The sequence below is a fragment of the Aythya ferina genome (assembly GCF_964211825.1).
Source record: "Aythya ferina genome assembly, chromosome: 1".
Taxonomy (NCBI): Eukaryota; Metazoa; Chordata; class Aves; order Anseriformes; family Anatidae; genus Aythya; species Aythya ferina.
Genome location: NC_140296.1, coordinates 79752589 through 79896767, shown reverse-complemented (window position 1 = coordinate 79896767; position 144179 = coordinate 79752589). Strand labels below are relative to the sequence as shown.

Below are 144179 nucleotides of genomic sequence, written 5' to 3'. Positions count from 1 at the left end.
AATCAAAAGGCTAATTTCAGTTTCAGTACCTTATGAAAGCCTTTGCAAATAAAACACCAAGAAATGTGATGCAAATAAAAATGTACCTTTCAATCCCAGAAAAGAAAGATCTCATCAATGATGTGAACTCTGTAAAATCACAGAAAAGGGGAACAGAAAAATGACATAATTCAAGAATTGGGAACACCCAGTAAAATTAATGGACAAGAGCTCTAATACAACCAAACGGAAGTATTTTTCCCCAAGTCACAAATCATTAAACTGGATAACTTAATTTAGAAACAATTTTGAAATCCAAAAATTTGCGTGAAGTCAAAAAGAATCAGATGATAAAAGAAAAAAAATATATCTGCCATCAGTAGAAACATGAGGATGCAGATAGAAACCGTGTTTCAGGGGGATTGTGAACTGCTGTGGAGCTTGGAGACTGCATGGGGATCTGTTGCCACTTTCTTAAAGCTTATATCTGTATGTTCATTGCAGTCCATTATACTAATGAAGCTAACAGATTGGAAGGACCACTGGTTTGACATAATTGGGTGGCACAGTTAATATGTGGTAAAAAAATGCACCAATGTTAAGTGGAATGACTTCAGATCATGGGCTAGCTGTTGCCAGCAGCTCATTCCTACTGTTTCTCTGCTAACAGTTTTGGAAAACTTACCTTCTCTCTTATGAATTGTATTTGTAGAGATATTTTTTGCAGATAATGTTGGTAAACAACTGAATATAGATCAAGTCCTTCCAAGGAGCAAGTCAGCCAGTGTGTTGACGTATCTGAAATATCCAAACTGGCTACAGAAAGGTGAGCCACTGGTGCAGACATCAGATCTTCAGAAAGATCTCCACAGCCTGCAAAATGATCAAAGAAAAACCTCTGTAGATTTACTGGAGATTTTCTGGGTTTCGTGGGTGCACAGGCTGCACACTGAGGTGAAGGAATGGAGGAACTGGATGGGCTGAGTATGAACTCTCAGCTGTGATTCACATTTGAGGTTAATGGCTGTGGCATTATTCCGTTGAGCTAGAAACCCAAAAGGACAGTAAAAAACATTGAATAGAATCCTTCTTTATGAAATTATCTGAAGTCTGCCTGTAAGAGTGATTGCCCTGGAAATCATCTGAGAAAAAAAAAAAAATATTTCAAAGAGATTAAATGCTGACATATTGCCAGGAGTGGAAATATTTAAGATGGAAGGAAATTATTGTACATATGTAAGGCATACTTCAGAGCAGGGAGAAATGGGAGAGGCTGTGGCAATAGACTACAAAGATCTCATAGAAATGGTAAGTCCAACAAAAGTAATCTCTCTTAGAAGTATATGATGGCAATTATTTTAGCACAGTGAAATGAACAATAAAAAGAAACACCTGACAAGGCAAATTACAATATTCTAAGTGTAAATTAGGCACTAGACCAGTAGATGTGCAATTAGGCAATAAAAAAATATCACAAGTGGATTTTTATATTAATTGTTTCTGTCCATCTGCAGTGGCTTAAATATCCCCTGTAGCTTAAAGGGAGGTCAATGACACTTGTTAATCTATTTCTTCTACTGGGGAGCTCTGTGGGTACCTCTATCTGTCAAGTATCTATCATCCCCCTGTAATGTAGCCAATACTGGACTAAGGGGTCACCTTCCCCTTTTCCTTTCCTGCAAGGTGACTACACTTGTGGTGATGGAGTGTGGAGCAACCCCAGAGTCAAGGTAAATCTTTCCAGAAGGCTATGGACCAGGTCCTCAGCACTTAAACCAACCAGGAACTGCCCCAGTTGAGTTTAGTTTCTGTGAAAGCCTGTTCCAGGAGATGGTCACTGTCTCCAAGGACAAGATTTCTTGTTAAAACTTTGAAAAACACAAACACCTACATACCCCAGAAGGCAGGGGAAGAAATAACTGCACAAAAATGGGACTTGCAAGGGAGGGTAGGTTTGTAACATACCTGAAACATGGTAAAGGCTTATATAAGTAATACTCAGTAAATCCACTCAAACCCCAAACATTTTCCTTTCTAACCTTAGTTCTGTTCTCAGGTGTAAGATCGGCCAAGAAGCACAACTGTTCATATGTCTGCACTCATACTCCTTCTTTAAATCTGTCTCGTAGTCTAAAGCTATCTTGTTTGGAACTCCCTACATGGACTTCTCTGGATGGGCTAAATCCCAAATAAGAGCATGTGCCAAGTACTTTGGGGTCTCTGACCCAAAATGCTTTGTAATATTTAAATTTTATTAACTATGGGTTGGAAAGATTGGTCAATTTTTAAAGTAGCACAAATGCAGCAAAAAATCATGTACTCATGCACATATATCACAGGTTGGATCAGATATTTCAGAGACAACATCTCAATTAGTAGTCCTCAGCAGTACCAGACAAATCCTTATTTAGATTGTGATTTTAATATGGTATGGGAATTAATAATACTACTCTGAAAGTATTCAGTGTTCACAAATACCATAATAGCTCCACAAAATAGAATGGAAAGAGAATTATAAATGAGAATTTGCAACAAATAAATGCAAATATGGAATCACTGTTCTCTTTTGTGGGCTCTGATTAGATGCTTACTTCAGGAAAGATGGCCAAACAATATTGCAGCCCATAAACAGAAAAGGTTAAATCAGCCTCTAGCTGAAGCTCTGGCCCATTAAACCTTTTTTGAGGCTGTGTAGTCCATGATTATGAGTAGAACTTAATGTATTTTTTTTAAAACTATCTTTAAAATGATAAACAAACTTGAAACACTGAGAAATGTAAGCTAATAATGTTTATCCTTAAAAAGCCTGATTGTGGAGGCAAATCACTTGATGTTATAAAAAAAATGTTCACTGCAAGTTTTTAATAGGTCTGTGGGTATTTAAAATCTAATTTAAAGGTGTCTTAATGTATTTTTTGTTCCTTCTTGCAAAATATTAATAAGAAACTACAGAACTGCTCAATTGCTTGAAAATACATAAGAACAAATGCAGACAATAAAATGCAGAAGATAAACTTCCAGTTTCCAAGCTTTCACTGAAAGGTAATACAAAAGATTTTATTTTACTTATTTCCTGAGGTCTAAACATGTTGCTTGTTCTTTTCTCATTACTTTCCCTTTCCTAGATAAATATGGTATTTCAGCCTCTCTCAGAAGGCGACGTTCCAGGAGCACAGGGACAACAGCTCTTCAAGCAGGCCTAAGAGTGGCATATTCTGTCACTCCGCTGCTGCTGCTAATCATACTGTATGATCAAGGCAATGACAATTCATCTGCCTTTATATCAAGTATTTGTATCATAACTCCCAACAAGTCTTTTTTCCACCTTTCTCCCTCCTTGATGTCATTTATTTCTATGCAATTTTCTCCTTATCCGTTTTCAAATTATTATTTTTATATGTAACATTGTCACTCCTGCAGAAATGGTACATTGCCAGAGTACTCTTGCAAACACCTGGCAAATGTAGTCAGTAATCTGACTGCTGCCCATAGAAATATAAGGTTATAAGACTCGTTTCAATCTTTGTTGACATCATAAAAGTGTTCTGTGCCTGTTATGTGGTGTAGAACCATTTTTGTTACCAATTGTCTCAACAGAAAAAATTGCATCAATCAGTATAGATTCATGGCAAAATCTTCACCTTCAGTTGTTCATATGGATTAATAATAGATATAGACCTGGCCAATTAAGGCCTCATCCTGCAAGCATTGTTGTAACACATAAATAATTTCATGGGAGACTAGGTAACTACCTCCATGTTCACAATGTCTCTCAGGACTCAGGCATCAGAAATCAGCAGAATTTCTTCACCTTTTCTTGCTCAATACATCTCTCCAAGGAAAGTTCTTCCTGCCTAGTTCATGCCAAAGTTGTGTATATTTGCAAAACTAACATAAAAGCGGATTTCCCCTTTTGGTATACATATTCAAGTGGTTTTAGATAAATGCTGCAGTGCTGCAAGTCCACTGGATAGCACTAGTTGGCTATCTTAATTTACCCTTCCCCACATGGTGCTAAAGAGCACACCTTTCAAACTCTGTCTTTTGCTTAAAAAATACAAGCAGAAGCGCTTGAAACCCATCTGTTGTTTCTCAGTTAAACCATATTGTTGAAAGCAAAGTGTCAAGAGCTTTATATGTTGTTGAAATCTAAAGAGGCATCAGCCCCATATATTTTCTTAGTGCAAGTACAAACACACACACACACACACACAAAAAAAAAAAAAAAAAAAAAAAAAAACAAACAAACAAAAAAAAAACATTCCCTGTCCTAAACGAGTTTACAATCAATGTAAGATATTTCAGACAAAAAATGATTGTACTAAACTCAGAGGAGAGTGCTGGTCCTATGATGCAAACATCCCAGTAAAGAAATAGGCTTTAATTACATAACTATCTTCTTACAGACACTTTATAAAATTTTATAAGGTTGTTTTGATGTAACTAAGGTACACAAGAGGTCTTGGTGTATGTAATTCTTTTTCTCATAACATACCCATACTCAAATAAAACAGTCTGTTTGAAACAATCCTTAATTTATTGCTTTATAGTTCTTCCAGTTAGTAAAGTTTTCCTTGACTTATACCATATTAATCCATATTTCCAGCTTCTTCCACACTGAGTTTCCCAATCTCAGTAATTAGTACCTCTGAGACATCTCTTCATTTTCCAGCTGAGTATTTTAGATACTGACTTAAATTTTCTTTTCAAAGTTTTAGAGCTTTTGTTCATTAATAATAAATGATAGACACAGAAGAGGAAGAAAGCATACTTAAAATATTATGTATAACATGGGGTCAAAACTTTCCAATTATTACTTTTCTGAGTTACCTTGAATTTTCATCTCTAAGTTGTAGTGCTTTAACTAATTTCTAGTAAATGTAGAAAGGTTTTTAAAAGCATCAGGTATAAGACTGAACATAAATGTTGTCAATATGCTCATAGAAATAGTATTTAAGTTCAAGAGAAAGTCTCAGATAGAGGGCATGAACTTGGATTTCTACTCAGTCAAGAAAGAGTTTGGCATGCTGTGTCCATTTGCAAAAACTTCCACCCACCTTGCATAAAGCTGGATAGAGCATTAAAAGTGAGGGCAAGGGAAATGAACATTTTGCACTGCAATCAGGCTGCTAGGAAAGCAGCTTTATTTTAAATTCCCTATACCAACAGAAAGGTGACTATACTATCAAAGATGTTTCCTAAAGCAGCACCAAGGCACAATTTTGATAAGAAATACAGAAAAAAATCAGGTAATTTAAAATAAAATTAAAGGTAAATTTATTCATAAATACACAGACAAATGTGATTTTCCTTGTGGAGGTACTTACTGAATATGGTCATCAGTTCTTAATACTACTGTTTTGTGATTTTTTTCAATGACTGTCAGAATTAGTACTTCTCAGTCTCTGAAACTGAAAAAAATATATTAAGCTTTAGCTGTCAAGCTTTGTAACTTAGTGCACAGAATACAAATTACTATCACCAAAGGAGTGTGTGTGTGTGGGGGGGGGGGAACAAGGAAAAAAAAACAGCCTTAATTATTCAGAGATTTAATATACTGAAGTATCATTAACATTCAGGACTCCATCTTAAAGTAATTAAAATGCAGGAAGACTTAAGGGAGTGGAGGTCATTGAGAAAAACACCTACACAGGTGCATGAAGAAGGAGGCTGGCTGGAAGAGAGAAGCAAGACATTATAAAGAGGAAGACTAATGCTTGTTGACTCACAGGTCCAAAAACATCCTCAGAAAGCTTTGATTAAGGACACATAAGATATTTACATGTTTTTATAAGGTGCATTTTATCTGAGTGCTTTGTAAATAAGCTTTCTGACACATCACGAGCACTTGGGGGCTCGTTTTCAGTATTGTGGTGTTTTGGTTGTTTATTTCATGTTATTTATTTATCTATTTATTTATTTATTCATTTATGTTTGTAGAAATCCCTTCTTTTAAAGCTCTCTGCATTGTGTTTAACCTTGAACAGTGTGTATGTTGCCTTAAGTACCTCAGAATCAAGGTTGTCTAACAGCGAACTGTGCTTGGTAGAGCTGGTTGACAACCAGGGTAAGCTATTAATGAAAAAATGGCTCTTTTGTGTGTGTTTGTGTATGTGTGTGTGTGTGCGCGCACGTTTGTTTTTCCCCCCAGGTAAAATCAGACAAGATACCTAACTCCTTTAGCTGAGGCACATGCAAAGGGGTGGCTTCATCTAATGCTTCCTCCTCTGGGAGGTCCTCTCAGACACAGGGGAAAGTCCTCAGCCACAGCCCCATTTCTGCAGTGGCTAACTCACAGGCCTTCTCCTAATTTAATCCAAATACTAAGCTTTTCTTTACAGGAACTCCCCACCCCCTGAAAAAGTCTCAGACATTATTCTCCATCCCCTTGATGCTGTTAAATTGATGATGACACTAGAGCAGGGCAGATTCACACCAACACACAGACCTCTAAGGGCATGAATGCTGTGGATTTCAACCTGATATCTTTTTTTTTGGTTGTTGTTGCTTTTTAACTGAATTTCAAATGCAGTTTACTCAGGACTAGAATGTCATTTTATGGTCCTCTGACTCTCATCAGTTGAAATGAACATTTGGATAAATGAGAAATTATTTTCTTGCAAGACTATTTTCCTGATATTAAAGCAATGTATTTTTTTCAGCTAAGAAAGCCAAAAAACATTAAGCAGCTTATGAGCCAGGGACAGAGTTAGTGTGCACATTTACCCCAACCTTGTATTACATGGTTTTGACGTCTGAAAGAACAATGTCAAGCAAAATGATCTGTACACAAAAAAGCTATTAATGACAGTCCCACAAAATCTACCATTGTTTTTCTCTACATTCAACCTGTTTCTGTTTTAGAAAGTATTGAAGTAGGTAAATCATCAGTATATAAAGAAAAAACAGTCTTCTGATTAAGATAGTTCATTTGCATTCCAATTTGAGTCTTGCTGCTGTTTTTTCTTGTGTCCTACTGCCTCAACTTAATTTGCCTGTTTCTCAATTTTCCCTTCTTTAAAATGGGGAGAGTCATAACTGTAGCCTATGTTTTGCCTTTTTGAACTGGATGTTTTCAAATCACAAGTATAAATCGGAAGCTGTTAGGGAGCTCTTCCTCTGAAAAACACTATGGATCCTCAATAGCTGAAAACTTAGGTTTCCTTGTTTAGCGTTCCCTATCTCCACAGCTGCTGGAGCTTTTTTCTTTTTTCTTTTTCTTTTATATATATATATATATATATATATATATATATATATATATATCAAATGTTTATATTTTGTTATTCAAAGTCTTCAAGTGAATTTTCAAGTGAATTGAATGTGAGCTTTAGATTTAAGCATCAAGCTCTGTATTCATTGCATGTAGCCAGGAGAGAAAACACTTAGCAAAACCTCACAGGATTTGCTCAGGTTCAGGAGAAGCAGCAGATTTTGTCAGGAGGCTGAAGATACCTAGGAAAGATGAAGTGCAGCAACAGGAAATGTTATGAGGTGTTGAAGGAAATTGTTAGGGTTAGTGCTGGAAAAGGCAGAAACTAGTGATGGTCTGAAAGAGGTCCCAGCAGGAAATGACTTCCTACTTCCCAAATTAACCCCATGGCACTCCTGAAAACCAGGCATTTGCCCATGACACACCATTGAGCAGCAGAGACAGGATACTGCCTTTATCTTCTCACAGAAGGGTTTCTGGGAGCCCAGGCAGTTTCTGAATTATCGTGTGCCAGCAGAGCAGATCTATTCTGTGATGTTGAAAAGGCCTCCCTTGTACAGTCTCACCACCAAAGAAGAGTGCCAGGTATTTGTAGCTTGTATTAATTTCTGTTGCAAGCACAACATAGCTAAAACCAACTAGTGAAATGGAACTTGAAAGTGTATGTCACCTAGATATGGGGGATCTAGGTGTGAAGGCTACTAAATCTGTCATTAGCTGGGGTCCCCCAGGAACCATGCCTGCACTGGTATGGGACTGTGCCCAGCCAGTTAACCTTGACTTTTAGAAACATAGCACCTCTCTATTCTTGCTCTTATGGACTTTTTATTGCAACAGACAGCACTTCTCACTAAGGAATTCACAACAGTCTGTTGTGGTTTTTTTTTTTGTTTTGTTTTGTTTTGTTTTAAACTAAAAAGTTACAAAGGAAAACTGCACCATCACCCCTGGTCTTTCTCTCTTGGAGCATCACAAGGACATATCAGCTTCCTACTGTTTTGTCAGTATCTGCATGTGAACTATAAGTAGAAATGTACAGAAGGCACTGAATCAAGTACCTGTCTAGGTACTCGGTATGGATTTAATGTTAGCATGTCAGTTATACAAACAACATACAGTGCTCCTTTTCCTTCCCCTACCACAGCACTGTCTCCAGAGGGATGGAGAATCAGCTAGATCACACAAAGGAGCAAAAGAGAAGCAAAGCTGCTTACTCAAGGGCTCACAGCCATCTGGGCATGAAATACGTTCAGCTTAATAAATTCAGATTGGTACCCCATGCAGCAACCTGTCTTCGAGTGTATGTGGGCAAACAAAAGGGTATGTTTTTCTATCAATGCTGGCTTTGTGTACCACGAAGGCTCAGCCCATGTGTTGCTGATACCACACTGTTGTGGTTTAACCCGGCCGGCAGCTAAACACCACGCAGCCGTTCGCTCACCCTCCCCCTCCCTCTCTGGGACGGCGGAGAGAAATGGAAAGTGAAGCCAGTGAGTTGAGATAGAGACAGTTTAATAAGTCAGGAAAATAATAATAACAATAATAACAATAATAACAATAATAACAATAATAACAATAATAACAATAATAACAATAATAATAATAATAATAATAATAATACAATGGTGATAATAGTACTACTACTAATAATATGTACAAACAAGTGATGCACAATGCAATTGCTCACCACCCGCTGACCGATGCCCAGCCTAACCCCGAGCAGTCCGGCCCCCTCCCCCGGCTAGCCACCCCTATATATTGTTCAGCATGACGTCAGATGGTATGGAATACCCCTTTGGCTAGTTTGGGTCACCTGTCCTGGGTCTGTCCCCTCCCAGCTCTTACTGCACCCCCAGCCTGCCTGTTGGCAGGACAGAGCAAAAGGCTGAGATGTCCTTGGCTTGGTATAAGCACTGCTCTGCAACAATTAAAACATCGGGGTGTTATCAGCACTCTTCTCATCCTAAGCCAAAACACAGCATTCCACCAGCTACTAGGAAGAAAATTCTGTTCTAACTGAAACCAGGACACACACGACAAATGCTGTGCAGTGACTTCCAACCTCAGCCAAGCCAGGTATTTCCCATGGCACTGCATTGCTCTGCAAGGGCACATCAGCTTGGACCTTGAAGCCACATAGCTGGAAATTACTGGGCTGGTGCCTCTAGCTCAGTCCAGCAGTGCAGCACAGGACAGCTGCTTTTGATCACCGGCTGGCTCCACGCAGCAGCAGTTCAAGTGTCTCTGTGCTGTGGTTGCCAGCACCCTCCTTACAAAGGTTACCACATTTGGTATTTGAAATACTCACTGTTACTCTGTCTTCCATGCTCTGATGTCAAGTGTGGTATTAGAAAATGCAAAACAAAACATGCGTTCAAAAGAGGATCCAAAAATATTGCTTCTCAGCCAAGGACAATTTTGAGCATGCAGTCTCAGTGAAATGCCCACGTTGGTTATTTTAGGGTTGTGTTCCTTTCTTAAATCCTTTACACTTCCATACAAAAAGCCTTTTTGCTAGTAGCCTCTGTTGCCAATTCTGCTGCAAGCTGGAACACGACCTTTACAAAAGATAAACAGAAGCAGAGCGAGAACTGCCAAGCAGTCCGGCAGCATTAATACCTCTCTATGAGATACAAACTTTAATGCTGATTTATGCAGTTGTAGATCAAAAGGAGATGTACCCACACTTAGACTATTCAAGTGTAGCAATTACTTACAGATCTCAAAATGGAGCTTTTCCTAAAGCCAAGCTGATATATCCTTTTCCTTGCTGTGAGGAAGCTTTGTTGAAGACAGCCAGGGTCATCTTGCAGAAAATGAGTGCTTTTAGCAAGTGAAGGTTGAGTTTAAAGCTCTCACCCCTGCACACAGTGACTAATATTTCACTTCGGAGGTGGCCTCACAACTGTACAAGGGCTCTAGAAGTGTGTTAGCCATCAGTTTTATTAGTGCTATTGTATTTTATGAGAGTCCATTTTTTCCACACCTGAGTGGGCTTTTAAAAGTACACAGGCCAATGGAAGTCTCTTTTGTTACAAACAGTAGGCAACTTCACTAGGAGAGCATCAGCTTTGGCAATAAACAGCGTGGTTTCTTTGGGGTCCCTGGCAGCTAAAATATCCGCACTCTAATATAAACAGCTTAGGAGCCTAATACTTCTCTTTTGTAACACAGAAGTGGAACATTGATTTCAGCAGGAAGCGTGACAAATTTCACAGTCGCTCCAGTTAATACATTTGTCTTATACTCCTGGTGTTCACACCACAGGATAAACAGAGGCTTTAAATCAATTAGTGAATGTTTGTAAAGTTCCTCACAATCTAAAAAGCTAAGTGCAAGCTATTATTACCTTCTTGTTATAATTTTGCTATCATTAATCATACTGCTTTTTAGGGGGAGGACAGCTGACAAACTCCTTAAAATTTCATTCATTTATATTAATCAGAGCCATTATGCAAACCTTTTCCAGAGTGAATATATTAAATACTACCAAAAGCTAATTGTTACATTATGCATATTATTACTCCTTTTTGACCCAGTTGATTAACCAAGCTATGGGGTCTTCTGCATTATTTCTCTCGGGCAACAAAATGGATCGTGGAGTCAAGTGCCCTAGAAGCAGTGTGTGCAGTACAGAGCTTTTCTGCACACAAGGGCAACCCCATAAAAGGTATTTATTCACTCACAGCTACCGTCTGCTACCCAGGCTCAGCACAGAAAACTCTTGCTGCCCTTTTTTTCTCTACAGTGCTGTCTATACTGTTTCATAGCATGTCCGGTGTTGTCTTGACATTTTTCCCCGCATTTCAGTTGTTCCTCTTTTCCTCCTCATTTAAATGTCAGCCCAGAGCCAGCCATTGTCCTCTACCATGCTATTCTCTATGACACACATTCTGTGCGTGTTTCTGTTCAGGCCAATACCTGGCTTTCACTTAAGCAATTTTTCTTCCAGAATTTCTTACTTTAATGAAAAGGCTCGTGCAGAACCACATCAAAGCTCTGGGAATCCTCACCTCAGATCAGTATTTACAGAGTGGCCTGGGGATGAATTTTGCAAGACATTTGTATTCAGAAAAACTGAACAGGCACAGCACAGGACTTGGCCAGAATATAATAACTACACTGTATTTATCTTAATGCCTATGCTCAGTCTGTCCTAGATGACCAGCTGTGAAAGGACTTCCATGAAAGAAATGGAACAGTGCCTTTTCCGTCAAAGCAGTATGTAAACAGGAGCTGAGGAAAAGGTGGGAGGAAGCGAGTATGGTGTGTGAGAAGAATGGATGTTCTTGTCCTCTTTGCAGGCTGCATCTGAAAGGCAGTGGCAAGAAAGAGCTTAGATGACAACTTCAGCCTGCACAACACTCAGGACAAAACCTGGTATCAATACATTATTGACTGTGATGGGGAAGAGGTAAGCTCCTTCCTCTCCCCACTTTTTCAAAATTGGAAGGAAATCGTGTTGTTGAATGACCAGGGCAGAGGCACATCAGCTTCAGTTTGTCTGGCACTGGTTTTGACTTGGAATTACCAAATGGCATGCTGGATATACTCGAAGAAATGTATGTTATTCTTGAATATCCTCCCATCGCCTCTCCCACCTCCACTTCTTCATACTCAAAATAATAACTTTATGGATCACTGTTATTATATTACAACCCCCTAAAATCATATTGGCAGACTAGATTGATCTATTTGTATATTTTCCTTAGACTCAGAAAGCTGTTTTATAACATACAACAGGAAAATATGGAGAGTTCTGAAGATACCTTTTGCTATTTTTCCTAGTTTCAGTTATGACATTCTCATTTTAGTGGCTCTCCTAACTGTAGATGGTGCTAGTTGGCTGCACAAAAGTATGGTATGTAATTTTTAAAGAAAAATAATATCTTTTGACCCCTATTTTCTTTTGGTGTTGATGTAGGACATAACTGAGAATTTTTAGCTCCTTTCTGGAAAGTCTTAATGGTATCCCAGTGGCAGTGTACTGCCATGTACAGTACCAAAACACTAAATCTCTCCATATGGAAATGGAAAAGGCTCTTCCAAAACAGGAACGAAGCATTTTAATGTCTTTTTCTTTGTCTTTTTTGAACTGCCTGTTTTTTTGCTGGAGACAACTGATGGAGACCTCCTTTGATGAAAGCATTGGCCAATGCTCTAGTCTAATTGCAGGAGGGTAGAATGTGTCTATATGCCTTTGCAGCATGTGCCAGGATGCTATCAAACTATTTCATGGGCAAATTAGATCTATAAATTTTGCTGGTGGACATCAGGATCTTTTGACACTGCTGTAGAAGCAGGCATTGCTTGACATAATCATTGCATTTTTCTCCTTTTCTTTGTGCTGTATTAACCTATGGCAATAATTTTGGTAAAGAAGGTGGTTTTGCAAGCTGCTCTGAACAGAAAGCTAATACAGCATCTGGTAATCTCCTTTGTAAATTTAGTCTGTATCTCAAAAATAGTGTCTGGAATTCAAACTCCTTGTGCTTGGGATCTGGGAACTGGCCAGGTAAAGTCATGAATGATGATGAGACCAGTAAAATAACTTCACCCAGAGCAGTGACCAATAGTGTCAGAAACTGGAACTAAGATTTTGAAATGACTGAGAAAATGGATGAAAAAAAAATCGATCCTCAGAATAAAGTAGTAACAGTGAGCCATGCCACAGAGAAGGTGAACATTTTCTTTCTGCGTGTTAGTGCAATAGTCGCCTACAGGAGGTGTTTTTGCCTGTGTACATAGTAGTCTTACCATGTACCATCTTACCTTATTAATAAGAAAGGAGTTTTGGCAGTGAGAGGTCTAATGAATTAAATCCTTGCTGGGGTACATAGAGGAAAGAGATTTACACTTGTGGACAGTGTTTTTCATTCATAAGGGTATAGGACGGTCAGCTTTGTGACATGATAATTTGTTACAGCTGGAATGTGCTTTGACTAAGTGGAAAGAAAGTTACTTTAATTCTTAAAGTGGGTAAGACATTTAATGAGACAAGTTGCTTTCTTTTGAAAATATTTGATATATGTGTAAGATAATGCTATCACGAGGTATATGCAAATGAAATTAAACGAAAACAACACAGGACACAAAGTTTATTGCAAGATGATATATATCATCTCTAGCTAATTAATAAACATGTAAATTAGACAAGCTGAGATAAAGAATGTGTCAATCACTTTTTGGAATGATTCCTCTAGGTGATGTCATCATGGCTACCATTTGTCTCGTTTCCACCACACAGAGGCTGCAATTATGGAGAAGCTTGCCTGCTTTGGTAAAGATGTCTTGGATCTTAGCCGTAAATATAGTTATTCCAGATTTTGTTTGACTTTTTAAAGGAACAAATCTTACACAAACTACAAACTTCATAAATTAGAAACTTCACTAAACAACAGGATCAAGACATGACAACACAGAAGATGAAGTAAATTTTGGAGGGGGAAAAAAAAAAGTATTGTTTATATCTGACTCATAACTTAAATATAGAGTTCATCATCTTGAGAAGGAAGTAGTAAGTACTTTCTGTGGGAGAAAAAGGCAATTCTTCAAAATAATGCTTCCTGTTTATCAGATTCATCTCCGTCCTGCTTAGACCAAGTGAGACATCTACATCTGGGTGCCAGTCTCTTCTCAGAACAAGAACAGCTTTGTATAACAACATACCAAAAAGGAAATAGTGGTACCTGGCTGTATCAGCAGCCAATCCCCATGAGTAGAACTGACCTTGTCTCGTCACCCACCTGAATAGTCTCATATGGACACGAAGTTGTAAGGGTTCAAGGTGTAGAGCTTGGGTCCTGGATGGATAGGCTCCCTGAGTAGCTTTTCCTGGCTACAAGACCCCAGCCTGACTTGCAGAAGCCCATCACAACGAACTAAATGCAAACAGAGCTATGTGCAAAGGCTCAGCAGTGAGTTGTTTGTTTGTTTTTAGTCAGGAGCTTCTTCATGACAGTCTTTCCCAAGGAACAACCTAGTTGAGCCACACATCTATGGACCCTGCTAGTTCAGGACCTTCTGCTTTGTGTCTTGCCTTGCAGTCACTGGTGTGGCACATGTTCTGGGTGTTGAAACACCAAGTGAGGATGTTGCACTTAAGCTGCAAGAGGCTCCAGACCATGCTGCCCTTGCCTGCTATCAGCCCCTGCTCAACAGCTGAAGCAGTAACACAGCAGTGGAACAGCCTTGATGCATGTGAAAAATGGAACAAGGCACATTTGACTTTCTCCTGTCTCTGGATTGATAGCTTGTTTAATCAAATGACATGGAGGAGATTCCAAAAGCTGGAGTCTGCGCCCGCTGACTTTCCCTTCTCACCTTGCTTCATATAATCTGGCACTTCCCAGTTCTGATCTCACCTACGTTGTCAAATGCCAAATATATTTATTAATAGTGTACTATCTTGGATAAAAATCATAACAACTCCTAGACTCTAGTGTGAGAAGGAGTTGGAGAGAGGACTACATGTACCTGTGAATATAAAGAGAAACAGGAAAGCCAGAGACACTCCATTGGGGAGCACTCTAAACAAGCTACACTTCTATCAACTCCTGCCAACACAGAAGGAATGACTAGATCTGTGTTTATCCCGTGGGGGCTTAATATTAGATTTGAGGAGCATGGGCTGCCTTCACTTGCCCGAGGAATAGCTATGAACAGGGCCGAGCACACCAGCCTCCACCATTCATGGAAGTCTTTTATTGACACCTGTGTGAGACAGATACCTCCCCTAGTGCCTTGTATAATCAACCTTGAAACAAGTTATGATTTAGCTCCTATTCAGTCACTGAAAGTCAATTTTCTCTCAGTTGAGTCATGTTCAGTTGGGGGTAGTCTGGAGTGGGTAGCCCCTTTGCTAACCTGTTGTGCTTTGTTAGCACTAAGAGAGGGTAGGAAGAGGTATTGGTGATTGCACTTGATCTATAGGATATCTGCAGCTCTGCATAGATTAGCAGCCTTGTGGATTGTTGGACATTTGTCATACGGAGGCTGCTGGTGTGGAAGGCAAGGACCCCTGCACTTTTAACAGCACTTTTCATCTCCTTATTTTGATTCATTCTCCAAAAAGCAACGTTTGCAGCAGATCTGAAGGAAAGTCTTTTTCATTCCTCTCCTACGAGATGGCATGCCGTTGTTTCTCTGGCGTTAGACGTCCACAAATTTCAATGATTTCAATGATTTTGCAATTAGGCTTTTACAAAGCATATTTCCTTGGTAAAAGACCAAACCACCGTGAAACTGCCATGGCTTGGTGGCCCTCTCCTGGCCACAGGGTGCCATGCACTTGGCCTGAAACAACCCTGCCGCAGCACAGCCCCAGACTGCCGACTGTGCACTATGTCTTCTTGCCAGCTTGCTGGCAGCAGGCAGCAGTCAAGAGCACACATGCAAAATGAAGCAAGGAGCTGAATATATTTCCTTTGGATTCAAGCGGGCACCTTCATGTTTTATGCACCAGCATTTTGCAAAGTGGCATGCTAAAAACAGCCCAACCCCCTCCATCAACTGCAACATGAGGCATCCCTCACCATAAATAAATGCTTAACTGTATATTGATCAGTAAAGGTAGGATCCATCTCACCTGTGTCCTTTCACGGTTTTTGATACCTACTCTAGGTTAGTGTCCTTTTGGTCTAAAAAATTTTCAGGTTGAGTTTTTTTTTTTCTAAACATGCCTATTCCTCTCCACTGCAGAGGTGAGTGACCAGTGACATCCACCAGAAAATAGCCAGACTGTTTTCCTCAGTTCTTGTGAGAGCCTGGTTCTCCTTTTACTTTCTTTAAGGTGAAAAACAGCTCCTTTGCTGAGGTACATAACATTGCTTTGGTGTGGAAAACGGTGTAGACAAAAGCTGAAGTGGGGCCTAAACCTCTTTAAGGATCAAGTGATTTTTGCCACTACTGGAACTCTTCCTTTCTTTCCCCTCCTTTCTCCTCCACAATTTTTCCCCTTTTCTCTGAGTGAAAATCAAGTCAGGGGTTGTGAGCCTCCTCTTTTGTCTGGCAACATGGCACATTCTTCTTCTCTTGTCTATAAATATTTAAAACTAATGTATTTGAAATACAGTAGACTGACAACATGCCTTTCATAAAGACTGATGACTCACACAGCAGGAAAAATAAATGAAAATACCCATTAATCATACAGTGCTGATGGAGTCTGCAGGTGACAAAAAACCTGTTTAGTGCTAAAAAATGTAAAGTGATAGGTCTGAATGGTCTAAAGTGTATGATTTTATAACACTACATCATATTCTGCAGGTAATAACAAAGAAATTCCTACTGCATCAAGGTCTCTGTCCAGAGAAACAGTGACTCCTTCCTGACACTTTTTTATCCAGCTGGACTTAAATATCCAATGTCCAGTGTCACCAATGTCAAAAACAAAACCATGGCCCCAGGAGTGACAAACCCCCAGCAACAAGGAGAGACTTCCACCCCTCTCTTTGGCATGCATACTACTCCACAACCTGTTCTGCTGCCCATGGCTTTCCAGGGTACCAAAATAAATAAATAAATACAATTCAAAGCAGGTGTCAAAGATGAGCAAAAAGTAAAATCTCAGATGTGGAAAACGCGCTTTCCTTGGAAAGCTCACACAGCTTATACAACAGAAAGCTAAGGGTTTGAACAAAATTTCTAAGAACCCAAATGAGAATAAAACTTAGTTAAGCAGCTCTCAAACCTGTTGGATATAACGAGCTACCAGGACTGGAAGCAGATGTAAAGAACTTTCTTCTGAAAATAAAAAGATAAATGACAGCCTGGAAAAAGAGAAGGAGGTATAAAGGTATGCAGTAACATCCAACAATGAGACTGTTAAAGGTGTGTAGATAGCTAAAAGCAAGAAGCAGCCTTTCCCGAGCATTTCAGAAATGTGTGTGATGCCAAACTCTCTTTAATTTGTCTCTGCAAATCTGATACCTGAAGTCAGCAATGTAGTATAAATTGATAGCTGGCCTAACCCTTTGTGCACATGGAAAGGCTAGCATGGAAAGAGCTCCTAAGAAGCTGAACAAATAAATCACTCTTACATGCAGCAACATGATTGCTTCTTAAAGATCAGGCTCACTATGAAAAGACTGGCAGTGTAAACAGCCTAGGCCTGTCCCTGACTGACAGACAGTCCCTAGCCCAGGTTTAGAAAAAGATGGATGTGCTGCCCAGGACAGGCAGCTCGGGACACTCTGGGTAGCTGGCAGCACCAGGCTGCCCACCACCACCTCTGTCTCCTTTATACTACTTCATATTTACCTATGAAGACAGGAGAGCTTCATTTAACCTTTGAGATGATGAGACTTTTATAATATTTCCTGTTTCTTCTGCGTTAACTTGCTCTGGACTTAATCAGTCTCACAGAGGCAGAGCTATCCCAACATTGGCTTCTGTAGATTTTTGCTGCCAGAGGAGAAGGCAATTTGTACAGTCTGTGATTAAAGCCCTGAACTCTTAATTCAAAGACAGACCTCGAGTTGCTTCCTAGACTGTCTTGCTTTTCTACTTCTCCCATCACCTGTCCACTAACACAAATCTCTGTTTCTCTCTGGGACAAAACATGAAGAGAGCTGTCAAGCACTGAAAAATAAGAAGTCTTTGGATTGTGAGAATAAAGAAAAGCTGCCAAAACATGCATTACCCTGCCTGTAATCAAAGGGCTTCTGATCTACAGATCCGAAAAGAAAGAGAAAAAATATTATTTTAGCAGCCAGGGTGCTACAGACATTATAAAATCACATTATAAATTTTGGTGTAGTGACAATGTAATCATATTTTAGTTGGAACAAAATTTCACTTTGACAAGAAAAATCAATATTTTGTCTAATTGTCAAAAATGCTCCCAATATTTCTACATTTCATTTTTTCAGTACTCTAAATGATCCTGTCAATTTGGCTGGAATTTACAAATAATTTCAGCTGATTCTCAAATGATTTTTTTCTTTTTTCTTTCTTCTTCTTTTTTTTTTTTTCTACTCTCAAATGATATGCTTTATTTTTCCCTTTAAAGCTGGAGGTGGAATGGTTCTTCCTTGCAAGACCTCCTTCCCTGTGCCTTTATGGGCACAAAAAACTGTGCACAATCTTTTAGAGAGGCAGATGGGGCTAATACTTCCTCTAGCTTAAGGAAGAGACAGAAGAATAACAATTAGCTGCTCGGACATCCTTCCCCTGTCCCTCTCACTTTTTATAATCCACTGGGATGTACACAAATTTAGGTGTCAGGGAGAAAATATCTTTCCTTTTTTTTCCGTAAGCCACTCTGTTTCTTATAGACATGTACCATATCCTGCCCCGGTAGTTTTAGAGCATAGAGAGCATTAGTTGGCTATTTCTAGCTCCAAATTACTGGATTAGACAGAGTGAGGATTCAACTCAGTATAAACCCACTGCTACAGTCTTTAGCAATGGCCTTGGCAAGTTGTGCATGGCCCTATGACTACTACAGAACAGCACTGCAGAACTTTTCTTTCCAAGTAACATGCATGGACCTTCAATTTCCCAAAGAGTCTGATTCCCATTCGGAATGGTACATCACTGCTAAATTGCTCCTCAGGAGGGTCTGTCACTCTGCTGTCAAGAACCACCCCGTCTGTGGAGACCTGAGCTGCTTGTGGCCAGGCCCAGGCCCAGGTCCCTGGCAGACCTTTCTTCATGCAGAGCAGTCAAAGTGAGGGTGACAAGGCAGCTCCCTCTGGCAGCCCTGGACCTTGCCTACCCACTTTGTCTTTTTTTTTTTTTTTTTTTTTTTTTTTTTTTTTTTTTTTTTTTTTGGGGGGGGGGATGAAGAGAGCACATGAGGCTTATTTTCTTTTCTGTAACTGGAGATATTCTTGTTCATTCTGCTTGAATTCTGGAGGGTTGTTCCCAATGATCTAATGGGTCATCAGTTGGGTCCAAGCCATGCATCTTTGCATCTGATCACATAGCCTCATGTAGGGCAATGTTTTCTCTTATACTCGTGTAAAGACACTTCTTTCTTCACATCACCAGAGACAGTCTGTAGGGCTCAGTAGAGTGCATGTGTTAAGTTAGAAAATCTGGAGCAGAAGTGCCCTGGTTCATATCCATGATGTTGGGTGAGTCCCATAGTATGTTCCTTTTGAGCTCTGTTCCTAACTGGACATTACTTTTTCTTCTGACCTCAATGATAGGCTCCAAATTGCAATTATTTGTGAGGACCAATGGAGAAAATAAGTTCTGAAGGAAGTATACTTGTCTGTGTGGTCACAGAGGGGATGATGTGTGTCCAGTAGCAGAGGTAGCTACTGTGCAGGGAGGATAATATTCTGTTTAATTTCACGTGTGTATCTGTAATATACTCATTAAACAAGAACTTTGTAAGAAAGGTGATAGATTTTCATCTAATAGCTACAACTGTATCAACTGTATCTAGTAAAAGAAGAGCACTATTGACATTATGGAAGGTGTAACAACATAAAAGTTTTTTACCTTACAGAACTCCCCAGTGAAGACCCAATAAAACCATTCAGACACACCCACTCAAACTATTTCTACTGTCAGAGTACAAATCAGTGAAATAAAATGCATTGTTAAAACATCAGTTTTAGGATGACAATATTTTCATGGAAGATGCTTAGAGCAGAATTATTTTTCTATCATCTGACATCCTTGAATATCAGCCTTGGGTCCTATCTGCATTATCAAAGTTGAAATCAGCCACAGGGTTTGCATGACCCAGAACATGAAAAAAAAAAAAAAATAATAATTTTTTCCTCTTTGCAAGGCTCCTTAGATTAATGGATCTGCCTTAAAATAGCCTTGAGACACACAAAACAACATCCCAGTTGATGGAGAGTGGAACATTTGGTCTTAACTACCTGTAAATAATTTAAGTATTGAAAAGTTTAGAGATGTTGAGTAGGCCTAAGGCACTTAATTATCTAACAAGATTCCTAGGGAACTCAAATAGTGTTTTTTGTCTGCTTACAACAGAAGTACTTTTTTTTTTCTTTTTTTTTTTTCTTTTCATTTTTTCCCTGTTTTAGCAAACATCTCAACAAACAATAAAATCTGCAAGCTGGAAGTTAAAGACTGGTTAATGGTCCCTTGACAGGATCATACTGAAGTGAAAAAGAGTAAAACCAGCATATGTTATGTACATAAAAAAGGTGTTTCAACCTAAATGTTAATATTTTAAAGAAAACACACTGAAGGCCATGAAGTGTTCTGCATCTCAGTGGATGGAAATTACTGAGTTTTATTCAGCCTCCATTTCTGTTTATTGCATTGACTCTAAAATTGTGTTTCCTATTACTAAAAGGAAAAGGAGGTGCTGTAAATCAAATTAACAAGTAGCCTTTCTAGAGCTGTCGATGCAGCACTTACTGGACTGCTGCACACATACAGGCTGTGAGAGAATGCCTTCAACCTGGCATGCTATGGTTTATGACTTTCACTCCACTTATTAATTGATATTCTTTACTGTGGCTGGTAGGCTGGTTATGAGTACTTAGAAAGTGCTTTATCAAAGGTCCATGTGTCAGTTAAACAAATTTTGAGAAGGAAAGCTATTTTTTTTGTTTGTTTGTTTGAGTGTATTGAAGGAATACAAGACTGCTTTTCAAAAATGATGGGCAAACCAGAAGGCTTTGAGCTTCCAGCTTCCAGGCTGTTGTAATGCTGGCTGTCAGGCATGGTGTCTATTTATTGCCCTCTGCTGGTATCATCCCTAAATTTGATGTTTCAAAGCTGACTTGTCTACCATTTGTCTCATTTATTTGCCATTCCCTGACAGTGAAAATGATATTTTAGAGGAAAGAAAGATTTGCAGATTGGTACTGGTAAGATGAAATGTCATGTACTTAGTTGTCCAGAAATGATGATGTTCATAAATGAAGTGCTGGGGAACTTAATTTCTTAAGCTATTTCTTTAATGGGGTCTTCATACATGAGAAAGAATATGAAAACCTTCTCCACAGAAACAGACCCGCAAGAAAGGGAATCACACTTAGAGGAAACTGAAGAAACTATTGCTTTTTCTTTTTTTTTTTTTTTTTAATAGGAAGCTCAAGGCAGTAAAACTGAAGTCAAGGTTTGCTATTTAAGTATTTTTCACTTCACTAAATCACAAAAAGAATGTTTTAAATAAGAAAATAGAATAACTTAGCAAATAGACTGAAAATTTAACATTCCACTCATCTTTTTCACAGATAATGTCTCTGTTCTTTTTTACTTCATATAACAAATGATTAAGTACCTTTGATGAGAAACTATCATTTTCTCTTAACAAATAATGTACTCAGTCATGGTAACATCTGACAACAAATGTGGTGCTACTCAATTGCTGATAATGATAAAACCAAGTTCATCTGTGGGGTCTTTCTATTCCTAAAACAAGAAGCACCAGCTTAAATAATGATAAATTCTGGGAAGTCTCAGGTTGTGTGGTCTAGTTGGGTCTCCTCTGGTTTATGATCTAATAATTCATCTGCACAGCTGAGCTCCTGCTCCCTCTTTCCCATATTCTCCCTCCCCTTCTTTATCCATTTTTTTTTCTTCTTGGTCCTTTCCTCTTACTCAGCTCCAGTCTTCTTCTTATCCTTGCCACTTCTCCACGTTATATGTCCAAAGAGTTTAGGTCTAAAAGGACTAAAAGGAAATTTTGCATCTAAACTTATTCACTAAATAAAACTACCTATAGGCCATCACCTAAAAGGAAACAAAACCAGTTCCCCCCCCACAAAAAAAAAAAAAAAAAAAAAAAAAAAAAAAAAAAAAGATACATATATATATATATATAAACTGATGGCATCCCTTAGGAATTTGTTGTAGTGTTTTAACTTCATTTCTCAACACCATTTATTTTTATTTGTTTTTTGAGTCCAGTGTCCTTAGACATTGTTACAGAACACCATTGAATCTTTCTCTCATGGATCAAAAAGCACTTTAGTACCTAGCATTTTATTCTTGTGAAAATACTGACAGAAATGACATCACTCTGAACTTACTTTTAGATAAGATAAATAGGCTGAAAAACGTAAGCCTCTCATTACACCACAGTCACCAAGACCCTCACTACTTCTGTACTTTTTCCACCCCAGTCTTCCATTGCTTTCTGTTCTCCAGCCTGTCTTGCCACACATTGTCCTGCTTCCAAAAGTCACTTTGCCAGGAGAAAAAAAAAAGGGGGGGGGCGGTTGGGGGGTGAGGAGGTGGGGGGAAATTCTTGTCCTGTGGAGTAAGCAGGGCTGCTCTTGTGACCTGTGGCCAGTTCCAGCCCTGGGCAGCTGGGCCACACGTGGGCTGTCCAGCTTTTGCAGGTATCTTTGACAAGTTTGGCATATTTGCATATTTATACTAGTTTCAGTGCTGTAACTCAGCAAATGTGGGCTGCTTATTGAAGAGAAAGGTATGCCTCCAAATCCAGGGTGAGTTCTCTTCTCCTGAAAAGGTTCCTATTCCTGCTGCAAGGCAGGAAGACACCTGCTGACACTGCTAGATCAAATAGCTTGTCAAACTGTTTTGACTTGGTAGAGGAGTGTGTTCTCTTCTAATTTCAGTCCTGAAAATGTCCAGATCACTTTTTCACTTTTACTGAAGCTTTCTTTCTTCCAGGGTCTCACTCCCCCATTCCTGGAGTATATCAGGCCTACACACCTCACCAACATACAAACATTCAGCGGGTACACTGAAGATATAAGTACAGAGCAGCAGGGTAACAACATAATCTTGAGGTCTCTTCCAACCTAGAAATTCTGTGATTCTGTGATAATATCCATGACAGTTGTAAAGCTTCGATAGGCCCTGGATCTTACAGTATCCATTATCCTTTTCCTAGAATTACCCTTCCATTAGATTCATATATGAGCCTCCTATTTTGGTATTGAACATCCCAGTATTAATCATTGGAACTAGGCTGTTGTATTTAAAGTACATTTGCCACTGATATTTGGAACCTAGTATTTAAAAAAATGATTGTATTTATTGAAATACAAGCCCTGGTTTACTTGATATATCCGTGTACGTGTTCTGCATTCTAGAAGAGTGGCTATAAAGTCCAATTTGAACTAGCATTATATTACATGCCTGTCACTCATGATTACAGACTCCCTTTTGAACTTTGTTTTTCACAAACATTAATATCTCTAGAACTGCATGGAGAAAGGAAGTCCTGAAATACCTTTGCTGGTTTTCTGTACATTTCTAAAAAAAACCTTGCAAAAGGAGTTATGAATATTTATTACAATCATGTATTTAAATGGCTCTTATAAAAGCTTTATCCATAAATACTGCATAGCACAGAATGAAAAAGAAATTGCTGAGTACACTGGAAATTCTGTGTGACTTCCTTGGCTGTTCTAAAGCTCCCCTTTTGCTTTGCCATGGAAGAGAGCTATTGAGACCTGCTGTAGCTGGTACACTTCACACCGCAGAGTAATACATCAGTCCTGACTAGCAAAGCAGAAGACGGACCATATGGTATAAGGAAGGCTGAAATTGAGCTAAGGCATGTTAAATTAATGGGTAAGGCTTTCAGAAATACCATTTCATACATGAAACTCTGCTGCTTTCACAAGTTGCCCAGAGCAAAACTCCCTAGTTGAATTATTCACTGAGGGCAGAGAGAATTCCTGCCTCCCCTGAGAACTGGTTTTCTAACCCCTGTCGAGGTTGTATATTCTTCCATCACAGCACTCTCCTTCACGCTGGATGAAGCTGCATTATTGCTCTGTAGCCACCATATTCCCTGGTAGCTCTTGCTAGGACACTCTGATAATGTGAAGTCAACTGATTTTCCAGCTGCTATCCTCTTGGCTGATCTGCATTTGCTAGGAGACACTAGATTTGCACAACTTGTCATCAGCTTTTCATAGGTGGCTGCTAGATGGAGCATTTTTCATGCTTATTAATCTTTGTGAATCAAACATTTGAAAAGGAGGCAGGTCCCAAGCTCTTCCCAGAGCACCAGCTAGTGCTGAAGGCAAGTGAAGAGGACACCCAAGGAGAGAGGTTGAGAAAAATTCCAGGTAGCTAGCATAGGGTAGCTATGTAGCTAGGATGTAAACTGTAACCTGAATGAACAATATCCACAGCCACATTTTCAGAAAGCCTCCGGGAACTTTGCTGGTCCACCAGGCTTCTTGCAAGTACCATGGCAAAACTTGGCCAAGAAGTCTTCTTGTTTCTCATGGCAGCAGGGTATCACAATCTAGAGAGTCCCTGGCACCTTCCCTCTGTCAGGACTTGGTTTTTCCAGTGCACTTCACTCAGAGCTCTGCATGGCGCAAAACTTCTCTGTGTGGGGACAAAACTGATGGCAGGATCTGGCAGGAGAGCTCCCGTTTCTCACAGTGCAGGAATTTACACCTCCAGGAAGCTTCTGCTCAGCAGAGATTTTGGCAGCAGGCAGCAGTTTCAATGCATAAACAGCTCTCCCATTCTGCCCAGCCACTGCAGCTGAGCTTGTGTGATCTGTTTATAAAACATAAGCAGGCACTTAGAAAACAATAAAAGGGGAAGAGGGAAAAGGGACATACTGGCAAAATAGGATACTTTCTATTTCAGTTCCAAGTCTGTCACATCGGTCACTAATTTTACACCTGTAGTCTTGGCAAAGCATCACCACTGGGCGAGAAGCAGCAGGTATAAACAGGTATCAGCACTGTGAACCTTACAGCACAGGGTTTATAAAGCTCTGTGGCAATCCTGAAAATTATATGAATAGCAAAAAGGCTTTTTAAACTAAAAAAATCTCTGCTTTTAAGGACTGCAACATCACTGCATGTGCACAGGAGCTTCTGGGACGAGGATGTGTGCCATTTAAGACCTTTGTAGCTTGAATATGAGAACCCAGTTCCGGGGGAAGAGTAACAGAGGATGGGGCTCTCTGCTGAGGAGAGAGGATGGAAAAATCATAAATGATCACAGCCAAGTGGGATAAAAGAGCCCTGTGATGCTAAATCTGTGCTGCCAAACAAGAAAAGATGGGATGGGCACCCTGCAGACTGACAAGACAGGTAGGGAGAAGACTGTATTTTGGAAAAAGAAAGAGAAAATAAAGTCACAGAGCATGCTTATCAATGTGGGAGGACTATATTGCCAGGTCCTCATGATATCTGAGATGTGGGACCAGCTCTAATGGTTAAGCATAATGGAGAATTGCACTTCAGAGATTTATTTTTCTCTTTGTTTTGTTTCCAGTTCCAATTTCTGTAATAAAATAGCATAATCATTTGAATTTCTAGAATAAACTTGCTATTTTGCTATTAAGTTTATCTGTTATCAAGACAAGATTAAGTCCATCCTGACATACATTAATCAGTGAGGGACCAGTAAACCACAGCCTCAGGAACACTGTATGATGTGATGAGTTATACGAACAACAAGAAAAAGACTATCACTCTCTTCTTTAGGGAAAAAAAAAGAAAAAAAAAAAAAAAAGAGAGAGAGAAAGAGAGAGAGGCATTGAAAGATTGCTTATGTATCTATAAATTGCTGGAGTGCTGGGAAACCTTAGTTTCCTCTAATTATTCTTGCTGCCACTTCTAGTGAGACATCCAAACATCACTTGGTAAATAGCCCTTTATTTCTACAAAATCTTTCTAGAAAACTGTTTACTTCTGTCATTTTTCTTATCCTTCATATCTTGCCTCTAGCTATGCCAGCAAGATGCAGGTTTGCCTGATTCATAAAGTTGACGGTTTAATAGGTTTAATAATTAAAGATTAATTTAGAAGAAAAGTAGCTTCAGTCAACTTGACAGGTTCACTACTGCAACTAATATTTTTATTTATTTTAAATTCAGTTCATGATTTTAGTGTATAGAATCTTCTACTCTATGAGTTATTTCAGATCATCTGGACCTTACACATTCAATAGTTTCACCGAGCAAGAGAGCACAGGTAAATCAGGAAGATGCTATGTGAAAGATGTCTATTGAGAAATAATAAGTATTTCGTGAGGTCTTTCTGTTAACCTCTCAGGCTTTATGCAGGGCTTTAGAAGCATGTGGAAAAGCCCTGAGCAAAAATCATTCAGACTTGGCAAGCTTTCCTCCACAGCAGCTTGTTAAAGAACCTATTAGGGAATTTAATGATGGACTACAAGAGTTCATCGGCCACAAATTATATCAGTCCAAAACCTGGCAGAGGTTCCAGTTAATGTATTAAATAACTTTTGCCCTTGTGAATAGATCAGTTGGCCAGGCCATGGAAGAATAATGAGCAATACAATATCTACTCTTACTGAGCAACCTTTGCACAGCTATTGAGTTTCAAGTGTCAGTTATCAGCGTTTTTTGTATTTTTCCTAAATTGACCAACTTCACCTCAAAAACTCCTACTAACCTCTCTAAATATGGAAAGAGAGGATGGTGTGGGAAAGGTGTATTGAAAGAAGGCTGTAGCTTCTGGTCAGATTGCAAGGAAAGTGATGATTCCTCAAACTCTCACAAACACTAACACAATGAGCAACACCCCAGTCTTGGGCTGTTGACTCCCATGCTCCATGGCAGCACACGGTGCACTTGGTTGTGCCGACTACCACATTCAACTCCTGGCAAAATATTAACCTTCTTTTCATCCTTGATACAGATCATTTCAGTGATCCAGCAACGAAACACCTTGGTTGGTAGAGCTGAGGTAAATGAACACACAGACAGCAAAGGCTGGGGTGGGCCTTCAGGAAGCTGAAAGGGTGGCATTCTTCAATGAGGTTTTGTCTTAATTAGCAAGTAGCATAGGTGAATAGGAGCAGGTCCATAGAGCAAATCAGTTGGTGTGAAGGGCATGACGCCCATCCTGCTTGGGTCATGCATCCCAGCTACAGCCCCATCTTTCAAGCCAAACACCTGTTTGTGGCTGTGATGCATGCATTGCAGTCCTGAAGCATCTCCATTCCTTCAATTTTCCCAGCAAAATCCGGCCCTACAGAGTTCTGTGTAACTGAACTGGTTGACACGTTGACAGCTCACAGGCCAGATCTCCAAGTGACAAAGGTTTCCCACAGTGCAGCCTACATGGGGTCAGGAAGGCTTCACAACCAAAGCAATCTAAAGGGCTTTTTCTCTTGCCCAGTTATCCTGCAATGGGAACCTCTCCCAGCCAGGCCTTGTGCAAGGTTCATAAACACCTTGGGTAGAAGAAAGGAGGGTAGAAAAAAGGTGAACGTGTCAGTATTGTGTATGGCCTCCATCTTAAGTGCTAGACTGGTAACTCACCCTCTATGACAACAGCAGGTGGGGGAATGGATTCTTTCACTGAAGTCTTTGGTTGTTCTATTACCTTTAAGGTCATTTAGGTATCTGTATTACCTATTCTATTCATTTACTTCTGAAACTGGAGAAAAAAAATGCTGTAGATTTGGAGACCAGATTTCACAGTATTTGGTTCCATAAAAAGCCTGTGGACAGATGTTTCACATAGTTAATGAGTTTTTTTCTTTTTTTTTTTTTTTTTTTTTCTTTTTTTTTTTTTTTTTACCCCACATAGGACACACAAATGACAAAGAGATAAACTAAAGTGTCTTTGTTTTTCCAAAAAAAAATGCATTGAAGAGTTAAGCAATTCTGCTTTCATTGTTACATTTGGAATGCTGTGCAATTCCTATGCAGGAGATTCTATACTATTATCAAGTGAATTTACTGAGATTACCATTTTTACAATGGGTGACTGAAGAATTAATGAAGATGATGCATTTGAATTATGTGCTTGATAGGAATACACTGTTTAAATCTATTTAAAATTAGAAAGGGAGCCTGAGACATTCTTTAACTAAGTTTTAGTTCATGGCTTATTGTAAGACATAAATTTTACTGTTCAATTATTTACAATCCTAATGGTGTTGCTTTCCCTTAATTGTTGAATATAGATAATATTTTATGTATAGATAAATATATATTATATTTATTCCAGAGTTAGGGGAATGCAATAATTAAATACACACAAAGAATCTGAATAACTGCAAATTAAAGAAATTAATACTAACTGAAGAGATAAAATTATGTTGATATTAGTAGAAAAATTATCTCCTATTTGTGACTAAATTCTACCAATAATCCATTACTGCTGTCCTCATATTTTGCACTATGAAATTAACTTGTCACTTCTGCCATAATTCTTTATGGGACATGTATTAAGGTCATGTCAGAATTTCTAAGTAATCAAAAGTATTTCACAAAGGCAAAGATTACGTGTTAGAAAACAAATAGAAATTCTAGTACAGGATTACTTTGTAAGTGAGGCTTTTGGCCACTGAATCTGAGCACTTTGGAGCCTGTTAAATATTAACAGACAAGTGCTACAAAAGGATTAACTTGGGTTGTGAGCAGATACTGTGAGAGGCAATCTTTTCCTGTTAGGTCTGAGTAGAACTGACAGGGTAATATTTTTCGATACCTCTGAGGTGAAGGCAGGAAAGTGAATGTCTATTTGATATGGATGTCTATTTGATATTCTAAATCGACAGATTTTTATTTTTTTTCCAGAACATAAAGTAAGTTGAAATAAGAGGATTTTTTTCCCCAGTTTTTAGCACTGTTCCCACATTTGGCAGTTATGAAATGCTGCAGATAAATATTATTGGATACCTTTTTTTTGAAAATAAACATTTTACATTTTACTTGGCCATAAAACCTGAAAACTAGTATCTGATGGCTGTATACTCAGGAAATCCAGCTAGTAGGAACGAGAAGCAGGTTCTAGCATATTGGAGGACGATGACGACCTTGCGAGTTTTCAATTAACCTTTGTCTTCTGTTTTGATCTTTCTGCGTGTCATTTCAGGCAGAGTTACCGAGATGCTGTAACTGTGGCTCATTAGCATCACCCACATTGTTAGAGTGGCAAAATAATCATAATAAACTTGTACAAAATAAACTGTAACTAGGGCTGGATCTGGTAAGAACTTACTGACTCTATTCAGGAAGATTATTTTGCCACAGAAATCCACATTTGGAATAGTGGTTTGTGGCTGGCTGCCAGAGACTGGAGTTTCTCCAGGCTGCTATGCCCTGGTGACACCCAGATTCAAGTATTTCTCTCTGATTCTAGGCTGCTAAAACTTCCTCTGTAACGAAATATGGGTCACGTAAGTTTGCATATATAAATAAGTATGAACTGTTGAACTGTTAGTCAACAAAGCATTATTGGGATTCAGAAATAAGCAGAAACTTGAACTTTAGGAGGAGCATCTGGGGGGTTTGACCTGCTGGATTAGGAAAATTTGGGGCCAAGACCTGCGCTGACAGTGCTGGGTGACCTGCCAAAGGAGGGTGGAAGAGGTCACAGCAGAAGACAAGCACCAGGCCTGGCCTGTGGTTAGTCACCCTGCTGAGGGCAAATCTGGTTTGGGGAGACTTTTCAGCCATCCTGTTGGAAACACATCCATGTGTTCGTGTCAGCTAAGGGAATGGTCTGCTCGTCACAGAAAGCCATGAGTCCTTCACCTTGCCTTGGTTGTTGTGATAGCATGGGCAAATCAACACCTAAAGAGGGCTAAGGCAAGAAAGTGATCTTGCCTCTGTATGCGGAAATTGTGAGAGTGCTGCAAGAATAACATGCCCCCAGGGAGCATGCAGGAAGGAGGGAACTCGCAGGAGGAACACATAAAATGATCCAGAACAGGGAGGAAATTCCTGTGATGCAGAGGGATCAAGTTACTCAGCTTGTACAGAGGGATTGAGGCATTCAGCTTGCTCAAGAATGGGTCTTACAATCATTTTAGATAGACATGTTAAAAAATGCTGGCGTGAGAGTTGCTTTTACAGCCATGAATGAATTCACAGGGAAGGGGGAGGAGGAGGACATCAGTAGTTACAAACTACTGCTGTCACTGGCCAGTGCTGTGAATTAGCTTTGTTAGGGAATAAAAGAGGAACAATACATTCTCCTTTCTTTCCCCCAAACCTGCAGAGCTGCCTCCAGTCCTGGCTGTTCATCCTGCAGCCAGCAGCTGACCAACGTTTAGTAGCTGGAAGCAAAACTCTGTATAGATAAACTCAGCCTCGACATAGGACACAGTTTCCTTGAAGTAAGATTAACAGCTGGAATGATTTACCAGGGGAATTGCACAGGCACTTAAAATGAAATTGTATCTTTCTAAACTGGCTGTCATCCAGCAGCAGAGAACAGCTCTATGCCCTGTTTGTGCAGAAGAGCAGTGTGTGTGAACACAGGTGCTCCTTTCACCTTTGCTGTCTTTGGAGATACACTTGACATTTATGGATATTTTGGTTCCCGATCATGCTGACTTTGCAGCAGCGGGTGGTCCTGACCTGACCCAAGGCAGGATGCAGTGCTGCTCTATTTGCTACCTGTCATAGCTGGCAGATAGAGGGTGGAAGGGAACGAATCACTTTCATTGAATTTTTCTTTGCCTTTTGTCTTTTAATGTCTATCAGTGTTGCAGAAGATTTAAAAAAAAAAAAAAAAAAAAAAAAAAAAAAAGAGCAAACATCTAGTACAAAATTACATGATAACTTGCTTAAATTTTCAGATTAGTGTGTAGCTGCAGAGAAAATCTGCCTCTGCAGGCAGAAGCACCTGTAAGGAAAGAGGCCCCCTGGAGCTCAGTGACCGGCTCTGTCAGTTTGTATTTCACTCAGCTCCTCTCCATTTTGGCAGGTGTGAGCGAAGCCCACGGTGCTGGTTGCTGTGCCTCAGCTGCCACAGTTGAGGACACATCTGGGAGGAATGGGAAGACAAGCACACCCTCGGCTTTCTTCTCTAACCCTGATGTCTGCTTGCCTTGAAGGAGCACATGAAGGTACCACTTCTGCTTTGATGATGTTGGACAATCTCTAGTGTGCGTTCAGAGCAAGCTGGCTTACTTGGGCATGCCAGCTGCAATGCAGAATAAAAGGAAAGGCAAACAGGCACTTAAATGGGCTTTGAAGCTCTCATCGTGATGCAGTGAGAATAAAAGCCACTTTGCTGCCAAAAAAGAAAAAAAAAAAATCAATTGGCAGCAGTACAGTAGCTCTCTTTTCCCTGTATCCTTTGCTTTCACTCACACCTTTGCTCTGTTATGCTTTCCCACAAATTGACACCAGTTTAGACGCAGCAGCACCTGCCAAATGGAGCTGCCACAGGGCTGGCCCAGCAGAGCTCCCTGCTCCTCTTGTCTCGCACCTGGCTGTGGTCACCTTCCTTGCAGTGCAGGCATGGAGACGGGCTCGGGGCTGGCTGCACCTCCCTGTCTCCTGCTGGGGCATCAGGACAGAGCCCACAGTGCTGTCAGGGCTGACTCAAGCCAAGCATTTCCCATCACTGCACCTGCACTTTCCTCCCCTCCCTCATCCTTGGCTGCATGCACAGCCCCTGCGCTGCTCTGTGTCCAACAGTGCTGGTCAAGCCAAGCAGGTTCCTGGGCACAGGACCACAAGCACCTACCTTAAACTGCTCCTTGAGCCACACTGGGTGCTCCCCCAGAGCTATTTCCAGGCACCAACAGCAGCATGTGGCCATGTGCACACAGCTGTTTCCATCTGAAGGCCAGATGGTGACCTGGCATGGACATCAGCCACCCCACAGCATCAGTCCTAATGCCCAGGAGTGTTTCTGGGCACGCACAGTTTATGAGCATAGACATACAGCCACTGCCAGCATGCCTGTGGGGCCACATAGCAAAGACCAGAGCCATGGCCTGCATGCAGGCAATGCACAGTCATTTTTCTGCTAGGAACACAATTCAACAGAGCAGTCAACCATTTCTTTAGCTTTGAAGATGCTGAAATGGACCCTGGGTTAAAAAGTACCAGTTCGCAGCCTGTCCCTGAAAATAGTTGCTCAGGGCTAAAATCTGAGTTTCCTTTCAGTTACATCTAGATCCAAAGAGACTCATACTCCCTTCTCAGTTGACTTCGGTGCTGCCTAGTCTTAAGATTTTCAGTACTCAGTCATGTACTCCAGACTCTCATTTTTTGAGAGGGATTGCACTCCTCTTAAATTAGATGGGAATCCCATTTTTTTGTCTTAAGGGTGAATGGTGTAAGGCACTTATAAATCATTGTAGATTGTTGTTGTTGTCAATTGCCATGTAAATTAAGGCCATTCAAGTACCTTCTACTCTTTCATCTTTTCTTTCATTTGTAGTCTGACTACTACTAAATACTATATAGTTGGTGAAATGTCCTAAAAACAACGTTATTTTTAAAATTTAACACCTTATTAACAATTTAACATTTTTTTCCTCTAGATCTGCCACTAGCTGACAAAGTAGAAAGATGTGCTTTTCTCTTTCATTCTTGTGAAGTTTGAGGCAGAGACAATTTAAACTGTAACTGAGATTCTACAATGGTGCAAGTCTATCTTACTACTTCAAGTTCAGTGATGCAACCTGAATTTACATTACTTAACTTTCGAGTATTCAACCAATTTAAATGTGTGGGAATGTCTTCAAATAATTGTCATTGTCCAAAAGCTTTATTTTCTCATTTACATTTGTTTGCTATCTCCATCTCATTCACCAAATCATCTATGTTGGAAGAGACCTCCAAGATCACCTAGTCCAACCTCTGACCTAACATTAACAAGTCCTCCACTAAACCACATCACTAAGCTCTACATCTAAACATCTTTTAAAGACATCCAGGGATGGTGACTCCACCACTTCCCTGGGCAGCCTGTTCCAATGCCTAACATCCCTTTCAGTAAAGAAATTCTTCCAAATATGTAAACCTCTCCCCTGGCTCAACTTAAGCCCATTCCCCCTCGTCCTGTCACCAGGCACGTGGGAGAACAGACCAACCCCCACCTCGCTACAGCCTCCTTTAAGGTACCTGTAGAGTGTAAGAACGTCGCCCCTGAGCCTCCTCTTCTCCAGGTTGAACAATCCCAGCTCCCTCAGCCACTCCTCGTAGGACTTGTTCTCCAGACCCCTCACCATCTTTGTCGTCCTTCTCTGGACTCACTCGAGCACCTCGATGTCCTTCTTGTAGCGAGGGGCCCAAAACTGAACACAGAACTCGAGGTGCGGCCTCACCAGAGCCGAGTACAGGGGAACGATCACTTCCCTAGTCCTGCTGGCCACACCACTTCTGATACAAGCCAGGATGCTCTTGGCCTTCTTGGCCACCTGAGCACACTGCTGGCTCATATTCAGCTGACTATCAACCGATACTCTCAGGTCCTTCTTTGCCAGGCAGCTTTCTAACTACTCAGCCATCTTCAAACTTCCAGATCTAGAGGAACGCTTTGGCTGCAGCCTAAAAGCCATGTGTACAGAAGTTCCCCCAAGCCAGCCAATCTTCTTCCTGCAACCTGCCAGAAAACAGCTGTCCTGGTTTCAGCTAGGATAGAGTTAATTTTCCTCCTAGGAGCTGGTAGGATGCTATGTTGTGGATTAGCATGAAAAGAGTGTTGATACCACCCTGATGTTTTAATTGTTGCAGAGCAGTGCTTACACCAAGCCAAGGACTTTTCAGCTTCTTGCTCTGTCCTACCAGCAGGCAGGCTGGGGGTGCAGCAGAAGCTGGGAGGGGACAGACCCAGGACAGCTGACCCAAACTGGCCGAAGGGGTATTCCATACTCTCTGACGTCATGCTAAACAATAGTTAGGGGTGGTTAGCTGGGATGGGTGGGCCGTCTGCTCGGGGATAGGCTGGGCATCGGTCAGCGGGTGATGAGCAATTGCATTGTGCATCACTTGTTTGTACACATTAGTAGTAGCTATACTATTATCGTTATTTTTTTTTTTTCCTTTCTTAATAAACTGTCTCTGTCTTGACACCCAGGCTTCATTTTCGTATTTCTCTCCCCCATCCTAGAAAGGGAGTGGGGAGGGTGAGCAAACGGCTGTGTGGTGCTTAGCTGCTGGCCGGGGGAAACCACAACAGCAGCAACGTAGTCATGCAACCAAATTAAAGCCAAAACTTTCAGCCCAGTCCTTGACCTGAATAGGGAGTGAGGATCCGGATCCTGGCATTTATACCTGAGAGTTTATATGCAGCCAAAGTAAATACTGTAGTCAGAGGTCATGGAGCTAGATTTTGAAAAGTCCTGCATAAAGAAGAGATCTCAGAAAAGCAAAATTAAATAACATTAATGTCAAGAAAAGTCATTCTGATTGCTATATTCTTTATCTGTGACTAGGCAGATGGAAATCTATGACAGCAATTTTGCCTTTAAGGTCATTTTCTTTTTTCTGTTATTTATTTATTTTATATATGTTTATTTATCTTATTTTAACAGGCTCTGTACTAATTTTCCTCACAGAATGAATAACAGAAATATGACCCTTACGCACCTTTTGTAGTTAATTCATTAGGTCAACTCTAACCACTAAGCCCCTTGTCAGGTTATTTCTCTTAGCAATAAGGAGCAATTGACCTTAAAACATTGAAGCCAGGTAGATGAGCCTATTCCACAAGGTCTCTTGGCTCCACCCTTGTGAAGTGAAATCTGCCAGGTGGGGATCATTTGACCTCTGCTATATAGGAAGCATGAGGATATATGGGAGGAATTGCCTCCCCAGGGGAGGTTGAGGCTTGAGTTACCTGGAGTGCTTTTCTACTGTCCTGGTGAAATGAACTCAGTGTTTCCCAGTAGGCTGCTTTTTCTTCATGTTTTCTATGGTCTCTGTGAAATAATTCTAGAGACTCTATGAGCTAATTATGTTGGTGGTGCCTTCTCGGTACAGTAAAACCCAGGTGGTACTACTTGGTACTACTTCACTGGGAAGTAGTTTGGCAGTGACTCAAGTTCAGAGGCAGGCAGGTAAGTGTTCCTGGGTTCTACAGTTGTTTCATGTTGGTGAGTTTGAGTACTTCCTTCACCTTCACTGTTCTCAGTAAAGTAACTTACATGGATTCTAAGCTTCCTTCCCAGCCCTAAAACATAATAATTACAAAAATAAATAAATAAAACCAACCTCAGAAGCTCAAGTGCATGCAGGTAAGGCTGACTTTGAAGAATGTTTTTAAGTATTTGTGAAGACTGAGCAACAGGCTGTATGAAAAAGGTGCCTTACTGTGCATTCAGACCTTGCTTTTTGGTAAGAAGAAACAGATTTGGGTAGATACTGCTCAGGACTGGTTTGCTTCTCTGTTCTCTGGAAAAGTTCTATGCACTAGGAACCATTGTTAGAATCAGAATCCTGATCTAAAAGTATGATGAAAAATGTTGCACTCCAAGTTGGAAACTGGAAAGGAAAATGTTAATGTATATGTAAGAATTGTACTCAAACAGCTGATTACATCTCTGCACTTCCACATAGCCTTTGTTTTGTTGTTTTTTTTTCCCCTTCCCCCTGCCTTTTCCCCCTTTTTTCCCATTTTGTTCAATTGTTTAGCTTATAATAATCTTTCCTTAATAAGTGTTTTTTTTTTTTTCCCTTATTTAAATTATCCTTATCTCAACCCATGAGTTTTTCTTTCCTGTACTTTTTCCCTTCCTCATCTAAGGAGTGCAAGTGAGAGAGCAGTTATAGTGTTTAGCTGCTTAGCATGGTCAAACCACCACACCTGATCCCCAGCCCTGAACATTGGGAATGGTTTATAAAATGCAAGTCTTTGATTCTTAATTTCACAAGTTACTCCTGAATAACTGATTGGACAAAAATCCAAATTTAGGAAGTGCTCCCTAAGTCTATAAGCTTTGTATTTCAGGCATGTTTTGCCTGTTGGTGTTCTTATCACTCAGCTTTGTACATGAGGTTCAGAAATAAGAAAATGTAGAAAACAGATGAGGTAGTCCTACCAGCTATTTACATCAACCTATATTATGGGAATCATAGGCTTTCCCTTGAATAATGCTTGCACTACCTTTTTCCAAGCAGTTGCACAAAATCATTACACTTTGGGAAATTAATGTTTGCTTGACTTTCGAAAAATAAAATGCACGTATCAGCATTTTGCTTTCATAACTTTGTAAATGATTGTTATCTCTAAATGTACTTCTGGGTTATGATTAATAGCAGAACATTCTGCTTTAAAAGCCTTCAGGTATTAGTGGGGGACCTGGGTTTATAATGAAATCTGAAAATGCTTGTATTAGTTATTTTGTTAGTTTTAAGCTGGAGGGACCATTTAACTAGCTTCTCAGGAAAGCAAACTCAGACCTGTGAGATGAAAATCCGACCACGAGATGGCATCTTGTTCTCACAGTAACCTTTAGCAATGGGCAGAAATATTTCTGAAAACGAAGCAGTGGTGGGCATTTCAATAAATCCAAATCATTTCAGGCAGAGCGATGCTCATAGCACTGCCCAGAGGGGTGCACGACAGCCACAGCAAACTGCAGAGCAAGGAGCTCGTCTTCCTCTCACCCCACCCAAGCTGCAGTTCCTCCTGCTGAAAATCTTGTGCTAATGTTTTTAATTGCCCTAATTAAACAACAGCAACAACAGCAAAATCATGATCCACCGAGAGTATAATGCAGACACTTTGAGGCTTTTAATGGGGAGGCTGATCATTGCAACCTATTTGAGAACCTCCTGGTTGCAATTTACACTAAAAGACAGTTTGTGGCTGATTTTCTTGACAGTAAAATATTTTGTCATTTTCAAGGATGAGGCAAGTGTTTTTTATAATTCTTCATTTCCAGGAGATGCCCAATACTTATGGTATGTTTTCAGATATCTAAGAGTGATGTGACACAAAATAAGGCTACGGACTCAGCTGAGAATTACTTCAGTAATATCACTGCAGAGAAAATGTGACCATCTCTGGAACTGATATAGTATGAAAGGTAAATTAAAAAATACTCCCATTTTAGCTGACACTGCTGTTTAAAACAGCAGGCTTTAGACATGAAAGTTCCCTTATTTCTTGTGTGCCCTATTAGGTAGCACCTTTCCAGTCTCAGTTATCTTCTATTGCTACCGTACTTCTGTATTAATGAAGGACCTTACACAGGAGTGTTATAAATGGCTCAGGATTCAAATTAGGATTAAATAAAAAAATAGGATTTATTGAAAGAATATAAAGGAATAGAGGTAAGCAAACAGCGCTGGGTGCACCGGGAGTCTCTGCTCCACCAGGACGCACACCAGTTACATCAAGCAGCTGATTTTTATGCTCCTAGACTAATACATATTCATTACTACTTCTAAAAAAAATAGATTATTAAAATTAGCTTCCGGGGTGCAGTCCCTCCTACTGGAGCATGCGCAGTCTCCTCTGGGGTCTCTTCTGGGGGTCTCTAGGGGTCTTTCATGCTGAAGGCTCATAGTCTTCCTCTCCACCTTTGTACTTACTGGGCACCATACCAAGTTTACGGAACATCTTCTTCAAGTCTTGTCTCCCAGCCGCCCTTCAGCTTCTTTCTCCTTCCTCTTTATCTCTTGGCCCCCCCTAACCAGATACCAAAGATCCACATAGTATCCCATAACAGTCACTAGTTGTTATCAGTTGTTCTGAAACTCCCAGACACACAAGTAATTAAAACATTCTTCCCCAGCCATTCACAGACACATCTATAGCAGTGTTAGAAATAGAAGTCCGGAATAACAAAAGCAAACAGGTTCATAAATTTAAGAAGTGATAACTTGACTAGAATGAGGGGGAGACTGGGACACACTGCATCTGTGGTTCAAGAATTAAATTGCCAGTGCAGGGCCCAGAGGCAGACAGGATTCAAACAGAATTGTTCTTTATGGACACGAATTGTTAAAACATTCCTCACAATCCCTTATCTTCTTTTTAACATCCCCAATTCGTGTCACTTCTGTTGTTAATAACTGGATTTCATCAGTCCGTTCTTGGAGGGTCCAATTCTTAAACATCATAATTGACATATCCCCTTCCCTTTTTAATGAAGTTATTACAAATGTACTATTTATCACCCGGTGTATTAATAACGTAAGGCAAGGTATCATACAAGGTATATACAATAACATAATTACACCACATGACAATAAAAATAACACTCTTTTAACCCATGGTCCACCAGGCAGCCATGAAAATAAATCCCATTCCATATCCTTCCAGGTTTGTGTTTGCTCGCTCACCTCCCCCCCTTCCTTCTCTGGGATGGGAGAGAGAAATGGGAAAGTGAAGCCTGTGAGTTGAGATAAAAACAAGAAAATAATAACAATAATAATAATAACAATAATGATGATAATAGTACTACTAGTAATAATGTGTACAAACAAGTGATGCACAATGCAATTGCTCACCACCTGCTGTCCGATGCCCAACCTAACCCCGAGCAGTCCGGCCCTCCTCCCAGCCTGCCTGCTGGCAGGACAGTGAGAAGCTGAATTTGGCTTGGTCCTTGGCTTGGTGTAAGCACTGCTCTGTAACAATTAAAAACAATTAAAACACCAGCATATTATTAACATTCTTCTCATCCTAAACCAGAACATAACATTCTATCAGTTACTAGGAAGAAACACCCTTTTTATCAATCTTTAAACAGCAATTACTAAAGCTAAATTTTCCACAGACTTCTCCTTCTTGTGCTAGTAAATAATCCAAAGCTAGGCAATTTTGATACAAAGCAGTTCTCATCTTTATAACTCATTTAAATCAGTTCTCATCATTTATAACTATTTCTATTACAGCTAATAACCTAATTATTCTATTAAGTATATATACTGGGGTCCTATAGTCCCAGGATCTGTCTTCTGCCCACGTAGCTGGATCATAATAGGCAAACGCCTTCAGTCAAGGAGTTAGGCCTGCTTTCAGGGTCACTTCAGGCTTGTGTTACCGTTCGGCCTGTCAGGGTGATCCAGCTCCTGTAAAACGAATCACAATTTTATATAGGTTTAAAAAAAAAAGTTTTTTTTATGTTATTTTCTCGGGACAACCTGATCTTAGTGTGGGAGAAGTCCGGTCGAGGCCCTCTCACTCGGCAGTCAATACCCATAGGGGTTGCCTCCCTCGGTAGACCATACACACCGCAGTGGAGGGTCCTGCCCCGGTCTTGCCTCCTCCCTTTTCTCCCTTTAGGCTTGTCTCCTTTATTTAGCATCCTTCATTCATGCAGAGCCTCGTTGCCAGAATATTAGTTCTCCCTTAGCTTGAGTTTCAGTTTCCCAGGAGCGGACTCAACCCTCCAAGTTTCAGTAGTAACTGGTCCTTTTATTCTGGATGCGTGGGTCCCTTTCTGCAGTTCTCACAGCTGTTTCAGTAGTCAGTAAAACAAGGTACAGTCCCTCACATCGGGGGTTCAGTGATTCTTCCCTCCCATGGCTGCTTGTTGAAACACTTTCTTTTTTATCTTCTGACAAGTTAAATAACAGTTATCTAATTTGCTTTGCCGTATGGCCCTTTCCAGGTTCCTGTAGCAGGATTCATCTGATAGCCACGGCTACATTCACATTTGTAGCCACATTTCAGGTTGATACAGATTTGACTACAGATACCAGGGTTTTGGCATTCATCAATACCTCCACAGTTTCTCTTGTTTACAAACTCAAACCCAGCTGGACAGTCACATTCATTTATGTTGCATTCCTTCAGGGGCTCATCACCCCAGTCCTTGCAGTCTCTCTGCTGGTTACACACTTTATTGATATCAATGCATTCTCCACTTCTGCACTTGAATTTGCCAGGTCCAGAGCACTGAATACAGTTTGCTTCATCAGTGCCATCCAAACAGTCTCTCACACCACTGCACTGCCTACTCCTATGGACACAGTTCCCATCTTCACATCTGAACTGGTCTGGTCCACAGGTCCAAGAAGGGCAGTTAATTTCATCACTTCCATCCTTGCAATAAGGATCTCTGTCAAATCGCCACTTCTTGTAGATATATTCACCTGAGCCGCACTGCACCTCACTCACAGAACACTTCACCGGAGGTGCAGGCTGGCAGCCACACTGCTCCAAAGATTCATCCGAGTGGTCGGAGCAGTCACCTTGACCATTGCAGACAAAGCTTTTGGAAATACATTGTCCACTACTGCATGTGAACTCTGCTGCACTACAAGTCACATTGCCACAATTCTCTTAATCTTCTCCACTGTCACAGGCTTTTTCACCATCACATTTCCATGACACTGTTCTCATATGACACAGCTCAGCACTTTCGTCAGACCCATCTTCACAATCCGGGTCCCCATCACATTGCCATCTGTTTGGCACACACTGACCACTGTTGCACACAAAGATTTAGCACACATCTTTTTCACACAAGCACTCTCATCACTGCCATCTGAGCAGTCTTCACATTTTAATCTAGCACCGTCGGCAGCAGTGCACAGTCAGGCGAAGGCGAGCAGCAGGCAGAGCGCCCCGCACCGTCACCTGTGTCACTTATACTACTCCTATTACCCATGCTGTTAGTGTCAGTGGCATCCTCCTTTTCTTTTTGCCACTGACCATTTACCACAAATGGATGAGACACATGATTACTAGTTAGGAAAGAGAGTGTAACGTCTGTTATACGGCTGCAGGCAGTGCCAGCTGCAACCTTAGGTTTGTGAAAGAGCCTGCCGGTGGTCATTTGGCAGTGTAATCTGCGTCTCTGCACTCCTGCCCTGCAATAGAGCTAAGTCGTCATTAGTAATGGTTATAACACCAATCTGGGGACTAATAGTCTTTTTTGCATTGCAAGATAAACCTTTTATAAAAAGAATGCTTGAGTGAAGCAGCACAGCCGCTGCTGCCGCTGCCTCCATGGTTCCGTCAGACAGGCTGCAGGGTCCTGATGTCCGTCCCTCTGCTCTGCGCCGACTCGCCTCACGGTGAGAGTCGACTGCCGGTGTCCACTGACGCCTCTGATCTCCCGTAGCAACTCGATCTCGGATGTTCCGCAATTACTTCAATTTCCCCGCGTTTTGCAGCTTCTGTCAGGTCTATTCTTTGTCTCTCAGAGCCGGCCGTGGCTCTGCAGCGTCCCAGGGCTCTCTCCGTCCAGCGGTAGTCCCTCCGTAGTGTCTCAGGTCTCCCAGCGCCGCTCCAGTCTCTCGGCGCCGCTCCGGTCTCTCGGCCTGTTCAGGTCTCAGTGAGTCCAGGTCTCGGCCTGTGCGGGCCTCATATGTTGCAGGAAGCACAGCCGAAAGCACCAGTAGAGTCAGATCATGCTCCTGCCTTTTTCTTGTCACAGTCAAAACATTTAAGAGCAAAAATAGGATACACGAGATACACAAGATACACCGGGCCCATATATTAGGCACCACCACTCAAACTTGGATAAAACAGCACTTCTTTTCAGTCTGTCAAGCACTTCGTTCATCTCTGCCCACTCCCCTTGCAGAGAGTACAGAACCACGGATCGGAACTCTGCACTCGCTTTGCAGCAACACTGCGTCTCACTCACACAGCACAATCGCACACGGAGGCCTCCAGCACATCTCATTCATACCACAGGAATATAACTTAGAATGATAACCAACCAAATAAGTATTGTCTCTGACTGTGTTCTTCGTGAAGTGACTTGTAACACTTTGTTTCAAACCCTTACACTTACACAAATACTTTCAACACAAAATACGTACAATATGCAAATATTACAATATACAAAATTTCAACACAAAATACAACACAAAATACATACATAAAAACACATACAATTATTAACACTCCAGTTAGTATCCCTCCAGCAGCCGAAAACATACCGTTTGTCTGCAGTTTCAGGAGATCTTTGCTCCTGCGGTGAGCAGCCGAGTGTGGAGTCCCCTCCGAGCAAAACGCTCAGGGTGCACCTAGGGGCGTCCGCGCTGCAGCTGATCCCGCAGCCGAGCAGAGTGTCTCCTGCCTGGCTCTCCAAAATGACTCACAGAAAGCTGACTCCACCATCAGTAAGATTGTAAAGTAGGTATGTTTACTCAGTTCCATGCAGCATGGGGCGGGTAGTCCCACCAGAGTCGTGCACGCCTAACGTGGCAAATTGCTCTAGTAAAGAGTTACATATACATGAACATTCCTATACATATACATATTCCTAACCTGTCCCTTTGTGAACAGTCCTCCTTATCTCAGACCCCTTGATTAAAATCTGAACCATGAGGTTGTTTTTGATCTGGTTCTCGGTGTCCGAGAGGCTCCTGTTATCTGGTGGTATAAGTGCAGCACAGGCACAAATGCAGCACATATTCATTCTTAATCAATTGCTCTCTAATTTCTAATTCCATTGTTTCAGCTTGCTCTTTTCCGGATCCACAGGTATTCTACTATTAATGTTTAAAGCCTGACAGACCCCGTCCTCCGTGGATCAAAATACATGGGGTCTTAAGGGTTCTTTTGGTCATTCTATCATATAATACTGGATCATTTTCAATTTACTCTTTAATTTTCTGGGGCCCCTATTGTTCCAATTTCTAATCATTATTCATAATGGACTTTTTGGTCATATATCTGGTAATTTGCTCCCTTTCTGGTCCTTGGTCTTCGATTTTATCTGACCCATCCGGGAATTTTACTAGTGGCAATTCCCACAGCCCTTGGTTGCCCCCAGTGAGAGTGTCTTGCAGGGGGTTTAGGACCTATCACCCACCCACGTATCACTCCATTCACCAGCCCAGCCCCCCCCGACAGGAGATTAGAACCGGTGAGAAAACAAAAAGACCTCCACGCTGACTTTAGAAGTCTCAGTTACACTCTCACACACAAACACGGGCAACCGTACCTTTACCCAACCGGACGGTATCTTACGAATCAGTCGTCTTCGTCCAGAGTCCAACCGGACGGTATCCACAAGCGTCTTCGTCTGGGATCGAACCAGACGGTATCCAAACGACTGTCGTCTTCATCCGGTTCGATTCCGGACACCGGAACCCAACCGAACGGTATCCAAACGACCCTGTCGTCTTCGTCCGGATCTTCGCGCGCAGAATTACGGGCAAAAAACAGCCGGCAAGGGAGCTCAAAAAAAATCAAATTCTTTGCTTACCTTTATTCAGGTTCAGGATGGCATTAGTCCTGATCTGACTCAAACAGGAGCCACCAAATGGTGGGGCGCCTCTCCTAGATTAAATCAGAATTCAGGAACTATAGCCATCCCGGACGAGCCCCCAAATTGTTATAAATGGCTCAGGATTCAAATTAGGATTAAATAAAAAAATAGGATTTATTGAAAGAATATAAAGGAATAGAGGTAAGCAAACAGCGCTGGGTGCACCGGGAGTCTCTGCTCCACCAGGACGCACACCAGTTACATCAAGCAGCTGATTTTTATGCTCCTAGACTAATACATATTCATTACTACTTCTAAAAAAAATAGATTATTAAAATTAGCTTCCGGGGTGCAGTCCCTCCTACTGGAGCATGCGCAGTCTCCTCTGGGGTCTCTTCTGGGGGTCTCTAGGGGTCTTTCATGCTGAAGGCTCATAGTCTTCCTCTCCACCTTTGTACTTACTGGGCACCATACCAAGTTTACGGAACATCTTCTTCAAGTCTTGTCTCCCAGCCGCCCTTCAGCTTCTTTCTCCTTCCTCTTTATCTCTTGGCCCCCCCTAACCAGATACCAAAGATCCACATAGTATCCCATAACAGTCACTAGTTGTTATCAGTTGTTCTGAAACTCCCAGACACACAAGTAATTAAAACATTCTTCCCCAGCCATTCACAGACACATCTATAGCAGTGTTAGAAATAGAAGTCCGGAATAACAAAAGCAAACAGGTTCATAAATTTAAGAAGTGATAACTTGACTAGAATGAGGGGGAGACTGGGACACACTGCATCTGTGGTTCAAGAATTAAATTGCCAGTGCAGGGCCCAGAGGCAGACAGGATTCAAACAGAATTGTTCTTTATGGACACGAATTGTTAAAACATTCCTCACAGGAGCAAGGACCTTCTCTAGCCTCAGAGGTGCCCATTCCCTGAGTGCCCTGGGGTCTCTGGCAGTGCTCTGGCTTCTCAGCAAGGGTTTAAACTCCGCATGAGGAATGTGGTAGGGAAGAACATTTTGCCTGCTGGAAGATGCTCAAAATCTCCCTCTTGGCTTCAGTTGTGCCTCCCCACTCCAGCTGGGGTTACAGGCAGCCCCGAGCACAGGGCAGTGTGGTAAGGAGGCTGAAAAATGTGCTGCAAGGAGGGTGGAGTGGCCTGTGACATCTGCCCAAAACATTAATGCGTTGGGATGGGTGAGTGGCTGTAAATCACGGTCTTCCTGAAGGCTGTCCCTCTCAGGGCACATGTGCACATCAGCCTGTGCTTGGGCACACTGCCTGGCTCTCTGCTGGTTCACTGCTGCTCTGCTCACTCCAAAGTGAAGTATCTTGTAAATGTTCTGTAAATCACAACTTGAGACAACATAAATGCTGCATCCAGCTGAAACTGCAGCGAGAGTTTCAGAAGATGGGCTGCTATCATCTGTATTGGCTCGACAGCAACCCTCTCACAAAATCTGGCATGGGGTCTGTAATGACCATGAGGGGTCATGAACCCACTGCAAGGACTCATCAGGAAAACAGCCCCACATTCCCCAGCAAGATACTGGGGCTTCAGCTTGTTTGCTGAACCATGAATATTGACTGCTATGGTACCTTTGTCTTACTGAAGGCTTTCACTAATGTGCTGTACAAGTATCCTGCTGCAATTAGCATCTGAAATCTAAGAAACAAAAGCACAGCCCTCTTCAGCTGTGGCTTGGAGAAGTGCCATAGCAAAGTTTTCCCAAGCTCTGCCCCTTGTCTAGCAGCATAAGCGACTCCTTGTTCCAAAACATTAAGTGAATAACTGTGTGCAAATCTCATGTTTGTTAGTGGGAGGCAACACTTTCCAAAGCCTTGTCTGGGTTTGAACCAAAAGAATTGTGCAATAATAATAATAAAAAAAAAAAAACGTTATGAGAAGTGTTCAGAAAATATCGAGGAAAATATAATTGAAATTGTCCTTTCCTTTCACACGGTGAATTCTATGTCATTTTTTATCCAGCCTGTTTAAAAATGGCTCTGTTCTGTTTGCAGTGGGAAAACAATGGCGTAGACAATTTATTCAGAACAATCGCTTATTTGAGATCTGCTATAGTCGGAGAGCTTCTACAAAGCTTGTGTCATCACAGAAGCTCATGAATGCTATTACATATCCACACACACCCAATGTGACATTCCTGACACTCCATTGTCATCTGAATAGCTGCAAAAAATATACTGTAGGGCACACTTCAGAGCTGAGAGTATCTTGCAAGAGCATTCATAATTTTAAACATAGAATTGAGATTTTTTTATAAACTCTGCTAATAAATCTATATTCAGAATTACTAATATTTTCTTTGTGCTATTGCAGCAATTTCATCTTTTCTACTCCACACTGTTTTGTGCTCCATCCTCTGCTGTGCCTGGAGTAAAGCCCACCTTGAATGCCATGTGCTAGCAGCCCCAAAACTCAGGGAATCTTTGGCTCCCCAAAATGGAATACTACTCAGGGAGATGTGACTATTTTGCCTACCTACCGTGACTGAGAGCTTCCTGAGTCAGAGAGGGAGCAAGACTAACCCAGATTTGAAATCTTTCCACACAGTTTTGGGACCAGGTCCTCTGCTTGCATGTGAGAGATAAAACTTTCAGAATAAAACTCTTCATAAGTCTGGGAGCACTCTGGAGTTCTGGGACCTGAACTAGAGCTAGAATCAAATATGAACTGCCCTCTTTTCCTCTTCTCCAGTCAAGTTCTCACAGGCAGAATGATCAGATGAGAGCTACAGGTCAATACAGGGGCAGCTTCAGCTTAAATAGCATTAATGTAGGTTCTCCCAGAGTTTCAACATTAGGAATCCATGTCATGTCATCCAAGATAGCCACATAAACCCCATCGCTCCCCTTCTGACCATTAAGCTTCGTTTGCCATTGACGGTCAGCCTACCTGACATTGCGAGTCCTCTACTTAAAAGCAAGCCTTAGCTTGAAGCAGAGTTAATGCAGGTTCCCCAGTCACTGTAGGGAAAGGGGACAGTCAATACAACCACAGTACTGCTGCCTGTGCAGCTCCAGGTTTCACCTTTGTGTCACACCGCTACTGTTGCAGGTTAGGGAGAGAATCTAAAATCCAAGGGTCAGAAGTTGCTTTCCTACCTACAGCTGCAATCTCTGGCAACCAGCTGACAAATGCTTGCTTATTTAAAGGGGCTTCTTTCTTTCCCCTAAAAAGCCATTCTCCAGACACATTTTCCTTTGCAGTTGTTTTATCTAGGTGCTTATTTCTACGGAGAGCTTACATTTTTCCTTCCCTATGCTATTCATTGGTGGCGTAAAGCTCACAAAGGTTTTAACATTTGCTCTGTTTTCATATGGTCTATAAGCACACTATTTTGACATGAAATAAATGTTTCAGTTCAGAGTGCACATAGCCTAGGGATAGATCACAGACACGGAACGCAACACAGAAATACATCCAGGAATGGTGTCATTCGCTGTTCGGTTAGCAAGACAATTTTCTACCCGCAGTAGATCCTTCCCACCTTGGTTGCAAGATTTACTTGAAAGACAAGATTTAGAAGAGGGCACAAATGCTATGGTTCAGGGTCAAAGAACATATTCCACCCTTGAGGAGATGCCTGAACACTGCTCTTGTTGCATGATGAGTTGATCTAATCATTAATAAAATCAGTAACATCTCCTCAAAACGATGTTAAGGAAGCCTTACCAAATGAGTATGGGTGGTACTGCTGTGTACAGAATGTGCTATGCCAAAAAAGATCAGGTTGACCTAAAAGCTTCTCTTCTCCCCATGGAACAGGGAAAAGTAGCATCACACTGCCAAAACCAGACATAGTACTCTGATGTTGTCCTTTCTGTGCCATGTTCATCAAATACTAAGTTCATAGGACCCTTTAAGGAGCTACAGTGACGTCAGAAGACCACTTTAGATGGAAATGAAGAAAAGTTCCCTCTGCACCACTTCCAGCTGCCCCTAATATGAATTGATTTCTGTGTTCATACTGCAGTTTCCAACCAAAGGGACCAGTGCTGCTCCAAAGCGGAGGTGAAATTTCCGGTGTGGTGCACGAAGGATGGGAGGGTGGACACCAAACTCTGGCCAGACTTCTGTACTCAGCCATGCAAAATCAGCCTGGATCCAGCCGGACACCAATGGATACAGATGGAGAGATGAAGTCCAGTGAAGATGCTTAAACAGCCCCCTGGCTCAGCCTGTAAGCATGCAGACTGTGTCTGCACCATGTCCAGCACGCTGGGTTTTGGAAACAGGCTTTAGGGAGCAGAAAATAATAACATTTGTTTTCTAGATATGATTTAAATAAGCACTATAGAAGTATTTCAGCAAATAAATAAGTATGCATTGATGTGCTGGGTAGCTGCCTCAACTCTAAATTAAGGCAACCTATTAAAATACCCAAACTTTTCAGGTATGTAATGTTTTTATCGACAGGACTTAAAAGAGGATTTTTGTGTGGCCATATTACTTATGCATTTTTCAGGCACGATTAAGAAAAAGTAGTTATTGGGAAGGTATTCCAATTGGGACAAATAACATTTATGTGATACGTGGGCTGATTGGGGATTTAAAAGTGCTGTTTGTTATGCTGCAGCCAGTTATGAAACAAATGATCTGGCTCCAACATAAACTGTTAAACTGAAAACATGCCAGAGGGAGACAGCTGTCAGTACATTAAAAAGTCATTTTCTCAGACAACAAAGACTTAAACCAATCATTTTATAAACATATTTCTTTGCCCAACCAGATTTCCTTAACTCTAATGGTTTGTCTGCTGCATGGAGAAATAAAGTAAGTTTTCGCTTATATGATTTGTCAGGAATTCTTACTTGGGAAGAACAGATGGTGCTAAAAAATTGAACAAGGATAACCACATTATCAGGCTTTCAGCTACAAATTTCGTTCTTTCTACACATTTAAAATGGAAACAATGCATTCCACAAACCTTTGACCATGGCCAAGCCACAGTTTGCATTTAAATGACACTGTTCCCAGCATAGAGAATCACATTTTGGAATCATTTTCTCCAGATTTGGGACAAAGAGTTTGAGTTATAAATTAAAGATATGGCCAGACTTCCCAGTGGTGTAAACTTGTGCACCTCTGTTGAATCAGTGAACACAGGGATTTATACAGCATAAGGATCCAAAGAAGTATTGCCTTCCAAACAATCTGTGCCATATTTCGTGTTGACCCAGGTGAGTGCCTGGACGGGTCATAGAGAGGCTGGCCATCCGGACAGAGCTGGGAGCATAGTTTCCACCAACATCATTTTATGCTTTTGTAGTACCACCCAAGCAATTATTGCTGGATCCCCCACTGTCTTACTTCCCCTTCTGATGTATCATCTCTGTGACACTCAGCCAGGTGGGGAAGCCAGAGGTCCTGAATTACTCTGGCCTTCTGCACCTGCATATTCAATAGCCCAGAAAGTAAAGATAGCACTTGAGTGAAAAGTCTGAAATCCCAGCTCTCTCACTTCAGAAATAAACAAGCAAAAAATAAAATCAAATTCAGCACCCAGGCAGTCCATCACCTGGACTGCTGTGGGTTAGAGCCCAGGAATGTTGAGCACTGAGGGGACAAGAAATCTTAAGTTCACTAACACCAGCTAGACAAATTATGGGAAGAGAAGGGAATGGGGTGGCTTGCTGACCCTGATAACTTCTGTGCTGGCATGGACAATTTTCAGCTGGTAGGCTGTTGCTAGATCAAACATATTTACTTACTTTGCTTTTTGCTTTTGTTCAGCGAACCAGGTCTTGGCAATGCCATTATCTCTGCTTATATGTGATTTTGTAGAAATTATTTTTCTCTTTTTCTTGCTGGCTGTTCTTATCATTTTTCCTCTTCCTCTCCCCTCTCCTCTCTCCTTTCCCTCCGTCCTTCTGCACTTCCCTTCCTTCTCTCCCCCTTCCTTCCCTCACCAAATATCTTAGCCTGCCGCAGAGAGAAAAATGAAAAATGACCTGCATGGATGCTAAAGACCCAGAAGCCATGCAGCAAGGAAAAGGAGGTCTCCAGTGTATTTATTTCTAAATTGTATAATTTGCAGCCAGCCTTCTGTGGGCTTCGAAAACATGCAGCTGATAATAAGGTCACCCACTAGGCTCTAAAGCCAGGGCTGTCTCTGCAGCGTGGTATGGAGAGTGGCAGGTGGCAGCAGCGCACAGATACAATCTGCTAAAGCAATAATAATGATTACTACTCAGTGCTCCTCTCCAGAAACAGCACCACTAATGAAAATGTGATCTGCTGTAGCCTACATATGTCTTTACCCGCGACTTCTAAGACGAGCCCAGTGGCAGCAGTTGCACCCACTGATGGCCAGGCCCCGAGCTTCTGCTTCCCAAGGGATGGCAGGAGGGTGGCTGTGCCTGTGCCTGGGGGGCAGCCCCAGCCCCAGAGCTCACCCCAGCCCCAGCCAGGCACAGTCCCTTGGCAGGGCAGCCTCCCTCCCTGGCGTCCCGACCCTGGCCAGGTGCGGGATGATTCAGCTGGAAGGTAAGCGTGGACGCTGCCAAAGTCTCCTCCAGCGTGGTAATGCCTGAACTGCAGAGTGATTCAGGGCTCCCAGCCAGTTCCTAGCCTGCCCCCATCCATCATCCACTCTTCAGGCTGGTGCTTTCAGGCTGGCGCTGCTTTAAAGCCCCCAAAGGACTTAGTCTGCTTCTAGGACTGGGCAGCAAGGGCAGAAGCAAAGCAGAGCACTGGTGGCCCTACATCCCTGTCCCATCCCTGCCACTCCTGGCTGTGCCAGGGCTGCCTCGGGTGGCACAAGGATGGGTCCCAGCACACAGAGCCAGCTCTGTGCTCCACTGCCCAGGAACGTACCAAAACAATGAGGTATCGAAACAATGAGGGAACAAGAGCATCGCTCAAATCTTGCCATGGAAATGCTCACTAGTTGGGCTAATGTGTAAGCTCAGACCTGCTTAACTCTGAGGGTGGACCTCGGTGAACCGTACAGAGCAGGCACGCCCTGCTAGCCTTGGATCTAAATATGCATGTCCTCGTCTTAAGTGAAACTTGCTCTGTGATGTGTCGAATCACGCAGAAGGAATCTTTTGAAAGCACGCCACTTCTAATTAAGTCGATGCTCACTCTCATAAAAAAGTTGTTTTGAGCATTTGCTACATATAAATGAGACAGAAAAGGAATATTTTTTCTCAGTCTCTTAATATTTTTAATGTAATCAATTAAATCAGCATATTCTAAACCAGTTAAGACTCCACCCGCTTTTTATGGGGCTACAAAGCTCCTGTATACAGGATTTTCCCAGAAAGGAACAAAAGACTATAGTTGGTAATTGTCTTGATTTATAAGTGTACAGTCAGTAATTATTTCTCAGACACAAGCCCACACACACACGGACACGCACACTTTGGGCTCCTGCTGAATGGAGGTTTCTGACCCCAGGCAGGCTGTGAGGCCAAGTCAGACAGGGAAATGATGGTGTTACCCTCATCTCTGCACTGTCTACAGTGACATCCTTTGACAGGGCATGACCCTGTTCCTTGCCACTAGCTAAAACAGGAACAGGAAAGTCAGCGCCAGTCCAAATATTTACAGAGCAAGCATTCACGTTTCCATTTTTAAATCACTGTTTGTTCATTATATTGCCCATCCCCTTTGTAGTGATATAATTGATGTTTTCTTCCATCTCCACTGTGGCATCACAAGTATTTCCTTCCAGTTGCCTGCAAAAACATAATCTTTCTTCTTGAACTCGTGAGTGAATTGGGTATTCAAGAGAGAGGGGAGCCCAGCTGAATTAAACTGTTTCAGTGGGAGGTACCCTTAGGTGTGAAGCATTCTGTTGGGGAAATTCTGTTGAGAGCCCCCCTTTCTATTAATTTATTTCATTTACATAGCAATTTTTTAACAAATGTCTACCAGAGGCATCCATTGGACCAGCCACCCTCATCTGTCAGTCATCACCTCATCTCCGACAGCTTGTGTGTTGCATGAAAATAAAAGGGTAATGTGGAGGAAAAAAAAAAAAAAAAAAAAAAAAGCAGACTGGCTCAGTTCGTCTGCTAAATATGCTCCCTTACAAAGAGAGCAGTGAGATAGATTATGCCTATCTGGTTGCTCAGGTAGTGTCTGCTTTTGTAGCCTCTATAAGCTTTAACAACCAGGGTACAACGGAGTGTATGTGGGAGAGGAAGAAATCTTCTGAAAAGGATTCTTTGTGTACAGAGCTATCAGTCATAGCAATCCGTGGTGGAGAAACCACCAATCCTTAGCGCTGGACAACCATCCTGCTTTCCTGGTTTTCCCCTTGCATCTCTTCCCTTTTTTAGCTACTTAGCTGTGTGATGAATTGTAATGGGAGTTGTTCTGGGTAATGCGAGTTGAGAGTGGGCTAAAGAAGGCGAGCTGCTACATAAATTGTGCTGTTTGTTACAGCTTTTAAGTTTGCTTATGCAGACATACTGATGAAATGTTGGTAACCATCTGCTACCAACATTTGTAAATAAATATAAACCAACCTAAATATTCACCATCTCGTTGCTCTGTTTCAGGCATGGGTCTCTTGTTCTTTTTTAAGTCTACATGTAGTTTATGCACAGGCTTAATTTCTTCAGACTCTTCAGCTGCCTGGGGGTGATTTCATTACACTCTTCTTTGGTACCCCTTCATGCAAATTATTCATAACAGAGCAGAGAGGAAGGGTGCCTGATTCTGATTATTCAGTGGCAAAGCAAGCTGTAAAACCACAAATTCTTCATGGCAGACTGGGAAGAGAGATGAATTATAAACATTTTTTTACATGAATTCCTTTTGCAAATCTGAGCAAGTGGGACGAACCTGTTCTACTGACAGAAGTTAGAGATTTCTTAGCATTTAGGAGTTTCAACTAAAGCTCAGCTGTGCTTGGTGCTCTATAGAAATAAGAGCTGAAATTTTGAAAGTCAGATCTTTACTTTTGGTCTTACATCGGGGTTGATTGTATTACAGAAAACTTCACAGCAGCTCTGGAATACTCCATTCAATGCATCCTCTCCCACACACGCTTCCTCTGACTTGCAATCATAAAGTATCTTGACAGTTGCCTACTGGCAAAAATAATATTATGAAAATTGTACTAGAAATCAGCTGTTGGGTACTTCTTCAGGCATCTACCACAATAAATGTTACTTCTTGACTGTTGCTATCATTTTGCACCATAGTGCCCCAGGGAAGCAAAAGCTGCTGACTCTCAGATCTGATTTCCTTCCTGATTTTGTGTCTGCAACAAGCAGTGCCCCAAAAGTTAAGAGTGCTCAGAGAGAAACTCACGTTTTTGGGGCAGATGTTTAAAAATGATGATGAAAGGAAGGAATTTGTGATAGCTAGATTTTCCTATTAGATTGTCACTTTCTGACAACTGTTATTTAAGTTTTACAACATGATTTTACAACTCCTCTAGCATATCTCTAGCACATTGAGGGCGGCTGTGCACATTTTAGATGTCTTTTTTTTTTTTTTTTTAATGCCCTGCATTGTGATATTATGTCTTATTGAACATGACTTCTAAATAGATTTGTTAGATCTAATATAGTAGAAACCTATCTTGATTATTTTAAAAAAAAAAAAAAAAAAAAACAACTTTAAGTATTCCTTTCCCACTAGAGAGCTAGATCAAATATGAGCATAGCTGTATTATTTTGCACAAACTAATGATCTTTTTTGCTTCCAGATGACTGCGATGCTTATGAAAGCTGCCAGAATGGATTAAAATCATTCATGAATTTGTAATAAGGGTCTTAGGTTCCACACAGCAACTATTTTGCAGCAGAAAGGATGCATTGCCAAAGGATTCATCCTTGTTAATAGCACACTCTGCAGTTCTGAAACACTGGCCTTTCAGACTTGAGCAAACAACTGAATCTCCTTCTGGCTTTGTTCCACTAATGACCCACTGGGACAGGGCAGAATCCTAAAGTCAGAGAGTAAGTGGGGTCTTCTTAGCGGGACATGCTTCCAGCTGTATTTGATATGGTACTGCATAGATGGAAATAAAAAGGGAAGCTTGCACTTGAGGAACAAAGTGTTCAAGGAAAAATGAGGAGCTACTCAATTACCTTGCAGTAATTTGTAACAAATAGTAAGATTGGTATTGATGGAGTGTGGGTGGAAATGTGCATATATGTGTGTGGAAGCACCAGAAGCAGTACATGCAGTAAAAACACAGGTATGCAAATGAAGAGAAGGAACAAACAGACATAAAGCATCAGGCGAGAAAATCAAGTACAGAGATATAAAATACACAGATAAATACAAGACATACCACATTTGTGAAGTCAAAAGACCCCAAGCATCATCTTTTGTTAAAAAACAAAAACAAGTCCAAAATCAATTCAAGTTTCCAGTCAAGAAGAAACTGAGAGGAGCAATGAGGACCTAACAGACAGCTTCCTTGTCCTGTGTGTGATCGTCCTGTGTGCGATCACACATGGGACCCTGGTTAGACCATTTGGACAGATTTGTTTTGGTGCTTCTGGGTATGGGGGTTCAAGAATGTAAATAGGCACAGTCAACTGTTTACAGAGACTTTTTTATAAAGCCACATCCCCCTTCTATATGATCTCACAGTGAGCTTTATTACACTTGTTCCCTATGCCCTTTCGTTCTTCAAAATCCTTCGAAACCTGGACCCTGGGTGCACACCCCCTGGCAAAGATGTTTACTGCAATGGCTGTTCAGCAGCTCTAAGGTAGGACAAATGTGGCATTGCAAGGATAGGCTTTAGTAACAGAGGGAGTCTAGACAGCTTGATGAACCATAATCCACGTGGATAAAATTTCCTCACATGTGGACACAGCCAGCACAACATCTATGCATCATTTAAATCCTTCTTGAGCCTTCAAAATATGGAAGTAAATGGTTTACAGGCCTTCAGCTGCCCTGGTTCCATACTCTTTACACAGTTCAGCCAAAAAGAAAATGGCAATAAACGAAGGCCTTATGGTGTATGCTGTCCCCTTGTGTTACTGGCAAGAACTAGGCAGATCACGCAATGTATTTTCTTCAGAAAGATGGAGGAAGTTGGACTGAGTTACCCAAAAGGATTTGAAATGAAAGCTTAGTGTAATACCGTAGGATCAGTGTGGTAGCTGGGAAGACTTAGGAGTCTGATTATAAAATGGAACATTTTAGGTTTGGGTTACCATTTCAGATTCATACCAGTTTCCAAGTTCCCCTGAAAAGTTTCTATCTGCTGCATAATTAGGGCACAGGCTGTGCAAGCGTTTATCTTCCATCCTGGTTATACAAAGCAACATGCCAATCTGGGAACATCAGAAGCTGGCAACTGGACCATCTCTTCCGTGCAAAACACAGCATCTTTTGAGCTATATCAGACCAGGTTCCCTGCAGAATAGGATCAAGAGGCCTTGTGGGATCGCCAGCTGGGTGTGCCTCACAGGGAGGACAGAGGAGGACATACATGCCTAAATGAGGGCTTGAGAGGATTTAGGGTGATCAAAGCGTGCTCAGAAAACCCACATGCTGCATTTAATACACCAGAGCACTGCTCTGATATATAAAAGAAATTCCTCATCACGGGCAAAACTGAGCAGCTCCACACAAGGCTGCCCAAGTACTTCTTCATCTGAGGGGATGGATCCAGTAAGTACTTACTGCTTAACCTGCAGCATCAGCCACTTCACAAACTGCAGTCACAGCTGCTGCTTTCTCAGGAGTGCCAGAGGATGAGCAAGATGTATGTGAGGTGCTTTATTCAATGATTCCTTAAAGTACAGTACTGACACAGCCTTAGAAATCCTCCTTGCTTTCCTTTTCTCTCTCTCCCTCCCTCCCAAGCAAGCACTCTGTGAGGCTGAAAAGCCAGGTTTCCTTGTGCTTTTGAAAACATTCAGTTCTCTGCTGCACCGTGGCACAGTTTGTACCAGTGGAGCAGGAAAGGGCATTAAGAGTTGTGACAATTTCTTCATAAATCTCTGTGGAGCAGCTCATTTCTTCTTCATTCCTCTGCACGCTGCTCCAATATAAACATTGAAACAAGAAAGATAAGAGCATCACACAAGTAAAGAGAATCCTGCTGCTCACTAGCCCAATGCACAAAATGCTGCCAGCTGGCTTGTGCTGCTGCATTCAGATATGTGCTGTGCCTCATGCAAGGCTCAGACTGACAAACGTGGTAAGCAAGGGGAAACCCTGGCTGACTGGCAGCTACCACACGCTCTTACCTGAATGTGCAGAAATTAGGTATTTTCAAAATCAAGTATTTATTTTCCAAGGGAAATTACACGTGTAAGCCATAATTCTGTAATTCACAGAACTGGGCCAAAAGACCAACACCTCAGCTTCAAACCAGCTGTGAAAAGTCAACTTCGGGGATGAACACCCCTGATGCTCAGTTTGTGGCTGTGCCTATCACACGTGGCCTGAGGGAGAGGCATACACAACTGTTAGAAACCAGTCATATTTAACAGGATTTCAGTGACCTGTAACACCTATCCTGAAAAAAACAGGTAGGTAGGGGTTCTAGGTAGGATCTGATGACTTAGTAGCATCTAGCAATCAGGCCCCTGGTTTGCAATAAATAGTATTTCATCAAGACAGAGAGGTCCACATTGAAAAAAATAAAAAAAAAGGAGCGTGACAATGAAAACTGTCATTTACGATCTCATGTATACTTACTTTGGCTCCACTGAGATTAAGTGTTCTGCATGAATCAGAGTGGAACATGATACTCTAGCCAATGCTCAGACAGTACATCAGGGAAGAGAATTGCATATAATAATGCAACATCCTGTTTGGAGGCTTAAGAGGCAAAAATCTAGCAGTAATCACTTCCAAGGCTAGTAACTCAGTTCTTATTGCCTTCATAATGACTCCACGGTTATTCAGTCAATGAAAATGGAGTCTGATATTGTGCATCAAGAAGATAAATTAACAATAAAATGAGTCTCACTGATACATCCACTGACTACTTTAGTGAAGACCTGCAAAGATACAGGATGCGCTTCTAAAGTACGCTGCCTCCTCTTTAGGAAGGTGAAGACAGTGGAAGGGTAGGCTGAAGTAAAGTCCTTCTTTACCAAATATTAGGTGGCATTTCTGGGGAAAAAAAAAAAAAAGAAAAGAAAAAACACATTAAAATTTAAAAAACAAGTTTTCCATTGGAATTAATAAACAATTTGTTTTTCAAAAGCCTCCTGGTTTATGCAGCATTTTGTGTAACAAAGAAAACACAACAAAATGTTATTAGGGGCTTTAGTCTTGGCACTAAAACAGTGCATGAAGTGCCAAATGCCAAGATGTCAGCCTCAATAACATTTGTACAAGACCCATATTCCAGACAAAACTACTACATTCTAATTAATAAAAAAAATCAAAACCCAAGATCTGACATAAACCATACCAGGGAAAGCCAAGCAAATTTAATCTTATTTTGTGTAAGCTTCCTTCCTTCCTCCCTCCCTGCTTCTCTTCCCAGCTCCAGGCAGTTCTCTTCTGTGTCTGTAGTCATGCTGGAAATAATCTAGGGAGAAGCTCTTGCCTGGGGACCCCAAATGTCTTATGGTCAATGGATATATCCCCGGAAGACTTGCCTTACATCTGAAATGGAGTACAAAGGATTTTATAACTATAGCAATTAAAAAAAAAAAAACAAACAACAAACATCCATTAATAAAACAGGAAGTTATCATTCGTGGCTTAGAGATCAAAATTCTGAGTTCATTCTTTAAAATCTGTCTTGTTAAAGCTGGCTGTAAGGCAATAAACAAAGGCTAATGAACAGAAGACTCAGTGTCATGTCTAAAATTAGACTGCATGACATTTGCATTGTCATGGGTTTGCGGAATACGCAGAGGCTATTGTATTATTGTTTTAAGCATCATATGCATCTTTATCAATTTGCTAATTACAGCTACTTTAGTATATTGCTAGTTCAATAGGTAAGTGACAGGATAATTTCTTACAGGAACAAACAATGGAGTAGGTATAAAGAGGGGTAATTAGTACAAACCACAACACTGCGGAAAAAAAAATGCAAAGAGAACATCATCTGAAGTTCCCGAAAGAAACAGCACAAACAGAAAGGAGAGCATTACCTCTTCTTGTCACTGCCCTCCTGACAGAGGTACTGGATCCCAAGACTGGCTCACTCAGTTGTTTTCTCCTCACCTGTACAGCCAAAATAAGCCTCGTTGGCAATTCCCTGCTACAACAGAGAGAGGTAGCACAAGCATTTACGGCAGCACAGAAAAAGAGATGGGAGCATGGAGGTGGGAATGGGAGGAGGGGATGGGGGAAGCTGGGATTTAGATCATCTGAAACTGCCATGGAATCACACCTTAAATTGCTTAAAATAAGCAGGCTCATTTTGAGAGAAATGAGTTGAAGGATGATCACACCAGTGGCAATACCATGCAGGCTTGAGAACATTGCATCCTCTGGCTGAAACAGTGATGAGGAGGCTGAGGAGGACAAACTTCATCTGAGATTGACTGAACTGGATGCTGCTCCCACCATGCTTGACGTATCACTGGTTGGTCACGCATGCACATCACCTGAAGCTGCATGTAGCAGAGAGATTCTGACCAGGAGGGGATTTAACTAAGAAAATCCAGGTTAAAGTCTGTAGAAATCCAGTCACATAATAGATAGGAGGGAGGAATACAGGAGAAAAATGCACTTGTATCATTGGATGAAACGAGAAATCTAACAAAAACTGAAAAAGGCGATACAGGATCCAGAAAGAATCAGAGTTTTTAAGACTTTGCCTTTAAAGCACCAAAATACGTCTGTTTCTTGAACCATCTATGTAGTCCGGCTAAATTTCACTAACAAAGCATTTGCAGAATGTGTGCTTTCATCTGTAGGCAGAAATATTTCACTGAGCTAGGAAATAACAAATCAAAATACAGCTCTGGAGTGACTACTTCAGAAATTCATTTCTGAGCTCTCATTACGATGATGACCTTAATACACTGGAAGTAGCCAAGATGAACAGAAACACAAGGTGGTTGCTGGCTTAAATAATGATTTTGGTGATCTAGAAACACTTGCAGCGTGTATGTACTCCTAATGGAGGGTTCATGGGATATAGGATGCTCAATTCAAGGACAGACAGCAAAGTACAGGTTAGGAAAGAGACACTTAAGAATGCTTACTGAACAAAAGGGTGCTCGAGACCACGGAATTGCCTCAAAAGGAACAAGCAGAGCTGCAAAATTACTGAGGACAAAATAATACACAGAGCAGAATAATACCACAGCAGTGAAAGAGTAGGTTCTGTGAGCTACCAAATCCGCATGCATCTGTCCTTGCAGCTGATGGAAGACCAGTTCAAATGAGAACAGGACGCTTGCTAAGTCAACGTTAAACAGGATGAGAAGAAGCACCTCCAGTTGCAGTTGCCACTTCCTAAGAGATGTCGCAACTGCCTTGTCCACCCTGTTTGGTTTCATGCATGCCTCCTTCTCCCTGGTATCACTTTTCTCTCACAGCTCTAACTTATACTGTAAAAAGGTAAAGTAATGTATCTGCAGTTTTCCTCAAGTACAATTGATTATAGCATTCCCTGAAATGCCAGAAAACTGGCTTTCCTGACTGCCCACGTTTCTACACAAAAGCACTTCCAGCACTGTTTTCTGCTGCCACAGCTGTTTTGTAGCCAGAAGAATAGATTTTTTTTTAAGCGTCAATAATAAAAAGTAATAAAAGCACAACACATCCCAGAGCAATTGGAGCAGCTCCTACCAGGAAGGTGCAGAGGGGAGCTCGGTTTTCCCCGTGCTGTCAGTCAGCGTGTTATGCCACTAAACAGCCACCTGGCAGAAATAACCTTTTCTGGTTATTTCCATCTTTAATGTTGGTGGTGGGGCAGAAGAGAAGGAATGGTGAACTCACAGAATCATTAGTGTTGGAAAAGCCGTCCAAGACCATCTGGTTCAACCATCCACCACCACCAGTGTCACCCACTGAGCCATGTCCCCAAGCAGCACGTCCAACCTCTCCTCGAACACCCCCAGGGACGGTGACTCCACCACCTCCCTGGGCAACCCGTCCCAGTGCCTGACTGCTCTTTCTGAGGAGAAATGGCTCCTCATTGCCAACCCGAACCTAGAAGATTCTTTTTTTTGAGGCGTTCCAACTTTGGCTTAAAGAGATGCTGCTCTGCATTTCTTTCAGATTGTGTTTACACCACGGAATTTTAGCCAACCTGCATCAGAACTGACAAAAAATAAAAAAATAAAAAAATAAAAAAAAAATCCCTACAAATAAAAAAAATGCAGGTCTGGCTGTTTTGGCACATGATTTGTAAAAATTATCCCCTGCCAAACTCCCCACCCCAAAAAAAAAAAAAAAAAAAAAAAAAGACTATGACTAATCCAGGATATCTAATTAGCGAATTTAATCAAGGTCACTTTGGGGGAAAAAAAGCGTTATTAAGGAAAAAAAAAACACAAGGAGCAGGGCGGCGGCTGAGCCCCCTCGGCTAACGGTCGCGGTGCCGCCGCGTAACGGTCGCCCTGGCGCGCGCCCCGCCCCGCCCCGCCCCGCGCGCCTCAGCTCCCCCCTCCCACGCGGGGCACGCACGTGCTAGGAGAAACACGGCACTGCGCATGCGCTTCCCATCCATCTCCCTCCCCCCCCCCCTCCCCGGGGGCGGGGCGGAGCCCGTGTCTCCGGGCGGCCGATTGACCGCTGTCACTGCCCCGGCGCCGCGCCTCGCCGCCCTATTGGCGGCTGGCGAGCCGCTATCCGCACCGCGCCCTCTGATTGGCTGCTGCCGCGCCGGCCGCTGCCCTATCCCAACGCGGGCCGCACGGATCGCGGACCCTGAGCCCCGCCCCCTCACACCTCCTCCTCTAGCCCCGCCCTCCCCCTCTGATTGGCCGCGACGAACCCCTCCGATTGGATAGCGGCGGGCTCCCCTTTACCCCCCCCTCCACCCTCAGCGCGCATGCGCCGAGCCGGTAAAGTTTCCCTCTGCCCCCACTCCGCTCCCTCCCCATGGCCCCGCCCCCGCCCGGGCAGGGAGGGGCGGGGCGGGGCGGGGCGGCCGTTGGGGTGCGCGCGCGCTGGGGCCCCCTCCCCTCAGAGCCGCTCGGCAGCCGCGGCGGCAGCAGCAGCGCCGCGTCCTCCTCCTCCTCCTCCTCCTCCTCCTCCTCCTCCCGTCCCCGGGGCACGGTGAGCACCGCCGCGTCCCCCAGGCACGGCTCGCTGAGCCCCGGGACCCCCCGCCCTCCCCTCTCCTCGCCTCATATCTCCCCCGGGCAGCGACCGTTAACGGCTGCCCCCCCTCCGCTGGGACGCGGCGGCTGTGAGGGGAGGGGGGAGCCGCGGCCGGGAGGGGGGCTGCGAGGGCTCGGCACTTGGGACTAGCCTCTTTTATTATTTTTATTTATTCCGCTTTATTATTATTATTTTTTTCCCCGTCGGGTTTCGCGGCTGCCTGGGAAACTTCCTCAGCCCGGTTCGCAACTTGGAGCAGAAAAGAGGAAAGGGGGGAAAAAAGAAAAAAAAAAAAACAAAAAAACAAACCCATCCGTTTCCTTCAGTGTTGCGGCTGCTGGGGAGCCCAGCCGGCAAGTTGCTCTTAAAAATATAATTGCAACATCACTCCTCGAGAGGAAGCGAGCCCTGGAACATAGGACCGCAGGGAAAACACTTAATCTCGGCTCCTTTTGTGTGAGGCGAGGCGAGGCAGGGCTCTGCCGTGCCACAGGACGCTCCGCTGGGAGGTTTAATGCCTCTTAAAGTATTCTGAGGCTTTTCGGAGAGATCTTAAGTGCCAATTGCTCCTGCTGCAAGGCTCTAAGCCGCTGAATTGAAAAGGAGGTTGGGTGTCGGACGAGGTGGCTGTGCCGGTTTTTTTGTTATTTTCCTGTCGTAAATGCATATGCAGCCGTACCGGGGCTGGCTGGACGCGGTTTGTCAGGATTTGGGGTGTATTCGCTGCCTGACTTGCGTTTCTGAAACTTGTGCGTGCTTTCTACTATCTCTGCTTTGCCTGACCTTGCTCAGCTGAATCCTTTGTGTTATTGGTACTCTCAAATCTTGTGTAACATCTGCCACCGCTGTAGAAATGCATAATGTAGATAGCCATCCAAAAGCCTATCTTGCTTCCTGCTTGGTTTTCCTCGTAGCTATCTAATCTTCAACTAAGAGACTGAGATTAATCCTTTTTTTTTTTTTTTTTTCCCCTTCTAATTCAACAGATGCAGTTTATGTTGCTTTTTAGTCGCCAGGGGAAGCTGAGACTCCAGAAGTGGTATGTCCCGTTATCTGACAAAGAGAAGAAGAAAATCACAAGGGAACTTGTTCAAACAGTATTAGCCCGCAAACCGAAAATGTGCAGCTTCCTGGAATGGAGAGACCTGAAGATTGTCTACAAAAGGTTATTCTTTCTCACTAACCTTGTAATTACCATATGTCACAAACAGTGTAATAAGCAAGAAAATAATGATGGTTGACTTTTTTTAATTTCTCTTTTTCTTCCCTCTACTGGCTATGGAGGAGACAGACTTTTTCTTTGGATCTAATTTGATAGCCAAGTAGGAATCATTCATGTGTAGAAAGTCATTCATGCGTTTCAAAATGTGCTGAAGAGATGAGGTTCCCTTCTACTTTCATAAGGAGTGGTGGGTTTTAGTTCTCTGCTTAGATGCCTATGATAAATAAATGCATGGAAATAGGAAGCATGTAAGATGTAATAGGTAATAAATACTAAATTTCATAAACATTTACCTCAGGCAGTGGCTTCATAAAGCAGTTGTAAATGTAACTTGCTTCTAAAAGCTCATAGAAATATGGAAAGCATTCTCTTGTTTCAGAGTATGTAGGGTTTTGTTTTTTGTTTTGCTATGAACACGCAAAGGCATTTCTCCAAACTTATGAAATCATGACTAGCTTTTTTTGGGGGCAACTACTGTATAATTTTCTTTAGCAATAGTTTCCTGTCCCAATTGTTCACTAACTTGCTAGAGTGTATGGCAAGAAATTTTTTAGTTTTATTCTGATCTTTAGAAAGTATTACAATGTAGAGGTGTAGAAATAATTTTCCCCACGAATTACAGTAATTATCATTGTGATTTGGGAGGCTGCTTCTCTTTCAGCTAAAGCTGGTGCTATGAAACCTGGAGTTAACTCCCTGCTCTACTTATTTATAAACTTCAAAAGGTTTATGCATTCTTATTTTCTTTGAGGTGGTAAATAATTTCAGTGCCTTACAATATTGTTGTGTTCTGTCAGTAGGAATGACAGAGAACTGGCGCTGAAACTGAGTTTCTGACTCTCCTCCAATGTACTGAGTAGAATAAAAAAGGAATAGATGTTCTAAGTCCTGCTTTCATACGTACATCAGTGCATGTAGCATCATGCACATGAAAGCTACCAGTGTATCTGATCTGTGTAGCTCTCCAAAATCAGGAGGAAAAACAATAAGGCTGTGCTTAAAGAAAACAATGTTTTTTTTCTTCCTGTTGATTTCTTACAAAACTTCTTCAACATACACGTAGACAAGCTTGTTCAAATGCTTTCTGTGCTCCTGTAAGCGATGATGCATGCCAGTGTGCTTTCAGCTGGGCTTTTATGGGGCTAGATCAGAAGAATGGGGCATGAGTAGGCCAGCCTGTTCTACTCCTTGCCCAGTCTCGAACGGTGGTAGCTGTTCTGGTAGTGAGTTCATTTAGTACTATTCTCTCTCCCGGTCTCTTTACAACGGTTGTCAACTGCTTGTCATGTCCTTTTCTGTTCAGATAGCAAGTGGAAATCTGTGTATGGCTTTTTGAGTTGTGGTGTTCGTGCATCTCAGTAACATGCAATGGGATCTGTGGTCAAGGAGAATACAGAAGTTGGCTGCGGTGTGTATGTAGACTGCAGTCCATCTGCTAGACTGCTGGTGTGCACAGCTGACTGCAGTAGCTTTTTTCACTGCCTGCAAACCAATCTGGCACAGTTAGCCTATGAAATTGCTTAAGATTAGCTTGTATCAAGCTAATTAACATCTCAATTTCTGTTCTACTTTGTTTTTTTGGCAGTTGCATTAGGCTAAAACATCACCAAAAGGACTGAGTGTAAGAGGTGATAGTTGCTGTACAGGATTTTAAACTACTTTTAGGTTTTCAGGGGAAAGACTTTTTTCCCAATCAATGTACCATAATTAGTGTGTCAACTACCATGATCTCTTTGAAAAGGCAGATCTGTTAGCTCAGAAGCAGATTATACCGAGAAGACAACTAAAATAGTCAAGGTCCAGTACTTCCTGAACAGTGGGTAGCTAAAAGAGCAAGACACCTAACAGAAGCTGTGTGGTTTATGAAATTGCAGAAGGCGCTCACATTTGCTTGCAGACAAGACTCCTGCACATCACTACTGTCTGTTCTTGTCTGGTCTCTTATTGGGAAGGATCTCAACTTCTTGGTGCAAATGTTTTTTAAAATATGTTTTTAAATAAAAGCTACAGATATTTGTATGTATTGCTGTTGTGCATGCTTTATGTACATACTGCTATTATGAGTCTGAAATGACTGATTTGTGCTATAAATGTTTTTAGAGCATATTAACTGTCAACATTTCAGGTGTGAGAGAATTGACCTAGATATATCAACTCAAAGAATGGTTGGCATTATTAGAAGTATACTCTAGGCTCTCATTGTAGGTTTTTGCAAAAATAAAACCAACTCAAATGCAAAATTGACAGGCTTGTAGCTTTTGCTGCCTTCTGATATTTCACATTTGGCAAGAAAGCTGGACTACTTTGATTAGCCTCCTTAGTTCTTTGGGATTTCATCCTTATCATTCATATAAAATGCTTTCTGGATGAAACTTCAAGGAGACAGAGCTGTATGTCCTTAAAATCCATCTGAATATGCGATTACTTCTGTTCTCCTTAGTTTCATATATGTAGCGTTCGTATGCTTGCAAAACTGGGTCAGTCATTGTTGCCTTATTTTTTCATTAGAGATACAAATTCTTTAGAGATCACAAAATGCAGATAGTAAGGTGCCCTGTTTTTGACATAGCTCATGAACTGGGCTGGATGTGTTCTGTGGCTCATTTGGAAGAGAGTTTTTTCAGGCTGGTAGGCACCCAAAGACTGAAAAAGGATATGAACTTCTGACTCCAAAAGACACAGTTTTGAAGTGACTTCCCAGGGGAAAAAAAGAATAAAATAAAGAATGGGAATCCATTAACAATTGAGAGGGAGCTGTCTGCAGACAGCTGATTAGAAACTTAGCAAATACAATTCATGTTGCTCTTCCTTTTGTTGTTCTTTAACTAGTAGTATCGGAGCATACAATATTGGATAGTAGTTTGTGCAGCTTTCCCTTTTTGACAGAGAAATCATTGTTAAATGTTAAAAATTCTAATATTTTACTGGAAAGAGAACTTAAGATAGGTTGTGTGTTTTTTTTTGTTTTTTTTTTCTTTTAAGATCTCAGCTATTTGCTGCTTTAGCTTCTGGCAGTATTAGTTATTTTCATTGTGTAGTATATGGCACTTGAAATCAGAAATTGCAGAATTACTGATTTTGATGTAAATTTTACTTGTTATCATTTGGTATACTGAGGTTGTTGGACTTGGTTATTGTTGACTGGTAACTTGATTAAGGATTGTGATTTTGCTTTTATACATCAATTTGGAACTGTATTGCCGTACATCGTTTTAAATTGTCACAGCTTGTGCTGCCTTTAGTGTTGTGACAGCCTTCCATTTAATGTAAAATAACCTTAATCATAGGTTACTTTAAAGACTTGGGGGGGAGGGGGGGGTTAAAACTCTCCTACCTTCCACCTCCAAAGAAAAGAGCCCATTCTGCAAGCAGTGTGCTCCTCCACTCAATATTTTGATCCCCATTGGTAGTCATGTGGCAAGTGCTAGGGGCCAGTAGTTGACCCGATCAGTATTGTTCCTTATGTGTATCTAACTGAATTGTATCTGTTAAAAATGTAACCCCAGTGTTGCGTAGGTATCTCTGTAAAACTGACTGAATGTAATGATAATAGTTAATTAGGTACTTAAGTTTGGTTGTTTTAACTAGCTTAGGTTCTCTGTACACTATCCTGGTTCTTGTGGTACTAGGAGGACCTCTGCATATATCCAGGCAGAAACATCAGCTTTATCTTACAGAGGATTACCAGTACCAAGATTTTGTTCATTTCTAAATGTAGGGGTTATAGCCTTGCTGAAATAAGGAACTGTGGAACAATTGCCTATTTTAGATAGCTTTATTACTGTTGCTTACTTCTGTATCCTAATTAAATAGTGACTGCTCTGCCTGTCCTAGAGTCTTAAAACTTATTAATGAAACATGCAGCTCCTTTGAAGGAGGAAGAAATCTTGTTCCAAGGGCAACTTTAATGGCTGCAGTTTTCACTGGGTCAGCTGTGATAACCTATCACCAAGTCCCAAACTCGGGCTGCCTGAAGTACCTGTGCCTTTGAAAGGCAGCGTAGCATGGTGGTGGTGGCTTTGAGTTGAGCTCTGCTCCTTCTGAGCTCTATAGGCTTCAGGTTTCTGCACACAGAATATACATACAAAGGAGCTTAGATGCTGAAGGTCTTCAGGCTTCAGCTTTACCTGGTGACAAACTGTCAGTGATGACTTCAAGCAGGTGTTCTCTCATCGTGTAGAAGACCACTGAATGGATAGGGCTTGCAAGCTGTGCTCTGCCCACAATGACCTGATCCCTCAGCAGAACTGGTGAGCCTGGCAGTGAGCAGTTAGGGGAGAACGTGGCTGAAGGATTACCTTGCCAGTTATGAGGCTTCTCGCTATTGGACTAGTGCAGCTGCTGGAGGAAGGTTCATAAATTTTGTTTCCCTCCACAAAAAAAAAAAAAAAAACCTTTGTAAGGTCACCTACCTGAAGGCACAAATTTTAGTGTTTGTATTGCCTGTAGTTCCTTTTTGCTCTTCCATTTCTTATTGCATTCTTAGGTGATTTTTTCCAAACTGTTTTTGGTCTCTGGAACTGGTCCCCCTTTCTGACAAGGAGACGGTGTTTTATCATAAAATATTTCCCTAACTGAGTGTAAACAGCTGATTTAGGGCTAACGATCCTACAGGGTGGGGGGTGGTCTGGAGAACTCAAACTGCAGTAGGAATGAAAATGGCAGAATGTTTCTTACAGGCTGGGCGGTGTTTGCTTTTCAGTGTGGTGTGGCTTATTTTATTTCAAGATTTTCCTCTTCATTGAGCGTTTTAAGAGTTCTCTCTCAGGTTCATTAGGAAGAAACAACATTTCTGTAGGTTAAATAATTTTTTCAGCCTGACTACAGAAATTTACTCATCTTTGTATAGACAATCTCCATCTGTTCAAGAGTATTTGTGGACGCTTTTCTGAAGCCATGAGCTGTAGAGGGAAGAAATGACAGCAAACTATTGCTGTTGAGAATTTGGGTCTTAAGAAATGCATACCTTTGTTTCCAGTATCGACATGCCCTTTGCAATGATGGCTGACATGTACAATATTACACTGTTTACAAAGTAGGCATATTGAATCTGTATTTGGTTACTACTTGGAGGGGGGAAAAAAAAAGGGAAAGAAAAAAAAGTGATGTTCTCTAGGGATAGATACCTAGGCCTCCATTTCATCTTATGACGAGTAGTTTTCATTTTTTGGTATTCCTTTTCCAAGACTGCAGTTGGCAGAGCTTGAAAGTATACTTTGCTTAATAGCTGCCAAATAAAGTCTTTCAGAAGTATGCTACATCTTCTTTTAAATTAGAACACTGAGAGCAGACAGCTTTCCTGGAAAGTGTTCTATGTTAGGTAAAATCCCTCTCCCTCCCTTCTCTTTTTGTACTTCCATAAAATAATTCCGAGTGTCAAAAGAGACTCTTAAGTAATAGAGAAATACAAAAGGACTGTCCCGCATGGGTATGTTTCAAATATTTAAGTCAAATGTGATTTGATAAGTATTACTGGTGTGCGATTCAACTTGTTTAAGCACTATGGGAATGGTTTACCTATACTTCATAATCAATTCTGCTTATCTGTATATGAAGGACACTTTGTTTAGGTGTATTTGACTTAGGTGCTGGTAACCACCATAAATGTCAACTAATGTACAAAGTTCTCTTTTCTACAAGCAAATATGCTAACTTGGAGCTAGACTTAAAAAAAAAAAAAAATAAAAAATAAATAAAAAATAAAAAATCAGGAGGTTTGAGAAGTTTTTCTTCATACTTTCTTCTTTCCTTTTTTAAGCATCTTTGTTTAAAGATGCCATATACAGATAGCATTTTGCAAGCTACTACAATGGCTGTAAATGTCCTTGAAGTATTAAAGTGAGGGACAAGCACAGCAGTGTAAAATCAAAAGAACTGTTCTCAGATAGGGCTTCTGATGAGCTGACAAGTCACCATGGTAAAGAGATGAAAGAGCAAGGGAATTAGTGTTGCGCGCTTCACTGGAGGTACCTGCCCTCTCTCTTCACCAGCCCTTCCCTATCCCCCAAGTCTGGTTTTGTGATAGGTTGGAAAGAAGTGGTGGATAGAATTTTTTTTTTTTTGTATAACAGCTTAGAACTTCTGAATAAAAGTGTTTCTGATCAGTTGTGACTTGAATCGGCTAGAGCAGAGTGGGGGTGAGACTTTCAGCATCATCATGAATGATACTAGCTAAGTGCTTGGGAGATATTTCAACACACTACAAAATAATCTTTTTTTGATTTCTAGCAAAAAAGAAAGTCAGTTTCTCTTAGGCCTGACAGAGTTCCAGGTAATATGATAAAGTGATAAAAACTTCTGTAATGTTAAAAAGGCATATTCATTTCAGTGTGTGGGAAAAGAATATGCATCTTAAACTTGGTGTTTCCATCCTAATGACTCTTTTTAACAGGGTTGGCTACTCAGTGCTTAACACTGCCAGTTCTCTCTAAATGGGCAAACAAAAGCAGCTCCTGGTTCACATAAATCAGTGGCTACAACATGTGTTACTTGAAATCTCATTTCTGCCATGTGTATCTGTGTGCCATATGGTTTTGGCACTTTACAAAAGAGCAAACGGGTTTTTCAGCTTTTACTCCTGTTTTTGTTTTGCCCCAGCTGCTTTTTTAAACATGAATTCAATAACTGTGTGGTGTCATACGGTAGAATTGGGTAGTCTTTTTGTTAAAGTGGAACTTAAGATTACATTCAAGGAAATAATTGTCTGTATTCCAGGGTGGAAGTGGATTGCTGGAAGTGAGTTGATGGCCTCTCCTGACACCAGAACAGTTGGTAGTGATGGAGTTGTTGACTTAATAGTGCTTGGGGTATATGACATTAGTGTTAGTCCTGGAATTTTTTGGCATTAGTTAAATTCTCTAAAGACCAAATCCTAAATTGCTAGTTCCATTTATTTATCCCAGGGCATTTTAATTAGCTGTTATATGTGTAGCTTGTGTGCTATAACTTTAACGTTTAATCTGTTGATTAGTATACCAGTGTTTGGATGTTACAGTTAGTGGAGAAAACATCTTGCCTCAAAACTCTGCCAGGAGGCTAGAGAATCAAATATATTTCCTTTTCCAAATGCTAATGAGGCTAATTTAATTCCATCAGCTAAAAGATGATAAAAAATGAAGTCCTCTTTAACTGTGGAAGGCAGATCCCTTTGGGTCCATGTGCGTGTCTGTTGGTCTCCAAGCCATTTTTTGGTAGAGCTTGCGTGGCTATTTGTACAAACTAACAACAGTGTAAAGTTAAGTTTAAGGACTACTGAGAATTTAATAACTCTCAAGTGTATTCATTTTACTCGTCTTTTGCTAACGAGGATTATTTTGTTTTTACAGATATGCAAGCCTCTATTTCTGCTGTGCTATTGAAGATCAGGACAATGAACTAATAACTCTGGAAATAATTCATCGTTACGTAGAACTTCTCGACAAGTATTTTGGAAGTGTGAGTTAACTTCTTTTCAGTTATTTTTTATGGATTCACAGTCTCTTTATATTACATCACTTTGTTTTATTTCCACAGTGTTTTTTTTTTTAAAATGCAATCAACTGGCTGTTAAAATGGTTTATCTAACAGATTTTCTGTTGCTTGGCCAAACTAAACTGATCAGTGCCTACATACCTGTTAAAATATAAAAATATGATTTTGGAGAAGGACAGTTGATAGTCTGGTGTTAATTGCCTATATTTATTTTATTTCATAGTTTCATTTGTGGTCAGATAAAATCTTACGAATCCTTAGCTATCTGTCCAGGCTTCCAGCTTCTCTTCTCCTGGTGCTGCTCTTGCGTATATACTTTCCCCCACGCTCCAACACTTCTTACATCTGCTTTCAAATAATGCAGTTGGTTGTGAGCTAGCAGGAGGGGAAGAGAAGAAAAGACAAGGCATCTGCTTTCCCAGATACCAAAAACAAACAGAACAGAGGTAGTGTGCGTTTGCGCTTAGGAACACTGCTGCTCATCCTTCTGTCTTTCTAGCCCTTCTGACTAGGGCATGCACAGGATGAATAAGAAATTGTGACTGTTCAAAAATTTTTCTATACAATTGCATGATCTGCCTCTGGATAGAGCAGGGAAGAAGATAACTATAGTGGTGATCTTCTGCCTCGTGAAAGACATGTCAGACTGACTGACAGTTGTGAATTGAACTTTTTAACAATGAAAAGGCTTTTAAAAGAGACTGCTCTATTTTTTTTTTAACTTGAGCAAAAAAATTTTCATTCCTTTTGGTCTCAAACTGTTCTTTGTTGTTGTTGCCCAATTTAAAAAGTTACAGCGTGAAGCTAACATCCTCATTTGGTGGAGCTGTGAGCAAGTTAAGTTTTGTGAGAGGACACCTCAACAGGGTGTACTTCCACTTCGCAGTAATGCTTGATGTTCTTTGTAGGTATGTGAACTTGATATCATCTTCAATTTTGAAAAAGCCTATTTTATTCTGGATGAGTTCCTTTTGGGAGGGGAAGTTCAGGAGACTTCCAAGAAAAATGTTCTCAAAGCCATTGAGCAGGCAGATCTTTTACAGGAGGTAAGCAAATTAAACTTCTCTGGTCAAAGTGTGGGCATGCTAGACTGTGATTAGAAAAAGTTCCTGTTTCTTTGAGCTTGTAGAAGGTGCTTTCTAGCATGCCTAGCATGTAGTTTCTGCTTAGTTGTTCTAATTGTGCAATACTACAACATTATCTGCTCTTCTCATCTTGTTTGGCATGAGTATATTGTAACCTACTGTGATTTTATGTGTTTGTTCTGTGTATACCTAGGTAATTATAGATCGTGCAGCTTTAGTTTTGTTCATGTGTCTTTCATTCTTTTTATTAATCAGCACTTAGTTTTTTGTCATACCTGATGCATGTTCACTTCTTTACTGTTTCATTGCTGAAATCCAGAAGCTAGACTCTCTCCTTTGAGACTCCTTCAGGTATAGTTCTTTAGATTCTAAAGACATACTTTTCTGCTATAGGTTGCTTACTCTGGTTTCTGTCTTTTTAAGTTGGAAAAGCAGTAATAGTACTGCCACAAAACCACACAGAATGAAATGTACAAACATCTGTTTTTTCACTTTGAATGCATTTGTTCATTACTAATTCTAACGAAAAATCCAGATTGCATCTTAGCCTTTTTCTTTGGAAAGTGTTTGAGGGGGGTTCAGTGGCATAGAAAAAACTTTATAACATTTCCCTCTTGTTACTCAGTTCTGTGCCTTTCTTTGTAATTAATTGCTGTAGTCTTGAGGTCAGCATTAAGGTTCTCAAATGTTTGAGTGAAATTCACAAAATTCTGGTGGGCTGAGGATATCATCAGTCTTGTGTGTGAGTCAGTGAAATGCATGGTTGAGCAGGGATTATGAACTTTTTTTTTTTTAAGTTTCACTCATTGTATACGTGTTCGCTGCTCTGTTTTTATACTTGTGGGAACCTTCAGTTTGTTAATTTGTCCAGTCAGTTAACTGCTTAGTTCTGATATGAGTGTGCTTTGTTCCATGTGGTATTTCTTTGTTGATTGTGGTATTAATAAGATGCAGATGCACATCACTTTCTATTCTTTTCCTTGCGATTGTGTTTGTAGCTCTTTCAGAGCACAGACAAATCCACAACACATTGAAGTTCTTGTCTGTCAGCAGCTAGTTAGTGTTATGATTAGGGTCAGCGTTACACACGGATTTGATGCTATTTTTTAGGAAGGAAATACTTGCATGTATTTTCTGCTTGTATTCTGAAGAAATTTGTCAGTCCCTCCTTTACACTTGGAAATAATTATCTTAAACTGCAAGAGGACTTCCAGGTACAAAGGGGAAAAATCCATCCAGTTTCTCTTAAAACCTTATGCTGTTCTTTATATAAAAACAAATATAACAGTTACCTATTCCAGTCCGTCTCCTGAAAATGCAGAGTTAATTTATATATTAGATGAAGTTACTGTATTCTGATCATTTGTTTTAAGTTTAATTTTCACCATTTCTTAAGGCTCTCCTGCTAAAGCAAAAACTAGAGATTAATGACAGTCTTTCTAAACAGTTAGCATACTCTTTTTACACTTACATCATGTAAATTCTAGTTAAAAATGTGAATGTATAAAGTATGACTTTCAGTTGGAGACTCTCCCCTTGCTGTGATAGCTTTACCCTGATGCATTTTACTCTATACCCTTCCCTTTGCCACCTGAGATCTTCTTTGTTCTGTCAAGATCTAGTAATGCTTTTCTGACTAAATTCGAATTTAACCCTTGGCTCATGGCTCCTCTGTAGTTATGTGTTTGTTTTTATAAGCTATTTTTTTCACTGTTTCACTCTTAGTAGAATTATATAGACTGTCAGTCAAGTATAAAACTACTCCATATATATGCTTTTTAATTTTCATTAAATACAAAGACCTGTAAAGGTCTGATTTTTATATTTAAATTGAGCTTCCAAAAAGTTTGACTTTTTCTCTGGATGGTATTCTGTATTAACTACTACCATGTGCATTCTGAGCTTAAAGAAGCAGCTCATTAAAATATTGTTAAAATAATCGTTTGTCGCAAATGGAAACTTTTTGTACCTCTAGTTTATTTTTGCTTTCCAGAATACCTGAAAGCTACTGGAGTGAAATGTTTTGATTCCAAATGCAAACCATTTCTTGCAGGGTTATGGTTTATTACAGTGTGACACAGTCAAAAAAAAAAAAAAAAAAAAGTGCAACAAAGGGACTTTTATTTTGACCTGAAAACTTGCATTGCCTAACTTAAAAATTATTAATCAGTCTTGAATATACATTATTAATAATACATACATAAATGTATGAAGCACCTTAAAAGCTGTACAGAATGCTTGCACAATGGAAAATAATCACAAATACATTAAGTGGTTGTTTGGGTAATGTTAAAAGAAAATGCAGAGGCATAAATTGCTGAATAGCAAATGGGTTCTTAATAGTCTTGCCTACTTATATTCTTGTGGCAGTTTTCCAGGATGTGCTTCTGTTTCTGAGCACCCACTTGTTGTGTCCTTAAGGTCTTTGCTGTGCAGTTCACTTACTGGTAGAGTTCATGGGACTGAAATATGAAAAGTTTTAATGCCTTTTTCATCTATTTCTTTTAGCTCTTACAATTGCACTCAGTTCAAATATTTGTTCCCTACCTCCCATTTATTAGCATCTGAGAACTTATTAATAGTCAGTTATCAAAACTGGCAGTATTATCTATTATTCAGATAGTAAAAACTATTCTAATGCTTCCGTGTTTCACTGTGAGTCTATTGCTAGAAGTGTCTGTTGAAAATGCTGTTGTGTGTCTTGTTTGATAGTTCTGTAGCTCGTTTGCTGTAGAAATTTTAGATACTTGAGTAGTGACTATGGAGGCACGTGTTTCTGTTTTATGAGATCCACTCAAGGAGGCAAATTTGCAGACTGTGTTTGTGCATGGCTGCATATGTGTGGTCTGTGAAAGATCTAAAACATGCATGATATTGTTTTTTTTTTAATGCATGAAACTCACAACACAATGTGTTTTATGGAAAGGAGAGGATCCATTTTTCCATTTAAATTTGCTGTGTTTTTATTTGATGATCCAAGAAAGCTAGTATGCTCCTTGGAAGTTCATGGTTATTCACTGTGATGAAAATGTAAATTTAAGGAGTTAATTCTAATATCTAAAACAGGCGGTTACCTAAATATTTGAAACCAAATTTATACAGAATTGCTGCTCTTCATTTGAGGTTGGAGCAAATTCCTAAACACTAGTTTCAAGTTAAAATTCTTCTTGGTATTTTTGTCTGTCACTTTTATAAATTTTTTCGGAAATTGTCCCCATTTTGTTCACCATTATTCTTACAGGTTATGTATGCTTTCAGTAGTTGATCACAGAACGTCTAAGATACTTTAAATTACATTTTTTGGAAGATCTCAAAGTGGATCTATTCACAAATCACTTTTTCTATCACTGTTCCACTAGTGATCAAATATGTAGAAGCTGTGTAATGTTTTTCATAGGCTCTTGCAGTTTGGCCTCTGGCACTATCTGCTAGTTCATCCACATGAAAAATAATAGTTATGCTATGAATCACCCTCATTTACTTTGCTATTTCAAGTCCTTACCTCATCCTATATACAGAAGTGTGGTTAAGTCATTAATATCAGCTGACCTGTGCAAGATGGTTAAGGTTGCTGTGTAGATCTAGTTTTAGAATGAGTATCTTTGCAAATGAAAATTTGGCTGTGAAACTTCTCTTGGAGATGTGCGCTTTGTAAACAGTACATTTGAAGGTATGTGTAATAGCAGGGAGATGGCATTAGGTTGTTCTTGGAATATGAGAAATTAGAACAATGTTAGCATTAGTGGTGACAAAAGAACATCTTTGAAAAACCACAGTGGGTGAGAGCCTAAGGCTTCTGTGTCTGGATTAGGAAAGAGCCTCTGTAAGCACCTGTTTCTTACTAGTCTTCTGAGAAACTTACCATAATGCCATGAATTCAGTCTTCACTTAGCTTTGCTTTACATTAGCTCTTAAATACGGACTACTGCAGTAGACTGCCTTCTGAAGTTGGCTGTATCGTTCTGTGCTTCAGCTGTACCTGGCTGTATGCCTCTCAAGGTGCAACAGGAATCAACAATGAAATCTTCGTTGTAATCTCTCTTTAAAGGAGATCTGTCTGCCTTGACTGTGATGTGTAACTTCTGACTCACTTTCAAGTAGATAGCTTGGTCAGCTTAAGGCTGCAGTTCTTAAGACATGTATATGCTTGATTATATAAACAGACAATGGTCTCTAATTATATTTTAAAAGATATTTGTGGGGACCTTTGTGAGAGTTACCGTGATGGAGGTAACATATGCTCTTAGTTAATGATGCAAGGATTAGGAAATACCTAAGGCCTATGTTGCTTGGGAATCTCTCTCAACTCTTAAAAGATTCAGTAAGTTGTGGTATTGTTTTGGTGGCTGACATTTTTTTAATGCTGTTCAGGCATCAGTGCCAGAAGGGTGTTGGATATATGGCAGAGATTGTATTGCAGTTAGATTTCGATCGTTTGGTTTACATATGAAGTATATGTCTTGTCCGGTTCTATGAAAGCTGTTGACTGATAAATAGATCAAGAAAGAAAAAATGGGTTCTCCTGTGGTGCTGACTGGAGATCTTAAGAACCTGGAATGAGACTACTTCTGTCTTCATGTGATAGATGTGAGAAAGTATAACCATACTTATTCATGAGACATGCAAAGTAGTTTGGCAAATGTCGTAGAAGAGCCTATATGTAAATAGAATATATTTATATGTATATATTCTATATTATATATATAAATAAATATATATAAAAATATGTTATATATATTTATATATATATAAATATATATATTTATATATATATATAGAATATATATATTTGGAATGTGCAGTCAACATATTGACTTCCTTTTTGAAGTATTGTGTGCTTTCTTAATTGTGCTGCTTAAAATGTAGGTGCTAATACAGTATTAGGTGAAGAAATGCATGCATGTGGGAACAGTTGTTTTTTTCAGATACTTTGGATTTTATGGGTAGATTTTTCTTTCCAGTCTTGGGAATAAAAAGTTGCATTGCTTGTTCTTAAAGACTAGCATAGTTGATCAGAAAACATTATGTAAAACCAAGATAAAGCATATGTTAGTGGTCAGTTGCTTTTTTGTTCGTTTTCCCACATGAGCTGAACAGATGGTTATTTTTTGAATGAAGTAAACCTTGTATACATAACTTGACTAGAGTGATATTACTGTGTATATAATACCCTTCACTTTGGAGGAACTCATTTGCACCTTGTCTTAGGGAAGTACGCTTGTCAAAGTGTTGTTCTAATACGATACAAAGTATTCTTCTGGTGGTGAAAACTAGCCTGCTTCTTACATTCAGCCTTCAAGGGATACAAAGCAAGGAGAAAAGAGTTACAAAGTTCTTAATTGTGTAGAACTGCTCAAGTCTGGTGTTTCCAAATATGTCAGTTAACTTCTGGCTCTTTTACACTATCTTTTTTTGTGTGTATGTTTTGTTAACTATTTCACTCTCTGTAGCATTCTGCTCAAGTAAAGTGACTTAAAATCTCTGCAGAACTGCATTACTGACTTCGTATCTGGATCTGTTTATGGCTATCTTGCTTGTCATCAGCTCTCTAAATTTAAAAGTACTGATAAAACCTGCCAGCTGTTTTTGAAGATGTGTTCATAGTTTCTGACATACCTAATACAAATTCAGCTGAACTTCAGATGGAATGAACTCTAAGAATATACATCACCAGAAATGATAGGAATATCACTTCTTTGGAACAAACCTCTAACTACAACTAACTGTCACTTTAGTAGTAGCAGACAGGTCTGTAATCCTCAAATGCAAAAGTACTTCTGTATTTTTAATACATATTTTTCAACTGTCCTCTGTGTGCTATGGAATAGGCTTTCCTGCAAACACCAGATCGTACTCTTGTTTCAAGCAATCAGAGTGTGTGCAGAAAACGAATAGTAGAACCGTCATCTCATTTTTTTTCTCCTAGGTAGCAATGAGAGAGGAGGGGAAGTTAACCTTTTCAGACCTAATAGTTATCCTAAAAAAAAAAAAAAAGTGGCATTGGGTATCCAAGATGTTGTCATATCATACTTCACCCACTTCCCATTTTAAGACTTTTCCCCTGATAACTTAATGATTGGTCTATATGTGAGTCTTATATTCTTTATTCTTTATTTGGAGAGATGTAGTTAGTAGTTACGCTAATACTCTTTGAAATTTCTTGCTTCTCTAGATTTCATGATTCTTAGGACCTCATTACCATAGGTTTGCACACTAGTTTCCAAATATTTTAGAAATCCAGTTGTCTTTCCAGAAACACATGGTCAGATATTAACCTATCCTTCACTTTGAATTGAAAAATGATAAAAATCAGTCTATTCTTCACATGTGCAACTTTTGTGCAGACCTTTAGAATCTCATTTTAATAAGTTTGTCTCCATAATGTTTTTTCTTGATAGTTTTGTTCAGGGTGCACATGTAAGATGCAAGTAATTTTATTCTCTTAAATCAGAAACTGATTAGAATGTCCTAAGAATCCTCAGGTTATGAGGAAGGCATCTACAATATAAGTCTTGCATTAAATGTTCAATTTGGTTTGCAAATTGAAACACTATAAGCAATTATAAGTAAGGCATATTAGTACAAGTCCTTGGTGTTCCTGGCAATTATTCAGTACCCTCTCTGATACAAATTGCAATACTAACAATCAATGTTTACATCACAAAACTAACTATGGAATTGATTATTCTTTTATACAAGTGATCCTTATAGAACTGTGAAGGGTATATTAACAATACTGAACTCCTGATGGATTTTCTCCAGAGATGCTTTTCTGTTGCTGTCTGTAGAAGTACTGCATTGGGGTGATATGACAAAAATTTTAGCTCTGCATAATCCATGGTTGTTTCCAGGAGCTTAGTTGCATGCTTTTGGTCAATAAACATAGAAAATTCAATGAACAATTGCAGAAGACTGCTTGACAGTAAGGAGTATCTTATCTTCAGAATTAGATGCTCTTTCTGAATGAGCACATAAATCTACATTTTAATAGAATGTGTTCCCTAAATCTGGCAGAATGCTGAAAAGAGTAGTGTTAGATGTTTGAACCTTGAGATAGTGAGGAGAAAATTCCATTTCCCTCTGGTGTCTGAGAATTGTGTGAGATGATGTGTCATGTTGCAGTAGTACTGTCCTTCCTTAAAACTCTCATTACTGGTGAAGATGTGTTTAGAGCTCCACAGAACAGCAGATGAAAAAAAAATGAATGCCCCCAGGAGGGACCCCATTGTGTTCAGGTTTTGAATTCTCATCTCTTTTGTGCTCATATCTGTACAAATGTCAGGCATGTTGCTGGTATGTTTGGGATCTTTTAGATACTATTTTAAAGGAAGAAGCTCTATTTTTTTTTATTACCGGTCTGTCTAACAGGAGTAATAGTTCTCATGCTGGCTGTACATTGGAAGTGCGGGTATTTTAATCTTATGCTGAAAGTTTGATTTGAAAAAGCAAGAAATGTGTGAGAAGGCCTATCTACTTTTTTTTTTTTTGAGTAATCTAAGTATGGATGATTAATGTATGGATTAAAGCAAAGCTGTTCAACTTCTTGTACCAGGCATTACTACATGAAAACAACTGGTTTATCACATACAGCTCAGCACGTAACAATGATAACTTATTAGAGGAGTAAATATCATTACATAGTTCTTGAATTAAATTGTTTAGATCACTTAAGGGATAAGTTGAATGTTACTCATCTCCCTTCATGGAACAAAACTTACTTAAATATCAATGTTAGTAAAAGCACTATGTGAAATGGTCACTGGATTAAATATATGTAAACTTGGTACCATCCTGTGCTACTATGCTCTTAGTCTGTTAAGGTTACAATAACAAACAACTGATTTTAAGTTCTCTTCAAGCATAGGTGAAGCTTTCTGATTAACTCTAGAGCTTATTCTTTTAAGGAATTAATATCCTTAGCTTGTTAAGAAGTGAAAAATTAATGTATTCTTTAATGCATCTGTATGGAGTCTTTGAACAGATGTTCTTTACTGATGCATTTGTTTGCTTTCTTAATGGTGGACTTTTAGTAGGACCTCATAAAATTGTGTTAATGAATAACAATAGCTGAAATATTTTTAAGTGAAATAACTGAATTTACTTTTTATATAAAACTGAGAATATTTTCTAACTTATCTTAAATAGAAATAAGCTGTAAATAGTGTTTTAATTTGTTTTTTACATAGTTGATATTACATGTTCACTGCTGCTTGATTTTGTGTTTATAGAGCCAGAATGAAGACTGGGGAGGTTTGTCTGAGGATATCTTATGATTAAGAGCAATCTAAGACATTAGCCCTTTTGACCCCCATCTAAGTGATTGGTAACTACCAAGTTTACCATTTTGGTGGCATGGATTAAATGGGTGCTATGCAAAGACTGTTGCACGTGTAATTAAATCCTTGCAAGGGTAAACAAAAATGGGTGATGGGCTTAACCTTCTGCAACACTTGCATGATGGTCTTTGAAGAGTGCTTTGAGTGTTCCCTTTTATTTTCCTTTGTTGTACTAACCGCATCAACTCAAAGTGTCTGACTTCTACTAGCTTTCTTTTGGTGTCGATAATTAAGTGGGATAATGCAAGTTAGAGAAATGGATACCAAAACTAATAACTAAACAGATGTTTGGCTTTGTTTACTTACAATCAACCCATGTAAATGTGTATTTACTGGAAAATGGGCTGTTTACATCTGCTGTGCAAGGAAAATGGGCCCTAAAAAGACTGGGTGCTGCTGCAATTGACTGTATATCAAGTGCCGGATGCTGCATGACAGAACAAAGCTTATTTGCATATATAGTGCATTGCAACATATTTTTGTCCAAAGCGTAAGGAGTACATTGTGGCAGTCCTACTAATAAAGGTAAGATTTTATCTTAAATAAGGCAAGTTAAAAACGAACATGAAAATGATTTGCTAGAGAAAACTTAATTAGCCTGCTGCTTATTTGATATCAGGATATACACGTATTTCAGTAGACAAATTGGCTTTTGTAATGTGGAACTGCAGTAGTAAATATAATTTCATATGCAGCTTTATAAAGATCAGGATTTAGTTTCCAGACCCAAGAAAGTTGTTATAATAGAAAAAAAATGTTTTGTAACATGTTCAAAATCCAATATGCAGTTATATGGACAGTTTTACCACTTAGAAGTTACCTCGTACATGATATGGCAGTTGATTGGTGTCGAAGAGTGGGGAGTAACTAATACGCTTGCATATTAGATCTGTAGAATTCGAGCAGCCAACAAGAGTCGTTTGTTCAAAATTGAATTACTTATGTGAATTTAGACATACACTAAAACAACTAAAAGAAAACCTAAATGTTCCAACTTGATTTTTTCCACACTTTTTTCTTCACATTTATTGATTTTCTCTTCATAATAGTAAGCTTATTTACGAAGTGTGGTTTTCATGGTGAGGTTAGTGTTAATGCTGTGACTGTATACATTTTCTTGTGATTAGAACTTTAAAAAGGATATTTGTGACCGTTCAGACCTATGTTAAGCATAGAGTTTTTATTTAGGAGTGTTAATCTTATATTGTCTTAGACTGTTACAAAGACCAATTCAGGAACATGCAAGCTCAAGCACAGAGAATTCTGTGTGACTTGACTTTATCTACAGTATGTCCTTCATTAATTCTTTGGGGGTATGGTTTTAGCTGAACAAATGTGCTTTGTCCCCACTGATTTAAACTGTGGTGTTATCAGTTGCCTATGGGATGCTTCTTCCTGGGCTGTGCTTTTCCCTGAAAGGAGTGAAAGAATAGTCGCTGTGTACGGAGCATAACTTCTGCTCGTTGTGACTCCACAGAATTAGCAGAACTGGGCATGATGTCTGCTGGGGTGAGTGGAGAGGGACAGACAGATGGCTGCACAAAGTGAGAGGGATAGTTTGCCTGCTGGAAGTAACTGCTGCTTGTATGTAGAAATTAAGGTTATCAGTGGTAAAGAAAGTTGGCTGTGGGCAAAGGGGGAGTTGGATTCATATTCTAAGGCTAATAATATAACTTAAATTACATTTTATTTTCAACAATTGCCAGTGTATGTGTGTTTTTTAAAAGCCAATGTTCCTCATGTATCATGTTTAAAATGATAAATGTTTGTATTTAAATGTTCATTTATAAAAACCCATAGTCAGCAACTTTTCACTTTCTGGTTAACAAACTGGCCCTGTAAACATTTATCCAAACAACTATAGGAAGGCAAAGTGCTGCAGAACAGGAAGGAGTGGGACTGCTTAAATGCCATTGCCATGGAAGCTGAATGATACTGGACGTGACATGGCTGTTACAACAGTATATGCTGGTCATCTCTTCAGAGACACAGCCCAGCAGTTTAAGTAATGGCTCCTTAAGCAAAGGGGAATAAGTAAGGTAAACCTCTAGCCGCAGTGCGGGACTGGAAGAGAATGGAAGAAAACATAAATGAATCCTTTTGTGCATTGTTTGGCAGTGTGCCAACCATACAGACACCGTGGTACTGTCTGGGAGAGGAGAACTCAGTGACTTGTTTTATAACTTCGGCTCTGGCTTCGTAATGCAGAGCATTCTGCAGTAGTGTTTTCCTAAAGCTTTGGTGTTCTTGTGGTGGGAGGAAAGCAAAGCCTCCAGTGGATGTTCAGAACAACCCTCACCATGAAAGCTCGGACCACGTTAATTCTTCCTAGCTCACTTTGTAGCAACTGACAGGCAGGTAGAAAGCACTGCCTCCCGGGGTGATTATCACCGCTGATCCAGCAGGTCAGAAATAGCAAGAAGCAGGACCACCCACTGTTATCCGGTTACAGTACGTAAAGTTTCCACTGGTATTTTCACTCCTGCTTTTGAGAGGCAGGTAGGCAGGTCACTGCTGATTGTGTGTCACGTCCTTCTGCTCTGCTCTGTTGAGGTAATGGTAGTGTTTTAGACCTTAATTGTACACACATGCTAGAACATTTTGCTGAGAAACATCCATGACAACTTTTGCTGTTTCAGAGTATTGTGTTGACTGATTTGCACCAATCTTGAAGGCTTTTTTTGTGCTCTGTACATAGGAAACTGCAGACAAGATCTTGACTTAGAGTTGGCATCGCTATATATATATATACTCGTTTTTTAAACAATATCATAGTTAATAGTTGTATTTGAACACAGTAAAGACCTCATGGGTGTTTCTAGGCTCTCTGAGGAAACAAAACACATTGCTCTGCCTTGTAAGTAAAGTAGACTTTTCCCAATAACCCTGTAATTGCAGTTTCTGAGTACTTAGCTAAGCAAAGATTGGGAAACAGTTACCCTACTATTTTAAGGTCCTTGAAACTTCAAGTGAACAGTAGCAGTTTTCTAAAGCAGGCTCTCATTAGAAATATTTCCTAATAAAGATTCAGAAGTAGAGTGTAAAAGCAACTGCTTCTGAAGAATTACCGAAGAAGTGCTTGTTAAATGTTAATCTCTACTGTAAGAGCTTTGTGTTTTCAAACAGAAACCCTCATCCTTCCCCTCTCTTTTCCACGTAAGTTTTTTTCTGTAGGATCATTCCTAAACTGCTGTGCACTTCATGGTCCTGTATTTTGTCTGTTCTCACTTGGGGTTTGTTTAGATGCTGGGAAAGAACAAGTAAGCAACAAAACACCAAGCCTTTATCATAAGGTAGCCACTGTATTTTTGTCTGCAGTTTAGCATGGCTTATATTCATGGGGGTTTGTGCTGGTTTTGACAGAAAATTGAAACAAACCTAAGCAAATTGTACCTGACAAAGGAGACATGCCAGGTGTTCTTGAAGTCTGTTTTTCACTGTTGAATTGTCAGCAGGGCAAAGCACTGAGCTTGAGTCAGCTTGGTTTAGGCATAAATTATTTGTCTCTTTAATGCCTGAAAGAAGTAGACTGTTTTCTTGTCCACTGCAGGCAAAAATTGCAGCAAGAAAATAAATTCCAAGTAGATGTTTGGAAAAAATTTAGTAGCAATAATAATGAAGCATTTGGGCGGATTGCCTGGGGGATGTTAAAAAGTTTCCATCACTGGATGCCTTTAACAGATTAAATATATACCAGTGATGTTACAGGTACACTGTTTGGAGGGCTGGATTAAATGAAATCCCTTCTAATTTTTGTATGACTATGATATTTAATTGGGCTGAGTCATTACAAAGCTGATGGAGAAAAATGTTGCTTGGACTGGCTGAATAGTTCTGTGACCCAAATTCTACTATTTTTTTAACTTTAATGACTTGGACTGAAAATCCCAGTGTTAATCGGTTTCTAAAAATGAGCTGCAAACAAATGTCAGCTTGAAAAAAAAAAAGATTCTACTAACTAGGATCTACATGTTAAAGTCAGATAAACAGTTGACATACACATCTTTAAAATAAGTGGTGATTTTTCAGGGGCAGTGTTTCACGATGGTTTGACATTGCATTGTTCTGTGAGAACACCATTACCTCTTCCCTAGCTGCTAGATGAATTTATTTATAAACTCACAGCTAGCTAGCTATCTTAAGCACATGCTTCGCAGGCTCAGATGTCTGAGGTCTGCAGAGTCCCATAGAAGGAAGGCAAGGTAGGGTAGACACTGGTTGTAAAAGTTGACATCTGTCCTTTCCTGTCCCAAGTCTGTTTTCTGGTATTCAGACCTGCAGGCTCACTTATCTGGAGGCAGTGTGGTAGAGAACGCAGCAAGAAATTGAGCAGTTCATGGTTGAAGCATGTGAGGTACTGTAGTTCTCTGACCAGATACAGTTTGTCAGTTTTTTTTTCCTTTCTGTTGGTTGTGAGGCTACCACGGTGCCGGACCCTCAGTGTGTGATATTCTAGGATGTCCTCGGTACAGAGGGCTCACTGAAGCTGCAGCAGTTTCCATCTCACAATTCTGCTGCTATTGCTTCATCTCTCAGTTACTGTTATCTTCCCTTTCATCTTTTAGATTCACCTCTACAATGTCAGTTTATTGCTAGGCTAGTTGCAGGTGGTGGTTACATGTTCCATAGGCTAAAATGTTGCCAGGAGTGAAATTACCATGTTCTTCCTACTGTTATCTGACACTCCATCTTGCCTTATCAGGAGGTAATACATTTCTGTCAAGATGAGCCCCTAATCCCATGAGATTAATTTGAGTCAGTCACCTAATTTTGTGTACCAGTATTTTCACACCAGAGATATTTAATTCCTATTTTCAATGGTTTGTAGCTCAAAGAATGAGGTGGGGTATACCTGAAGGGTGAGTTGGGGGGGGGGAATAGAATATTCAGTTATAAATTTAGATAATTTAGAAATTACAGAAAAGTAACAAGTAAATAAAAATAACACTTCCATGTCCTTACTTGTTGATATCAGGTAATAAAAGAACTAAACGATAACAGGTAAAAACTGAAAATACAAAAATGTAAAAATTCGGTGTTTTAGATTATTGCAATGTACCTGTTTTTAGTTGTCTTCATGAATGAATGTCATGCCAGCAGTGTAAGTAAAGCAGAAGTTCTCCATAATTACCTCTGGAAATGTTTTATCTGTGGAGGCTTCTAGAATTACTCTTCTTTTTAGTTGAGGCTTCTACTCCTTGGGGCTAGTACTGTATACTGTCAGTTTGATGTTTCCTTTTCCAGTTAAAAATATACCTCAACTCTCCTACATTCTCATTTTTAAACATACGCTGACACTTGACTTCAGTGAGAATTTTAAGAGTTAAAATTCCACTTGTAATTCACTGCTATCCACCAATTCTTCCTACTTCTGCCAAAAATCACAGCAGACTTCACTTTGCAACTGCCACTGAGCTGTTGTTTGAGAGCTACTGGATTTGTTCCTGATAATTTAAGTAACTGGGATGAACTAATGGTCAGGTTACTAATTCTTAAAAAGCAATGTAAATCCTGTAAAGCTTCTAGGATATTTTTGTAGGGACTCTTACTAAGTGGAGGTAAGAATTTAAAAAAATTCAACCTTGAACATTTTGTGAATGAGATGGCAATACTGTTGTGAAATAATACAGGATGGAGGAAATGTTAGGTTTAAAGGCATGAGAACTTTCTCGGTTCTGTTCCAAGACTTCAGTGATTCGGGGGATAGGGTGCTAAAATACTTTAAAGATTTTAATGGGTATAAAATGAAAGATGCTAGCTAGCATGCAGGGAGGTTTTTCTCCCAGACAGTGCTTAATTGGCATATCTGGGGCGTATGCTCCTAAACCACTACTGCTCTGCTTAAAAACTTTATCTGTCTTCAAGACATAGTGTTTTTTTTTTTGTTGTTGTTTTGTTTTTTTTTGGGGGGTTAAAAAAAAAAAATGTTGAATGCTGCTTGATTTCTAACTCATCTTGCAACAAATCGTGTACTAACTTTCATGCTGATAAAAAATAAAGAGCTGGGTTATTAAATTCAGTGGTATAATTCAAAAACAAAGAACTTGGCCTGCTGTGAGAGGTGTTTCAGATTGCTCCCAGTTTTTAGACAGGCGCTCTTTAAAAGAATGGTAATTTCTCTATCAGGCGATCCCCCTGCTGCATTACCCTGGCACGTTGTGCTCCTTGCAGTTGTATTCTGGGGGCTTTTATCGGTGTGTGTTCGTGAGAGCAGATATGGCAGGAGATGTCAGGAGTTCACCTAGCACACTGCCGTGTCTCTCACAGCAGCCAAAAGTTGATTCCTGCCAAAGAGGCTAGCACGTAGCAGATACACAGGGTGAGCCATCTCTGGAACAGCTACCTTCAAACAATTTTTGGCTGAGAAGAAACTCTGAACTTTCTAGAGTAATTACTAGAGTAATTATGATGTGAAACTCTCCTATATGTTGGTGCTGCCAGCATGCAAGTACAGGGGAGGGAAAAACATAACTTTTTCCCTAGGACACCTAGAGCAGTCAAAAATGCAGTATTTATTTGATGTACAAAACATTCTTCCATGTCAGGGATACAAAAGTGAGAATCTTTTTTTTTTCCTTGCATATATGTCCACCTTTTTATTATGTGTAAGAATATGTACATTTCTTTTGTAGCCACGTCATGAATACTTTAATGTCCCAGTGTACTAAATGGCTTCATTCATCATGCATGCAGAATTTCAGAGGAGATAGACCTGTGACTTACTCATGACAACATTATCATCAGCTGGGTGAATCCAGTCATCTTGAATCTAATAGAATGCCACAACCATTCTCTGCTGTTGTACTTTCCTCTTCCCCTTATGTTTTACAGTGTTGTCTCTTCACGTGTCTCATTTCAACAAAACTTGTGCTTCTTGGTTTAACTTGCCTATGGTTTAACTTTTTTATCGTGTGTAAGCTTGAAGCCTTGTGCTTAAAAGTTCTGCAGAATTTTCTGAGCTAATCATCTATTTGCTGCAGCACCTGTACTGTAATATTACTTGACCTGTGTTATCTTTTAACTGAGTTTTGGTGGTATTTAAACATAGAGTTAAAATCAGTAGATTATATTAATATTTACTGAGAAATTAGTGTAGTAGTAGTAGTGTGTGGAACTACTACATATGTATACAGAAGTATTAAATACTGCACATAATTCTATGTAGATCTTGCATCTTAATTAAAGATGCTCATACCAGTATCCTTTGCTGAATCTGGTACAATAGTGTGCCTTACCTTACAAAGAGAAGGAAGACAGGATTGATTAGGGCAATGAGAATGACTCATGTAAATCTGGAAGTTGCAACGTTTGTATTTCAATGTTAAAAACACTTGTGAGTTAAACAATTGCTGCTACTGAAGGAGAGAACAAGTTCATTGTTTCCCACATGATTAGGATGGGAAAGACTTTAAGTTCATTAATAGCATACTTGAAATGTGTCTCCTTCAATTGATGTTTCCAGTTTTAAGTGCAGACTGCAGTGTGCATCAGCAAACTGCCACATATCTAAATATGATGAATAACTTTCAGTTAGAAAGAGCGAGCAGAATGAGAGGGCACTCATTGCATCCTCTGTTAGCCTAGCAGAAGAGTGTATTTTGTAACCTCAAACCAATGCTGTCTTTGAAAATTGTTGAAATATAATTAGCAAAGAGGCGGTTACAGAGGTTAACTAGCTACTTACAGGTAGCTAATTCCACATTCTATATGTGGTAATGCACTACATTTCAAGTGTTAAACTGACATAAAGAAGAGAGATTTAGGAGATGGGACAAAAGATTTGGGTTAGACTTGCATCATTCTGAAATCATAGAAGACAAGATCATAGGAGTGGTTTTCCATTTCCAAGTTTGCCTTTTTCTGTAAGACATTAACAATGTATTTCTGAATGTCTGGTTAATGCTGCTTTAGCCTGCATTATTTCATGCCTGTTGGCTTAAAATGCTGTGCATTGAGCTGTAATGAGATGCTGTTTTTCTTGTTATCTGTATACAGCTGCTTGCTTCTAAATGACTAGGTAATGAATTAGCTTCCCTGGCATGTTTGAAATAAAAGTATTGCATGCACTTTTGTCTCATGTGAATGGCTTTTTTCCTCATCTGTGTTCTGATATATTTCAAATTTGCATTGTTTGCCTTGGGTGATTCTGAGCTGCAGGTAGCGTATAATAAAGCGGAATGTAGTCCATAATTGCATAAAATGTTTGACACTTCCTAAAACAAATAACACGAACAAAACATAATCCATTCCATTTGTTTCTTAAAAGTCATAATTGATGAAATTATTCTAGCAAAACACATTAGCTTTTAGGTGTTCCTGTTGAGATTATATTGTTGATATGCATGTAAGAAGGCATGTTTGCCTCAAGGCTGCTACTGTAGTACTAAAATGTTAACATCTTACTGAGTTTAACTGGTGAGGTTTACCTGTGGGCAAGTAGCCAATGTCCTTGAAATAATTTGCTTTAAATTCATTATCAGCCAATGACCTTGATTTATTTGAAGAAATTTAATCGTAATTTTCAGCAGGCATATACTTAAATTATCTGCAACTTTGAATAGGCAGTCGAGATGGTAATAGTAAAGTGCTCTCTAAATACAGCAGCAGTGTACTGTCTTCAGAGTTAGAGCAACCTTTTTTTAGGTTGTTTACTAAATATACTGCTTCACCACTGTAACTGTAAGCATCTACTGCTGTTGAGTCAATTTAAAACTTTGAATGATTGTTCTACTACAAATATTTTCAAGACCCAGAAATCTGTGAGAAGTTTCACGATTTCATGTTTTCCTCAATATTTTTTTTTCCACTTGAGTTCTGTTGCTGTAGTTGGTTAAAAGTGTAGGATTTTTTTTTTTTTTTTGGAATAAAATGCTTCAAGTTATTGGATAGGGGAGAGGCATATCCTTTAAAATGAATGCAACAAAGTCATCTGGGAATTTAATGCTACAGGTTATATTAAAAACTTATATATAGGATATATATATATAAGGATATATATAGAGAGAGAGGATATAGCTTCCTTTTCAAGCAGTGTTTCTTTTTGGGGTGGGCATGTTAAAACACAAGTCTTTAAGCTGTACTGCCTTGCTTTATCAAGGTCACTGCAGTTCTAAGAATATTTAAATATCACATCAGTGAGAAAACACTTCATCCTTAATTCACTGAGTATCTCGCTTCCAGTTTTAACTTGCTTTTTTTCTGGATTTTGGAAGCCATCTGAAAGTGCTCAGCAGTGGACTTCTCCAAATGCTGACTTTCAAGTGAATTTGCCTATAAAATATTATAACTTCATATATATTTTTATATTTATTATAAATTTTTGTGTTAAATAGTCTTACATGTGAATTGAATTGATTCTAAATGTGATCATTTTGTGCTCCATAGTCAAAGCAGATAGAAACAAAGTTCTGGTGTTGCTTGCAAGATTTAAGGCTTTTAATTCTGTACTTTACAAAAAAAAAAAAAAATGTTTTTTGAGAAAAAAAATGTTTAGAAAACAGTTTTAGAAAACATTTGTTTGCTGCTTTAACTGTTATTTGCCTTTTTCCTGCTTCATGACATGTCTTGCTTTAGGATGCTAAAGTAAGTTTATTCATACTCTGGATATTAAAAATGCTTATGTTTCCATAAAGATACGGTATCCCTTTTTATTTACTATCATATTTTTAATCATTATGGTGAAGTACTGCTTAATGTTTCTAATCAAATTAATATTTTTTTCAGATGCTATAGCAATAATGAATATGGAACTGATGTTATCATTCCATCGAGTTCCATTCGGAGTTTTGTATAAAACAACTTGTTCTGACATAAAACAACGTTCTGCAAGAATAGAATTAACGTAAAACTTTGCATTCTACCTGCTGTAGAATAATTCAGTTCCAATCCTGGCAACTCCTCCCCTGTCAAAACAGTAAATTCATTGACACCAGGTGTACCAAGGAACATGGATTTATTTTTTTTAAGCTAAGCATGTTACCTGTGTAAAAAGTCTAGGCTCTTCATGAAGAGCATGAGGGATACCGTATCTAAGTACCTTCAGTATTTTCATCTGTGTATTCTTTCTAGCCTAGCAGAGACCCATGAAACAACTCACCACAAAAATAACTGGCAGATTCCATTGCAAGATGCTTCCCTGTCCCTCCCCAGTTCATATCTCTATTACTGGGTTGTGATTTGTTCCCTGCTGGTACACTTGAATTGCTTTTTTTATTATGCTTAAGGGCAATAAAATCTACCAGCTCTTCCTGTGAACCATGACAATCTAATTAACAGCTCTTTGAAAAGTGCAGCTAATGCCATGTTTGCAAACTGCAGTGCTTTTATATTTTCATGTCTTCCAGCTTTTCTTTAATTAAGCATCGTTCATACTAACTCTCATGTATGGTACTGTTCAGTAGAAGCACAGGATCCATTTACCACTGTCTCAAATTTTCCCTCCATAGGAAGCAGAGACCCCACGTAGTGTACTTGAAGAAATTGGATTGACATAAATCTTCTGTTCCGCTGATGACATCTCAGTGTTTCATACTGTAAATGTTCACTGCCTTCATTGTAATGTTTAGCTAATGGTGTAAGATGCTGTTTGTCAGTATTACTGTTTTGCTAAGCTGCTTCATTCAGGCCTACAAGATAAATTCTCCTTTTGAAAAGGGAACAAGAAACCGAAGTCCAAACACGATAAAGGAAAGGGAATTAGATTTAAATTGACTTGATGTCTCCTCTGCATTTACAGAAAATTTGCATTTGATTTCAGTAAGTGTACTGTTTTTATAAGCAAACTTGACTTCAGGAAATAAATGTATCATTGCCATAGCATATCTAAATGAACGGAAACTACATGGACAACTTCAAGTATGAAATGTTATATTGTAGAAATTGTGTTTATGCAACCAAAGACTTTCGTTCATCTACGTTTTTAGTCAACAGCTGTGATAATCCTGCTTTCTTTCAGTTGATGCATTAAGATTGGAAATAACTGTTTACTACTGAATTTGCCATTATACCAAAGAATCCTCTTAGGATCTGCATATCAAACTGGTTAAAAACTGTTAAGGTGGTAATGCTTTTTGCAAGAAAGCTGCAAACTGATCATTTACTAGCAGTGAAAATGCATTTACATGTAGTTATCTGAGCAAATCTGTGCAAGTTACTGTATTAAAAAGGGAATGCATGTATTTAAAAATCCAAACAGGGAAACTATTTTTAAATCAGTATTAGCTTGCTCTGAATATAAACACACAAAAAAGTAGCCTTTTTGACACTATAGAGGTATGTAATGAAAATGGGATACTTTTGAACATGGAAAGAGGGAGCTTTACAAAAGGGAGTTTTTATGATTTTCTTTTGAACTCTACAACTTAATTTGTATTTATTGGTGTTTTATAGTTATGCTTTAATGGGTGTATAAGCACCTTTAGGAAAAACAGTGTCAGCTTCATGTTTGAATACTTTCGACTTACATGTTTCACGTGGGACACATCCCTTATAAAACTCCTACCTGGTGTCCAGTGGTATAACCAGCTAATTTGCAGTGAGAACTTTTAAAGCCAGATTTGTATATGAGACTCACTGCAAATGGGGCAAAGTGCTACCAGGTGATAGTTTGACACTTCTCGCAGGCTCTTTAATTGTACATCCAAACTGTTTCACTTGAGGAGATGTGGTTCATGTATGCTTTGCGAGTTCTGAGAAGGTATCGGCACACCTGGGAGTAGCAAAGTTCTGTGTGTGTGCATGGTCCCTGAGAATGCCAGGCTTTCTTTCCCTCTCTTCCCTTCCCAGCGATTTCACTGTAGAAGTCCATGTTTTGGCTGGGTCAGTTAAGTACGTAGTGCCATGGATGTTCTCCCCAAACAGAGCTTTGGCAGGGCTGGTGGAGGCAGTTGTGCAGCGCTTGCACGAGCAGTTACCCAGCTGCGGGAGAGCCAGGCTGTGGGCCTGGCCTCATGGACGCTAAATGTAACCCACCAGAAGAGGGGCAGTGGTGACAGGCGTGAGTTCCCTGACCCAGGTCCCAGTGCTGGTGGCAGCAGAAGGCAGGGGTGGGTCTGCATGCCTCAGTGGCAGTGCTGGAGCAGAGCCTGTGAACTCGCGGTGTTCAATGTTGTCTGCTTAAGCCATTCCTGGGATTACCGCATTGCTAGAGACTGCGGTTAACTTCAGGCACACAAAAGCAGTGGTTTGCGTTTTCTCTGTGCACAATGTGCGGGGATAGATGAGGTTAATATGGTATTAGAATATCCCTCAGTGTGAGATCAAAGCGGTGAAATTACCTTTAGTCAAACCTGAAGCAATTTCCTACGTATTCAGCGTTTTTAAAGTTTACACTGTCACTTGTATGTGCTTGGCTGGGTTAAGCTTTGTTGTGATTGTGATGAATAAATTGTTTGACCTCCGTCGTACTGTCACATTGGTTTAGTTGTAATAAATGTCCATTTTTACACCATTGCTTTGTGTTTATATGTAATTAGTACTGTTTTTTTTTTTTTTTTTCTTTTTCAGAGGAAAAAAAAGGCTACTCGGTGCCAGCTTAAAAAAAAAAGGGAAATTTTATTACAGTGCTTAACCTGCTCTTGAGCACTTTATTAAAAAAATGTGTGAGAATACTGTGTCCAAGATTAGTTATTTACATCCATTTAAATTCTACAGAAAGCAATAAATTAGCAAGTTTTTGGAAGCCTTATCACATTAAACATGGAATTTATTAAAGGGGATGGTAAATTGTTGCGGTAGTGCCACTTCACTTTGAAATTAAAACAAATCACATGTTGCTTGAGAGAGGGTTCTAGGTAATACAAGCTTGCTGTTCAGTTCCTCACTTGGGATTACAAACATGTCAATGCAGCATTCACAGTCCTAAGTCCTCGTCTCAACCAATTTTCTCTTGACTCATCTGCTTTCCAGCTTTCTGAAGCAACTGAACTGCCTGATGTCACCAGCAAAAGCACGGGGAAAACTTACCATCTTTAGGGCATTCTTTAATATGGAAGAAACATTTTGTTTCTTAAATTTTCTATCTTAGTTAGAGAAGGGGAAAAAAAAAAAAAAAAAGCTAAGGAGTTCTGTAGACTTTCTGAATTGTTTAGGCAAGGGATTATTGGCCTGAGTGCCCTCACTGTGATCACTGAATCTTCAAGCTGAAGAGGCCTTAAACATCTGCTGTTCCTTTTGGGTTAACACTGAGATGATGGTCATGCTGTGGCTGCCTCTTTGCTGAATTACCATGTTTATGGGTGTTTATGGGTTATGCTTGCACAGCTTGCTTTCTACTCAGTCTAGTGGCTTTCTGAACTGTATGTCAGATAGCTCTTGTTTTTTAAAAAAATGTGATAGATGCTGTATTCAGCTGATACATCAGAGCTGAATACAAGGAATGGGTGGAATAAGTGTTTTGTGTGTGTTTTTTAATTACAGCAAGCTTATAGCGAAAGCAAAATCAGCTGCATTCTTCAAGTGATGTAAGAAACTAAACTGAGCTTTTAAGATTTTAACTTTCACATTTTTAAAGTGCTGTTACAGGACAGGAAGCAACAGCATCTCAGAGCGGACTCCTGCATTTCTTCTGAAAACTGTCACTTTGCACATCCCAAAGATGCTGCTACTGGTACAGGTATATAACCAGTAAACATCAGGGTAATTACTGATGCACTGCATGTGGTAATATGCAACTGAATCAAGGATTGTCCTCCTGAAGTGTTTAAAGCTGAAAAGTTACTCAGAATGTCTTCTGACCACTCATTCCATCACTAATGGAAAGCGCCAGAGAGGAAAGGCCTTCCTCTACACTTGTTCCCTCATTGTGAAAATGCAAGTCTTGCATTCAGCACGTGAACATGTGAGCTGCGTGATGGGAGCCAGCTACGCAATGAGCACAGCAAGCATCAAGGAAAGGGAAATCACCTCAAGGCAGGCACCACTGAGAACGTGAGGCTGTGCTGCTGGTAGAAGGCAAGCCTATTTCCCAGGTGCCTAACCGCCACCAGGCAGGGATCCTACTGCTGCTGACAGGAGTAGCTCCTACCCCTCTGACAGTATTCCCCTTCTGCCACAGGCAGTACACTAACTTACTGTCACAAAGCACATCAGGTAATCACCTGGAACAGCATGGTTTCCATGAAGTAGTTGGGACTTCCAGGTTCAGCTTTCTGCTCCCCTACATTTATTCCTTCCACAAGAGAAGGGTCGGAGCAGCATTTGCTCCCTGCCCTGACTCCTTCAGCTGGCTGGCAAGCCCCTGCTGCTGCCCTAACCACCTTCTTGCAGCTCTGTGTCAGTACCTGCTTTCATAATCAATCCAAAGCCTCTTGGTGATCCTTGCACAATTAAATTAGAAAAAAAAAAGCATAAAAGCAACTGCCTTAAGCAGTCATTAATAAAAAGTAGTAATTCACTAGCCACTAGGAATTCACTTTATAAGGTCCTTTTATGTGGATTATGCAGAATAGTACATGGTGAGAACAAACTATTCCTTGCAAATTTAAATCCCTTCTGTGTTTTCTGGGGCTTTTCCCCTTTGGAAAAAAAAAAGGAGCTTAACATTTAAGAACTTCTAGGCTCTTTGTCTCTTCAGAATAAATAGCTCACTCAGCTAATAAGGAAACACAAAACCATGCATATGACACTACTTAAGATTATGAAGTAGGGAAACTACTGAAATACATGAACTCTTAATTTCGAAAACTGGTTGAATGCCAGGTTTCATGCTAACAAATGCAAACTAAATGTCAGATCTACAGCACTCAATTTCTGTGTAATAAGCAGACTGCATGTGAAACAATGATAATTACAGCTACCAGTTCTACAGCGCACGGGTGCAGCCAGCACATTGGATCCAGACCTCACGAAAAAAAGCTGAAGCCTCAGCCATTAGGATAGCAGAAATAAAGTATATTTAAGTTTTACATGCATCTCTGAGCAATGTTTTTTTTTTTAATTATTATTAAGAACTTTTTTTTTTTTTTTAGAAAAAAGATAAAATACAGCAGCTCAGCTTCCCTGCTCCCTTTACAAAACCATGGGGACAAGGAGCCTAATTACCTGTGGAATTCTCAGTCCCAGAGAGGTCCGTTTCATTTATTTCACCCTGCTCATCACAGATCATCACAAAACCAGCATCCTACTGCCCATTTCACTTCTGGTCGAGCTCAATGATTTACTTCCCTCAGATAACGCTCAGCAACAGCACAAGCGGCACGCTGCATGGCAGGGGAATGTACAACACACTGCAGGTGGCACAAATCAACTTTTCCATCCAAGAGCCTTCACCAGCAGTCCAGCTCACCAGAATGCGGGCTGTGAGACGCGAGGCAGCACCAGTGAAATGATCTTCCTGGCCTGCTGGTGATGCTGCCCAGCAAGTGGGGAAGGCCAGTTCAACTGTACCGGTTTACTGCGTTCTGCACAAGTGCCCATCTATGAAAAAATAGAAACCCTGGGGAAAATCTGCCTGTGAGATCTAGTCAGGAAAGATACATTATGAGAAAGCGGTTGTCACAAATTTCTCAAATACAATTTAAAATGGTGCTGTCTATCCATCAAAATCTGCCTTTCAAATGAAGTTATTATTTCAAAAGTTATGCTATTACAGTCCCTACATCTGTTAATAACTAAAACATTTAATCAAATTAACTAAGCTACAGTTCTGCCTACAGTTATGACAATACATATTGAAAGTCGGGTTTGAACTGAACAACAATATATAGCACTTCTGTTGTATTACTCCAAATTGGACAACAGTTACACATGAAAGAAGGAAAATGTATAATCAGCATGCTAGGTGCAGTATGCATTTAGAAAAGCAAAAATATATATATATTATATCCAGAACAATGGTCATTCACTCTATCCTGGGGAAAAAAAAATGCTCTTGCTATGAGGAAAGCTACACTGGAGTTTGGATGTCCAGATTTGCTAAAGAACTTGATGCTATGTTGTTGAGTCATAACAAACACCTATTTGGGAGCATTTCATGCCTACTTCAGAGGCTTCTAACTTAACAAGTGGTCTGAACTGTGCTCTAGAGGCAGGAGTCCCAAGTTCTTTGGAGAGGCTGAAGAGAGAGAGCTATCTCTGCAGACACCTGGGGCACCCACACCTTCGGGGTCACAAACTGCTCTCTCCAAGCATAAACAGACATCGAAGTGCCCAAGTTAAAAACCTAAAGGTAAACAGGGTGAAGTACAGTCAATTTAACAGCACTAATCTTTCATTTAAAACTGAAGAAATAGCTATAAGAACTTCGCTAATTGCAGGTACTCCGCTAACACAGCTGTCAGTTATAAAAAGCTTCGTCCCGATAACCTCATTTTTAAGCACCCCTCTCCACCTTGACTGTAAGGGAGCTAGGCAGTAGAGTGCCTTAAACTGTAATATAAGCCCCAAAAAAAGGCTTGATATCAAATCCTCTCACAAAAAAAACCTAAAATATTACTTCAGGTATAAAATAATACTGAGTTTCTTTAGCCACTCTGCAACATCTTGAGCCTTTACAATGACATTCCCATCTTTAGTTACCAGATTTACACTTTTCTTCCCACTCCGTAAGAGGTTAGGCAGGTTGTTTTCAACTACAAATGGTATGCAACCAAGAAGTATGCAAAGTATTTTCTGTCTTCACTCCAGGGATTACAAGTGATTGGTCTCCACACTTACTTGGGGATTAAGGTACTGAATAAATTGATTGTTTTCCTGTGTAATTCCTACTTGGTTTTTGTCTACTGCAATCCCTACAGGCAATTAGCTCAGCAGCTCAGTCACAGGAGAGAGAAAAATCCAACACTTATGACCACAAAGCTCCTACTGGGCAAGTATTGTACAAGCAAACAGTGAAGCCTTTTAGATCCCTTTTCTCCAATGCATAACATGATTATATTACTTTGTCTAGAACAGGATAGCCCATAAACATACGGTAAACATAAATGGCTGTCTTTTACACAGACTTCAACTGGCAGCGTGCTGCTGTGTGAGTTCACAGCACATTAGCTGTTCTGTACTAACTCCTTACAGGGACAGGAAACACTTAACACACACGTTACACAGAAATAAGCATATACCAAAAAAGCTTTACTTCTCTTTCTATTTTGTATTCAGGATGCATCCAGATGTTGCAGTAGTTCAGAGGGACAGAGTAGCTAGAGTACTTGACATTTACACCTCATATAGGACTTAAACTTTTAATTTTCTGAAGCTTAGCACACAGTAAACTAGGTTCCTTTATTAGGAAGAAACATTTTAATGTGCAAGAACACTTTATTTGAAACTCAAACGTATCTGGTGCCCTATTGGAAAGATATTTGTCAGCTCTACATTTGATCAACATTTGATCAATTAGCAACTTCTAAGATTAATTCTCACTTTGTTTTGGGAGTTTCACTACTTTTTCCTCTGCTGCTTGATCTCTTTTTACCCCTACTCCTGGATCGAGAAGAGCTCCGACTTCTGCTCCGACTACGTGTTCGACTGTAACTTCTGCTGCGGCTGCGTCCTCTCCTCTTCCTCCCTCTGCTGCGAGACCTCCTCCTTTCTCGACTCCTTGACCTGCCAGACCGGCGCCTCCTCTTGTTTTTGCGGCGATTCTTTTTTCTCTCAGATTCTCCGTTTCTGCGGTAAGAATGATCTGGGCTTGGGCTGCCCCTTCTCCTTGACCGGCTGTAATAGTCATCACGATGGCTTGATCTGTTTCTCCTCTCAGAGTTTTTAGACAACTGATTAGTCCGTTCAGGAGAAATACGTATGTCTCTATTGGCCTCCCAGAACTCATTGTTTGGATTTTTGAATACATGAAGAAAGTTGCAGTGTTTCCCTCTTGGACACTTCTGCCTTTCAAATAAGCCTGCAACAGATGAGGGTTTGCTTTTTTTTTTTTTTTTTTTTTTTTTAATGAACCAGACCTGTTAAACCTTCATTACGCACCTACTGGAAATGAAGCTTTCTGAACTTAATTTTGCCTCCTCCAACAGAGAAACATCTATCTGAACACCTACCAATTTAATTCACCCAAGATTATTTTTACAACAGGTACTTTTCTTGGAATTAACCTTCTAACATGTATTTAAGATGGTTATTACAGCTTCAGTTTAAAACTATTTTCATAAATAATTTTAGCACTCTAAATTTTCTAAGAATGTAAATACAGAGAAGTCAAATGTAAGTTACTGCTAAGAACTGTTGATGGTTGAGAAACTATTGTTGCTTTTGAAAGAGATAAATTTGTATTTTCTGCACTTCTGCCTTAGTATTGTTATTATTTCTAAAGCTGGAATCTACGCTTTCTCTTCCAGTCCAAGCAAATCCACTAGGATGATTCAAATGCTTAAGTGACAGAGGACAAATATTCCCTTTCCTTCCTAGAGCTACACAAGCAAGCAAGCATATTTGTCTTCCAAATAGAAATGAACTCGATCTGAAGCACTGGCTGAATCAAAGTGACAGATTAACTCCCTCTTTTTCACTTCTACATTAACTCTTTCATTAACGCACATTCTCTTTTACGAGCATTTATGTAACTCACCACAAATGGCGGTCTTCCATCTTGTCACAGGACAGAATTCACAATGGAGCTGCCGGCCTGCGTACCATCGGCCACTGAATAGAGCAAGAGCTGCCTGGCAGTCCTTCTCCCTTTAAAAAGAAAGAAAGGAACAAACAAACGTGTAACATTATCACTGTACAAGCATTTAGGATGTCACTTACCAATTTCAGGCTCCCATTGCAGTATGAGAACAAATCATTTGGATTATACAGTTTTCATTACTGGGCTTTGGAGTTTTAGAACTAAACTTGGTAAGATTGTGAATACTTACGACTGGTACTGGACATACACATTTCCTCGCAGGTGAGGCTCATAGTTGCAACTGACCTAACAAGATCAAAACATTAAGTTAGGACAACTGAAGGCTGATGTACAGCAAGTTACACACATGAAGGTGGCAGCCATTCTGATTTATGACAGCACATCAATATGAACTTGTGTATTATTTTCTTCAAAACATACTCTTAATCAGATACGATGTTCAGACAACAAAGGCCATCTGGTTTATGTCTGTATGTTTCCAGCATTTTGCTTTGATTACAACTAGGTCCTCTGCTTCAGTTAGTCCACAAGGCAGCTTGTACTCCATTGTCTTGCACTTAAGTCTGGGCCAACCCTACTACGCGACTGCCAAGTCCTGCTCTGAAAACATTCAGTAGTATCCCCATGAGGAAACGTGGGATTCGTTATGGAAGAAGAATGTTTAGAACAATTTACCTTCACAGCATCCCTGTGAGATGAGTTAGGAAAGCTGAAGCCACTAGCTTTCACTGAACAGTTCTGATAGCTATTTTTCACTATAATCTAGCATTCAAAGTCTATCCAGAACTCACAAAAATACACAATTTAACTTCCAAAAACCTTGTTACTAGTTGCTAGGGATGCTGAGATGTGCAGGCCCAGGCCAGTTAGGACCTGGTTCTCCAGAGCAGAACTGTGAGCCCAGCCCCTCCTGCCCCCAGGCCTCTTCCAATACCCGCACCAAATGAGGCAAGCAGCTTCTTTCATCACTGGACCCTCAGAGAATACACCTCTGGATTAGGCAAGGGCTTCAGAGGCAACAAGGAACAGTTATGTAATTAAATATTACAGAGTAAATAGTCACAGTATTTGAGATAAATAGCAACGTTAGTGTAAGAACAACCTCATCTTCAACATGTTTGGGTGGGAAAAGAAAAGAAGGGCATTTTGTCAGAACCTGCCAGATTCAGGAGTAGCTTCCCAGAAAGAACAGTAAGAATAAAACCCCGTACCACATTGGAAATGGAAGTCAGCTGAAACAGGCATGAGTGTAATATGATTATAAATGGTAGGAGAGACTCAACCATGGTTGAGATTCCAGCTGCCAACACATAATTTCAAAACATCTCTAATAAAATGAAAACGCCTTTGAAAATCAAAATACAGTTGCACAATTACTTCAGAAGCTATGAAACCCCACACTAGAAGCTCTTACCCCATTATTAGCCACAGGGATCCAAGTACGTGCAACTTTAGAAGATAGTTGCACAAAACACAACAAAGATACTACCTTAAGGATCCGAGTTTGAAGGTAAGACAGCATTTCAACACATGTTCCAGTGGGAATATACATCCCATCTTCTACAATGGAACATTGCTGGCTAATATCCCTTGAGTCAAAATAAGGTGGGATACTCATCCAAACAAGTAAAGGTTTCTTTCTTACAACCTCATTATACAGCTATTGAAAATTCATATTTATTTTTTTTTTAAACTTTCCTCCTGCTTGAAATGCTAATACAATCTCTGTTCTAAGGCAGCTGTCACTACAGAGAAACAAAAAGAGAAAAGGCACAGCATGCCTCCTGGTGACTACAGAAAAACACTTAGGAATGGCAAGCAGAAAGGGATGCTGCAATAAGTTTTGTTACAAGGAGATTTCACCATCCAAGCTGCACGTTTTATGACAACAAGGGACTGTCAAAATGCATCATTCATCTCCAAGGTCTCCATTTACAGGACCCTCATTTTTCCCCCTGAGAAATCGTAATATAAATAGGAAAAAAATTCAGGAAGCCAGATGCAGAAACTAAGGCTGGATGACAAATCTCAACACCATTCACATAACGTACTTCTTTGTAATACAGCCATTTCAAATTAATTCCTGCTACTGAAATATCTCCTACCTTTTTGGTTCATTGCCACTTGAGTTTATTTTATCTAACCAGTTCTAAAATGACAGTATTTGGGTGTATAGTCCAAATACTTTTTGCATCTCCACAGTATCATTCCTTTGGTGCAGCTTTAAGTGGCACAAATGCACTAGCCCAGATACCTTTAATATTGCCTAGCAGTTTTAATCCATGGGCCCTCTGGGGCTTATCACAGGCTAAGCAGAGAAGGGACTGTGAGGTTAAGTGGACTGTTGTTCTGTATCAACACCTGGCAACGTAAAAGCACCCGCTTTTATGACAGTTCAGGAGACTAGCAGAGAAGATTCACCCAGAATGCTCTGTAGAAGCAGTTGGAAGTTTACAGGTGCCAAGAGAGATGCATAGTTTGCAGCAGACACCAGACAGCTCTCTCAAGGATATGGGATTTAGCTAGAGCATACTGCACAGAATTCTCTAAAGGCTAGTAAAACACAGGTGATGCGTTATAAGTTAAGAATTGAAAAAAAAAGAGACAAGCTATTAGACTCCTACGCATACCTTGAATTGAACAACCTTCCCCACGTTCTGAAACTCCGGGAGCACGTCCTCATAGAACTCGAGGAACTGCTGGTAGGTTTCCTCGTCACTGTACTCGAGACTCGCATCGGTGTCGTAGTCATCCCGCCGGCACTGCTCCATGCCAAACGTAATGAACATCCCTCGGACAAGTAGTGTCTTACTAGACGTTGGATAGTTATGCTTACGAGAACACCTGGATAGTTACAAAGAGGAAGAACGAAGAAGGTTTGCACTTTTGGTGAAGACGGACCTGCTGAAGCTTTGAACAGCTGCCATGTTGAGAGAGTTACTACAAAAAAACAACCCACTAGTGGAAAATCAAGTTACTTAATAATTAAGATAGTAAAGTTTGGAAGTGAGTTTGCAAATAATGCTTTTTGTCAATCATAAATATATTCTTACATTAAAAAAATTGTCTGCAGAAGACATTGATACCCTTAACGTATTAAAAGCCGAAGTTGCAAGGCTTAAATGCATTCCCCATTTCTCAATGGCTTTACAGAAATACTAACAGTCTTTTACAATATTAAAAAAAAAAAAAAAAAAAAAAGTCCCTGCTCTTCTTTTTGCTGAAAGAACTGAAAGAACTTTTACTGGTAGCGTTCTCTGCACACAGGGAAGAGGAGGTTTGTGAGGTGGGACAGGGCTGAGAAAAAGAAAACATGTCTAGCCCTGTAGTTGGATGAATACCCTATTATTTTTTTCCATTAAAAAAAATGCTTATTATAAACAAGTCATAGCTTAATCTGCATCTTCTGGGCAGCCATAAAAGTATTAAGATCTCCCACGCTGTCTATCATCTTCGGGCTACCTCGCTCACGAAACACAGCTCTCCCCCACAAACCTTTAGATTTGATAAGAGCACGGATGCTAGCCCCCGTGTTTATTTCACTGTGCTTTATGATCTGTTTCAAACACTTCACAGAGTAACTGGGTCATACGCTCTCCAACACATTTCTGCTTTTCATGACATGATCAGAGCAACAGTCAGACTAGTCTGCTCTCTTATCTAGCAATGGCAAAGCACAGACAAACTGGGGGAGGTCAGGTCTAAAACCAGCAATTACAGCCTAGACTTAAGACAGAAAGTTTCCTCCTGCATCTTGCCAGCTAGAAATTGACTCACACGTTCTGATTTACAACTTAGAAACCAACCAAACAAAGAAAAGGAAAAAAAAAAAAAAACAAAAACACACAAACAAGTGAGACAATGAATTTATCTTTTTTGATTTGAAAAGCGACCTCATTTCACAGCTGTTTGTATTATGGAACACAAAATATTATACCCAACCAGCATTGCCTGTACACAGGTAGCACATGACAGAACAAAAGCCACCCCAAAAAAAACAAATGACCCAGAATTTAGTATTGCTAGAAAATAATTAGTATTTAAATTATTGTGATTATTTAGTAGTAGGGTAATGGTTGGACCAGATGATTTTGGATATCTTTTCCAACCTTGATGATTCTATGATCAATAAAGATCGACTGAAAAAGTTTTGCTTTCTTCAAGGCACAGTGAGCTTTGACAAGTCAGTCATTATTGTATTGATAATATGAGCTCCCAATTTTTCACCACTGTGGCTCATTTCAGCTTCTACCCTATTCGTTCATTCCTTATCCTGCCTGTACCTCAGTCCTTCTACTTATGGCTAGCAGCAGGGGATGAAATGACCAGAATACGACAGAAGTATGTTATGTGAAGACAAAGAAGGAAGATGAAGGAGAAGAAGCTGAAATCAACAACTACAGGTGAGAGAAGGGCAGCATACCATGTTTCCCGGTACGTAGTTACAAAGTTTATGCATAGTTTGCAGCAAAGCTGATTTATGGCCAATTCATGATTAACCCAAGGAGGTTACCTCCATTTAGTACCTCCAAAACAAAAATACTACAAAGATTACAAAGAACTAAGCATGAAAATTTCAGTAGCAATAATGCTGTTTGCGGTGAAATAAATGCCCAAGGTTTTATTTAGGCATTCATCCCATATTTCAGAATAGAAAAAGATATAACGGCTTACGGGCTTGAAACTTACATAGAGTTCAGTAATCACATAATTGTCTGCACTATGCATCACTCCGAAACAAATTACTTTTAGGAGGAAGGAAACTACAGTACATGGATCACACTCATTTCAGTGATACAATTTAGTGTCCTGGTTTCAGTCAGGACAGAGTTAATTTTCTTCCTAGGAGCTGGTAGGGTGCTATGTTTTGGCTTAGGATGAGAAGAGTGCTGATAACACCCCGATGTTTTAGTTGTTGCAGAGCAGTGCTTATACCAAGCCAAGGACATCTCAGCCTTTTGCTCTGTCCTGCCAACAGGCAGGCTGGAGGTGCAGCAGGAGCTGGGAGGGGACAGACCCAGGACAGGTGACCCAAACTAGCCAAAGGGGTATTCCATACCATCTGACGTCATGCTAAACAATATATAGGGGTGGCTAGCTGGGATGGAGGAGCTGTCTGCTCTGGGATAGGCTGGGCATCGGTCAGCGGGTGGTGAGCAATTGCATTGTGCATCACTTGTTTGTACACATTAGTAGTAGTACTACTACTATCATCATTGTTGTTATTATTATTATTGTTATTATTATTTTCCTGTCTTAATAAACTGTCTTTATCTCAACTCACAGGCTTCACTTTCCCATTTCTCTCCCCCATCCCAGAGAGGGAGGGGGGAGGTTGAGCAAACAGCTGCGTGGTGTCTAGCTGCCAGCTGGGGGAAACCACAACAGTTAGTTAAACAGCCTTACTCGCTTATGCTGAAGATTCGTGTAATAGAAAAAAAAAATAAAAATTATCAGTTTTTCCCTGCTGATCTATATTTCCTTCTTAACATGCACAGAAATTAAGGGATTTTCCACCCAGACTCTTAATTTGGGACACCAATTTCAATGGTCACAAATGAACCTGTAATCCTGGACCCATTTATGCTCTTGACTTCCTCAATGTGAAATTTGTTGCCAGAGGACAATTTGTTTCCTATGAGGAAGGTGTTTTTTTTGTTGTTTTAAGGTAGTAAATGCTTGGGGACACCGAATTAAGCTGTTTCATGCTAAAAGCAAATAATCCTTCCCATCCTGCTCATGACTTCATCTACCAAAGCCCCCTTCCATCAACTCATTGAAAGTGAAGAGCCTAGACCAGTTAGCCAGTCCTCCTACAGAAGCTGCTCCTCATCTCTCGTTATCTTGTTGTCCTTCCTCTGTTCTCACCTTTTACTGTATTTCCTTTCCCAGACAGGGCACCCACAGCAGTATACAAGTATACAAGAACCAAGAATGAGTGTACCACACGTTTAACAGTAAACAAATAGGAGAATTCCAGAAGCTACTACAACATCTTTCCCAACTGTGCAGACGTACCACAGTTTTGCTTTAGTTGACATCTTCCTAGTTATATATTTATTTTTAAAAAGATGCAGCGTATGCAAACTAATCAAGATAAAAATCAACAGCTGACATGTGAGGCCTGTGCTAATAGCAGAAATCAAATGTACTCTGTCTGAACGAATCTGTGCATCTGCCAGCTCTAAGGTAAAGGCAGTCTGGCCAGTGGAACCAGAATGTACCATCAATAATACGCCTTAACAATAAATGCTTCAGTTCCAGGCAGTCAACAGTTTTGCTCTCAATGTCTAATTCCACCATGAATAACAGTATCCCATCCAAATAAATAAAAGTAATTCATGAAGCAAGATTTCTTCAGTTTGCACATAAACTAATGAAGTTGCTTGCCTCTCACCCCTCCAAAACATTCCTGCTGGTAAATATTCAATTGATTACCTGTCTCCGAATCGGCAGGAACCTGTTTTGATATAGAATGGGCAATTTGCTCTGTCCTTCTCTGTTCCTATGTTCTCTGGGGGCTCTGGGTTATGCCAGGACACACCATTCTCCAGCTGTGGAAAAAGAAAACAAATATTAAAATACATGTAAGTTAAAAAAAATAAAAAAGAAGAAAGATTTAGTATCAAAATGAAGCTACCAATTAAATTCACAGGCAATTATGAGCACTGCATTAGTACAAATGCAAGCTTGAACCTATTTATGCTTTTATTTTTTTAAACAAAAAACAAACCGAAAGCTACCCAGTGCCTTGGGTCTTTGGTGATGGAAGCCCCTTTTCTTGATAATTGTGCAGTTTTACGAACAAGTCCATATTCGTAATTACATATTAACAATAAAATATAACCAAAATGTGTGTTTTCTTTTGCTGAAGTAAAAATAAATAAATAAATGAGCTGCGATATTTGCTCCTGAAACACCAATTTCATTTGTCATCCACAAGAATTACAAATATTGGGACAGTTTATTTTCATTCAGCTAAACCTGTTAGGTACTTCACACCAGCACACACTGAGCAGCACTTTTTACACCTGGCAGACAGAAGTCTGGGACTATTAACTTATCTGTCCTTGCAAAAGCTTAAGGCTCAGTCATATTATCACTTTTTATGCTGTTAGGAAAGGCTAAATAAAAGTAACCTGCCAAAGGCCATAATTAAAAAGCAATTAAATTCACAGTTAGCACTGGAATGAAAAACATTCATACTGCTCAGCTCAGGCCATCACATTAAGATTTCTAAAATTCAAATTGGGATTATCAAATTGCAAGCCTGACCATAAACAAAACAGGTTTTAAGAAGGTAATTTTCCTTAGCCAAAAGATCTGTAAAGCTAACTAGCTTAAGTTCTCCATTTAAATTAATTGAAAACTGTTTATTTATGAGCAGCATTTGACTCTGCCACCAGCTCTGCTCATGACTCTCAGCCATAATTTCCCCTCAAGAAAACAGCACTATCACTGTTCATGCTGTTGAAGTAACTGAACCCTGCACTGATACCACATAAAGACCAACACGCAATATTTCTGCCTCTGCCCTCGCAGAAGTGGCTGCTAATACATCTTCAGCACCAATAGCTCCGAGCATTTTTCTACCCATATTGCAAAATAAAGGTTTAGATTCCTTGCCTAAGAAAACTCTTTAAATGCAATTCAGAATTGAATGTAGCTAATAGCAATCAACCCTCAACAGGTAACTGGGTTAAAATTTAATTTTCGGACTTATGCAGAGTATGAGTATTCACAAATTTAACCGTATCAGGTTGTTCTCTAAGGAAACTGGAAAAAACGAATTCACCTTCTCTAAGCTCCAAAAATCCACTGTTCCTAGGTTTGTGGGTTGGGCGTTTTGTTGTTTTGTTTTAAACACAGCACACAGCAGTATTTTCAGATTCATTTTTGACTCAGACCTCCTAAACAGCAATGAGCATGCACAAATGCACTGCCATCAACCGGCCAGAAATACACTTAATTATGTTCCACCCAGTAAATAATTGTTTACTGCTCACGCAAACCACTAGATATTCAATTTATTCAGGCCATTAGGTTCTTGAGAGCAGATGGACAGCACGCTACGAGGCAAACACCGGACGGCAATTAAATTATTTTTCAGTTCTTTTTTCAAAAAAAAAAAGACTCTGAGCGTACCTGGCTTTCGGCTTGATCCAGCATCTTCTGCACAGCTGCCTATAAATGGTGCAAACACAGGACTAGTGAAAATCCCAAGGACACACAAAACATCTGGTTTCTTTAGTTAAGAACCTAATTTACAATACTCAATGATTAGACATGATAAAAGTTTCGTGGGGTTTGCTTTAAAAGCAGATGTTTTACTTTGCTTTGTAGCATTTCACATGGTACAAAGCTGTTAAAGGATACATCAGACTAGACTTTCATGTGGACAATTTTCTAACCTAAATGCTAGACAACTTCAAAAGCTTCATTTCTTTTTTGAAACTATCATTGAACTACTCAATAGTTAAATGCATCTCTTGGTCTAGTACTCAATCTTGTCACAGTTATACTTGTAATCATTTAGTTGTGCTAAACTTTTTGACTTGGAACATCCTGTGTACCACAGAAAAGCACATAGCTTACTAAGCCTCTGTTAAACCCAAGTTTATAACTGCTAAGAAATCTTAATATCAAACCTGGTAAGCTTTGCTGCATCTACTCTTTCAAACAAAGCAAAAACAATGAGGATATTCTTTCCCTTCCCTCCTCTAAGTGGGATGAGCAAAGCAATAGACACACTCCAAGACTAGCTGGAAATTAGTTCTCTCAAATTATTCTAAGAAATTTCAAGAATAAAGACACTTAAAGACAGTCAATGCAAGAAAACACATTATCGTTGTTCTGATTTGGAAGAGAATTAATTAGATCTAAAAAGAGGAGGAGCAAGTTAAAAAAAAAAAAAATCAATGTGAGGAAAAAAAGACAAAAACCCAGAATAACTATTTCCCCATCTTAAGGGGGAAAAAAATAAACCTTTTCTTTCAGTCAGTGAGTCAGAATTTGAATAAAATGCAGTTTGAAGAGACAGGCCAAATCAATTTACTAACTTTCTGTTGCTGAAATGGGTGGCTCCACTCCCAGCTGAGCACTCACAGCATCCCTCTGAGCGCATGTCAATGCCCTCTATGAGCCAATTTAGCTCACTAGACCAGTAAATTAGTAATCCAGAAAAACAAACAACAGAACAAAAACCAGAAAGCAGCTTCCATTTAGTGCAGGGGACAAAATTAGTCCGCTGGAAGCTTGGGCAAACCCAGGCACCACATAAACCCCTTCCCAAGAAAGGGAAGGAACAAAATTCTGCTGTTACCATGGTATAGTTCTGGGAACTCTACCTCAACCTTCAACAGGGGTGAGACCAACATTTTCTCTCCCTACTCTGGCAAGGCATGGATACATAGCACAAGAGGAAGACTGGCAGGAAACACAACTGCTGTTCTTTTTCATTCGTCATGGAAGTGTTATGTAACTCATGACATTAAGTGCAACAATTAAGTGCAGGAGACAATACCACGTGCTCATGTCTCCTCTCCTAGTACGGCTACCAGACACGGTATCAAGGCACCTCCCAGGAGTTGTACTAAACTAGAACCTTTTGCTAATGTGGAGAAGCTGATTTGTCACGGGTCCTGGGAAGCTGCAATCACCCTTTACTGGTGATAGGCCAGTCCTCCCTTTGGATTTCCATACAGGCATCTTACATCCAGTTTATTCGACTCCTAAAACTTAAGAAGAATGTACACTTAGTGTTATAAATGAAGTGTTATAAATGACTATTTCCAGTATAACTTTTTTCCTCCACTCAGGGAACTCTGGAAAAAAAGATACGTCCTGTTGGATGAGTCAGGTAAAGAAGAGCTGTAATGTATCTTTTGAGTAAGAACTCTGTTAAGGAACAGCAGCAATGTAATTCCATGTCCTCATTGGGAATTTTCTTCCATACTGATTGTGTTCAACTGGGACAGTAAATAAGGATCACCTTTAACGTAAAGACGTAAAGAAGTGCACATACAGTGTGCCTTCACGTTTAACTGATGCACAGAAGTACATATTACAAACAACCCCATGATTTAGAATTAGTTATTCCCCCCAGGTAAACAGAGTTGCTAGCTCCTCTTTAACAATGAAGAATAATTTCAGCAACGTAGGACTGAGAGAAGTAACTAACACATTTATACACTTGCAGTTAGAATAGAATCCGCCTTCAACATGCATAGACTCGTGCATCAGATAATGCGAGAGGATATGTAACACGTTTATCCTCCCGCTGCCAGGAATCACCTCTCTTTCTCTCTTCTCCTGCTGCTTCTGCTGTGCGACTTCTCTCTCTTTTCTTTGCTGCTCTTCCCATTCTTCTTTGATCTTCCTCTTTACGATAAAAGAGATTTTAAAAAGTTATTTAAGGAAACAAATAAATATTTTATAATCGCTACAGTCAAATTTGAAACTATCGTGTTGTATTGTAGCTCCTTGCCCATAAAGTTCTCACTCAGTCATAAACCACTAGATCTCTGAACAAAAATCCATTTAAAGAGTATTTTTGTGTCTTTTTAATTTTTCTATCTAGAATGAAAGAAACTATAAGAGCTTACGCTTTCAGACTTAGCAACATCAACAAAACTGCGTACACTACGGAACAGTAGAAGATATTAAAGACTTTTAGAAGTTTTCCTTATTACCAGGCACAACTATAACACTCAGTTTATGCATCACCTCTTCTTCTTCTTGACGTTTTCTTGCAGCCTCTTCTTTTTCTTTCTTAAGCTTGAACTCTTCTTGGGCCTTTTCTTCTCTCAGCAACCACTGCTCATGTAGTTTTTGTCTACCAAGGAAACCAGATGCCACTTAGACAAATTTTACTGCCTTCCTGCAATTGTCATGCATGTAATTCAAATTTATTAGTTCAGCATTAACTACAGTTTATCTAATACTCTTTGAAATAGAAAATGCCATGAAAGTCATTCATGCATTAGAAAAATCCCGTGTAGCATTAAACACAGATTAAGGATTCTATTTCATAAAATATATTGAGACTTTTCAAGTTTTCAAAATGTAATTGGCTAAAAACCTATCTACTAAGCATATGTTAGTTTCTAGCTGTTTCACCTTTCTGCCTCGAGCTTTTTCTCCTCTTCTTCTTCTTCCTCCTCTTCCAGTTCCTCCTCTTCCTCCTCAGACACCGATTCATCTTTTTCTGTAGCTTCTGAGAAAAGACAAAAAACAACGCATCTAAATGATCAGATGTCACAGTCAGTGAAAATACACAAAATATGAAACTCTTCACACTTACCAGAGTCTCTCAGTTTGGCCAGTGCCTGCCGCTTTTTTTTCCGCTTTTCTTTTTTCAGAATAGCTCTGTATTTTTGATGGCTGAAGATGAGAAATTTTTTACATTACTATACCCAAACGATTAAGTTTTACTGTCATATATACACTCAATTACATCAGCAGCATAAAATCTCACAACTGCAAAATTAACGAATATTCATATGAAACAGCAACTCCACAGGAATATCTGGCACAGTAATAAAATCCGCAACTATGCCGTTACAACTGCACGTTGCCAGCAGTAACGACCTCGCTGGGGACCAACACAGAGAGTCTCATCCTTCTTGAGCTCTGCAGGGCTTAGCGTTATCACCAGCTTCATGAAATCTCCCCATGAGCCTGAACTTCGGTCGTTAGGTAAGATCTGGGAGAAGAAATTGGGCATATCCTGCACTGAAGTTGTGATACCCCTTTCAGAATATTTTAGTGTTTCTCTCTTTTCATGTGGCACGAAGTTTAAAGTCTCTACCCTTCTACCGAGATACTCTCCACAGACAGTGGTTTTAATATGAAAAAGACATGTATCAGTTGCCACAAATAATTCTCAGGTCCATTTTTCCACCACTGAATCTTGGCCACACTCGTGTTTTGCCTGAAATCTCATCTGGTAACTCTGCAAGTGTGTTTGGAAACAGCATCTTGTTTTCATTAGGGTTGAAATCCTCCAAGTATCTAACGATCCTTCCACACCAAAGCCTTGTTTTCATTTTTCCTTCTGGCTCCACTGTTTCTGGCCAACTCATAACAGAAGAACCGGAGGGATGATCTCCAGCGCTCCCCATCCTGCCACTCCGAGTAGCGACAGCAGATCCAAACCCTGCCATCTCAGCGCCTGCCATTTCACAGCATTCCAGAGGCGTTACCTCAGAGAGCCCCAAACTCACCTGCATCTCCAGCTAAGCTCCTGGCTATGTGTGAGTGCTGCGTGCCACTCATAGCACCGCGGCGGCCCGCAGCAAGCCGAGCTCCTTCCCTCACAGACCCAAACCTGGCCGCAGGGTCATTTTTTGGCCTCCCCCCCCGCACCACCAACGCCTTGGGACCCCCCTCACCCCCTCAGCGTGCGCCGGGCGGTGTCCGCAGCCCCCCCCCGCCCCGCGCCCCGCTCCCCTCAGCCCGGCTCCCAACCCCTGCGCGGCGCAGCGGCCCCGCAGCCCCCTCACGGCCTCCCCCGCACCTCCCCGAGCCCCCCCCGGCCCTCAGGGCCCCCGCAGGGCCCCGGCGGCGGGGCGGCCATGGCGGCAGGGAGCTGCGCCACTCCCGGGCCCGGCCGCGAGGCGGCCTCAGCGCCGGGCCCGCCGCACGGAGGCACCGCCGGGCCCTCGGCCGGGACGAGGAGCGGGCCGCGGACCCCCCCCGGGGCCCCCCCGGGGCTCCCTCCCTCGGCGGCGGGGGCGGGGGGGGGGCCGCGGCCCGGCCTCACCTCAGCTTCCCCAGGGGGGACTCGGGCAGCAACATGGGCGCCGCCATCTTGCGGGGCCGACGGGACGTCACGTGACCCCGCGGCGGAAGGGCGACAAATCCCTTCCGGCGCCGCCGGGCATGGCGGCGGCCGGGGGGTGGGGGGGGGGAAGGCAGGCTGAGGGGGTTGGTGTCCCTCGTGCGGCTCCTTCCAGCGATACTGGCGCAGTGTTAAAACTATAAAATCTATAAAGTTTGTAAAACAAGGCTCAGACTATTCCTGCTCGCCCTAAAAGAGCGGGATGGGGAGCGCAGCCGTTGCTCCTCCCTCTCAGCACCGTTTGTTATTACAAGGAACGCCTGAGGAAGCGTTGGAAATTCCCAGGTTAATCAAACGTTGAAAAAGTAAAAAGATGCACTTCACTGAGTCCCTCACTGATAACATGTCCCAATCCAGTCCTGCACTGTGGTACACACACCAATTTCCCAACCCAACTGAGTAAAGGTGCCTATCACTAGGTGTGCTCTTTTACAGAGATTTTTTTTTTTTTTTTTTTTTAATTTCTTGGCTGCTGTGGCCTAATGGCCTCCCAAAGAGCCAAGGGAAGTCAGAGCTGTGTAGCTGGGGCACACCAGGCAGGTATGTTTGTGAATTTAGCTGACAACACCTATACGTCCTCATCCTGTCTGAGGCATCCCATCTCTCTTGATTATGCACACGTTTCACAGCAAGGTAAAAGTTATAATGTGCAGACTGGCACAGATTAGATGGGCCAAAATTTGCAAATTGTCAGTAATCAGTTGTTTGGTGACAAGCATTATACATGGCAGCATTTGGAGGTAAAGGATATGTAGGCTTCGTCTGGTCACGTTTTGCATAGTCATTAATAATGTACATTGTTGATTAATACCTAAATTATTGGCATAAATCCCAACACAGGAGCTTACTTTGTATATCCTAGAGGTGGTAAACTGCATAAATTGTCCAAGCCGCTGGCAGTGAAGCATACCAGAGCAGGCTTTGTGAAAATCAGACTAATTGACTGTGCTGTTCATCGATAGCATAATGAGTGTCGTATTTATTCGGAACCTCAGTGAAGTTATTTAAAGCAATTGTGACTACTGTAGTCAGCAGCTATGTTTGCCAGTTGATCAATGAATATTCAGATGATGACCTTTCTACTAGTACTTCACCATGTTTCAGATTATAGATTGTCTTTTAAAATGGAGTTGACATCACTATTATTTTTACTGTTTGCTTGTGCAGAACAAACATGTAAAATAACACACAAATTGCTGCATTAGATACAGAAGATGGCAGTATTGTGCATTTTAGGACTGATGAACCATACACATTCATGAAATTTGTGAAAAAGCACAAATATTTCATAAATCTGATTTTGTTAAGGAGTTACAACTTTTTATCCTCCTTTTAACAGAGTAAGTACCATAACAACTCTTCTTTAAATTGTCTGTAAGTCAATATTGAGAAATTCACTCATTTCTTTCATTAGTATCATACATTTCATTATTGCATTTTCCAAATATATTTGTGGAAATAACTGTCTTAAGATTATACATTTGAATAGTGAAAAGGAGGATCTCTTTATAAGACAACACACACACACACAAAAAAAACCATCAGCTATAACAGACATTCATAATTCTGGAAATTCTTCTGCAACAGGAATAAAATAATTGCATTTTTCTCCATTTTGTTTATTCTTACGGATTTGTGCATGTAGCAACCTCCTGCTATTCAAGCACAGGTGCAGAGTTCCATGTAATTTAATTGTCACAGTGCTATGAAAGTATTCATGTCAGAAAGAAACAAATATGACCATTCCTGCTTGGCAAGATCAATTCACGTATCCAAGATAATGTAGCTTTCTAGTAGGTAATTCTTAGCCCTGACACTGGGTTTGGAGAACAGAGGCCTCTTCAGACATGGTTTATTTTTGTGGAAACCTTAAAGATATCTGCATAACTCACTCTTGCATCTTTCCCAAAGAAAAATATACCTACACTGTGTATAGTTATATACATGTCCCATCATGGGAAGGTATATATGAGCTGCTCTGATTGTACATTACAGAATACAAAACATTGATTATACAACCTGAGACTACATACTATTCCATTATAAATCTACATGCCTTGTAAGATACATGCACAGAGTTAAATACATACATTAGGCCAGCTCTGAACCACAGTACAGGTACCCCGTTTAGCACATATTTTCATGTAGTGGCCACATGATCCCTCTGGCTTCCATTTTCCTCGTATTTCCCACCAGTGCAGGCAGATACAAAGTTTTCATTGGTTTTTGTTGTTGTTGTTGTTGTTGTTGTTGTTGTTGTTGTTGTATGCCCAAGCCCCATGGGGAAATAAGAAAAAAAAAATGAATAAGTGTACAGTTTTTATTTTCCTGTCTGAAGAAAATGGAACTAGGAGAATATGTAGGTAGGAAATGGCGGTAAATCACCAGCGTGAATTTGATTGATTGAGAAAATGCATTTTTATAAAGAGACACTCAGGAAGCTTTAAGGCCATGGCTTGTACTGTACGGTGGTTGGTGAAGTGACAGCAGCTGCACCGTCCTTCCCCATCACGCTGAAAGTTGCTGTTGCTCATTCCCAATGCTAGCCCCACTGTGGGTGACCATCTGTGCTTTTCACTGCAAAGTGCATGCTTCAAGGTGATACATGCAAAATCTAGAGAGCACATCTTTCCCACACCTGCTGCCTAATGGCTGCACTGCTGTCTCAAGGGGTAAATGATTTCTCAGACACTGTCTACTTCTGTGAGCCCTGATAAAAACTCCGTGACAATGTAAGCTATTTCTCCAATATTATAATGATGACTGTGATCATGGTCCCCATTCCACACCCACTTCCCAAAAACTTAATAGAAAAACTCCCATTTAATGAGACTTAGGGTGAACCTATAAAAGCTGGCACTGGTATATTTGATGCTGCTGACATTCAGGTAGATCCTCATCTCACCAGCTACCAAAGACTGCAGGGGAAGTGCAGCATTGTGCTCGGGGAACTGCACAGCACCGTGCACAGCCAGCCTGCAGTGCTCTAGGTACATTTCCATGAGTGACTAATGCTGACAGTAGCACATTGACTCTTTCCTCATAAGAGTTGAACACAACTATTTAAGAGTAAAGATTAACTTCCACAGAGTTTAAAACTGTTAATTTGTCAAATTTGAAAACTGAGGTTAAGTTTGGCCATAGCTGTTAATTAACTTATATGATGGCTATCAATATTTTACTTTCCTGGGATTTTTCCATTTCAAAGGCATTGAAAGAAGCAGAAAAGTACCTTGCTAATCACATTGAGAGGATGGAAGGGTTTTGTTTTACCAAGTCATGTGCCTCATAGAAATTTCAGTCCTTTGTTCATTTGTTTAGAAGTCCGAATTATGGTATACTGTTAAGTACACACATACAGATAATGCATGAACTTCTGGAGGTCACAAGGGCGGACAAAAATGATACTGATTTTCATCCAGACAGACAAATTCACTTAGTGCAAGAAGGGAACTAGTTCTTTGCACTAGTTCAATTTTATTTTCAAGCTGCAGATTACACCTGGGATTCTGCATGGCTCTCACTTGTAGTTCAGCCATAGTTAGGAAAAACAAACTTAATACAAAAGAGGAACTATTAAATGATCAAGTACATCAAAATACTGAATTAAAAGCATGCTCTGTTTGCATGCAGATTGTTGTTTGTTCAAGCAAACTGATGTCTGGCTGATTAATCAGTAGCAAACAAATGCAGATGTGCTTTTACAGTGCTAAATTATCTGGCCAAAATGGGAGAAAAGAGGCTGGGCAGAAAGTAACCCATACAAGTAGTTTTATTAGAGGGATGCAAAGTGGCAAAATATGTGTCTTCCTACATTATACTGGCATTTGTAACCTGAGAAGTTACAGTGCTTTTTTATGACAGTGTTAAAAAATGTGGTGGGTTTGAAGAGGAGTTAGTTTTCTGCTAATACCCAGTCTAGGCGTGTCCACCTGCCTGGTTTAATAAAAATAAAACAAGTAGATACATTAAAAAATAAATGAAAATCATGCCAGCTTTGGAAAAAGATTTATAGATGTGCAGCAATCAGTTGTTTATGTGCAGTGTATACACAGCTGAATAAGTGTATGCACAGCTGAATAAGCGTGTGGGGCATCAGCTGGGTGCATCTGGCACGCATCCAGGTCATTCTCCATGAGCTATGAGCTGGAGCATTTATCACACCACTCCTTCTCCTGGCCTCCTCCCCTCACCACCAGGAAAATCACCCGTATTGCTGCTTGCCAGTGTGACAAATCAGTAAAATCAGCCATCCTGGCTGGAAGTCAGCAGCTGTGATCAGGGAATCCAGCCTTACCCTCCGAGGCCATTCCCGCTGGGCACTGTGTGCCTGCAATGTACTTTGACACTGGCTCCGTGTGTTTCTAAGGCAAGAACTGATTTCCAGTGGCCAACAGCAGGGAGAGATGACAACACATCACAGTGGCAATTGGCTCCATTTGCGTGTGTGAAAACAGTGCTTTGTTTTTCCACCATCTTCCCCGGTACTGCAGTATGTCCTCCACAGAGGGAGCAGAGTTCAAGCGCTCGTTATTTGAAGCAACGCACATGAATTTACCATGAGGCTAACAAGGCTTAGAGTCTTTTTAGACTTTTTAAAATTACACATTCTACAGAAAAATGGTAGTTTTTCATGCATCTGTATATTTTTAGTGGTCTCCTTTTGATGCATATAGCCACAGTGTGTTAATTTGAGCCATCATTAGGAACGAATAGGTCATTTTTTCGTTTTGGTAGGGATAGATTGAACATCTAAGCAGATAACAAATCCAATAGGTTTGTACTCGGAACCGGTTGTCTAGAGAGAGTAAACAGACAGCCAGGAATCAGCTTGATTTAATGACTTTTAAAGATGGGGTATCAATTCCTTTAACAGTGGCTTCTAAAAACAAGATTAAATTAGTGAATCAGTAAATTCTCAATTACCTGAAACTCCAAGCATCCTTATGTAGTAAATACTGATTACTGTCCTCCATAAATTCAATCCCACTGTTACATAAAATATTCTCAGTGGTAGCCATTCTTGTGAAGGTCTTTGGGTCTGCAGTCTCAAGACACACTTCTAGTGCTAAAGGGCCGACTGAAAGTAATTTTGAAGAAATCTTCAATTTAGGAACTAACCATTAATCAGAATGGCTGCAGGGGGAATACAGCAGCGGACTGCAATAAAATAATCCTGTCTTGCTGCCTCAATTGCAAAGACTGTTCACCTCTCGGTGAGACATTTCAGTTGCTGAAATCTTTCTCCTCTACATTTATTTCTTTGTCTTTGAAAATGTTTGGCTAAGGGCATAGAGTACATCATTAACATATTTCCATTTATGTGTGCATGTGTGTATACACAGCGCCTTATGCAAACAAAACTAGAATACATCTTTATTCAATATGTGTACATGCTTCCCCATCAAGTCCTTCTATTGCAGGTTCTCTCATTCCAGTTTCTACTGTAGTGACACTCCAACAGCAAGAAAGTACTTCTCTACCTTTATAACTTTTCTTAGCTCAGAGTAATGTCTCAGAAGCTGATTTTGTTGGCACAGCATCGGTGCAGGTGAACACCCTGTGGGTAACAGCACAGCATCCGGCCACCGGAGTTGCAGTCCAGCCTGGCATTAATTATCCCAGACATCCTGTGTATATGTGTCTAAAATCACATGCGGGGAAAAAAATAAATTAAAAAAAAAAACACACACACACACACAAAAAAAACGAAAAAACACATTGTGCAATGCTTTGCATTATTCTAAAAAGGGAGAAGGAAAATGAAAACCTTATATCAGCTTTATTTTTTTTCCCTTTTACTACAGATAAAGGTAGTAAATAACTAACAGAAGACAGTTGTTTCTAGTGCCCGTTTTAGCTAAAATAATGGGGGTTAATTATTAAACCTTTTACTTGGTTGCTCACTTGTGCTGCTGATGCTTTAATCCTGGGTCACAGAAAGTTTAAGAGTGCTTTACACCAGAGACTTACTTCTTTTTGCCTCAACTTTTCCACACTGAAAGGATGTTACGGGTTTTGCTGCTTACTTTCTCTGTAGTTACCATTGCTTATGCTGAGCTCTGCAAGCCAGGTAAGTTTTGGAGCTGCTGCTTCCCACTCTTCCTCGGGGAAATTTAGCTATGAGCTTATGCCTACAGAGCTCTCAGCTTCTTATGTTTTTTATTTTAGCTGGTTGCATCCAGTTTGAATATGGTAACTGAGCATTCACTTCCTTGCTGAGTTTTCAAATTAAGTACGGAAGTTGATCTTACATATTTTAAGGAGGTCATGGTAAACCTGACTGAAAATCTATAGGGCTGATGCATTTATTCATGCTAGTAGCTTCTGGTTCTCCTAACCAGGTAATCCGTTAGGGCAAATTTAGAAACTGTGATCTGTAAAATAATTAGAGAAGTAGATGATTTAAAATCCTATCTTGGTGACTATCAATATATGTTTGCCTTTCTTCTCTTTGTGTCAGATGCACAGAATGCTTTCAAAGTACGCCTTAGTATCAAAACAGCTTTGGGAGATAATGCAGTAAGTAAAGTATCTTCACATATTCTTCCTAACTAAACATCTGCCAAAAAAAAACTAATACACACTGTAAAATTTCTGAAGGCAGCTCAAGCAATTTGTTCTGAAGTGTTAATTGTAATAACTTGTTCACATCATGGCATTTGGCTAGCCCACTCCTTAAAATGACATCCTGTAAGTGAAGTGTAAAGCTTCACTTTTCATAAAGATGATTTTCTGTCAATGTATTTTTTCCTTTTTCTATTCCTTTTTTTCTTTTTCTGTGTTTCTATTCTTTTGTTGTTGTTGTTGTTTTGTTTTCTATTTTCTTTTTTTTTTCTTTCTCCTTTTCTTGAAAAAAAAAGCCAAACAGTAGAGATGTTGCACTTCATGCATGAGAGATGCTGCATAAATCTAAGTCTGTATTTTGGGAAAAACATATCTTCTTGAGAGTGCTAATTGTAAAGTCAAGCATGTCAGGGATGATAAGCAGGAAACGATTGTTAGATCTTTATGAAATGGGATTTTATGTCAGACTCTCAGACAAGCATGATCTGTAGAGATCATTCATGCATATCTCATCAGTTCTCTACTAATGTAGGCTTTGGATAGTGCCCTTTCTTCCCTGTCTGTGGTGCACATGTTAGTCTCATGAGGACTGAAATGCTTTGGCTTAATTCAAGTCCTTGGACTTAATGTACGAGTGCTGGTGTGAGCAATAATGGTCTGTAATATGCAAGAGTTTGGGAAATTAGATGACCAAATGGTCCTTCCTGATCTAAAAAACTATGAGATATGGCCGAAGGCAATATTCATTTTCAGTTTTGAATGCTTACAGAAAATCTGCAGTGCTACAGGGCTCTCAATAAAATTAGATATCAAATGTCTTGGACAGTCATCTCCACTGGAAGATGTCTGATCGTTAGAAGCCCTGGGAAACAAAGCACCATAAATTACGTGCTAGAAGAGACTGGAGGTATGAGAATCTCCCTGTGACCTTAGAAGCCATTCTGAAACTACCCTGGACTATTAGGTAACTTTAACAGTAGCAGGGACCAGTTCCACTGGGAACTTCATAAGCCAGATACATTTAGAAGAAATGTTCAAGATAAATGCTAAAGTATTTGTCTGTGGAAATTGGTATTGAAGTCAATCCTCTTGGGTGAGAGACTAATTAAACAGTTGTGCAAACCTAGATTGTTTTAAAAATTAGTGAAATACTGCAATCTTATTGCTGAAAATATGGCAAAATCCTTATTGAAATACCTCGTGATAATAACTACAAATATTTTGATTTAATCTTGGTTCAAAACATTAGGCTCAAAACAAAGAGTAAAAACTGCAGCTCCCAGCAGTGCTCTTTTTCAGTGTTTTTTAGTTCTGAAATTATAGTAAAATAAGGGTTATTTGTCTGATCATTTGTAATTTTTCTATTTTTCATCCCCAAAAAGGTATAATACAAGCCATCTTAAAATTTTTATATTACATTTTATATTTTTATATTACAAGAAAGAAAAAAAAAAAAAGTGAGGAGCCTTTTTTTTTTTTTTTTTTTTGGTAAATAGATAGTAATTTATTTCATACAATAAAGTGTATTTAAGACCAAAGAATGGTACAATCTAAACCAGCATTTTAGAACAATATGCCATACAAAATAATCCACAGATAATGAACAATCTGTTAACTGCACAACTAATATTTCCTTTTCATAGCCATGGTAGTCTTCTCTGCAAATGACTGAAACTGAAAACTGAAACTACTGTCAAACTGAAATTCATTTTGGCTTAATAATTTGTTAAACTTTGCTTTTTTATTGATTTTTGTTTTTAATTTTAGCAAAGAAAAGGTTAATACTGTCATAGTATCACTATAGTACACAATCAGTTTGGAATATCTTGGTATGCTGCTTTGCTATTTAATTCTGTTTCATTCACTTTCAAGTCACTTCAAGCTAGATGGTTGCAGAAGACTGTGATACCATCCATGGGCATGTTGCTGTAGGACTGGAAGGATAACTCCTACATACATTCAGGAGTATAGGAAATAGGTTAGTATAGTTTTCCACGTGATTTAGTGCATACTTTGAGTGATACTAATAAGGACAGACAGCATTTTTTCATCTGTTCACAAGGTAGGCTGCACTTTTAGGCAGAGAATACTGTTTTAGTGTACTGATGTTGTTATCATGGTGGCATAGAAATAGCAGCTAAGATATAGCAAGTATCTAGCTGTTTTCATGTTACTTGAAAATAATGTCAGAGGCAGAGACACTGTTAGCTAGCTAGTGGGAGGAAACCTAAACAGAAGGAAGGTGATTTACGGACGGAGTCTCTCTGATTACAGTGTTAACTTTATGAGTGCCTTCTGGGGTCACTGGTTGCTTCCTAGTCACGGAGTTAGAAAAGCTATAGAGAGTTAGCTCAAAAGGGCCAGAGTCAACCAGAGTGAGCAGGTATGATGTCCACAGGAAGAGACCTTCAGCTGTCCCTAGTCCTCTGCTGCTCAAGGCCAAATCACCACTGCATATGGATCAGGTTGCCCAGGGGCAAGTTTATAAGATTATAATTTTGTTCTACTAACATACATTTTATTTTTCTGAGAGAACTACTATAGCATTTTACAATCTACACCACTCATCATCTTTTTTTTTTTTTTTTTTCTTTTTCTTTTCCCATTGGCTCAACAACCTCTTCTTTCACAGCAAGCAATAGACTGGCAGACTGGCTTTGAGAGTCAGCTGTGTCTGTACTGTTTATTACCTTAAAGGCATTCTTGCCACCCTCATCGTCCTAATTATGTTGCCTTCTCACCACACATATTCCTGCAAGCAGTCATGTTCAGAGGGTCTTGTTAACATGGAGCCCACAGCCATCTCCATCTCCTCTTCCTCCTGTCTCATCCCTGTTTTCCTAGGGATTCTCAGCTTTCTGCCCAGAAGGCATCCTGCAGCTCCCTCTCCTCACTAGAGCAGACCCCTGAGTGCCACTTGGTTTTCTCTGCCGGTCTCCTCTCCCATTTCTCGCAGTTTATTCTGTCTGTTTTATAGTGCTTACTCTTTGAGCTGGTACCCTTTTTGTTACTTTGTCTTAAAGAAGCTCTATGCTTCATCCTTAGTATTATTTTTTCATCATGAAAACAAAGTGCTTCATTCATAACAATGCATTTTGCATATATACATGTAGTGCACTAAACATAAACATGTCAAGTACATATAGTATGTACTACAGGTATTGCATTTGTGTCCATGTAAGCATGAAATTGAGTTTCATCATTATCCATTATCCATCTGAGGGAATTATCTCTACAGCTGGTTTAATCCACTGGATAACAAATGATCTTATTCCGTCCTTTTGGACCTGCTCTCAAGGACTACAGATGGCACGCAGGGATTCAGTCAATAGTGCCACACACGAAAAAGAGGATGATTTGCCTTTTTACTGCTGCAAATTGTGCTGTGTGGTTTAAATACAGATGTCTTTAAAATTATGGTAAATAGTTTTACGGCTCTCATCTATATTCCTTCCTGTACTACATTGTCTCTTCTTCCTTTAATACTATTGCTGACATTACTGTTACATTTCCATCAGTGCAGTGGGCTCAAAATACGGGCTTTTAAATACTTTTATGCAAACAGTTCCTGTTTTGTTTTCGCTTTAAGTTCCCCGATTGGCATGCATTATCACAGTGTGTTTACACCTCCCTTCATTCACAAAGCAGGAGCGGTGAGTCAGAAACCTGATTCTCAGCGCTGCATCTGGCTTTTAATGCTGCTCAAGCTGTCTGTTGCTCAGCTTTGTTGTCCCTGGCCAACCGTATCTCAGCCCATTTCACCACTCGTCATTCATTTAGGGGTGATAAATATGATCAGTATGACTTTTTGCCCTTTATCTGTCTGCCTCCTTCCCTATGCAGGCTCCCAGTCCACAGTATGTCAGAGCAAAATGAGGGATGGTGTCTGGAAGGTGGATTCCTCCTTTTTACAGAGAGGTTGCAGCTTCATGCATCCAAAATCAGAATTTAAAAAACAGGATTAAGATTTGGCATTTTCAGTGGTATTTTGTCTACTGATTTTTGATGTGTATTGATGGGTTTTGAGTGTGTTATAAGGGCCCATGAAAAAGTAGGTCCAGGTTGTCAGCAGGGTTAAGTATCCACTCCACTGATTTTCTGTTTTGGATGATTACAGGGAGGATTTTTTTTTTTTAATGCTGAAAGTTAAAGATTAGATTTGTGTTCTGACTGACTGATGAAAGCTGCCTCTAACCTCCACTAATATCATTCCAAGAAACTATTAATCTTTATAATCTGCTGAAAGGGGAAATTCAATCAGTATGCCTCAGTCACGTCTTTTGTTATAAAAATGTAATAGGTGCAGTTCTTGCTGGTCATTAGAATTGAATGTGGGAATGAAAGCCCAGGGGAACCTAGGGAAGCTTTCTCAGAAACCTGAAATTATGGAAGTATGATTTTTCATCAAGACAACAGAGAAAAGTTTTTGGAGCCCATTTTTACTTTTTATTGAAATAGTAAAGATACTGTTTTCTTTCTTTTATCTCAAATGTGAGGTAGTATTTTTCCTTGTAGCTGAGTCTATCTAAGGGTTGTAGGTGAGCCTATCTTCATGTTGTAAGAACAGCGTGCAGCAATAAGGCCACAATCTCTCTTTTTTTTTTTTTTTTTTTTTTTTCCTGGTGTCCTGGCATCCAGCTCCCACAGACTACCTTCAACATTAGCTTTTTTATTTTCTGGCAGAACCACCTGGTCTTTAAGAGTGAATGTAAACCTCCTTAACGTGGCTGATCCAACAACAAAAGAGTCAAGGCAATTGGTGCAGCTGTGTTGGGAGAATTCGGGTAATATGCCTGGTCTTTTATATGAGCTGCTTTACATTTCCAGTTTGGCCAGTTTCCAGAAACATTCCATTCAGTCAGTTTTTGGAAAAGTTCATTTCACTCTGTATTGCATTTCACAGTAGCCATTAGAAGTCATCTTTGCACAGTAAATAAGAGACAGGAATTTATTTTCATAGCACAACCAGTGAATTTATTCATTTTCTTGATCAGTATAGCATTCCAAGTTCAGTGACTCTTTTTCCCCACTGTACCTCAAGCACTGAAGCTGAACCTGATGATTTTCCATCTTCCTTTACAGTATGCCTGGGATACAAATGAAGAGTACCTCTTCAAAGCAATGGTGTCTTTTACTATGAGAAGATATTCCAGCAAGACTACAACTCAGTAAGCATCTACTCTGATTTGCCTTATACCTATTAACCGTGCTGCACCTAGTGAGCCATTCTCTGCTGTACTGAGGTGTAGAAATCATTATATACAGCCTCCAAAAGCAGACTGTTCCAGTGTATTCTTTTGACACCCAGATACATGTTAAATGTCACTCTCTCTGTCTTAAGCAGCATGCAGCCTTTGGAGCAGTGTCCCCACTGATGTGAAGTGGCACAGCCGTCGCTCTCAGTGGGGCTGTGCCAATTTTCTCTAGCAGAATCTGGCAGTAAGACATGATGCCTTCTGGAGGCCGTACTGGGAAGAGGTGAAGGGGCCCGTCGGCAAGGTCAAGAAATGCAGTGTGGATCCTTGAATAAGCAGCTTTTGTGCACATTTACTCAGCGTGTAGCTTCAGCTGAAGATGAGCTGAGCCAGAGAACTGGAAGGTGGATTGCTGTGCTGGTGCTCTCTCCCTAATATTACAGCTGCTGAATTACCTAGCATCAAGAAGTTTCAGATGTTGCTGTTCAGACATAAATCAGCCATTAATTGGTTTTGGGATTAAATCTACCCTAAGGCATTGAATATTCTTCTCAGGCTTCTGATCATTGCTACTTATGAAATTAGATGCCAGATCAGACAGACCATTTAGCAGGCTGTAACTTCAGTATGTTCTTCCCTTCCTTAAACAAGAAACCTTGTGAGTGTATTTCTATAGGCCTTTTTTTTTTTTCCATTGTTTTTCAATCTTAAAGGAAAGATTTATTGCTCTGGTACGCTAATGAGGATAAGGTTTTCAATTTACTTTCCAAAAAAAAACCTGCTTTATGCCATCGTTGCATCAGAGGAAGCATAGTGCACATTTGCAAAGACATTAGTTATCTTTAGTCATATGATGACTATTGTGGCTGATGCACTTTCTCGTAAATAGAAGATGCGCTCCCCCTCTACGTCACAGGATTGCTTGGTTCCTTATTGTTTTATTCATGTTCCTCAGAAGGTGCCTTATTTCATCAAAGGAGCCATTACACCGAGCTTAACAGAAACAGTCAAGTATGTTCCCACTGCACACAATGAAAATGACACTTATAAAAATGAATTTAAGATTCAAGCTAATTAAAGGTGATTATGCAGGGCTTTTTCTCAGGTTTTCAAATAAGGAGAATTTTAATTCAGTCTCTGACCCATAAGGATTTGCTTCCGTATATTTATTTTAGTCCCAGGTCCCCTTTTTAAATTATTATTCTCTTCCTTCAAATCCATGGTGCTTTCACATGGCAAAAAGCCTGTGTCAGACACCAGTGAGCTTTATTCTCTTCAAGTACCATGGCTGTCTGCAGACTCAACTAATATTAGAAAGTTTGGTATAGGAATGGGAAAAATTCAAGCCAGTATGAAAGGAGATAAAAATTTAATGGAAGCTGTATTTATGTACTCTGGAAAACCACAGCATTTGTGCTCACTTAGCTCAATTTCCTACCAAGACAGTTTCTCCTATGGGCAAATATGATAATGGCAGTTACTCCAGTTTGGAGGTGGGCTTGCACATGTCAACAATTTCCTGCTACTAAGTTTGTCAGAGGAGAAGTCAGTACAATATTTGCAAACAGCTAGGTGTGGACATCTTTTCCTGTTTCTAAGACAGTATAGGACTTCCTCGTGAGTATAACTTGCTGGGGCAGAGGCAAGGACCCCACATAGTTACAAGTTAGGTAAGTGCCAGGCTGTACCCAACCTCGATCCCAAAGAGTCTCACTGAGTTTCAGACTGAGTGAAATCTTATACCTTTTGTCACAAAGCAGTTTTTTTTGCTACTTTGCAGGTGAGGTAGAATTTTTAATCTTCTGAGAAAACTTGTGGCAAATAAATTGCATTACACTGTGGGCACATTTACAGGTAAATGCCAGCAGATTTTCATCATGAGATGTAAAAGATGATAAATTATTCTGTGATAAAAGAAGAAACAAGTTGCAAATGACTGCATTCTGGTAGCATCTAAATTTACCCAGATTTTGCATCTAGTCAGTTAAACATTTTTGACAAAAGAAAAATTTATGAAAAATCCACTGCTGTTTTACAACCAAACACTGTTTCTGACAGAGTATAATTTATGCATGGGGACATAACCAGAATGTGACAAACTTCCCCTTTAACATCCCATTAATTTCTAAGCCACGACACTGCAGCAGCAGCCACAACTGACTCCCACATGAGACTGAACGTCATTAACTTCAGCAAGCTGGATCAGGCCCCATATGATTTTCTGGTGGATCAGCATAACCATTGTTGCAGCCTGCCCATCATTTCTGAGATTCAAAGTAATCTTTTGTTAGGCTCTGAAGCTGGATTAAAGCCAGCCTGTGATGGCAAGCATTTGAATGTGCTGCTGGAAAGAGCAGCTGGTGCTGGTGCTGCCCTTGTGTAACCACCAAGTGATCCCACTCAGAGTGGACAGGATGGCACATTGTATCTCAGTTTCTCTAAAGTTAATTTCTAAACTAAAATTTAATAAGTCATGGAGCTGTGTTTAATGTTTGAAAGGCTTGAAAAATTGTCAAGGTTGTGTGAAACAGGAAAAAAACACAATCCATCAAATTACTCGGTAATTATTAATACAGATAAAACAGAGGTTTAATGTTCAGTGGAGAAATACATGTAGTTTATGTCTTGCTCTCTGTATAGCTTTTTGATTAATTCTCAATATATACATTCATGAATTACATAAGCAAACCTTTGATATGCCAGTTTTAGAAGATGATTGTCCGCAGCCTGTGTTAGCAATCCTGGTTTCCCTAATCTGTCACTCATTTGAAATAATATGCATTTCTTTTGGGCCTGACGCTGATTAATCTTTAGAGTAGAAAGAATGTGATTACATTTACCTATGTTCAAATGAAAGGATCTACTTTTGGTACATCTTCCCCCAGTTTCTATGTAAGGAAGGTGCAGTTTTCCTATTGGAATAACCAGAAAAAGTTCATCAACATTATCTATCCTCCTAGGACAGGCATTTTTGATACTAAAATAAATAAATAAATAAATATACTGACCACTTAGAACAACAAAATAAACTTGTAGAGATAGCCAGAGATAGACACTTGGGACTCAGGGCCCATGCTTCTCCCACTAGTTTACAGCCACCATGGGCACCCAGCACCCACAGAGTCCCTGATGGATCTTCTTATCCCTAAATAATCCTCTAAATCTCCATAAGGAGATTCGAACACTTCAGCATGCTGCAAATCAAACCTATGTGCAAACAGCACCGGAAGAAAAAAAAAGAAAGGGGGCATACCTGCTGCAAGTCACATTGGTCACACTGGTGCTTGTTGAACTAGTCCATTTTGGTGTTTATGCAATCCTCTTTGACCTTCTCGTGAACAGTGTTATTCTTTTTGGAGCCCAAAAGGATTTGCATCATGCAGATTCTGCTGATGAAAAGCAGCAGTGAAGCTGGATTTTAGATGCTGATAATCAGGAGAGGATTTTAGACACAACAGGGGGCAATAAGGAGGCAAAATTTCCGTAACTTAGCATGAGTCTTGCTGCCCAACTGATTCACTGCTGTTCCATCCAGAGATGGAGAAACTGCCCCCAACAATGTCTGACTGCCCTAACTTGTGCTGAGAGCCTTGGCAATGTAGGGAAGCCCCCGGGATGAAGAGTCCCTTTGAGTCTCTGAGGCTGTAGAGAACGCCAGGGTGTTCTGCCAGTCTTTACCCACCAAATGTGTCTTTCTGTTGGAGGAATGAGCTTTGCTCACTCACCACATTTTGAGAATATTTGTAGAGCACTATGAACTCAGATTTTCTACCCAGACCAGTTTCTGAGTGCACCACAGAAATTCCTTCTTTACGAACTGCAGCAGCGTGAAGATTTAGGTCCTACTGTTATAAATTCTCCTGATGGAAAACTTCCTCCACAGAAACATTTTTAGATATTCTGTGAAGTCAGCAAGAGTTTGTCATCCACCAGCCAAAAGTAGACACTTTTTCTTCCCCTCCTGTAAATTTTGTGCTTTGCTTTTATTTTGAGTGGAATAAATCTACTTTCATCTTCTGACTGTTGCCAGCAAACTGATGTGAACATCTTTTAAAATCCCAGAGGATGGCTTTCCTCTTTTATCCAAGAAAATTCTCTGTATTTGCAAAATTGACATTGTTCCTGAGAGGTAAAAGTGGGTATTTCAGTTCTGCAAAATCATTGCTTTCCATTTTATTGCATGTCTCTGTGGAATATATACCTTCTCTGTAAAATTAAAGGCTGCCCTACCCAAACACTCGGGCACCTGAACAAAAAAAAAGCACCTACCACCCAAAAAAGCTTTTAGTAAGAAGTATTTCTACAAAATATCCAAAGTGAACTGTTGTGAACAAGCCAATGCCTGTCCTGCCTTAACAGCTATCTCATTTTTTTTCTTTTTTTTTCTATTTTTTCCCCCTTTTTTTTCCTTCTCCTGTCTGGAGACTATGCACCTAAGGGCAGCATTTGTTACCTTACGTTCTTTCCTACTTTGTGCTTTCTGCTCCTCAGACCATTGCTGAAGTCTTCTTAGCAGTCATTTAATTAAGTTTGTAATTAGCCAGAAGATGGCACTACAAAACAGAGCTCTGTGGCAGGTCATTGCTTCCAGTGGGAGATTTGTCACCCTGGGAAATTGCAGAAACTGGAAAGGAAATGTTAAAATTTGCATTTTGATGATGGACAGTCCAGACCTTGAATCCAGTGATAATAATGGGCATCAACGTAGTTAATTAAGAGAGGAGCTGCATTCTTCTTTGCTGGCTCACAGCAGGGTCTCCTCTGTAACAGCAGATAGTAGTTGAAGTCCAGTTGTCCCAAGTGGGGTCCAACAAAACAGGGACAGGGCAGCTTTGTTATGCTTGTGGCCAGGCAGACCTTATGCAAAGGTGAACCAAGGCTGGGCTGCTCCCTGGCAATAGAAATAGTCCTAACTCTTGCTCGTGGGCTTTTGGAATATCTGCTCACTGCTTGGGCATGACCAGGAAATCTGAATCCTGAGCCAAAGGGTTATTTATTAATGGTACAGAATGTTTTGTTGTTGTTTTCTATTTTTCTTTCTCTAGCTCTCTGTCTTTCAAGTTTTTGGATGTCCTTTTATGATACATATCATATTCCTTGCCATGCTGTAATAAATGCTACATTTACAGCAATTTCTGTATATCACATGTGTGTTTGGCTGGTTTCTCAGCTATATGAATAAAAAATAGGAACAGACCAAAGAACATGAAGGCACCATCTATTCTCAGTCACTTTGTTATACATGTATTAGCCTTTAATTCTTTATTTTTAACACTCGTGGTGATATCATTCTGCAAGGTATTTCTAATTATAGTTCATTTAATACACTTACTAGTATCAGTGGTAGATTACAAGTTTATAAGATTTTGAAAAAAAGCATTTTAAAGACATGTCACCCACTTTTTACATCGTATGCAATGAGAAGCTGCATGCCTATGGCCTTCCACTGTTAACTTCACATAAAACCAAGCAATCTTCCTTTGAAACAGATGAAGTAAATATGCCATAGCACATCCTAGAGGGCATAGATCAGTGCCAGTATGATGTTTATTTTCAGTCTTTTGCCTCCACTCTGTGCTTGACAGTGCAGAAAGATGTTAAAGACACCATTTTTTTTGCTCTTCCTTCTGTGTTGACCTCCTCTTCTCCCTCCTGAAAGTATACCCTGTAGAAGGACTGCACACACTTGAAGATTGTATGGGGAATCACCACATCTGGCTCCTGTAGCATTGGTTGTCAAAAATAAAATTCTTATTTCATCAATGTGTTTATCTCATTATATGGCTTTGCTTTTTTTGTTTTTCAAAGCCCAGATGATTAAGATACAGAAATTTATTTTTCTGGGTTGTTACACTAAATGTATGTTCAAGTTCAGACAAGTTTGTAGTAGATTCAGAAATTCACTTGTAGGCTCAACTTTGGTCTCAATAAGCTTACATATTTTCAATCAGATTGGGAAATGGGAAATGCCATGGGTGGTGTTTCTTCCTTGGGCATTAACCATTACATTTTTTAGAAGATTATTCCTCCTTAGGTGAAAGCAGTATTTTAGGAAAATCTGAAATATTTCAATAATTACTCCCGTGCTTCTTTAATTTATTATTATTATATTTTTTTTTAACCATCTGTAGAATTTCCAATGTGCTGCTCTGCAATGTGACAGATCGGGTGTCATTTTGGTTTGTGGTCACGGATTCTACCAAAAATACAACAACTGTTCCAGGAAGCGAGGTAGAGGCAGCCATCAGGTACAGTCACTGCTTCCGCAGCCTCTCCTTTCTTGCTGACTGAGGATGCTTTCTCTCCTGGGGCCATCAATAAGCACTCTGCCTCTTTAAGGACGAACTAATTGAAGTAGTTAAAACACCAAAGGGTCAGTACTCTTTCAGGCATGTAAGATTAGCAGGATTTTTAACAGGCACACAGAATTCAAAGCATGTGAACCTTGGGATTATAACTGTGGAAGGAGCCTCTCTTAATGCTGGGGCTTTGGATGAAAGCTAGACCCCTTCCCAGAGCCCAAGCTGTAATTTGGTATCCTGTGCATGGCAGAAGCACTGCTGGCATCCGGCTGCTACATTTCCCAGTGAGAGAGCCTTCTTCCTCAGGTGACAGGATTGCAGCCTTTTTTTTGGGGGGGAGGTTATATCATTTCATGCTCATTGCATGTTATATGACCATCTGCATGCACCAGGACTAGTAACCACGGGCTCCCTTTAGGTTCTCATCAAGTACAATTTTTCAGGCTTCCTGTAGAAGTCAATGTTCACATGAGAAGAGCTCATGTGAGCTATTCATGAGAACAGTTGGCTGTGTCCCAGCTTGGTTTAAATAACCTTGTACTCCTATTATTCTCATTCCAGCTCTTTTTGGAATGCTAGTTGCTACAGTAGTTGAGCATTACTTGTACAAAGTACCGTGTGGTACAAATCAGTTCACTTTCTACTCAATATCACATTCCGTAGCCAGTAAAAGCAAGAGTGTGGAGTTGAAGAGCGAAAAACCTGACTTCAATGGTCTATCAAAGCTACAAAAGGGGTTTATGGGGATGACTCCCACAGGCAGCATAACTCACATATCTTTCTCAAGCACTGAGTGGAAAACAGACCTCTTTGTTTTTAGACATTCTGTACTTTGTCTTGAAAATTCACGTTATCTCTGTGGAGGTGTAATGCCTAATTCCTGATGAATGAGCATGCGTTCTTTTGGAAAGATTAACTTTTAAGCTTATGAGTAGATTAAACTGTTTCCTGCAGAGGCACCAAACAATAGTTTCATAGCATTAGTAGAGGAAGCAGATTATTTATTCACTGGAGCTCTCTAAGAGTGCTGGAATGCAGATTTATTTTTTTTCCTTTTCCATTTCTGTTATTCTTTGAATCATTCAGTAGCATAAGCTGATTTACTTAAGTCTTTTATATGCCCCCTTGGAAGGAGAAATTGGATACTACTATAGCATGTTTGTTTTTTTAACTGTTGTGTCTCACCCAAAAAAAGAATATGCTATTTTTAAAAAGTTGTAATTCCTACCTAACACAGAAACAAGAATTAAAGTGTTCTATAAAGCTACATATTTGAAAATTCAATTGCTTCTGACTGCAGGCTTCCATACTAAACTATTATTCTAATTCTTTGTATAGTACAGCATCATGTACGAATGCTAACGAGGACCAGGATTTTATTGTAGGAGGTTCTCCAGAAACTAAGAACAAAGAGGAAGGCAAACCTTCTCAAAGCTCTGTATGGTTCCCAAGATCTTGCATAAATATACATGGATATATTTCTGCCTATACAAACACAATAAGCACCTGTAGTTACCTGCACATCTTTCATCACAGAAGTCTGTAACTCCAGCCATTAGAGAAGGGTGAACAACGCTTACTTCAGCTGCTCACAAAGAACCATTTATATCAATAAGGGTGAAAATCTCTTTAAATCACATGCGGCTTACCATATAATGAGTCTTACAATATGCCATGGCTTTCAGTCCTCTCCGGGAATGCTAGCTTTCCGTTAAGGGTAAGAATTTCCTGCTTAAGAGATAGTCAACGTGATGATTTCCAAGAAGAGTAATTTTAAAAATTTTACCTTTGTTTACCATATATCTTATGGGAAATATTTCTTAAGAAATACTTGTTTTATGGTAAATTAATTTAATTGTATACAAGAAAGAGATGATGTGAATCATACAACTGCAATCAAAAATCTCCGAACACCAATATGTGTAATAAATTTTGTCAAAATTTTCAAATGTCTTGCAAAAGCTAATGAAAAATACTGCTAAATCCTTTTGAGACCACTTAGATTCAGATCCAGAAATTACTGCAAATGCTCAAAAGTAATGAATATGAGTGAAGATATCCATTCAAGGGTAGCAGTTGTACTACTCATTTGAAAAAGTGTATTTCTCAGACTTACTGTTTCTCATAAAAGAAAACATCTGCAAAGTGCAAATCCATATACTACATCCTACAGGGAAGAAAGGTATATTGGCAATGGGGATGGATTCTTCTGGATCAAATAATAACCAGTGCCTCATGGATCTAAGAAAATCTACAGCAGCAAGAGTAGATGTACATGCCTATAACAGGCAGGACAGTTCAGTTTGTGGAACCAAGGGGCACTGATAAGGAAATCCTCTGAGCATTGCAGAGTGGCTCCACCAGTCCCACACTATCCTTGAATGTCTCATAAACAAGACAACAGAGCCACCATTTTAGATTGCTGTCTTCAGCATGTGGTCCAAACCACAAACAACTAATAATACTGTACTTCAAGTCTCATCTGTATTTTCCAATATTTCAGATAAATGAATAAGGAAGTCTGGTATTCAAAATCCCATAAGCGTGTGGGTATCTATGGATTACTGACAGGATCTATGCTAAAGTGAAGGTCTGTGTAATCCTACCAACATCATGCTGGATCAAATTCAACCCCGACAGACTTGCAGCACACACGTGAAAATATTTTTTTCTTCTATCTTTTTTTTTTTTATTATTTATAAAATACCTTTTTAAAGAGCTGTGATGCTTTTTGTTTTTGTGAAGGATGAACCGGAACAGAATCAACAATGCCTTCCTACTGAGTGACAAAACGCTGCAGTTCCTGAAGATACCCTCTACTTTGGCACCTCCTGTTGAGCCCTCCACACCTGTCTGGCTTATTGTATTTGGTGTTGTTCTTTGTCTCATTGTGGCCGGAATTGTTTTCCTCGTTGTTGCAGGGATTCAGCAGCGCAAGAAGTAAGCAGCTTAGCTTTTCTTCTAACTACAGACTGGCAAATTAAGTTAGCTGGGTTGGTTGTGCTTTTCAAGTCTGCCTCAGAGAAATTGTAGCTGTGTCCTTGCTCCATCCATAGGTAAAGGTAGCCTTTGTATCCTTTTCTGAGGGTAGGGTTTAAATTTTTTTAACTGTGAACTAAATGCCTTAGTAATGCTGGGGTACTGGAAACAGGGAGGATAACAGCCTGATCCTGGAGGTCATCTAAGTAAAGACAATAGCTTTACACAGACTTTTGTTGTCATTTTTCTCAAGATTTAGCGTGCTGTAGGTGAATCTCTTCTCACAGAGTAGCCAAATAGCTACCAAGGGACAGAAGCCTGCCAGTGACTGTGCCCCCTCCAAGGCCACAGTGTCACAAACTGACAAGGCTAGAAAAAGTGCTGCTGCAATTTGAGAAGCCTAAGTAGAGGACACAGTAATGGTTAAGGTATGGCTGAAGAAGGCCTGCCCAATGAGATGGTGCCTCATCTCACCTTCTGTTCACATCCTGATGAGTCTGAGCAACCTAGCCCTTCACAGGTTCATGACCAGATCTCACCAGCCTAGGTGTCTGCTGTTTGTTGGCAGGGTAAGAGAGAGAGGTGCTCCCTTTGTCACTCATTTTCTGCCCTGTGGCAGCAGTGGTGAAACAGAGAAGGTTATTCATGCTGTCCTAGTGTGAGCAGGTAGAAGTGGGTCAGAGATTTGTGGAGGTTTTGATCCCACCGTCACTGTTGGTTCAGAGATGGGCATGAGGAATGGAAATTTCTCATCTGAGCTGAGATCCTGCCATGGAAGTAAGAAATAGTTGAACTTCTACCATGACTTAGGCTGCCTTGAAGGTTAGGGTAATGCAAAGTTCTGACATCAGCAAGAAAATCATATATCCCTAGATATATCAGGACAACGGATTCACATGTGAAAAGCAGTATGTTGCAGAGATTTTTCCTTTCTGCCTCCTCATCACCTCAAAAAGCAATGTTAAAAGACCTCAGAAGAACAGGACTTTTTGTGAGGGATAAGTGGTTTTAATAGAGAGATGGGTAGCCTGAATCCCTTCAGTTATATTTTGCATTCAGAAAATTTGCATGAATTTGTGACCCCCCTTTCTGTTACCAAAAGCAAAATTCAACAAATAGTAGATGAGATATGCTGCTGGGGAAAGAGTTAGGGCAGGCACTTGAGATCATGTATAGTTTAAACCTTGTCACAACCTTCCATAACCTTCGGGTTATTTTATCCCCTGAACCTAGGCAACCTCATCTGTAAAACTGGAGCACTGTTGGTTCCTGAAGCCCATATTTACCCTCAGTGTATCTTTGTAGTATCATGGCTCTGTGAGTCTATATAACACCTAGCTCAAAGGGGGTCACTAAACATTTCAGATGAGTGTAACATAAATAAATTATGCTAAATAGCCATGATTTTTCTAGCTAAAATAATCCTTTTTACTTTATATCAGACTGAAAGACAACATTTTCCCATCCTGTTTACAGAAAAACTCAGCTGAGCATGAACAGTTCTATTAGGCACCTATTCACTCTCTCCTCTGTTCCCCTACCTTGTCTTTACGCATAGACTTTCCTGAGAGCAGAGTTATCCATGGTTGAATTATAATCCTCCTTTCAACTCAATGGCATCTGCAGGCAGAGCTGAAGGAATGAGAGGGTAAAACAAATGTATATTTTTTCTGTCTACTGTTGGAAAGACTAGAGAGGTAAAATGGATGGTCTGAGCTATTTGGCTTCTTGATAGAAGAGCCAGACATTAGAGAAGTGAATTTCAAAAGTGCTCATCTCTTCTTCAGGCACTGAAGTATGTGATAAGTCGTGAAAAGACTTCAGAACAGCCAGTAATGAGTTTTCCTGGAAACCTGACCAGAGCTGACACAGTGACACAGCTTACTAGGCAACACAGCTATGTTGCCTAGTAAGCTGTGTTGGAAATCTGGCCCCAAGGACAGTGTTGACTTCTCATAAACCTGGCATTTTGTCTTTACTGGCCTTTAAAGTACCTTAATTCAAATAAGCACAAAAGGGAGTGCTTCAGCCTGCTCACACACAGGGTATCAAGGAAGCACATGATTGGCCTCTAATGGAGCTTCCTTAATGAGTTAGACTCACGTGTCATTTCTTGAACTGGAAGATTTTCTTAATTAGGTTTTCACTGTGCATCACTGCCAACATGTAAAAATCCAGGCCACAGCTGCCTGTAGTTTGCAGTCATTAGCAGAGCACCATGTGTCTGTAGCCACTGACTTTACAGTGAACTGGATCAGACACATTATCTCCCAACTTTATGTTTGTTCTCCTGTCATCACAGCAGTATGACACCTCCCTCTCTACTAACAGATTTGGTGCCTACCCAGGGAAGGACCCTACTTTGGGTCAGCCCAAAAGTGGTCAGGCAGTTGGACTTGATGGTCTTTGTAGGTCTCTTCGAGCTGAACTATTCTGCTCTTTTTCCTTCCCCCTTCCCTTCCCTTCCCTTCCCTTCCCTTCCCTTCCCTTCCCTTCCCTTCCCTTCCCTTCCCTTCCCTTCCCTTCCCTTCCCTTCCCTTCCCTTCCCTTCCCTTCCCTTCCCTTCCCTTCCCTTCCCTTCCCTTCCCTTCCCTTCCCTTCCCTTCCCTTCCCTTCCCTTCCCTTCCCTTCCCTTCCCTTCCCTTCCCTTCCCTTCCCTTCCCTTCCCTTCCCTTCCCTTCCCTTCCCTTCCCTTCCCTTCCCTTCCCTTCCCTTTTTTCTGTTCTGTTCTGTTCTTTACTGTGTATGATGTGTTAGTCTGATGGACAGCCCTGCTTCCAAAATCCCATCTTCAGCAAAGACCAAAAACATTTGTCTTGGGAAGAGTAAGGACAGAGTGAGCACACAAATGCTTCCCTCTGTTACTCACCCAGCACCTATTTTGCAGCTGGTGGCCTTCCTGAGATGGATTTGGTCTTCATGTTCTGAGTAACCCACGATGTTTTATCTTCTCTTGACTTGCTGAGTCCCTCCTTGGACTAAGAAATTCTTAGCTTCTCTGAATTCCTATGGCAACAAGTTACACTCCTATTCTATTCCTCCCTTTTCTTTTGAATGCACACCTTAGTAACCATCTTTCTTTATGTTTGTGCCCACACTTTTTGAATCAAAGAACTCTCATCCCTGTAAGAGCTGATAAGTCAGTCAGAGGTCAGAGGCTTCCAGTACTATCCCCACAGTTATTTTTAGCAAGCCTGTAATGCCAACAATCTCCCAAAGGCCAATAACATTTTATTATTCTTAATATCACTATTATTTGATATTATACTGAGTCAGGCTGCTATGATTTTTCCTGAGTCAGATTGTTACAGTATGTATTGTGGGATAGGAAGAAGCGGTGGAGCTGACCTTTGAGTTTCTTATCCTCTGAAACCGCTGATGCTGCAGGCTGTAAAGTACAGCAGGTTTTTCAACTATGAACTAGTGGATCTCAAGGTCAGAATAAATCTGGAATTGAAGGAACACTATGACATGTTGACTGATACTTCTCTATTACATCTTTTTTTTTTTTATAAGATAATTTTATTTAACTATTTTAATATGGTTGTCATGAGAACTGTAGCCAGGAAAGTGAAACCCATGAAATTGCTTAGTCTAGAAAACAAAAGTATAAAAAGATACTAGGTTGGAAGAGTGCCTAACTTCTGGAGAAGGTTGTCAAGGAGTCTGAAGACACTCAAGTCTCCACCAGTGGAGGCTTTAGTCAGAAGTCAATTTGTTTCTTACAGTATATTTTAATTTATCCACATCATTGGTTGAAATCTATGACATACAACAGGGCCAGACTAGGTGTGTAGTGTGGTCCTTCCTGACTTCAGGCAAAAAAACAGATTCAGAGTTGGTTTTTATTTCCATTTTTCTCTTACACCAGGTTTTACTTCTGCAACCTCCAGTCATTTCACAGAACCAGTAGCCCAAGTAATACATATAACATATTTACAACACGTTTACCCTAGGTTTTCTGATTCCCAGTCCTGACCTTGAACCACTAAACCAAAGTTTCCAGTCCCAGGAAGGGAAGGCCTCCCCCCTTCAGTGTTGTATTTACAGCAGCAAAGAGGCTGTGCAGGTAGCTGCCTGCTTTTGCACGTAAAGGTGGTTGTGAGCTAATACAGCTAAAGTTGATGTAAGAGCAAATGATGCTGGGGAGCCTCTGTGCCAGACGATGCCTTTCAGTATGTAACCTACAACAACCTTCTAACTAAATGTGCTGTTTTCCGTCTGTGTGAGTTTGGTGGAGTGCTGCAGGTCAATAGAATAAGACAATTTTCTCTTCCTTGTTTTTAGAAAGAATAAAGAGTCAACAGAGAGAGAAAACTTAGAAGAGAAAGGCGAAGTAACAATAACAATAGAAAATGGGATTCCTTGTGAAACATTGGATTTAAAAGCAGGCCACATTAATGGAGTCTTTTCAGCAGATGATGAACGGTTCACGTCCTTATGAAATGCTGCCATCGCTATCTGGCGCTCTTTTGAAAGACTCCCATGCCTACCTTATCTCGTCACTACTCCTGAATGTCAAATATGAAGACAAGAAAAATGTCCTTTCACTTAATTTCCCTCGAGAGAACCTTTTGCTGATAACAGATACACAGGAACCTCCATTACAAAGCTTTTGTTCATGAGCGAAGCAAATGAGAAGACCTCAAATGATATCCATTAATGATTTCTAAAAGATGTGTGGCAGAACAGGGTTGAAATCTGCATTATGTCAAGTGTTTAATTTTTAATGATTATTTAAGTGTGTCTGTTGGTTGTTTTTCCCTAATGTAAATGTGAAACTACATTATTCTTGGATGTCACAGGGGAGATCATCTATCATTGTCAATCCTTGCTGGGCTTTCTTTTAAGCCATATGCAAAAGTTTCTCTGTAAGCTGACTTCTGTTTGCTCATCCACAGTATGCTTTTGGATTGGATAGTGATCAGTGCATGAAGGTTTTAGTTTACTGGGGAGAAAAAAGTAAGCTTTCACAGCCTCCATAAGAGCAGGTTAGGAAGTGATGGGGTCAACTATAGCATTAGGACTAGCAAAGATCTGGTGGTACTAAACAGGTTTTTCACTTTACAAAGTAACAGATTACATGACCTGGAAATTAAAAGTTGCAAGAGTTTAAAATTTGTTGAACTTAAAAGTTGGAAGAAAGGGGAGATTTTCCAAAGTTGTAGCCTGTGGTTAGTGGCCCGTCTCTCATTAAATATATGAGGGCATGTTGCAGTTCTTTGAAAATTCTTTATGCTTTTTAATAATAAAAGAAGAGCAAATTTCCCAGGGACATAGTGAACCCAGGGTCAGCTGAACACGTAATGTGGTATCTGGTTACCTTTTGAAAAGGTCCAGCACTTGTAGCACTGGCTACAGGTCTTCTTGCATCCTACCCAGATAAGGACATGTAGGCTGTGTCAGCAGAGAGCATTCGGACCTGGGTTTCCTATGGGTCTGGAAGCTGAGGGCACCAAATACCAGCCATTAAATTACATTGATGGATTACTTTGACATCAGTCATGCACTCAGAATAGGCTATCTGTGCCCTAAGCCTGTTCCCATTGAAACCGGTAATAAAATTCTTACTGATTTCAGAAGTATTAGGCCTGAGTGAAGGAGAGTTGTCTGTGTGGATAACTGCACACAGAATGGAAGTGTGTTAAGTAAAATACAGTATCTGCAGTCACCAAACAGCTACTCACGCTACTATAGGTAGGATCTGACCATCTAATTTTCAGTGTAAAGTTTGAAGGCAATATTAGAAAGCCCACTTATTTATTCAGGTTATTCTGTGCATCTGGAGATCCTTCACCCATAGGAACAGGGTAAAACTGGGTAAAAGCTCCTCGTAAAGGACCCTCCAGTGTCCTGAAGGGTGAGAAGGTTTTTCATCTCCCACAGTTCAAATTCTTCGGCATTTTGGCTGTATCATCTTTGTTTTTCCATTTGACCTTGCTCTGGCTCTTGGGAATGGGGTGAGCAGAACAGGAGGAATGGGGAGATCAGGGAAACTGTGAGCAGAAGGGAGGAGGCTGAGAGGGTGGAACTCAAAGCTGAGAGAGGGAGGGGGAGAGGAGGGCAAAATGTGAAATAAAACTATGGAGCCCACAGATCAAGTGTCTCACCTGGTCTCCTTTCTGATTGCTGTCTTTTGTGTCCTGATGGAGGGCCCCTCTGGATGAGGACCGTGACTTCTCTGTGCCCCAGAGGGTGTGCCACTCACTCCTCAGTTATTAATGGTAACATCTTGGTGCTTCAAATTACCGTCAACAACATGGGGATGCATTTCTCACAGGAATGCCAAAGGTTAAGCTTACCGGTGTTTGAGATCATTTGGAGGGAAGATACAGAGTACGGTATTATTATTGCTTCCTCAGTCATTGCTCCAAGGTCTTTCACTCAGGCAGAGTTTTATGTAGGTAATTCAGATCACATCATTTCTAAACCTTCGCGCTTTTCACATTCTTTGTATGACAAATAGCTATGCTGCAGCCTGACCACAATGGATGGCTGTAACTGCAGCACCTCTGGAAGAGCCTCTGAAAGATTTCAGTAAGAAGAGCTTAGTGGTGCAAGAGGAACCCCAAGCTACCGTTTAAAAATTACTGTTATCCTGTGCTGTGCTATATGGGACTGGAACAAAATTCACTTGGTATGAAGAAGGGCCCGACTGAAGGTTTGATTCAGCCTGTGGCACTAGCCAGCAATTGGAAAACAGATTGAAAGCCTCTGAACAAAACACCAAGTGGTGTAGGCTGACTCTGGTGGTACACATTTAATCACTGACTTCCTGCTGGCTCACCTCCTAGCACTGTAATTACTTTATAGCAGTTTGGTGTAATTTTCTGCTAATGATGATATGAAATTCAGCTACAGCATACATCTTGCTTGCCTCTGTGCTGACAGAAAATGGCTTGAGAGAAGTAAATGATACATGAACAGACAGGTATCACACAGCAATACTTAGAAGTCAGTGTTGGTATTAACTTTTTAACTGAAATAGCTCCTGCAAATGAGGCTAACCAAGGGCACAGTGCTACAGAAGAAACAAATCTCCTTTCTGGTCTCCCTGTGCAGCAGAAACCTATTAGAAAACAAAGAGCACTTTGATTTGGTAAAGCCTGTTCTCCTGAGCCTGCAAATGGTACAAAGACAATTTATATCCATTGAGGATCTGGCCCAGAGGTTTTATGTAACTTTCACTGTTTTTAAGTTTTGCTTTTTTCCCTAAACCACCTGCCATCGAAAGACCTGATAATAAACAGAAAAGTGAGAAACAAGCAACATAGAATACATGGTAAAATACTTCCTAAAAGCAGTGAGTCAGTCTGCTTTCAGTTACATTTGTGCTCAGCCAATGAATTTCCTCAAAGGGACATGGTGTGCCCCAGACAGGATTGTTTTATTTTCAAGAGCTGCATTTGAGAAGAGAGGGAGAGGAAAAAGAAAATTCAGTTAAATAAAGCAGTAAGGGCAGAGAAGTTCTGTTTGAAGATCTGCAGTGTTTATCATTAGCTCCATATCCCCAGTGAGTCGACATTTTAGGAAGGACGTTGCAGCTCTGTTCAGTTTACTTATGAGACAGTATTGATGTGTGGGTTAGAATAAACACAACCCATGCACGTGTAACTTGTTTGCACTGCCATTCATTAGCTACATGCTTGGAGCACTGGAGACATCAGGAACTCTAAAATGCTGCTCATAGACTAAGGACTGGGTTGATTTAGACACATCTGTTTCCTGTGCAGAACCTTGAGCATTGCATCGACCACAGACTGGTTGTGTGAATGAAATTAGTAGTCCTTTTTCATCTACTCAGTTATTCAGGGAAGATGACAAACCATGGGCAGATGCTAAATACCTTACCAGACCCATTCTGCCACTTGCTTTAAGGAAATCCAACTCTGTCCACAAGCTGACACTCACTCTGCATTGGACATAAACAGGTTGAAGCCTGTCCTGCCACCTCAGCATTTGCTTCTCATCCTCCACAAAGTCCTTGGAGGTGTGGCTTGTCTGCTGCACTCTCCTCTAAATGTTTCCCTATTATCCCACCTTGCAATCTGGTACTCAAACATGGATTCCCCCCGAGGCTCTGCTGTGTTGAAGATCCTGGAGGGGTTCCCTCATGTTCCTCTTGCAGACTGTATGCTCCTAGTTACTCTTCCAGGTACAGATATTTGCTTCTGTCACGCTGGCCTCCATGAAGAACACCTTCTTGACTATGCCTTCACAAAGGGCCTCATTTGTTCTGTATTTTGAGGGGAGACAACTGAAGCTAGTTCACTGTTTCTGACACTGTTCATGAAAGAGAAGGGTGATGTGGGCACAGTGAGCCTCAAGACAAGACTCGGATCGCTGTTGGAATAAAATATTTCCAAAATGAATGCAAATCACTGCATTTAGCACAAGAGCTTCTGGTTTGACAACCCGTGTGTCCGTTTTGACCAAGCAAGATTATCACATCTTGACAGGAAGAGTTTTTCATGTTTAACCCCCGACATTTGGGAAAAGGAAAGTGAAGACAAGGAAAAGTGAAGAAAGGCAAGGCGAGGCAAAGCAAGGCAAGGCAAGGCTAAAAGAAACGAGAGAAGAGGAGAGGAGAGGAGAGGAGAGGAGAGGAGAGGAGAGGAGAGGAGAGGAGAGGAGAGGAGAGGAGAGGAGAGGAGAGGAGAGGAGAGGAGAGGAGAGGAGAGGAGAGGAGAGGAGAGGAGAGGAGAGGAGAGGAGAGGAGAGGAGAGGAGAGGAGAGGAGAGGAGAGGAGAGGAGAGGAGAGGAGAGGAGAGGAGAGGAGAGGAGAGGAGAGGAAAGGAAAGGAAAGGAAAGGAAAGGAAAGGAAAGGAAAGGAAAGGAAAGGAAAGGAAAGGAAAGGAAAGGAAAGGAAAGGAAAGGAAAGGAAAGGAAAGGAAAGGAAAGGAAAGGAAAGGAAAGGAAAGGAAAGGAAAGGAAAGGAAAAAGTGAAAAGGAAATGGGGCAGAAATGAAACAAAGATCTAAAATAGCTCCCAGTAAAAAGTGGGTGCCTATTTTTCTAGATACTATTAAAAACACATATCAGATGCCCTCAGACATTTGGTCATTTCACCAATGCAGTAACCTGTGACTTATGAAATTAGCTGTTTTAAATGTGCCAGGTTTTTATAGAAAATTGACCAACTTTCTGCAATCCATTAGCAATGATCAATCTGAGCTTGGTTTTCTATGAGCAGTTTCTTTTGGCCTCTCATGGTTTTTGTTTCCTTTTAATGTGGCATGCAAGAAGAGATGTATGCAATAGAATGACACTGCAGCCTCCTAAGCTATCAGACAGTTGCTAATGAAAACTTGCACTGTTAGATATGTCCAGTTTGAATGACTAAACTTGGCAGATTTCAAATTATATAAAGCTAAAGTACATTGACAGTGATCAGTGGCACGCACTTGCCAGCAGAAATTTGTCGGTATGTTCAGTTTTGTGATTACATTAAGCACCGTGGATGCACTTACCATAATGCATTTGCATTTATAGCTTGATATTCTGTGGCTGGATTGATGTTTGTTCTGACCAAGATAAAATGGTGTGGAGGACTTACATATTTACAATATGGGTTCAACCTTGTTCTTAGCAAAGTCAGCAGCTTTAGTAGTAAACAGATTTGCCTTGAGATAATACAGAAAAGTTTGAATTTGTTAGCCAGTCTTCTTTCTTTCTGCTGTTTCCCTTTCCTGTAGAGATGATAATGTGAAGCTGTAAGTGCATCTTAATAGCTTCAGCAATGGTTAAAAAGAAAACATTTAATTTCGGAGAAATGGCACGAGCTCCTTTCTGTTCTAGTATTATCCCTCCATCAGCTTCTGCTGCTCTCCTATCACTTAGATTTTAATTACTACTGATTACCATATGTAGCCTTTATCAGCTGTGGACCAATGGGATTTTTAGACTTTGGACCAATGTATTTAAACAACAATGCAGATGCTGATGTGTGGACACATGGGCATTTTAAAATGAAGTGGGACCACTCACCTCCTCCTTAGTGAGCAGGGAATGAGAAACACTGGTTGCCTAGAGGGAAAGCTGCATATCACAGGATCAACACTTCCCCTTCACTGTTACAGCAAGGTGGCTTTCTGTAATGGGCAAGGTGTAAAGATTACAGCATACTGGGATCCTTCATGGTTTCTTCCCCTCTGTCTCCTTAACCTGTGGTCTCAATCTGACTGGCCTTCCCCAGCACAAAGCAGGACACTTCATAACATCCTGATTCAACCTGCATAGTTATAAGATCTTCTCTGCCTTCTTGAAAGCCACTCAGCTTCAATGCTTTGTCCTAAATATTGCAAAAACACTTCAGTTTCTTGATGCTTCAGGCAGCTGCCAGCATCTTTCCACAGCTCCTGATGTTTTCAGATGCAGGCTGTGCACCTGCCCACCAGGTGCTTGCCTCCTTGGCGATGCTGAGCACGCTTCGAACAGCTGTCAGCCCATGCCTCCCATGGAGCAGGAAGGAGCGGGCCAGAAGCAACAATTTTTCTTTAGGTCTGCACTCCAGGTAGTGAAACAGCCTGTCCTGGGACAGGAGGCTGCAGGGCTACAGTCAGTTATCAAGGCGTAGCCTCAGGCAGTCACCAGGATGCAGCTATGCAGTGCCCTGCCCCTGGCTGGGCCACAGGGTCTTTTGTCTGAGAGCTGTCTGATGCCATGCATACAGAAGGGTTACTCATGTGGGAAACAGGCTGCTCTGGGGATTAAAAGGGCTATTAGCCCAGCCCCCAAGTTGGAACATGAAGATGAGGGATAGGCTGTGGGATTGCCCCTGAGCAATGTGCAGGAGACGCTGAGGCAGTGTAGCCCCTCTTTGAGCAACGCTGCTGCATCCGGACCATCTCTGCCTCTACAAAGCTACCTTACTCCTCAGAGCAAGGATTTGCCAGGTATTTAACTGATGTGAACTGCTCTTCGGCAAACAGCAGAGAAGCAGGGCAGCTGCAGCCCTGCATGGGCAGTGGGACAGCTTTTCCCATGGCTGCTCATCTTCCCAGGGGATGCTCAAGGCCAGGCACCCAGTGCCATGCAGCCACAGCCCCTCTGAGCTCCTCTCTGAAAATCAGTCTCTGAGTACTGCTTGTGTCCATCTCTTATGCACTGGGCAGAAAGGCAGAAGACGAAGTATACGAGAGAGCTTAAGCTGCACTCCTGCCTGGAAAAAATGGCCTGATAATGGTATTTGATGTTATTTTAAGGGTGTGGTGCCCAATATGCAACTCAGTGCTTTCTTATTGAGGCATGCCCTAAATGCATTTCTGTTCTTCCAGCCCTAGTTTCACAGTACAGCTCAGCCAGTGACATGAGTGGTGAGGCAGAAACAGCTCTAACAGTCATGGTGCAGCTGAGTATACATGTAGCAGCAGGCAGCTATTCAAACAGATGTCAGACAACAAAGACCAAGGGGACTTGGAGGAGCTGGGAGACATGGCTCATGCTGCAGACCCCAGTGGCAGAGGGGAGAACTGGCAAACTGGCGAATGAGCCTATGCTATCATGTCAGGTTATCCTCACCCTTTGCACCATAATGGTAGCAAACTGTCATAGTCTCAGAGTGAGCCCAGCAGACTAGCCACAATCACATATAACAGCATCTTTGGTTGAGACCAGAACTTAACTCCCAGTTGGTTTCCTTGTATCACTGAAGCCCAATGGCTGCTGCCTCACAGCCTCTGATAGAGGTTTGGATGTCCTGAAAAGGTTCCAGGTACTTCATTTTCTCATTTTGCTGTTTCCTTTTCACTGTGGTACAAATGGTCTGGGTGCTCTTGCCAGCTTTCCAGAGCAGCCTGAAGGCCCACCCCAAGGCATGCTCCCAGCTCATCCCAAGATGGGCAGGATACACAAATCAATCCCAGCTCAGGACCCAGCATACATTAAAACATATCTAGAAGTAAGACAGAAATTTCACACTGCATTTTAATGTGACTCTCCATATTTCAGCGGTGGCTCACTGCAACATGTGCAGACACTTAAATACAGGCGCAGGTGCACTCCCTATACAAAATGAGATTATGCCCTTCAACCCCCCTGAGGTACCTACCAAGTATCCCACTACCAGGAAATCCCTTGGTCATGCAGGAACCTGTTAGGATTTTGGGGCAGTACATGGGCAGGTAGCAGGCATAGGACAGAGTGAGGAGCATGGGTTACTCGGGCACCATGACAGGGAAATAAGGCCTAGCAAGGATGCCCCAAGGATGATGCTAGAGCACTGTAACAGGGAAAAATAATATATATATATATAGTACCTGCATGTAAAACAGGAATTTTCAATCAGTCAGCCTGCTTTTAGTATGCCAAAAGGTACCAGGCTCAGCGATTGCAAGGTTACCTTACCAGAACAGAAGAGAAAATTAAAGGGTTAAAGCAAATAATCATCATAGTCCCTGTTCTCTGCTGGAAAAGAAGAAATCATATCAAGGTAATAGATATAATTCTCTGCTTTGACAGACAACAGGGTTCGTGGATAAGGGAGAAGCTGCAGCCAAAATGGCAACAACAACAAAAAAATATCAACATTTCACCACATGACCAATCTCATAGGCAAATGAAAGAAAGATGAACCAGAGGAGAATTGCAAAATGCACATAATTATTTAAAAACCAGGCTCCATAATTCTCAATCAAGAAAAGGGGCTGTTTAAAGTGATAGTTCTCCTGGGCCCTGCTGTATCCTGAATGATCTGGATATAGGAATAGAAAACCTGGTAATAGGTTTATGGTCATTGCCAAGCTGTGAGTCCTTTGAAGGATTACAATTCCAAATCATCATAAAAAAAATGGAAAAATTGCCTGAAATCAGTGTGATGGACTTCAGCCCAGAGAAATTCAAAATGCTCTAATTAGTGCCACCCTAGAGCCAGATATACAGAGGCAAAAAGGGAAGGGCTGGACAAGCAGCAGTGCTACCAGAAGGGACCACAGTGTGTCAGATACAGTGACTGTGTTACTGATAATTGATAAAGTGTCAGTTATGATCAGTTTTAGACATCATCTTTGAAGAAGCACAAATTGTGGAGAGTCTGGACGGCATCAGCGAGAATAACATGCCATTTAGAGAATGTGACCTCTGAGGAAGGGTTGCATGAATGTAGGATCACGTCCCAAGAGAGGCTATGAGTTCCTCTTTGCGTAGGCCTGTGAGAGCAGGTTAAGCTAGCATCCTGGAAGGAGAGTACAGGAGTAATGAGTGCTGCTTCCCAGCAAACACCTGGGTGAGGTGTCTTCTCAAGGCCTTCTCGAGGCCTTCAAGCTGCTGCTTGTTGGTGGTGGCCCTGCTGAGGCCATGCCGTGCTCTGCCCTTCACAAACAAGAGGGCTGCAGCTTCTCTCTCATGATTTGGCAATGGAGGGGCTGATTGCTGCTGCCCCTGTGTAGGCAGGCTCGTAAAGATTTCTGAGCAGCTCCTCTAGGAACTGGAAATCAACCCCATGGATGTTTCTGCACAGTCACATCTCCCA

The 144179-nt window shown here is 40.4% G+C and overlaps 3 protein-coding genes and 3 long non-coding RNA genes across 13 annotated transcripts in view; 3 read left to right on the top strand and 3 right to left on the bottom strand.

Moving 5' to 3' along the window:
- LOC311430339 overlaps positions 1 to 10014 on the bottom strand; it is a 23950-nt gene extending 13936 nt beyond the window's left edge. Inside the window, exons 1-3 of the long non-coding RNA XR_014688710.1 lie at positions 9910 to 10014; positions 5307 to 5390; positions 665 to 852 (exon numbers count right to left, since the gene is read on the bottom strand). This is a non-coding gene — a long non-coding RNA (uncharacterized lncRNA). The remainder of the gene's footprint in view (positions 1 to 664; positions 853 to 5306; positions 5391 to 9909) is intronic.
- Positions 10015 to 55310: 45296 nt separating this feature from the next.
- On the bottom strand, positions 55311 to 58365 carry LOC311430106. Of its 2 annotated transcripts, none has more exons than XR_014688566.1 (5): positions 58073 to 58365; positions 57253 to 57475; positions 57011 to 57120; positions 56317 to 56513; positions 55311 to 56012 (listed from the first exon to the last, which is right to left on the bottom strand). It is a non-coding gene; the product is annotated as an uncharacterized lncRNA (long non-coding RNA). The 2 variants fall into 2 exon arrangements; XR_014688567.1 differs by having other exon boundaries at positions 57011 to 57117.
- A 1601-nt stretch (positions 58366 to 59966) lies between these two features.
- AP1S2 (adaptor related protein complex 1 subunit sigma 2) lies at positions 59967 to 90701 on the top strand. 5 transcript variants are annotated; one of them, XM_084510239.1, is made up of 6 exons: positions 59969 to 60095; positions 61127 to 61305; positions 68688 to 68796; positions 69741 to 69878; positions 78146 to 78240; positions 88699 to 90701. In XM_084510239.1, the coding sequence occupies exons 2-5, from the start codon at positions 61127 to 61129 to the stop codon at positions 78188 to 78190; spliced, it is 471 nt and encodes a 156-aa protein (XP_084366365.1). In that variant the 5' UTR covers positions 59969 to 60095; the 3' UTR covers positions 78191 to 78240; positions 88699 to 90701. The 5 variants fall into 5 exon arrangements, with proteins under 5 accessions (XP_084366363.1, XP_084366365.1, XP_084366366.1 ...); XM_084510240.1 differs by lacking the exon at positions 88699 to 90701 and adding an exon at positions 84886 to 86319; XM_084510237.1 differs by lacking the exon at positions 78146 to 78240 and having other exon boundaries at positions 59967 to 60095.
- Positions 78247 to 84252, top strand: LOC311432123. Its single transcript, XR_014689832.1, has 2 exons — positions 78247 to 78778; positions 80118 to 84252. It is a non-coding gene; the product is annotated as an uncharacterized lncRNA (long non-coding RNA).
- A 4595-nt stretch (positions 90702 to 95296) lies between the features above and the next one.
- On the bottom strand, positions 95297 to 109683 carry ZRSR2 (zinc finger CCCH-type, RNA binding motif and serine/arginine rich 2). Its single transcript, XM_084510187.1, has 11 exons — positions 109591 to 109683; positions 108130 to 108209; positions 107946 to 108042; positions 107553 to 107661; positions 107121 to 107207; positions 104973 to 105011; positions 103266 to 103381; positions 99458 to 99671; positions 97057 to 97112; positions 96765 to 96874; positions 95297 to 96086 (listed from the first exon to the last, which is right to left on the bottom strand). Exons 1-11 carry the CDS (start codon positions 109635 to 109637, stop codon positions 95605 to 95607), a joined length of 1437 nt encoding a protein of 478 aa, XP_084366313.1. The 5' UTR covers positions 109638 to 109683; the 3' UTR covers positions 95297 to 95604.
- Positions 109684 to 110180: 497 nt separating this feature from the next.
- On the top strand, positions 110181 to 136806 carry CLTRN (collectrin, amino acid transport regulator). 3 transcript variants are annotated; one of them, XM_084510201.1, is made up of 6 exons: positions 115596 to 115741; positions 116132 to 116190; positions 121318 to 121403; positions 127562 to 127678; positions 130478 to 130672; positions 134999 to 136806. In XM_084510201.1, the coding sequence occupies exons 1-6, from the start codon at positions 115675 to 115677 to the stop codon at positions 135153 to 135155; spliced, it is 681 nt and encodes a 226-aa protein (XP_084366327.1). In that variant the 5' UTR covers positions 115596 to 115674; the 3' UTR covers positions 135156 to 136806. The 3 variants fall into 3 exon arrangements, with proteins under 3 accessions (XP_084366329.1, XP_084366327.1, XP_084366328.1); XM_084510203.1 differs by lacking the exons at positions 115596 to 115741; positions 116132 to 116190 and adding an exon at positions 110181 to 110301; XM_084510202.1 differs by lacking the exon at positions 116132 to 116190.
- Positions 136807 to 144179: the final 7373 nt, after the last annotated feature.

Excerpts from the sequence above, each read along its gene's own strand:
- AP1S2 (XM_084510237.1), top strand. The coding sequence starts at position 61,127 with ATGCAGTTTATGTTGCTTTTTAGTCGCCAGGGGAAGCTGAGACTCCAG. Across the intron at positions 61,306-68,687 it reads CTGAAGATTGTCTACAAAAG|ATATGCAAGCCTCTATTTCT; the intron begins GTTATTCTTTCT and ends TTGTTTTTACAG. Across the intron at positions 68,797-69,740 it reads TCGACAAGTATTTTGGAAGT|GTATGTGAACTTGATATCAT; the intron begins GTGAGTTAACTT and ends TGTTCTTTGTAG.
- ZRSR2 (XM_084510187.1), bottom strand. The coding sequence starts at position 109,637 with ATGGCGGCGCCCATGTTGCTGCCCGAGTCCCCCCTGGGGAAGCTGAG. Across the intron at positions 103,382-104,972 it reads TGGATCAAGCCGAAAGCCAG|CTGGAGAATGGTGTGTCCTG; the intron begins GTACGCTCAGAG and ends CTTTTTCCACAG. Across the intron at positions 97,113-99,457 it reads GGAAGGTTGTTCAATTCAAG|GTCAGTTGCAACTATGAGCC; the intron begins GTATGCGTAGGA and ends TGATCTTGTTAG.
- CLTRN (XM_084510201.1), top strand. The coding sequence starts at position 115,675 with ATGTTACGGGTTTTGCTGCTTACTTTCTCTGTAGTTACCATTGCTTAT. Across the intron at positions 115,742-116,131 it reads TGCTGAGCTCTGCAAGCCAG|ATGCACAGAATGCTTTCAAA; the intron begins GTAAGTTTTGGA and ends TCTTTGTGTCAG. Across the intron at positions 116,191-121,317 it reads CAGCTTTGGGAGATAATGCA|TATGCCTGGGATACAAATGA; the intron begins GTAAGTAAAGTA and ends CTTCCTTTACAG.